General features: G+C 56.1%; 5 protein-coding genes and 1 long non-coding RNA gene across 11 annotated transcripts; 4 read left to right on the forward strand and 2 right to left on the reverse strand.

Moving 5' to 3' along the window:
* The first annotated feature begins 4,938 nt into the window (after positions 1 to 4,938).
* Positions 4,939 to 8,852, forward strand: MRPL24 (mitochondrial ribosomal protein L24). The gene is made up of 6 exons (XM_039512734.1): positions 4,939 to 5,103; positions 5,593 to 5,828; positions 5,949 to 6,044; positions 6,588 to 6,691; positions 7,344 to 7,474; positions 8,522 to 8,852. The coding sequence occupies exons 2-6, from the start codon at positions 5,646 to 5,648 to the stop codon at positions 8,656 to 8,658; spliced, it is 651 nt and encodes a 216-aa protein (XP_039368668.1). The 5' UTR covers positions 4,939 to 5,103; positions 5,593 to 5,645; the 3' UTR covers positions 8,659 to 8,852.
* A 466-nt stretch (positions 8,853 to 9,318) lies between these two features.
* On the reverse strand, positions 9,319 to 18,776 carry RRNAD1 (ribosomal RNA adenine dimethylase domain containing 1). 3 transcript variants are annotated; one of them, XM_039512729.1, is made up of 9 exons: positions 17,943 to 18,210; positions 17,553 to 17,684; positions 17,067 to 17,188; positions 16,224 to 16,437; positions 14,908 to 14,970; positions 13,986 to 14,129; positions 11,708 to 12,540; positions 10,919 to 11,103; positions 9,319 to 10,310 (listed from the first exon to the last, which is right to left on the reverse strand). In XM_039512729.1, exons 1-9 carry the CDS (start codon positions 18,204 to 18,206, stop codon positions 10,249 to 10,251), a joined length of 2,019 nt encoding a protein of 672 aa, XP_039368663.1. In that variant the 5' UTR covers positions 18,207 to 18,210; the 3' UTR covers positions 9,319 to 10,248. The 3 variants fall into 3 exon arrangements, with proteins under 3 accessions (XP_039368663.1, XP_039368665.1, XP_039368662.1); XM_039512731.1 differs by lacking the exon at positions 17,943 to 18,210 and adding an exon at positions 18,671 to 18,776 and having other exon boundaries at positions 9,334 to 10,367; XM_039512728.1 differs by having other exon boundaries at positions 9,337 to 10,367; positions 17,943 to 18,201.
* A 42-nt stretch (positions 18,777 to 18,818) lies between these two features.
* On the forward strand, positions 18,819 to 25,246 carry ISG20L2 (interferon stimulated exonuclease gene 20 like 2). Of its 2 annotated transcripts, none has more exons than XM_039512732.1 (5): positions 18,819 to 19,020; positions 21,353 to 22,205; positions 23,678 to 23,878; positions 24,507 to 24,616; positions 25,148 to 25,246. In XM_039512732.1, the coding sequence occupies exons 2-5, from the start codon at positions 21,477 to 21,479 to the stop codon at positions 25,185 to 25,187; spliced, it is 1,080 nt and encodes a 359-aa protein (XP_039368666.1). In that variant the 5' UTR covers positions 18,819 to 19,020; positions 21,353 to 21,476; the 3' UTR covers positions 25,188 to 25,246. The 2 variants fall into 2 exon arrangements, with proteins under 2 accessions (XP_039368666.1, XP_039368667.1); XM_039512733.1 differs by lacking the exon at positions 18,819 to 19,020 and adding an exon at positions 20,572 to 20,718.
* Positions 25,247 to 34,157: 8,911 nt separating this feature from the next.
* CRABP2 (cellular retinoic acid binding protein 2) lies at positions 34,158 to 80,071 on the forward strand. 2 transcript variants are annotated; one of them, XM_039513595.1, is made up of 4 exons: positions 34,158 to 34,226; positions 75,675 to 75,853; positions 77,534 to 77,650; positions 78,343 to 80,071. In XM_039513595.1, exons 1-4 carry the CDS (start codon positions 34,223 to 34,225, stop codon positions 78,391 to 78,393), a joined length of 351 nt encoding a protein of 116 aa, XP_039369529.1. In that variant the 5' UTR covers positions 34,158 to 34,222; the 3' UTR covers positions 78,394 to 80,071. The 2 variants fall into 2 exon arrangements, with proteins under 2 accessions (XP_039369529.1, XP_039369528.1); XM_039513594.1 differs by lacking the exon at positions 34,158 to 34,226 and adding an exon at positions 62,683 to 62,818.
* Positions 80,072 to 103,576: 23,505 nt separating this feature from the next.
* On the reverse strand, positions 103,577 to 114,498 carry LOC120390397 (dnaJ homolog subfamily A member 1-like). The gene is made up of 8 exons (XM_039513040.1): positions 114,428 to 114,498; positions 109,745 to 109,896; positions 109,474 to 109,663; positions 107,912 to 108,016; positions 106,812 to 107,039; positions 106,469 to 106,699; positions 105,849 to 105,949; positions 103,577 to 105,029 (listed from the first exon to the last, which is right to left on the reverse strand). Exons 2-8 carry the CDS (start codon positions 109,874 to 109,876, stop codon positions 104,802 to 104,804), a joined length of 1,215 nt encoding a protein of 404 aa, XP_039368974.1. The 5' UTR covers positions 109,877 to 109,896; positions 114,428 to 114,498; the 3' UTR covers positions 103,577 to 104,801.
* Positions 114,499 to 115,386: 888 nt separating this feature from the next.
* LOC120390390 lies at positions 115,387 to 121,827 on the forward strand. 2 transcript variants are annotated; one of them, XR_005591072.1, is made up of 4 exons: positions 115,387 to 115,612; positions 117,456 to 117,556; positions 118,341 to 118,508; positions 120,269 to 121,827. It is a non-coding gene; the product is annotated as an uncharacterized LOC120390390 (long non-coding RNA). The 2 variants fall into 2 exon arrangements; XR_005591071.1 differs by having other exon boundaries at positions 120,311 to 121,827.
* The last annotated feature ends 3,899 nt before the right edge of the window (positions 121,828 to 125,726 follow it).

A 125,726-nucleotide genomic window follows, 5' to 3' on the forward strand; every position in this document is an offset into this window, starting at 1 on the left:
TTTGGGAAATAAAAGACAAATAACCCTGCCTTGGTTCTGTCTGAGGCTGTGCTGAGCACCATGTTGAATTTAGCTTTGGAATAGTACAGAGAATAAAAGAAACACAGAAAAATGTAGATGATTTCAGTTCTCTAGGACAATAAAAAATGTTGGTTATTATAGGAGTGGCTGTTATTTATGGTTGGTTGTTCTGAGGCTCCGGGGCTTTGACTTTCAGTGGGCCATAGTACGTACTTCCCTCTGGTGTCTACCCACTTTCTGATCCAAGCATTTAGCTGGCTCCCATTAATTAGCACCTCCCAGTCTTTAATGTATTTATCCTCACAACCCCCTGTGAGGTAGGGCAGTGCTGTTATCCCCCTGGACAGATCTGAAGTCCAAAGTGGCTCAGAACCAGATTTTTAAAGAAATGTCGGCAACTACCTAAGAACAGATTTTTTGTCTTATTTTCTATCCCTGTCCTAATAGTTGCCACCATTCTGTTGGCTATTTTGAGTGGATGTTTTCAGAGAATTAGCCACGGCGACTCCAAGATCTCTGTCTTGAGCGGTAACCGCTAATATAGAGCCCATCCTTTTGTATGGACAGTTCCTGATATATTGCAATGTGCATTACTTCGCACTGATCAGCCTAGAATTACATCTGCCGTTATGTCACCCAGTTTTGTGAGATCGCTTTGTAACTCTTCGCAGTCTGCTTTGGACTTAACTATCCTGAGTAATTTTGTATCATCTGCAAACTTTGCCACCTCGCTGTTTACCCCCTTTTCAAGTTCATTTATGAGTATGTTGAACAGCACTGGTCCCAGTACAGACCCCTGTCCCCCCGCCCCCTGCTCTATTTACCTCTCTCCACTGTGAAAACTGACCATTTATTCCTGCCCTTTGTTTCCTATCTTTTAACCAGTCACTGAGTCAGGAGAAGACCTTCCCTCTTATCCCAGGACAGCTTCCTTTGCTGAAAAGCCTTTGGTGAGGGACCTTGTCAAAGGCTTTCTGAAAGTCCAAGTACACTATATCCCCTGGATCCCCCTTGTCCACATGCTTATTAACACCCTCAAACAATTCTAAGAGGTTGGTGGGTCTTAGTTACCTTTAGCAAATCTGGGCTTAAGTGACTTCAAGGTCACACACACGGTGTGTGTGATTGATCTGGGGCTTCTAAATCCCAGATTAGCACCCGGCCCCGTGGGCTGTGCCTGCCTGTGACAGCGACCTACCTACTCCCCTCGATTCACTCTGTCCTCTTGGGCAAATTGCGTTCCCGCTCTGTGCCTCGGTTTCCCCAGCTGTAATGGGGAGCCCGTGCGTGAGCTGCTTTGAGAGCGAGGTGAGAAGCCGGCTGCAGGGGGGGTTTATGGCTAAGGCACTTGCCTGGTGCGCAGGAGAGCAGGGATCAATGCCTGGCGCGGCATTGATCTCTCTCTAAACCTCGCCGCCTCTGCCGGTGCTGTCGGCGCAGCAGCCGGCACAATGGGGCTGCGATCTGAGTTCAGGGCCTCTGGCTGCTACCGCAGGGCAAATACTAGATCATAAGACAAGGGAAGAACTCCCCCACTCTCCCGCCCCCATTACCTGGGGCACGGTGACTGCAAGCTGCACTTGCTTAGAGTCTACACTGCATGGGAAGGCGGGGCTGGGCCACCTTCTCTGTTTGTAAAAAGCCCCAAGCACAGCAATGCGGCTAAGAAATACCCAGGCTCACGCCTGCATGCCCCCCTCCGTGGCCCAGAGTTCTAGCTACAGCAGGCTGAGGGAGCTGGAGGGCCTGGAAGTGGGTTAAAATGTGCCACCTCTCTGCCCAGCCCTGCAGCACCTATGGAGAGAGAGCGTGAATAGAAAATGGAGACGAGCTGGAGTAGTGCCAAGTGCTTCCAGCAAACTACACATCCCAGCATGCCCCTGGAGCCTCTTCTGAGCATGTGCAATCATCCCTGGTGCTTGCATCTGATGCAGGGAGGTGAGGACTGAGCAAAGCCTTTTCAGAAAGCCTTTGACATAGAATCATAGAATCGAGGCTCTTAAGCAAAGGAAGCTGTCGTGGGATAAGAGGGCAGGTTCTCTCATGGGTCGGTAACTGGTTAAAAGATCGGAAACAAAGGGTAGGAATAACTGGTCAGTTTTCAGACTGGAGAGGTAAATAGTGGTGTCCCCCAGGGGTCTGTACTGGGATCAGTCCTATTCTACATATTCATAAGTGGTCTGGAAAAGGGGTAAACGGTGAGGTGGCAAAATTTGCAGATGATACAAAACTACTCAAGATAGCTAAGTCCCAGGCAGACTGCGAAGAGCTACAAAAGGATCTCTCGGAACCAGGTGACCGGGCAACAAAATGGCAGATGAAATTCAGTCTTGATAAATGCAAATAATGCACCTTGGAAAACATAATCCCAACTATACATATAAAATGATGGGGTCTAAATTAGCTGTTATAACCAAAGAAAGAGATCTTGGAGTCATTGTGGATAGTTCTCAGAAAACATCCACTCAATGTGCAGCGGCAGTCAAAAAAGCAAACAAAATGTTGGGAATCCTTAAGAAAGGGATAGATAATAGGACAGAAAATATCATATTGTCTCTGTGTAACCCCATGGTACGTTCACATCTTGAATACTGCGTGCAGATGTGGTCGCCCCATCTGAAGATGTATTAGAATTGGAAAAGGTTCAGAAAATGGCAACAAAAATGATGGGTGTGGAACAGCTTCGGTATGAGGAGACATTTATAACACTGGGGCTTTACAGGTTGGAAAAGAGCCGACTAAGGGGGGATATGATAGAGGTCTATAAAATCATGACTGGTGTGGAGAAAGTAAGTCAGGAAGTGTTATTTACTCCTAACATAAGAACTAGGGGTCACCTAATGAAATTAATAGGCAGTAGGTTTAAAACAAACAAAAGGAAGTATTTGCACAGTCAACCTGTGGAACTCTTTCCTAGAGGATGTTGTGAAGGCCAAGACTATAACAGGGTTCAAAAAAGAACTAGATACATTCATGGAGGATAGGTCCATCAATGGCTATTAGCCAGGGTGGACAGGGATGGTGTCCCTAGCCTCTGTTTGCCAGAAGCTGGGAATGAGCGACAGGGGATGGATCCTTTGACGATTCCCGGTTCTGTTCATTCCCTCTGGGGCACTTGACATTGGCCACTGTCGGAAGACAGGACACTGGACTAGATGGACCCTTGGTCTGAGCCACTGTGGCCGTTCTTATGTTTTGACCCTGCACCAGTCCCTGATGAAGTCTCTGTTGAAAAGTGCTGAGGTCTGGCTGGCACAGCAGCTATGCACCCGGAGGTCAGAGCAGCAATACCCCAGCCAAAGCCAGCTCCCGATGTGCTGAGCCGTGTGGGCTTGATTCCTACGGTTCCCAGCATGCGGCGCAGTCACAGAATGGAAAGCGGCAGGGGTGTGGCTACTACAGTGCCAGGCAACCATGTGCTCGGGGGATGGCTGCAGGTCTGCATGGAACAAAACCACATGGGAATGTCATATGATTCGAGCACGCACGCCAGAGACCCCAGGCAGAGGCAGGGCCCAGCTGTGCTAGACATTGGACAAGCACATACTAAAAGACAGTCTGGGTCTGGCAAAAGCTGCTGATGTATAAAATGAACCAAACCTGCCCAGCAAGGCAGATTTCGGTTAGATATTAGGAAGAACTTTCTAACTGTAAGGGGAGTTCAGCTCTGGGACAGACATCCAAGGCAGGTTGTGGGGTCCCTTCACTGGAGGTTTTTCAGAACCGGCTGGACAAACCCATCAGGGATGGTCTAGGTTTATTTGGTCCGGCCTCAGCACAGGGGATGGACTTGGTGACTTCTTGAGGTCCCTTCCAGCCTGACCTTTCTGTGAAGTGATGATCTGCGCAAAGGGGACAAAATCGATCGGGCTGTGTCTAGTGAAAGGCTAGTGGTGGGGCTGGTCAAAAAGTCTCCATCAAAAAACGGATGGAAAATGTGGTGGGGGGTGGGTGGGAAGGGGTTTGCTGAACCACTTTTTTTGGCGGGGGGGTTGGAAAAAGTATCTGCTTCCCATGGAAAATTTTGATGTTATGTAATAAAGATGAACATTTGAAAACTTAAATATTTTGCTTTCCAGCCAACATTTTTCAGTATTCCAAAAAAAGAAAAAAAATTTCCCCTGAAACGTCAAAAATTCTGTTGGAAAATTGACACATGTTTATAGCACATCTACACCGTGATCCGTGTGTGTGGGCATCCCCTGAGGACAGCTGGTGTTGCCTATTCCTTAGTGGGGTTCGGGGTTGCTAGAGGCTGCCGGTCTGTCCCCCCAGCTCTCTGTGTCCATTTCCCTAGCTCCCTAGCTAGTGACTGTCTGAGCCCCTAGGGAAAGTGACCCTCCCACCACTACCCACATCCATCTCCACCAGCGCACACACGGGTAACATGCTTCTGACATGCAACATGTCCTTTCCGCACTGGATGAGCCAGAACAGCCCCAGCCCCGAGGGCCAGAAAACAGAGCACCCAGCTAGGACTACCAATCCCACAAACCACTGCCCTGCAGCAGAGTGGGTGGTACTACCACACCCAGAATGCCAGGCAACAGGACAAAGACGGGGGGGGGGGGGGTTTGCAATACCCAGAATGCAATGCAACAGGACGGGAGACAGGGGGTGCAATACCCAGAATGCAATGCAACAGGACGGGAGACAGGGGGTGCAATACCCAGAATGCAATGCAAGAGGACGGGAGAGAGGGGGCTGCAATACCCAGAATGCAATGCAAGAGGACAAGGGGGGGAGGAGCCGCAAAGTCCAGAATGCAATGCAACAGGAGGGATGGGGGGGAGGAGAAGGCGCCCCAAAGCCCAGAATGCAATGCAACCGGACAGAGGCCGGAAGATGGGACTGCAACACCCAGAAATGCAACAAGACCCCGGGATGGGACTACAAATCCCAGAATGCAATGCTGCAGAGCTACTATGCCAGCAAATCCCAGGCTGCATTGCGATCGGGCTCTCCCACGCAGGACTACCAGTCCCAGCGTGCAGTGCTGCTTGTCCTCTGAAGACTCATGTGCCTAGTGTATTGCAGCTGCAAACTGCTGCTGGAGGGGCCTGGGAGCAGCAGAAGAGCAAGGTGAGGAGGGGTGCGGCTCCCTCTGGCTCCTGGGGGCTGCCCCCTGGTCCCCTGCAGGGCTGGGTTGCTTGGCTTGCACGCAGGGGAGTAAGGGGGATGCTGGGCGGGGGTAGGTGCTGCACGAAGCAGGGCTACTGTGAATGGGGACTAGGGTGACCAGACAGCAAGTGTGAAAAATCGGGACGGGGTAGGGGGGTAATAGGAGCCGATATAAGAAAAAAGACCCCAAAATCGGGACTGTCCTGATAAAATCGGGACATCTGGTCGCTCTAATGGAGACCAGAGCAGGCTCGAAACCCCCTGGGAAAAGCTAGCTCCCTGCTGGTGTCCCCCTTAAAATCTTTCCCCCAGCCAGGACTCCTGGGTTCCTTCCCTGGCTCTGGGAGGGGAGTGGGGGTTTGGGGATTGTGGGGAAGGGGAAGACACTGGGAGGCAGGACACCTGGGTTCTGTTTCCTAGCTCGGCTGCTGATTTTCTTTGTGACCTTAGGCTTGGCCTTGGCTGGATCTGCTGACCCGTGACCGCCCTCGCCCAGCGGGACCATGCGTCTGACCGCCTTACTCGCCATGGCGGCGAGGATGAAGCTGCCCCCGGACTATCGCCACGGCATCTATCGGCCCTGGACGGCGGCGGCCAAGGCCAACAACCCCCCGGGGCTGAGACGCAAGAAGGTGTTTGTGGAGCCCATCAGCAAGGAGGACTGGAAGGTGTTCCGCGGCGACACGGTGAGCCTCCGCCATAAGTCGTCCCCCTTTGGGATTGTCTAGCATGAGGTGTGGCTGAGTTTCCGTGCCCCTAGCTGGGGGTCCTGAATGGAGTTCTGACGGGGACTTGTTGGGTTTCAGGTGGAGATATTAATTGGGAAAGATGTCGGGAAACAAGGAGTGGTGAACCAGGTCATCCGAGCTCGCAACTGGGTCTTTGTGCAAGGTTTGAATACGGTAAGGGAAGGACTGGGGGAAAGCCTCAATCGCCCGTATGTTGGCCAGCTGGCATCAGAACTGCTCTGCTGTGTGTCACATGTCCCATACTGCCAATGGGGATTCTTCTTGGGCTCAGGCAACTGGGGTGTGGGCTCTCAGTGCAAGAGGATCTGACTTCTATCCCCATTGCTGCTCGGGTAGTTCCGAGTCTCTGGTGTGCGGTGCCCAAGGAACACCAAGAATGACTGTGCAGTGAGCCTGTTCCAAGCCCTGGGGCAAGTCACTCCTCTCTCTGTGCCTCAGTTTCCTCATCTGTAACATAGGGCTAACCTACACTATGTGGGTTTGGCTGTGAGGATTAATCAGCTTGTAATGTGCTGCAGAATGGTGGTATTATCCCCCCACAACAGTCACTGGTGCTAGTGACATGAGAGTGTAAAAGGCCACAACCCGGTTCAGCCACTACCCTGGCCGGGATGGTCTCCTTGCCCGAGGGACCCCAGGGCGAGGCCAGTGGGTGAGGAAGAGGTGGCGGGTTGAAACCCAGCTTTCCGTTTCCAGCATTACCACTACATACGGAGAACCGCCAATTACCCGGGGACGTACATCGCCAACGAGGCACCCTTGCTGCTCCGACAGATTGCCCTGGTCGACCCTACGGACAGGTAATCCTGCCCCGGGGCTCGGCTGGGCGAGCTGGCGTCCTTCCAGCTGCCCGCGGGAGGCTAGCGCTGTATTAAACCCTCACCTAAGGCACTGCCTGCAGCCGGGAACCTACCAGATCTGTCTAGCTAAGTAGCGCTAGGCCTGGTCAGTACTTGGATGGAAGACACTCAAGCTTAGAGTCCAAACTCTTTGGGGTAGGGCCTGTCTTTGTTCTGTCTGTACAGCACCTGGCACCGGGGGGGGTCCTGCGAGGCAAAGGGTAATAAGGGAAACCAAGAGTCGGGCCGGACATGGCAAGGAATCAATAGGTAACCCAGAATTGACCCCCGTGTGGTGCGAGGGGGGCGCTGTGCCCCAGGGAGTGGGGGGCGGGGGCTCAGTAAGGGGCGCTCTGCCCCGCCCTGCCCCAGGGAGTCCATGCTGACCCCAGTGCCCCAGCATGGTACTAGGGGACACTGCGCTGGAGGGTGCTCCTTCCTCTGGGTGAGTGCTAACTGCAATGCCCTGGCAAGATGCTAGGGGGCCCTGTGCTACGGCAAGAGAGAGACTTCCAGAGACGCCAATAAAAACCTCCCCAAAGGCTTTTGGCTGATCTGAGCAACGCCCCCGGGGTCTCGTCTGATCCCACCGCCCCCTGCCCTTTCCCCCTAGGAAGCCCACCGAGGTGGAGTGGCGCTACACCGAAGAGGGTGAGCGAGTGAGGGTATCTCTGCGAACCGGCAGGATCATCCCTTTACCCGTCTACCAGCGCCGGGACGGCATCATCCCAGAGCAGTGGAAAGGTGAGCAGGTTTGCCAGGGGTTTCTCCCACCTGGCCCCGGGCGATCCAACATTGCTTTCTGTTGGGAACTGCTGAAAGGTGCCCAATCAACAGGGCTGAAATGGGATGGTGTCTGCGGCATGTGGCACACTTGGGGCCTGACTCTTAGTCGCTCCAGCCCTGTGGCTGGCTCTAAGCTGCCTTTGTGCTCTGTGTTCTGGAGCCGCACAGACCTTGGTGTAAGTGAGAGCAACCACAGAGCTGCTCTAATTTGCAATCTGCTTCCCAGGGCCAAGTGGTTTTCCAGTGGGTGCTGGTGACGTTTTCCTGCGGGAGCGGGGCTGAGAATCGGGCCGAGGGGTTTAAAGTATTCTGTGGAGCCTGCTTCGCAGCTGGGCCAGGGAGGGGATAGTGTTTCCCTGAGTTATTCGTACTGTCAGTCGCCCCAGAGCCTGGAGCACTGACTGCATTTACAGCTGCTGGCTCGGGTGAGGAGCCCAGGTCGGAAGAGCCTTGGCCTCACCCAGACTCGGAGAAGCCGGGGTGGGTTTTGTCACACTTCTCTCGTTAGCCCTGTTTCCACTGACGTTCGTTTCCCATCTGGGAAGCGACTGTATAAACCCACGTGGCTTTTGAGTGTGTGCCTTGGCGATCCCAGGTCCCAAGAGATGGGCCTGATTCTCCCCCCTGCCCAGCATGTTGTGTCATCACTGACACCAGCATGGACCTGATCAGAACAGCAGCAAGCCCCTCCCCCCAGATCTGTGCCTCAAGCCGGGCCCGTTTCTTCCTGCCCTGGGCATGATGTGGCCCGGTCCAGTTCCCCTGAGACGTGAGCCGGACTAGAATTCGGCTAACCCCAGAGCTGGGCTGGCCCCACAGGGCTACGTTTGGGCTCCCTCCCACGCAGCTGGGCTAGGCTGGCCCCGTGGGAGCGAACCCCCTTCTTCCCCACAGCCGCCTCTGCTGTGCGGATCTGAGGTGGAAGGGGTGCTGTTCTCCGCAGCGTCCTGGAGACGGGGCCGAGATCGAGGTTGTAACATGCTTCCTCTCCCCCTCCCCGGACAGATGGGCCAAAGGACACCTCAGTGGATGATGTGCTGGACAGGACCTACCAGCCGTCCCTGAAACTATTCGAAGAAGAAATCCTGGAGCTGCAGGGCATCGTGGAGACGCGCCGAGCCAGGAAGTCCTATTGGTATTAGCACCTCTGCAGCTGTCTCTGCCTGTGACCCCGGCGCTAATGCCACGTGGCTCGTGGGCGGCTCGCTCTCCTGCAGTCCCCAGTGGTCTTCGTACCAGCCGGCCCAAGGCGATAGCTGTGGCTGCAGGCCCCTTGCAATCAGGGCCGGCCCCTCCCGCCGGCCGGCAATAAAGACATCCCGACCCCTTTTGTACACCAGCCTCGGCCATCTTTCTTTCTGAGCCGCAGGGTGCGCATCCCTCCTGTGGCAGCGAACGTGGCCTCTCACTGGGCAGAGACCCGAGCAGAACTGGGTCTGGCTTATGAATCCTGTTGGTTACGGCAGAGCCCGAGTGGGGGCCCGCTGTGCTTGGTGCTGTACAAAGCCAGTCCCTGCGCCGCAGAGCAGACTGTCTGACCAGCCGCGGGCTCGGGGAAAGGGGTACAGCACCCCCGAGGAGCCAGCGCTGCGGTGGCAGCCAATGGCATGGTAGTTTCCTGGGATTTTGTGGGTGGGTTTAGTTAGCAGGGGATGGGCTGAATGCAAAGAAGGGGGGGGGTCCTGAGAGAAGCAGGGTGGGAGGAAGGGGGCATGGAGCTGAGTCGGAGAGACGGTGGGGGAGGGCTGGAGCAAACAGCCAAGCCGCACAGGCCGAGACAGTTGAATATCAATTTCCCCCCCAAAGCTAAATTGGGGACGGCAGGGTAGCCCCAGTTGGCCCCCACCTGTGTTTGGCTCAGCCTCTGGGTACAGAGGAAGGAGGCCTGGTGTCTGGGGCACCAGTTTGGGATCAGATCCCAGCTCTGCTACAGGCTGCATGGGTGACCTTAGGACAGTCACTTAACCCCTGTTCCATTCTGTGGCGGCGGGGAGGGGAGTGGGATAAGTACCAGAGGGGTGAGCACCTCACAAGCTGGGGTGTAAGGGGATCCATAAACGACCCCCATTAGGATTAACACTGCCTGTTACGGCAGCGCCCGGCCTGTTCTGCACAGACCCGTGGGAGAGTCGGTGCCTGTCCCCATGTAGACAAGGCAGGGAGCAGTGACAGACAATGCAAACCTGGTGGTACGTCCCACTGCTCTTTTGGGGGGTGTTTATTTTGGTTGAGAGGATCAGCTGAAGGGGGGGGGAGATGCAAGGCCAGGAAGGTTGGGGAGGCAGGTGGAGGTGCAGAGCCTGGGCAACCGGCCAGTCAGCACCTGGAGCAGCAGCTGCGGCCTGTTGTCCCTGACTCGCTGCTGCAGCAGGGCCCTGCCGGGCTCTCTCTGGCGCCTGAGGCTGGCTCCGCTTGGACTCTTCCAGCCCACAGCATGGCTTGCGGCCCCAGGAAACGGTGCGGGGGAGGGCAGAACCCTCCCTGCCCTTGAGTGGGGTTGAAGGGGGGAGGATTGGTCCTGGGTGGGCCATCATCTCGCTCCCCATGCGCAACTGCTGCCGAACTCTGTGAGGCTGCCACAGCCTGCCACAGGCAGCCCCGGACTCCGCCGGTGCCCGCCTCTTCTTACACCGAGCGCCTGCTCCTTTCCCGCACGCTGTCAAACAGCTGCCACGTTCCTCCCCGGAGGCTGCAGCAGGCGATTCCTGGGCATCAATGGAGGCTGGGGTGAGTCAGTCTTCCCCTGCCAGCGTGGCTAACGCAGAGTCCAGCCCAGCCTTGGCCGCCACCAGCACTAGGTTCCGGGGCGAGAAGCTGGGGTTAAACAGGGGAATCAGCTGGCACTGGAAGCCTGCAGGGGAAGAGGGAGGGACACAGAGTCGTTCACATGGGGACGGCCCCTGGGTTTGAGGTGAGTTTTTACAGGTCAGGCGGCTTGTTCAAAAGGATCATCCCCCCACACACTCCCCAGACGCACACGCTAGCCCAGCAAATAGATGGTGTTAGAGACAGGAACCCGCGTGCTCGCTCGCTGGGTGAACAGGCGGCCGTACGCGCTCGCTAGCCCGGCAAGTGGGAGCCGTACAGAGGGGGACACGGGCTCGCTTGCCCGGTGAGGAAGTAACCTGGGGAGTTACTGAGGCCAGGGCTCTCTGTGGCCTGCAAGGGGCTGCTATTGGCGAGGGGCAGGGGACGGGAAAACACTCGCCGGCTGCATCCAGCATCCCCAGGATGAACATGCTCGTCCATGCCAGGTGGAGGGTTTAAATCCCCCCACGCTGGAGACGGCTACAAGGAGCAGCTCAGGGTAAGGGCAAATGGCTGCAGCTCCCCCAATGTGAGGGAGCCGGGCGTCTCTGCCCTGGATCCTGGGCCAGGGGTGGCTCGGTCCAAGGCACTCACCTTGCTCCTGCAGGTAGATCATCCTATCCAGCAGGATGAGTGTCTCCACCAGCGGCGCCAGCAGCAGGGCCAGGCTGAAGAAAGCCACCACGTTCTGTTGCTGGCCCAGCATGGCATCCACGCTGGCCCGATCCAGAGGGGCGGCGGGGTCCAGCCCCACGCGCTGCAAGCCCAGCCGGGCGTACCTGCCAAGGGGAAACAGCATAGCCCCGTCAGCTCTGCCGCCCACCCCAGGGCAGCTCAGCCGGAGCTGACGGGACCCTGGCAGGGCCCCACCCCAACCCGGCCACTTGCCACCCTACCACTAGCTCTAGCCCCCAAGCCGCGTTCCCAGCCCCAAGCAGGAGTTGTCTACCACTCATGTATATACAGCTTTGGGCAGCCGTTGTCAGACATAGCATGGGGAGCAGATTGGACATGTGCCCAGAGCCCATTAACCCGAGTTACTCTCAGGTGAGCCAGTCAGGTGGGGTGCCTCGGTTTCCCCAATCTGTGAGAAGTGAAGAGTCGTGCCCCTAATGGGCAATCAATGGGAGTGGAGAGACGGGTGCTAGGAACCAGGGGACACTTTCAATGAGGTTCTGTATCCAAACAGCCCCTGCGTTCTGGGGAATTTCTGAGCAGGATCAGCCCTCCCATCTCCAGTAAGGAGCCAGAACTGGAGCCCTGTCTTTGGTCTCCCCGGCTTCTAGGGCTGTCGAGATGGGATGAGGCCCGTCTCTGCTGCGTGGCCGGTGGCCGGTTAGCTAGGCCAGACTATGCTAAGAGACACCGCGCCGGCTGACTCACTCCTCGAAGGCTAGCTGGTGGGCCTTGTTGATGGTCTGCACCCCGAGGCGTCTCTTGGCCGGGTCAGCCGCCCGGATCAGCATCTCCAACGTGGCGCGGTAGCAGTGAGTCCGCAGGACGGGGCTCTCGTTCCTCAGCCGCAGCACGTAGTCCTCCACGGCATGGCAGGCCACTTCCCGCGCCTTGTAGGAGAGGGTGTGGCCCGGCAGGCCGGCCACCCAGGTGCTCAGGGGGTAGCCGTACTCAGGCCGGCGGGTGGAAGGAGGAGGCGGTGCAGCAAGGCCAGGGGGGGTCGGCTCCTCCTGAGTGGTGAGCTTCATATAGCAGCAGGCCACCGAGGTCATGGCCACCACGTGGGGGCAGCGGGTGAAGTGTCTGAGCAGGGCTACGCTGAGGTCGCCGCACGCGTGGAGGCCGGTCAGGAGCAGCCTGCCCTCCGCCAGCGGCCCCAGGGGATTTAGTGCCGTTGGGTGAGGGTGAGGCCCGTTGGGAACGCAGCCACGGCCTCTGCTTCTGAAGGGATCTGGGGATCCCCCCTGCTCCTCTCTTGCAGCAGCCATGCAGCCCCATCCTCCTGGCCCCTTCTCTCCAGCCTTGCCCGTCTCTGCCCCATCTCTGCCACTCCCACAAGGGGCTGTGGGGGGAATGATCTTCCGTGGCCCTGGCGAGTCGTAGGTGGCACCAGCCTCCGGGGATGGGCCGCTTTCCGCCAAGGGAGAATGAGCTGGGTCTATTCCTGGCCACGGTGGGAGGAGGAATTCCCGCCATGGTGCTTGGGGGTCGACCCACCCTGCCACATGGCTCGGCCCACGGAGGGAGACCTCCCCCGGATCCTGCAGGAAGGGAGAAACAAGGAATCACAGCCAGCCACTGAGCGGTGGTTGTCTGAGCTCAACACTGCAGCAGCTGATCAGACTAAGGGTCCGGCTAGGCTGGGGTTCTGCATTCAAGAGAGGCCAATGCCGGCTGCCTGAGAGGCAGGTTCAAACTGCGCCGTCCCAGTGGGCCACCATGGAATAAAGGGACGTTCCTTTGCCTCTGGCAGAAAAGGGTTAACTCCCAACAGACGGGTTATAGTCTGAGCTCAGGATACCCTGGCAGTAAAGGGTTAACTCCCAACAGATGGGTTATAGTCAGCTCAGGACACCCTGGCCGTCCTGATCGGGGGCAGCTCAGACCCAATAAGCTGTTAACGAAAAGCCACCCAGCAGAGCCAGGATGAAAACCCCGACCTCTGACACCCAGTCCCACGCCGCAGCTACTAGACCAGGGGTGGGCAAACTTTTTGGCCCAAGGGCCACGTTGGGGTTGCAAAACTATATGGAGGGCCGGGTAGGGAAGGCTGTGCCTCCCCAAATAGCCTGGCCCCCGCCCCCTCCCACTTCCTGCCCCGACTGATCCCCTGAGAACCCCTGACCCATCCAACCCCCCCTGCTCCTTGTCTCCTAACAGCCCCCTCCCAGGACCCTACCCCCTATCCAACCTCCCTGATCCCAGTCCCCTGACTGCCCCCCGACCCTATCCACACCCCCACCCCCTGAGAGGCCCCCCCAGATCCCATGCCTATCCAACCCCCCCGTTCCCCGTCCCCTAACCACCCCCCCACCCCCCTGACCTCCGCCCCTTATCCAGCCTCCCGGCACCAGCCCCCTTACCATGCCGCTCAGAGCAGCATGTCTGGCAGCCGTGCTGCCCAGCTGGAGCCAGCCATGCTGCTCTGCAGGAGCGCGCAACTCCACCGCTCAGAGCACTGCCCACACGGCAGCGTGGCTGCAGGGGAGGGAGGACAGCAGGGGAGGGGCCGGGGGCTAGCTCCCTGGCTGGGAGCTCAGGGGCCGGGCAGAACGGTCCCGCAGGGGCCTGTAGTTTGCCCACCTCTGTACTAGACCATGCTCCCTCAGCTGGAGCCTAGCTTCTTCTCTAGACAGTCTTCAGGGTAAAAATATGAACATCCTCTCCTTGAATGGGCCACACCCTGGATTTCCTCGGGGCGGGAAGCATCAGGAGGATGTATCTGTCCAGCACCAGGTTATCTGAGCACCTCACTAGCAGAGATGGACCCCTGGGAGGTAGAGGGCTTAGCCCTATTTCACAGATGGGGAACTGAGGCACAGGGTAGATTAAGGGTCGCTCAAAGAGCCAGAAACACAACCCAAGTCTCTTGAGTACTAAACCAGTGCCCTACCCACTAGGCTGTCTGTCAGATGTGACGAGCCCACTGATCCGCACAGGGCATCAGCCTTGGGCCTCCTCCTCCGCCCCCCACTGCACCGTCTACCTTGGCTCGTCGCGCTTGCTCCTTCTCCAGCGCCCACACCAGTTCTCGGTCAAACTTAGTCGCCATGTCAACCAGGCGTCCGTCTCCCTCGATCGCCGTGACGGACAAACCCAGACCGAAGGCCAGAAAGCGAGAGAGATGGCCCTTAAAGGGGAACACACACCGACCGTCAACACTGCTGCCGCTTTGGGGGTTTCTGACAGCTCCCTCCCCTCCCCCTGCACTGGAAGAGTCGAGGTTATTAGGGAGGGTGGGGGATGCATTTCCCCACACTGGGGCAAGTCATGATTTTTGAGTGCTTGGGTTGGGGGCCTGCGGCGGAGTGCTGAGAACCGGCAGCTGAATCAGCACTCCGGTCACTGTACATCCAATTTCTTCCCCTCCCGCCCCACCAAAGGGCCCGATTGAGGGAGGGAATGGCTAATGTCTAGCTCAGCCTGAGCTGGGGAGAGCTAAGGAGATAATCAGCCCATTAACTGCAAGAGTAAAGAGCACAAGAGGGAAGTGAAAAGGCGAGAGAGAAAGCAAGGCCGGCCAGCAAAGCCAGGGTAAAGGGACCGTAGAGAGACAGCTCCTAGGTGAGTTCGGGCTCCATAATCCATTCAGTCCTTGGCCTCTCCACTAAGGCTGCCAGTGAGGGAAGCGGCTGGCACTGATCGCGCGGGTGAGTTTTGGGATACGGTCTCCTAGGAAGTGAGTTACTCCCCACTATGTCACAGGCGCCATCAGCTGGCAAGGTCGTAGGGTCACCCGCAGTCCAGGGCGGGACTCCAAATGGGTGACATGAAGGTGACAGGAACCCTGTGAGCCAGCCCGTCACCCCTCCTCTGCAGCAGGAGACAATGCACCTCACCCCTCCAGGGAAGGATCTGAGACACAAAGTATAATGCAAACCATGGAACTACGGCTCCCAGCAACCTACCTGGCCAGAGCCAATATCTACCACCTGGTCACACCTGGTGATCTCGCTCAGTTTCTTCACCACCTGAGGAAAAGATAAAGGTGCAGACTCATCAAGGAACTTGTCAGCAGAAAGGTCCAGGCTGTCCAGCTTGGGTGCGGAGAGTTAGCAACCGAAATCCACGTTGCAACACCTAGGGAGCCGGCCTGCTTCTCAACGCAGCTTCTGCCGACTTCAGGGTACAACATCTCGATAAATCAGGCCTCTTTTATTGGGCTGCTCAGTCAAGGATGCAGCTAGGAGAACCCGCAGCTAGGAGAACATTGGCCAATGGCCTTTGCACTTTTCCTTACCGTGACTCCATGTTGCAACCGAAAATACTGTGGGGACCCTCTGATAAAGGAAGGACAGCGGTGACCGCACTCGGACCTGTGTGTGACCCCCTTTCCCTCTGGACCTGCAACTCCCCAGCTGGAAACCCATGATCTTGGCCTTTGCCAGAGGAAGGACTGGACTCGAGCGCTGGTCTTCCTGCTCCAAGAAATGCCATTCCTCAGAGCTGAGGAGAGTCACCTTCTAACTAATCTGATCACTTCATCACCCTGCTACTAGGAATTATACTATGGAGGCTGTTGCTTGTTCTGCGTTGGTGGCATTCTAGCCACATGGGCTGGAGACACAGTGGAGAAATGGGAAACGATACAGCCAGCCATAGTGGTGGATGGAAGGTGCATGATAATGGAGTGACTTGGTGGCACGTCAGGCTGCCTTTGCCTACGATACAGCATTGCTCTTAATGACTTGTGCTATCCTAGTGCTAGGAGCCTCGGTCATGGACCAGGACCCCGTGCTGCTAGGAATCTTCTCTCTGTGGCTCTGTTCCTGAGCACTCCGCGCCTGTTCCAATCAATAGGCATCTTTCCATCATCTTCAGAGGGCTTTGGGTTAGGACTCTCATGACAGTCTTTTCATGCAGGCTGTCTGCCAACATAGCTTATGGGGCTTTAATAAGCAGAGACACCAAGTTCTGGTGAGCTCATTGCCGCAGGCAATACCGAGACCTCAACATTCACCGCACTGGCCACGGTACCATGCTGTCTTCTCTTCTGCCTACAGGGAGATAGAGCCTGAGCCAAAGGCCTTTGGATTTGATGGAAAGACTCCCGTTGACTTCAGCAAACGCATCTTGATGCTCCTGAGGATGTGAAGTCGGGGAGGCTAGGATAGGAGAAAGCGAGACCCCAGAGACGAGGGTAGACCCAAGGGCTGCTGGATTGGTGTCACAGCTACAGTGATGTCATCATTCCTACTGGGGACAAGAAATGCTAGCCACAGACCTTCCCGAGCTGCCGGATTTCATGCTGCTTTTTTGGCTTGACGTGCTTCCGGAAAAGGGGGTTAAGCTTCGAGCTCTGACACCGGTTCTCCCTGAACTCCTCTGGCCTCCCGTTCGCCGGCGTGCCGCCTCTGCCACGAGGTGTTCTGGAGAAAGCCAATGTGTGCGCTGTAGCTTTAAAGGCCAGCAAGGAGAGTGGCCACACCACGCTGTAACTGGAAGAACAAGGACCGCAGTTAGTGTATGGACAAGGAGTTCCCATTGCTGTCGCACCAAAGGGACTGAACAGACTACAGCTGTACAGATCACTTCACCCGCCGGGGAAACGCAGCCGCCTCTGGAGTAGAATGCGGCAGCTGTTTAACAGCACAGAGGAACAGTACATGGACGTTCAGGATGGGCGGTAATGAAGCAAATCATATCCAAGTTGAACTGCATGGGGAATTTAAGGAGGTAGAATGCTGGATTTAGGCCACTGGGAATACAACCCTGACACTTGCGAATAAAAAAAAATGCTGTGGTGTCTTTAAAGGCCACAAGTCTCTGCCTATCTGTATCTCTAAGCCTTTCCAAAGCACCTGTCAACATATCTAGCCACTGAGTGGTCGGGGTTTCATATCCTCTCTGATAGGCATTTCCCCTAACACCACAGCACTTCCTAGTACTATGCGAGGGCTTTGGTCTAGGACTGACTCAGAGGGAAAAACATCCTCTGCTATAACTGACAATGTAGCCTGCAGACACAAGCCCTGCCTGCGGTCCTATGCCCCTTGCAAACCCCTGCAGCTAAAACAAGCCTGCAGAGGACACCAGTAAAGCCCCTTTAACAGGAGCATGTTCTTACCAAACTTCCTCCGGTTTTCCTTTCTCGAGCAAGGCAGCAGCGAGTTGTGGGGAGGGGAGATCAGTGAGCACTGCCTGCCAGGAATAAGGAAGCTTCCCCCAAAGATTATCGGTGAAAAACTCCTGCAGGGAAGAAAGGGTGATGGGGAAGGGGAAAGTTTAGGCAACAGCACTCATCATCCCAGCCCACCCGCAGCACTCAAGCCCCAACTGAGATAATGGCCCCATTGTGCTAGGCGCTGTTCATATACATAGTGAGAGACAGTCCCTGCCCCAAATTGTTTACAATCTAAATAGACAAAACTGACAAAGAGTGGGAGGGGAAACTGAGGCACAGAGTAGGGCAGTGACTTGACCAAGGTCACACAGCAGGTCGATGGCAGAGGCAGGAATGAATCCCTAGTCTCCTAAGTCCCAGGCCAGTGCCCTACATGCTGGACCACGTCACCTCTCAGCAAAGCCCAACCGCGGTTTGAATAGGACTCACAATGATGTAGGAGTCCACAATGGAGCCATAGAGAGAGAGGACATGGGTGATGTTCACTGCTAACTGCTTCTGCTCCACCAAAGAGAGGGGTTGGCCGGAGAGCCGCGCCATGGCAGTGGCTGTGGGGTGAACCTAAGAGATGAGAAATGGTGCATGAAGAAAGAGTTAAAACCTCCTGAAAGGAAAAAGGGAGAGGCTCCCCGAGCAGGAAGGTCTGAATGAACGGGCTTGGCTCCTTTAATTACTCTTTGCAGCCAGGGGCTTCTAATGTAAAGGGTTTGGGAGTGAGGGGCACTTCCTGGGGGAGAGGGAAGGCCAGTCCAATGGGGCATTCACCCCCTGGCATCTCTGCCAGGTTTGGGAGTGGGTTAGTGACGTGGGCTCCTTTACACTAGCAAATGGGCTGAGGTCCAGCCAACTCATTTCCCGTATGATGCTGAAGAGCCCTCCTAAGGTCTGGATCCAAGCTGGCGCCTGAGAGGGGAAGGCCCCATAGCCCATTGCCTCGTGCCACTGCTGCGCTGTGCCGTGCCATCCTGGCACTGGCTGGGTGGGGCGCTGTGGCTGCACCGTCACACGGCACATTGTGTCGTGTGACTGCGCCACCAGGGGTTGCCATGACGTTACACTCACAAGGCACTGTTGTGATGTCATGACGTGGGGCATTAGCCTGGCATCACCCAGTGAAGTGTGGCACCACGTCACTGTGACATCACCCTGAGACGTTGCCATGACATTATATTGTGACATCACATTATTGTGATCTGTCAGGGAGTGGGGCATCAGTGCGGTATCGCTCAGTGAGGCGTTGCCATGACACTGGGCTGTGACATCACCAGGAGACGTTGTCATGGTATTGCACAGGATAACTGTGACGTCATGACGTGGTGCATCCCCGTAACGCACACTGCCGTGACGTAGTACAGTGACGTCACACCACTGTGATGTCATCGCATGACACGTCGCTATGACATCACCCATGATGCAGTTCTGTCTGTGTCGCCAGCAGACGTCACCAGCCCCTGTTCCCGCCCCGCCCCCTCCCGCAGCGCCTTTGGCCCCATAGAGCTCACCCTCCGCAGGGCTAGAGAGCCCAACGGCACACCGCACCCACTCACCGCCAGCTCTCTATGGTCGCCCTACCCGCAGAACCGCGCACGCGCAAGCGCCCTCCCAGCCCCGCGCGCCTCCCGAGGTGCACACGCATGCGCACAATCTCGCCTCTGTGCCGCAACAGCCTCGGCGCATGCGTAAACTGTTTCACGGCTGCCCCCCCCCGCCACACACACACACCTCCCCCCCTCCGCCGCGCTCGGGCCCGACGCATGCGCGCGACTCTCCGCGGCCCATGCTCCTTCCTGACTTTCGTTGTGCGTCCCCTCCCCGTGTGCCCCAACGGCGGGGCAGTTTTCACTTCCGCTTCCGGCTGCAGCTGCCTGGCTTGGTCTGAGTGGCCCAAGGAGCGAGGGTGAGGGGATGGGGGGGGAGGGGGGATGGTGGGGGGTGGGGGAGTCAGTGGGGTGGGGGATGTTGGGATGGGGATGGGTGGGAGGATGGATGGGAGATCAGTGGAGGAGGGGGAGGAGGAGGGGATGGGGAGATGGGGATCGGGGGGGGGGGGGGGTTAGGGGATTAGGGGGGGGGTGGGGGGGATCAGTGGGAGGGGATCTGTTGGGATGGGGATCGGTGGTGGGATGGATGGGGATCAGTGGGGGAGGGGGATCAGTGGGGTGATGGGGTCAGTGAGGGAGGGGGATCAGTGGGGTGATGAGGATCGGAGGGGGGTCAGTGGGGTGACGGGGGTCAGTGGGGACGGGGATGTTGGGATGGGGATCAGTGGGAGGATGGATGGAAGATCAGTGGAGGAGGGGGATATTGAGATGGGGATCAGCGGGGTGAAGGGGGTCAGTGGGGATCAGTGGGGAGGGATCTGTTGGGATGGGGATCAGTGGGAGGATGGATGGGAGATCAGTGGAGGAGGGGATATTGAGATGGGGATCTCAGTGGGTTAGGGGATCAGTGGGGTGATGGGGATCAGTGGAGGAGGGATCTGTTGGGATGGGGATCGGTGGTGGGATGGATGGGGATCAGTGGGGGAGGGGGATCAGTGGGGTGATGAGTATCTGAGGGGGGTAAGAGGGGTGACGGTGGTCAGTGGTGAGGGGGATGTTGGTAAGGGGATCAGTGAGGGATGGGATGGGGATCAGTGGGGGGAGGGGGATCAGTGGGGGAGGGATCTGTTGGGATGGGAATCAGTGGGGGGATGGATGGGGATCAGTGGAGGAGGAGGAAGCTTTGGGATAGAAAAGGGTCGGTGAGGGAAGAAGGCATTAGGAATGGGAGGAGACCAGTGGGTGGAGGGGGTATTGAGAGGAGGAGATGGGGGAGTGCTGGGTAGGGACGGGGGAAGAGTAATCACTGAGGGGGTTGGGGGTTGATCGATGGTAGGGTGGGGAGCAGCAGTGCTGTTGGGGCTGGTAAGCGGTGATCAGTGAGGGAGGGCCGAGGAGGGGGTCAGGAGGAAAGGGATGTTGGTGAAAAAGGAGGTCATTGGGTGCGGGTGAATGAGGGGGATGGTTACTCTCTTGGGGGAGAAGCGTCACTGAAGAGGTTATGGGTTCATGGGGGAGGGGATGAGCAAGAGGCGGGGGTCAGCACAGGGTATCATTTTTTAAAAACCCACAAAGAACAAGACACTTCACTGCACCTGCATCTCCCCTGGGGAGAGGATGAGAGAGCAAACAGTGGCAGATTTGGATGCCGTTGCTTAATGCATAATTGGAAGGTGCCCAGACATGGTGCTGAGTGTACGACCCAGACAGAGACTAGACTAGGCAGTAGCAGGGAGTTTGAGTGGAGCGGGACACACTAATGAAGCACTTGGGGGTCAGTCGTTGGGAGGGGGGAATCATGGAGTCAGAGTGGGCTGGGACTGGGAGAGTTTGTCAGTAAACTCCTTTCAGCTTCCCTGGAGATGGGTGTATTGGCAGTGCCCCTAGATTCACTTTCTGTTTCTCAGGTACCAGCACAAAGCTGGTTTGGTTGCGTCTCCAGCACTTCACTGGAAGGTTTCAATCCAGATTAAAATGGGCTATGTTGAAGGAGTGAAAGCAATGCTGTATGTCATTCTACACCCGTTGGAGCCTTGGTCTTTTACACGCCCCGTGTATGTTCCCTAAACCTACATTTTGATTGGGTATTTTCCACATGCAGGGATAAGGATCCGAACCAAACCCCAAAGATGTGTTGGTTGATAAACCGTCTAACGAGCTGTCGGATGCCACTCATCCACATTTCTCATGGTGGTTGTATCTGCTGTAGTGCCACAAACTGATCTCATCAGATCACAGGCTGAGCAGGGTTGGGTCAGTTTCACAATAATGTCAAACCTAGAAGACAAACCCAGGGGGTTCCCTGCAGTGAGGTCAGATATTTACTAAATGTTGCACCTACCCTCTGGGGAAAAGTTCCGGGGCCCATGTGCTTTTCTACTGCCAGTGTCGATTTTCAGTAGAGATATAAAATGGAGACCTTGATAATTTCTACAAACGTAAATGTGTTAGTCTTGATGGCCTGGCCAAAACCACGAATCTCAGTCCTCCCTGTACTTTCAGCTGGTTGTTGGATTTTTCTTTACTTCCTGGCCTAATCTGTGGTGTAGCACACACCAAGGTGGGGGCAGTTCACTGGGGCGTGGAGTGATTCTAATGTGGAGAGAGTTTCTCAAGCACTTTGAGATCCCTCTGTAAATGTGAATTCTTCTGATGAGGAATGGTAACGGTCTCCATTTTCTGTTTCAGGTGAGGGCGTGAGCCTCTGTCGAGCCGTGTGTATGGGGCTGGCTGCTTGAGGGGTGAAAGAGACCGGGGGCCCTTCTCCATCTTCCCTCCTCCTCATGTTTGCTGCCTTCCTCCAGAACCCAACATGTCGGATTTGATCATCAACCTGGACTTGGGCCTCCAGCAGGCTCCCAAGAGGGGAACCGACAGCAACCAGAAACACCAGCGCTTTGTGAAACGGCGCCGTTTCCTGGAGAGGAGGGGTTTTCTGAAGCAGAAGCAGCTGCCGCCACCCCAGCATCACCCCCCCAAAGGCCAGGTCTCCCATCAGGACTCTCGCTCCTGGGCAAGGACCAAGAAGAAGTGGCTCGCCGAGGATCAGAACTCTTTCCAGACAGATGGGCTTTCCCATCAGCCAAAAACCTTCCCCAAGGCAAATCACCATTGTCGCTTTGAGCAGCCCAGCGCCACCACGGACTCTGGCTCCCCTCTGCCTTGTTTTCCATCAGGAGCGAAGAAGGTGACGTGCAGATCAGCAAAGGCCAGTGGGACCCCTGGGAACCACAGCGCCCAGCCCCTCGCTGGCGTGCAGAAAGCCAGCCTGCTGAGCGAGTATGACAGCGGCCTGCCCCCAGTGCCCCGGCCGGGCAAGCCCAGCAAAGTGGTGGCCATCGACTGCGAGATGGTGGGCACGGGCCCTGGCGGCCGGATCAGCGACCTGGCCAGGTGCAGCATCGTGAGTTACCATGGCGACGTGGTGTATGACAAGTACGTCCGGCCCGTCGACCCCATCACTGACTACCGCACCCGGTGGAGCGGCATCAGAAAACATCACATGAAGAACGCCACCCCCTTCAAAACGGCCCAGAAAGAGGTAAGTGCCCAGGGCATCGTCTGGGCTTGCAGGGATTCAGTAGGGGGCGCTCTCCTCTCTCAGCCCAGCACCGTGGCCGGGAGCACCGGGATGTGCTTGACTCAGGAGGGGGCGCTCTCCTCTCTCAGCCCAGCGCCGTGGCCGGGAGCACCGGGATGTGCTTGACTCAGGAGGGGGCGCTCTCCTCTCTCAGCCCAGCGCCGTGGCCGGGAGCACCGGGATGTGCTTGACTCAGGAGGGGGCGCTCTCCTCTCAGCCCAGCACCGTGGCCGGGAGCACTGGGATGTGCTTGACTCAGGAGGGGGCGCTCTCCTCTCTCAGCCCAGCGCCGTGGCCGGGAGCACCGGGATGCGCTTGACTCAGGAGGGGGCGCTCTCCTCTCAGCCCAGCGCCGTGGCCGGGAGCACCGGGATGTGCTTGACTCAGGAGGGGGCGCTCTCTCTTCGCAGTCAGTTTGGGGTAAAGGTTTCCGGTGCCTCTGGGAGCTGCCCTTCAGAGGCCTTAAGTCCCTGCCCTGCTGGGGCTTGGGGGCCCTTTGCTTCTCCATGACTGGCATGAGGCCTCCCCCATCCTTTCCTGAGGTCCATCAGCCCCGATCTCTGCTGGGGCCTCTAGGCATTACCGGACTAAGAGAGCCACAGGGCCGGGGAGGTCGGGCTGCTCAGCATCTCTGAGGAACAGGCCCTTTGCGGCTACACTAGAGGTTTGAACCCATGCCGAGCTCGCACTGGCTAGCCCCAGGCAGTCAGCACCTCCAAACTAGCCGTGCCCGAGGGGGCCAGCGTCCTCTGCTTAAACACCCTCCCTGACCACTGAGAAGCATTGACTCTGCCTATAACCTGTTTTGTCAAAAGCTCACTAGGGGGCGCTCCAACCCTCCCTTTAATCAAATGTGCTGATGCCTTTTCGTTGTTGCCTCTGAGCCATCGGGTTTTCCCGGCGTCGGCTCGGTGCAGCCGGCTCTCGGTGGCTTTTCGGCACCTTGTGTAACGGTCCAGGGCGCAGCCACTTCGAAGGCTGTTACTAGCGAAGCTCAAAGCAGCACGAAGCTCTAAAATGGAGACGGGGTTCTGGCCACGCTGGGGTGAAATAAGCCGACAGGCAGAGCTTCCAGACAAAGCTGGTTCAAGCTGGGTCACTGCTGGAACCAGAGACCAGAGGAGATCGTGGGGTGGTTCAGGAACAGTGTGGGTGACTCAGCAGGGGGCGCTCTCCCCTCTGAGCCAGTGCTGACCCCAGTGCTAGGGAGTGGTGTGGGTTGCTCAGTAGGAGGCACCGTCCCCTGGATCCCAAAGCACCGGCATGGGGCTGGCGGTGCTGTGTGCAGGGAGCAGCATGGGTGACTCAGTAGGGGGCGCCTTCCCCCCCAGAGCCAGCGTTGACCCCGATCAGACGGCCGCGGCACGTGCCTTGTTGCCTGAGCGCCAGTCCCCGGCGTCCCCAGCCCCTGAGCCGCCCTGATTCTCTCTCAGATCCTGAAGCTCCTAGCGGGGAAGATCGTGGTCGGCCACGCCATCCACAACGACTTCAAGGCGCTGAAGTATTTCCACCCGAAATCAGTGACCAGGGACACGTCAAAAATCCCGCTGCTGAACCGCAAGGCCGGCTTCCCGGAGAACGAGTCGGCCTCGCTGAAACGCCTCACCAAACAGCTACTGCACAAAGACATCCAGGTACCCGCTGCCTCTGGGACAGGCCCCCAGGCACCAACCAGGCCCATGCTTAGCAATGCCCCAGGCCATGCAGGCAGCCCCAGAAATCTGGGCCCAGGCCCACGTCTTCTCTCTTCCTTGCTGCCTGTGCTGTGTCTGGCCACTTCCCCATCCTGAAAGCCCCCCCTGGGTCTCAGCATCAACCACAGGGAGTCGCTCTAGAGCTGAGCTGCTGCTTCAGGGAGAGGCGCCCTCAAGAAGCCAAGGGAGACGCGGTCCCTGAATGAAAAAATAAAGTGCTGTCCCCTGGCTGGCCAGGGGGTGTCACTAGAGAGTCAGGTGAGGCATTTCCTCTCCCAGGAGTTGCTTGCTGTGTGGCCTAGTGGATAGAGCACAGGACTGGGGCCCAGGAGTTCTATCCCCAGCTCTGTCACTGGGTGACCTTGGGCAAGTCATGTCCCCTGTCTGGGACTCAGTTTCCCCATCTGTGCAGTTGGGCTAATGAGGCCCAGCACCACAAGCCGCCGCTGTTCCGATCACCTGGGGAAGCAGCAAGTGAGGATCAGAGCTGTCAGCCGGTCACACTGGCTAGCGTCCCTGATTCTAACACCCCCCATGGATTGTCTCTCTCTTCCCTTGTTCCCTGCAGGTCGGCAAAAATGGCCACTCCTCAGTGGAAGACGCCAAAGCCACCATGGAGCTGTACCGGGTGATCGAAGCTGAGTGGGAGAGGCAGCTGGCGCTGAACCCCGAGCAGGAGTGAGTGGCCTTGGGGCCCGCCCCAGTGCTGCCGAGGAAGGAGCAGGCCCTGAACCCCAGAGCAAGCGAAAAGGGGATCAGCAAAACGCAGGGCGGGAGGATCCTAGGCCAGGCCGGGGGGTAGGAGTACGGACCAGCTGCCTGGGGCCAGTGAAAGCAGGCGAGGGGGAGGCGGGTTGCCGGGCAGCTGGGAGCCTGGTGCAGCGTTTCTGACGCGTGCAGGAGTCAGAGGCGCGAGGAAGTAGCAGCCATCACGCGTCACCTCCAGGGCTCTGTTAGCGCACGTGCCTCACCAAGTGCTGCCTCTTCCGTCTTGTCTTAACCCCGGAGGGGAACCGTGCTACCTCCCAGCTGGGGGGCCCACACTTTGCCCACCCCCCGGTGTTCCCTGCCCGGATCACGCCGTGGGTTCTGCTGGCCGCCCCTCGTGTCCTAGAACCCGCTTGGTCCAGGCCTCTGGGCGGGATTCGTGCCCTCTTCCCATGCGGACAGGCCCTGTGTCACAGTCTCATTCTGATCTGATTTCCGTAGGGGCCACGGGCCAGGCAGTGAGTTCGAATCAGACCTTTAGGGGAGAAGATCTCGGGGTCTGAAAGCGACGCTGGTAAATAAACGTCTCCAAAGGTCCTTTCCCTGGGAAGATTTCTGTGGCACCCCAGTGGTGTTTGGTGGCTTCCCCCCCAACACCCCCCCATAGCTTTATTTTGGATCAGAAGTAAGGGAGTCTCAGAGTTCCCCCACCCTGGGGGGCAGGGGGGATGGGTTGGCCCAGCTGTTTGCGAGCCTCAGTGCCTCTAAGGGGTCTGATGAACAGCCCTGCAGAGCCCCAGCTGGTCGGTCAGTGGCGCTCCACTGGCACTGCACTGATTTATCCCAGAGAATCCGGTCCCAAATTCCTAGACCCTGGGCATCAGGGCCCGTACCCCCTGCCATTGCCAGGGGATTCTGAGAGTCAATCCTCCCCGGCCCGTTCCCTTCGTGGCCCCCCGCTGAGGCTGGCGGTTACGCTGGAAACGGCGGTGGCTTGTTAATGCGGGCAGCGGGCGAGACCCACCGAACTCATCTCACGCAGGGAGAAGGACTCTGCCGAGACGCCCAGCCTGGGCTAGGGTCAGGGCAGCATCCAGCAGTGAGGCTCTGTACCCGTCTTCGGTCCCGCAGCATGGGGCCACTGAAAATCTCCATTAGAGGTCACGGCCGCAGCTGACTCATCTCTGCCCCCCCGCCCTTTTCTTCTGCGAGGGCCGTGCCTCAGCCTGAGGGAGCCCCTCTGGGTTGACGATTCATCTCCCAGCACCAGGCATGCGGGTGGCAACCCGGAGCCGCTGCCCTCGCTCCCTTGAGTCCTGATCTTCTGACTCTAGCCAGGAGGCGCTCTACTACGATTCCCTCAGGCTCTGGGGCAGGGCTTGGCTGAGCATGGAGCATGGGCAGGAATGTCACTGCGGGTTTTGGGACAAGACCCAGGGGGTGGCCCCAAGTTTGAGACAGCAACGGGTGGGATCTTTGAGTTGGAGCAGCGTCCGATCCGCAGTGCCTGGGGGCAGGCCACCAGACAGAGAGGGGCTTCTGGGTCTGTTCCAGCAGGCAGGACGCGGGTAGCAGACACACAGTCTGGATGAGCTTAAGGAAATCAGCGGAGATACCCGCTCCCCCAAACAACCCCCCAGGCTCCATGGGCGAACTGTGCCAAACAGGGAACTTTTGCTATAAGGGACGAAGGGAGGAACTTCTTCAGAGACAAGTCTGTAGGAGAAGCAGCATGATGGTTACAGCAGACGCCCAGGGGGTTGGGAGGGTGAGGTTCTAATCGCTGAGGTCATCCTGGGTCCGATTCGGCTCTCATTTACATGGGTGTAAGTCCCTTTGACTTCAGTGGAGCTACTCCTGATTTACGTTGACGTGACCAAGAAGCAACTCGGGCCCAACGGGTGACCTCGTGCAAGTCGCGCTGCTGCTCTGTGCCTCAGTTTCCCCACCTGTGAAATGGGGAGGACGATCCTGACCTCGGCGCGGTGCTGTGAGTAGAGCTGGCAAACGGTTTCCAAACCCACCACTCTTTATGAATTTGACACACAATTTCGGCCGGTCACCAGATGGCCCGAGGTGGCGGCGGGAGTGGTGTTGCCCCGTACGAAGGGCACTCACCCGAGAGGTGGGGGAGACAGGCTCAGATTCCCACTTCTGAAACAGACCTGAAATGGCCTTTTTGCCACCGAACCCCAAAAGTGAATTATTATGAGTTGGGTTGTTTGAAAATGAAATGTCACTTTCGAAATCACTCGTCAAAAAATAAATCCTAAAAGATCAATTCATTTCTGCTTCGGCACTGGGTGTGTGCTCGCGGGGGGCTCAGAATATCCGCTGGGGAGCTGTAGGTCTGGTTCTCGCCGGGGGCGCTCTACTACAATTCCCATCAGACACCGGGGCAGGGCTTGGCGGTGCTGGTTCATGGTCCTGAGGCCCAGGCACCATGGTGATGGGCACCCTTATGAAACTCTACTTTTGATAGTTGCCTGTTCTGGGGTCTGGGCAGCGTCCGGCACAACGGGGGCCTGATCTCAGTTGGGGTCTGGGCAGCGCCTGGCACAGTGGGGCCCTGGTTTTGGTTGGGATCTGTACAACCCCAGGGGGTGGGATCTTGGTCAGGCCTCTGGGTGCTACTGTCCCTCTCCCCAGCCCCTTTGCTAAGCCAAATTGAACTGTATGACCCCCCCCTCGCACCAGCTCCCCAGTCAAACCTGGGGAACAGCGAGGAAATCGGTGCCTGCACCCCACCCCCCCACTGGTGCCCAGAGAGGAAATGACACGTGGGGTTCTTTAAAAATCTGGGGCTTTTGTTCAGACTCCCAGCAAATTAGCGGCTCTTCTCGGGTCCAGGTGGGGCCAGACTAATGCAGCCGAGCAGCTGCAACCTAGGGGAGGGTTTTGATTCCAATCAGGCCCAAGGCTGCCAGGATTTTGGCTGAATTTCTTGCTACTCTCCGGAGTGGGGGGGGGCAGTTATGGGGAAAGGGGAGGAAGTTGGGGGGTGTCTGAGAAAGGGGGGGAGGTGTGTGTGTATGGGGGGATATGGGCATGGACGGAAGGGGGAGGGGAATGCATGGGGGGAAGGGAGGGGTGGGATACAGGACTGCTGGGGGTGTAAGGGGCAGGGTGTGGAAAGAGGGGGACGGGGGGGATGTGGGGAGGTGGGTGTATGGGGGCAGTGTTCACACTAGTAGAAGCCAGATGATGAAACCCAAGGGCCTGCCCCTCCTCCCCACTGCACCCCCCCCACGGATCTCTCCCGTCTCTGCCCCCCTGGAGCTGGGCTGTGCTCTGACCTCCCCCTGACAGCTGAGGCTGAGCAGACCCTGGAGTTGCTGGGGGGGTTGGGGGGGAGCATTTCCCACATCTTTGCTGCATTGGGGCCGAGTGCCTGGATCCCCTTGATGTTGCTTTTCCAAATCTAAACCAGTCCGGGAGGGGGGTCAGCGAAGGGCCAGTGGGGGAGGGGGGGAGTGTGGTTGCAACAGCAGCTTTGTATGCCAGGCGGGGCTGCTGGAACAAAGCAACAACCCCCCCCCCCCCCATGCAGGGTGCGGGGTGGTTCGGCAGGGCTGGGCTAGCAGGGGGCTGTGGCAGGCTGATGTGTTTGGGGGGGAGGGTGCTGCCCACCCTCTCTGGGCTCAGCCCGAGGCCTCCCCCCCAGCTCTGGACTCCTGGGGCAGGAGAAAAAACCTCCAGGGAACAGCCCCGTTCCCGGGCTCCCAGCGAGAGCGGCTGTTCTGCAGGGATTCTGTGGCCGCTGGGGAGCGTAGGGGCCACTAGCCCCGTGGCCAGAGCCCCCTCGACACCACTCTTTGTGCTGCCTTAGGCGCTCGTTAGCGGGAGACGGGACCGATTATAACATCGTCGTGTGGTTACAGCAGGGGGGCTGTTCCCAGCCCTGGGAGTTAGAGCTAGTGGTTAGAGCAGTGACCTGGGAGCCAGGACTCCTGGGTTCTAGGCCCAGCTCTGGGAGTGGATGTGATGAAGCAGTTAGAGCACGTGGCCACAGGAGATCTGCTCCCTCCCACCGTTGGATATAGACCCCAGGTATCCTGACTCCCAGCCCCCTTGTCTTAACCCGCGCGCAGCTCCCGTTGCATTCAGACGGCCCCCAGGGTGCTGCGGGTCGAGGCGGCCGGGCGAGCCAGGGGCTGATGGCAATTCCAGGCAGCTGGCCCCGTTCCAGCCCTCACAGAAATCACGGGAAGCACTTTTGAATCCACTCCGCCCCCCTCCCCCCACTGGCTGCAGAGCCGAGGGGAAGGGAAAGTCGGAGTTAGGGGGCTGGGGGTGGCTGCGGCTCCTGGACTGAGCTGTAGCTGGGTGACACTTGGCAATAAGAGCAACGGGAGGTGGGAGTTGAAGACACCGATCTCCACGCAGCCCCGAGTGCCGTGTGGGCAGCGAATGCCCCCCAGGGCTCCTGTTAGTGCTGGGGGATGATACTGGGGGACAGCAGGTGGAAACAGCCCCCTAAGAATCCCCACCCCACCCTATGCAGGTGTGGAACTGGGGGAAGGGCCCTGCACCCACTCTGCTCCAGCCCCCCGTGGAGAGGGCATGGCCAGAGCCCACGGTGCTGTGGCTACTCCCTGCCTCCTGGAGCCGCAGGGAGCCAAGTGTAAATTAGAGCAGCCCAGAGGCTGCTCTGACTGACCCCAGCGCTGGGCTGTACAGCCCCATACAGGGAACGCAGAGGGGACTTAAAGCTACCTGCCCACCTGCCCCCCAAAAGCACAGGGATGGGGCTGAGACACCAACTAGATCAGGCTCCACAGGTGAGGTGGGCAGCCGAACGCCCAGCCTGGTTCCTGGATCGCTCAGGTGGGAGCTGAGGGTCTGGGTGCCCAGATTCAGACACACCTGGGGTCTTTTTGCTGCAAAGTCGTAGGCACGGAGCGGATTTAGGAGCCTGCGGGTTCAGCAGGACCATGGATCGCAGCGGGATCTCAGAACGGGACGTAGCCGCCTGCGTGAAGCCCATCCCGAGTCTCTCTGGACCTCAGGTCCCATCTGGAAAAGGGGGCCGGTTCTCCTTTGTCTGCTTTGATTGCGAGCTCTGCCGGGTGGAGACTGTCTGTACAGCACCCAGCACAGTGGAACCCTGATCTTGACGATCAGGTGCCCTTCGCCTGGGGATGGGGCTGTGTGGATAAATACAGAAAAGGTTGAGAGGAGCCCAGATGCTACGGGTGATGGGTGCCCTGGATAGATAGGTAGCCATGGGAAAGGTGCAAGGCTGGGACTCAGAGCCAGCTCCTCAAAGGGATTTGGGTTTCTAGGCGTTAGTAGCCTAGATACTTTCCCGGATCGGGGCCTACGTCCTCAGCCGGGGTGGAAGTGAACCCAGATTTCCAGAGTCCCAGTCCTGCCCCGGCCGGCCCTGAACCCTAGGACACGGGCCAGTACCCCTAGGCGGAAGAGCTGAGCTAATACCCTCCCCTGGATAAAGCAGCTGCAAGCTCTGGCCTGTCTGAAGTGCTGGGTGGGGGATGCAGGCGGGTAAGTGGTGGTGTGATTAATTAGGGAGGCGCTCCCTCCCCGCAGAGAGAGATGGCTCCTGCTGATAGCACCTAACCCCCCTCTGACTTGCCTTTTGATCTCCCTGTTGCCTGTCACATCCCGGAGCCAACTTCACCTTGGAACTTCTTAAAGTTTTGCTGTGAATCAGGATGGTTTTGGAGAGGAGTGTGTTTTGCCTCAAGCGGTGCGGGGTGGGTGGGCTTCTATTCCCTGCTCTGCAGGGATGAGTGTGATCTAGCAGTTAGAGTGTAAGACTGGGAGTCAGGACTCGTGTGTGTGTGTGTGTGTGTGTGCGCGCGCGCAACTCTGGGAGGGAAGTGGGGTCTAGTGGTTAGAGCAGAGGACTAGCACTCAGGATTCTGGGTTCCACTCCCTCATTTCCTACTGACTTTCTGTGGCAGCTGATCAAGTTGCCATTCTGTGCCTCAGTTTCCCTATCTATAAATTGGAGATCATATTTCCCTACCTTACTGGGGTAAGTTCAGGCTAGTTTAGGAAGGGCAGAGTTGGCTGTGAAGGCATGTACAGTAGTGGAATACTGTGCCAGGCATGGGATCTGTCATTCCTTTCACTACAGCTCTGTCCTCCTGTGGTGAGGTGTGACAGCCGTTTATTAGCACTGCTCCCCAGGGTTCAGTCGCCCAGCACTAAAATGCAGCCACCTCTGGGGTGGGACACAGTACTGGCTTAACAGCCCTCAGCAACGCTGCGCAGGGTTCACTCATCCAACACTGAAATGCAACTGCCTCTGGGGTGGGGTGTGGCAGTGGTTTAACAGTATTTAGCAGCACTGCACAACAAAGGGAAATTTGGGGAGGCTGGCCATGGAATGAATCTAATTAAAATTTGGCCAGGAAATCAGTGTGCTGAAGGGAACTGCCCGGTGACCCCTCTTTAAAAATGTCTCCCATAAAATACAGCTGTCTAACGTTTGCGTCCAACTTTTCTTAGCCGATTTGCTGAGGATTTCCAGGGCCTAGTATGCACCTAGTGGGGGGCAGGATGGATTCTGTCAGGCAGCTCTGCAGGCATCACCAGTCACCCGCCAGCATCTGTTTCCCCAGGACCTCTTTCCTCCTGTGCCTCGCGCCTGTTACAAATGAGCTTCCCCCGCCCGACCCACAAACCCTGAAACAGGTTGTGCCAGAGGGGCTGACAGCCTGGCTAAGTGTTGATGAAAGATGGCTTGGCAGGGCAGTGGGGGGAGGGAAACCCACCATGAGGCTATAACCTTTCCTGCTGTCAGGCCAGGCCATGTGTGAAAATCTACAGAAACTCCAGCTGATGTAGAGGGGGTGCTGTGCCGCAGTGAGCTCAGTGGGGGGCGCTCTCCTCTGGATCAGTTCTGACCCCTATGTCCCTGTTGCAGGGAGCAATATCTTCCCTTTCAGAGATGAGAAACCGGCTCTGATCCCTTTTGCTCTGCAAAGACCAACACCCCTGAAGGGAATGGGCCGGAGGTCCTCAGAGCTGGGGTACCTGAATTTCCAGGAGGGTTATTTTTATTGATATTTAGGCTTAACAGAATTCCGTTGCTAGAATCCCGACGTTTCTTTTTAAGCACGTTTTGAGATTTTTATTCCATTTACATTTTCACCAGGGTGCAAACCGATGGGCTGTGTGGGGCATGATGCCATCATTATGTATTGATCAGAGATGTTGAGACTGACCAAGTTAAAGCGACCTAACCGGCGCCGCTGCCCCAGCCCCGTTGAGGCCAGCCTGACGACACATGAAGGCAGGACTCGAAGAAGTTCAGTTTTCTTACATTGCCAGACTGTAAATTTCAATTATCTTCTTTCCTGGGCTCCGGTGTGTAGGGTGAAACTGACGTTTGTCGTCAATAACAGTCGGACCCTTCCAAGCCTATTTCTATCTCAGTAGCACAGAGATCAGGTCCCCATTGTGCTGGGCTCTGCACAGACACTCTGAGACAGCCCTGTCCCAATTCGCTTGCAGCCCAAGCAGACAAAGGGAGGCTTTCGAGCTCTATTCGACAGAGGGGAAGCGGAGGACCAGAGGGATGAGGGGAAGCTGGGGCAGAGCTGGGATTTGAAGCCAGTGCCCATCCGCTGCCTCAAACACAAAGCTGTCCGTTTGTCCTCAGAGTGTCTCCAATCTGTCGTTACCCCTGCACAGCGCTGGATGAAATCCAGCAAGTGCTTTGCAAACAACACCAGGCCCCCCATCCCTTTGCCTGCTCATCCTGCATGCCCCGACCCCAGGAATAAATGAAACAAGCCATAAGGCAAATAACTTTGGGGTCAGGTCCCTGCTGCCCCTTACGCCAAGCTCAACCGGACCACCTCTGTGCTGACCCCCCCGCTCCTCCTGGAGCCTTTGATCTGTATAGGTTTGTGGGTGTCCTTCATCCCTCCAGAGTCATAACAAAAAATCCTATCTGAGATCTGCTCAGGACACTGCCAGGAAAGACCCCGGGCTCAGCTTTCGTTTGCTTAAGTGTTTTCAATCTCCCCTGTGCGGTGGGAATGGCTGGGATGGCGTGAAGGTTAGAAACAGGCCCTGTTTACCCTGCGTCCTCACCCTGGGGGCCCCGCGAACAATGAAAAGTGAAAACACCCGCCCGGCGTTATGATTGCAAAACCTCGGGACATGCCAAACTAATTAGGGCCTTTGGCTAGCTCCTTTCACATCTGCAGGGTTTCTCACGCCACTCAGGGAGCTGTGTTTGGGGGGGGGGGCTGCACGGCTACGGGGCGGTGGGGGGCATTGGAAACAGGATACAGAGTCTGTCACCTTAAGGTCACCAGTTTGAATCTGAGCCGGGCTGGGTGTGGGCAAAAACTGTTGCAGATTTGTTCGGTGACTTGTGTGAAATGAGTCGGGGGGTGGGAGGGGTTTTCTCAGATGGCCCCTTCACTGGACAGGGGACCCCATGATGCTTGTGGGTCCAGATGTCATGGGGGTGGGAGGAAGGCTGGTCCAGTGGTTAGGATGCTAGCCTGCAAAGCAGATGATAGAGGTTCCAGTCCTTGCTCTGCCACAGACTTTAGACTCGCTCCATGCCTCAGTTTCCCCATCTGCACGACGAGGATAACAGCACTGCCCTGCCCACAGGGTGCTGTGAGAATAAATACATCAAAGAAGGTGAGGTGCTCAGATACTCGTACAGCCCCTAGCACTGTAGGGGGTGCTTTGGTAATAGCGGGAGCCTTAGATAGATGCAATTGGCTCCCCAGCCTGTTGCACCCGCTCTGGCTGTGGTAGAGGGACCCCTGTGTAGTGGCTGGGCATGGGAGCATCATGGGGAGAGAATGGGCTGCATAGAAAAACAGGGCTGCTGTCTGTGAGGCTGGGCTTCGGTGGAGCAGATGCCAAGGGCATCAGGAGAACAGAGATCCTGCAGTGCCCAAGTCCAGCCCCTGCATCTAGTGCCCCTGCCTGGCTGGAAATAGATGTCGAGGCCAGAAGGGACCCACATGATCCTCTGGTCTGACCCTCCTGCGTAGCACAAGCCAGAGACCGTCCCCACAATAATGCCCAGGGCAGATCTTTGAGAATGGAGCCGCCCCTGGGTCAATTGTTCCAATGGTTAAGAATTCCCACCGTTAAAAATGTACAGTCTGAATTTGTCCAGCTGCTGGCGCACGGGAGCCCTTTCTCTGCGAGATAGAAGAGCCCGTCATTCCCCGTGTAGGGACCGGGATCAATTCACCCCTTCGCCTTCTCTTTGTTACCCTGAAGAGATGGAGCCCTTGAGTCCACCACTGGAAGGCAGGTTTTCGAATCTCTCCCGAGGCTTTTCTCTGAACCCTCCCCAATTTACCCCTCTTGAATTGTGGGCACCAGGCCTGGACAGGGGGTCCTAGCAGCGGTCGCACCAGTGCCAAATACAGAGGCAAAATAACTCTCTGCACCTACTCGAGATTTCCCTGTTTCTGCATCCCAGGATCACATTTGTTCTCTTGGCCCAGGGGCATGCTGGGAGCTCCTGTTCTGCTGATTATCCACTGCAATCCCCAGATCTTTTTCAGGGTCCCTTTTCCAGGCTGTTCTTCAGCTGTGGCAAGCAAACGTCAGCATGGCCCAATGGGTAAGTTTAGCCTGCGAGTGAGGAGTCCTGAATTCCAGTCCTAGCTCCACCCCTCCCCTGCTGTCACGGCCCTGCTCCGTGCCTCAGTTTCCCCGCTCCCTCTTTGGTCTGTTCAGATGGTGAGCTCACTGGGGCAGGAACTGTCTCACTACATGTCTGTGCAGCGCCTGGCGCAAAGGGGCTCTGATCTCAGGCGTGGCTTCTCTGGACGAGACTGTACCACAAACAATAACACAGCCATTGACCCAGAGCCTCTTGCAATTGCAGGATGCTGACTGGGTGGGGCTTGCTCCATGTTTCAAAGGAAGGAGATGCTTGTCCTTTATCCAGGCTCTCTGCTAACATGGTCTCAGATTTTGAGCATCAGGATAAACCGCTGACTGAGCAAGAGTCACCCCTGGCTTATCCGCTAGGCATGGAATCCCAAATCACCACCAGACTGCCTGCTCCTGCTGCCTTTAGGCGTGTCTGCATTGTGTGCTTCCAAACAATCAATCAATCAGGTGCGGCCCAGGGGCCTTACAAACACAGTTCTTTCCCCTTCCCTCTGGCCAAGTTTTTGCCTTAGTAACAGCCTGAGCAGCGAAGCCAGAGAGGGGGAAATCTGTCAGCAATTGCACTCTGCCCTGGTGCCAAAACCAACAGCCTCCCCCCCACCCCCCCGGGCTGGACACATGGCATCAATGCAGAGGTAAGGGGTGTGGAGGGGCTGGTGGGATGCGTGATAGCATGAGGTTATCATTGCTTAGCCAGCAAACACGTCCAACTTAATGGAGGGTGTTGGCCAGAGGCCCTGGTGATGGGAGCAGAACTCCAGAGCCTGCATGTGATCCTTCTGTCAGCTAGTCTTTGGGAAAACCCTGGCCGGTGATCTATATAGCCCAGCCTAGCAGCCAGAGAGGATGGCGAGGTCTGTCTGTCCCTAGCAGCCCTCTTCATATTCATCACAGCCCAGCCCTGCCTCTCTCCTATCACCAGGGCTGCTCCAGGCAGCTATAGGCTTTGGTAACGTTTGATGTGGTGGCTGCATTTAGCTCAGCGGGTTTTCTAGCCCTGGAACTGAAGCTCTGGAAAAGCAGGGAGCCTGCCATGGGATGTTCTTGTACGGTTTACTGTATTCTCTGGCCAGCAAGGGTATCTGGGAGTCTCCCTTCCTCCCTGCCAGCACAGAGCTTGCTCAGTATCGGCAGCCCCAAGTGTTTCGAATTCATGAGTTGGGCCCCTAAAGTTGAGATCGGATTAACAAGACATGTTGGGTTCTGTTTATTTGCTGGCCAGTGTCCGAGCCTGGAAGGGTCGGGGGGAGGGCACACTTTCCAGCTTGGCTCTTCTTTTCTTTAAATGGAAGCGGAGACTCTGCCCTAACCACGTGACTCCAGGAGCTGGGGATTAAAGGGCATTGCCAAATATGGTGGAAGCTGGCAAGCGATGGGTGGAGGAAAAAAATGCAAACCAACAGGAGCCGCTGTCCAAAGCAAAACATGCTTCTCCTCTGTCCGCTCACCTCTCTTTCCAGGGCGAACAGATGGGCTTTGCAGTGGGACCTGAAGGTTCATAGGTGTTGGCTGTGGTGGAGCAGCAGGGAATATCAGCTGCAGAAAGTGCTGTAATGCTAGAAGTACCCTCCATGCTGGTAAAACATGCAAAATGGTTCTCCTGCCTTGAAGATCCTTGGTGCCTTCTTGTGTGTGCAAGAGTTGGGGGCTTTAACGCCAGAGAGCTGGCCTAACTCTGAAAGGTGTGATTACGTTTCACCTCCATAACTCCTCTCTGCTTTCAGTTGTTTCCAAACACGGCCAACTTCCTGTCCTGAGCTGTTGTTGGGCACTGTTAAACAGCTGTTGTCCCCTACCCCAGAGATTGCTGTGTTTCAGTGAGGAGTGAATGATCCCTGTGCCATGTTCTGTGTGGCTGTTGTATGGTAACCATGCCCCACCCCAGAGGTGGCTGCATTCCAGGGACAGGTTTGTAAAATCTTTGCCTCTAGAGAAATTTGGGGCTCATTAGCTGTATCACCCAAGAGGAATTTAAAACATTCCCCTTCAGAGTCATACTCCTGCATATCTTGTCCTGGGAGATTTTTACTTTGATTGTTAGCTGCTGCAAACATACCACACCCACAAAGGAAACATGGCCTTTGCATTTATATTTAATTTCTGTGGCATTTTATGGTCTGGGATGTTTGTAGCATAGATTTTTTTTCCCCTGTTACCATGGTGTGATAGTTAAACTGAACTAAGCAGTGGTGCTTAAAGCATCCAGCCTTCCAGATGTTCGACCTTATTAGAGGAATAATGGAGAAGTGAAATAGACATTAAAACAATTGATCCCCAGAAATATTTCAGCCGTTGGAAAGGACCCACTAGCCACAACATAGTTGGAATAGTTAGTGCGTCTATCCAGGGGTCAGGGGGAGTGTATGGGAGACCAGATGTGGAGAAGGAAATGTTCTGGTGATGGATGGAGGGGCTTCATGTGGGGGCATGCACCAGAGGAATGGGTTAGCTAGCTCAGGTGTTCCAGAGTCTTTCCCAGCCTGTTCAGGGGTTCAAAGCTAGCCCCAGGGCAGTGGTGATTAAAAGCTGTTTCAGAACAACTGTTCAGCTGCCAGGTTCCACTTCAGAGGTAGATGCATTGCACGGATGGAAGGGCTCCCTCCGTGGGAAAGCCGTGGCAGTTGCTTAAGCACAGGGAGGAAGGGCGGTGTTAGACTCAAGAGCCCTGGGCGTGGTTCCTGGCTCTGCCTCAGGCTCCCTGCCTCGGTAAATTACTTCATCTCTCCCGGTGCCTCAGTTTCCCATCCCAATAATGAAACTTCCTGACAGGGGGAGATGGACTTTTCCTCTCCTCCGGGAGGCCGAGCAGCATTTCCCCAGCAAAGGGCTGGGAGGTGAGATGCAGGATCCGAGCTGGCTGCTGGAAGGAGTCAGGACTCTCAGCTGGTGTCGGAGGAAGGAGGCCAAGCAGATGGTCAGACAGAGCATGAACCGAGGGCTAACACATTGGATCCCTAAGGTTCTGACAGCAGCTGTGTGAGCGTCTCCACAGATGCTGAACAAGGGGCGTGAATCCCCGAAGAGCGTACGAGTCTCGATCGGTATCTGTCTCAGCGGCCCTCGCTGACCGGAGTTCGCGGTGTGAAGCAGGGGTGCTGCTGGCTCAGAGAAGGCCAGTTCTAAGGAGGCAGTGAAGCCACCTGCCCTACCCTGGAGGGAGTGTGAGATGCCTCGGGGATCTGGCACTGAGGGGCTCCTCCCAAAGACCGTTCCAAAGCTGGGGCCCTGTCATGGATCCGTGCTAGAAGCCTAGGATATACTCTGCGAAATCAGACCCATGGGTCTTCTATTGTGCTGCCTCTGGCTGTCACCTAGAAAGATGACTGCACTAATTAGCAGCCAAAGGTTCCCACAGCACGTGGGGAGTTTGTATATAGAAATCACCACCAGGGCCAGGAAATAAAGTTTATTCTCTTACTAACCCTCTGGTGTGTAATGCAGCTGTCTCTGGGGTGGAGCACGCTGGCTTGCGTCAGCGTTACTATGGGCTTTGGTAACACACAGTGCGGAAGAGAAAAAGTGAGGAAGCCCGTGAAGGCAGGAGGAGCCTGAGGCAGACTTGGCTCAGGCTGTGGCTTTAAATCTTGCAGAGAAAGTACCACTGGCTCTAGTTGTAGCTCCAGCGTTGCTGAGAGCCTCACAATCACTAATGGATTTGACCCTCCCAGCACCCCTGGGGGGCAGGGATTACTCCTATCCCCATTTTACAGATGTGGGACTGAGAACCAAAGAGATTCGGTGACTTTCCTAGAGACTCTGGCTAAGCTGAGAGTTCAACCCACTTCTCCTGAGTCCCAGCCTCATGCACCATCCCTTAGACGTCCCTTCCCACCTCTTCCCTGAAGGGGTATGAGAAATTGCTCTTCCCCTCCCTGTCAGGGCACGGGTTGGCTGAACCTACTGGCTGCGTTAGTTACCTCCCAACAAGTCTCTGATGCAGTCTAGCTCAGGAGGGGTGGTGATAAGGTGATAGCAGAGGTGGTTACTTGCCCCGCTGCTCCAGGAAATGTGTAACCTGGGGGGCGGTAGGTCTAGGTAACAACCCCTCCCTGGGTAAGCTGCAGGGAGCAGGACCTTCTGCCACTTCCTGAGGGAGGTGACTGTGCACAGCAAGTTGGGGCGGAGCCAGGAACAGATCCCCCGTCTCCCAAACCCCAGTTCAGAGACTTAACCGCAGGGCTATCCTTCCCCTTTCTCTGGTTGTGCTCTCGTGATCAGATCTCGGCTGGATCCCCGCACAGCGGCCCGCTGTCGTGCAAGGAAGCAGGCTGAGCGGCCTTCGCGCCAGAGCGACCCAGAGGAAGACATGACATTGACTAGCACCAGGAGCTGTTTTGCATAATGCCTGCTCGCAAAGATGAACTGTATTACATGGTCCCTCTTTGTGCTGTCTCCAAGGCCTTGCCAGTTCCTCGGGCATGCCCAGTGTCTCTCTAAGGCCTCGTCTATGCTAGGAGATTAGGTCGGTATAACGACATCGCTATGGGGTGAAAAAAATCCACACCCCTGAAAGATGCCATTAACTCAACCCAACCTAACCAGCAGTGTAGACAGTACTAGCTTGATGGGAGAATTCTCCTGTTGACCTAGCTGCTGCCTCCTGGGGAGGTGGGAGCCAGACCCCTGTGGTTTTAAGTGTAGACAAGATCTAAGAAGCTGAACTGGGATGGTCTTGATACAGAACTCAGCTCCTGTTTAGCCACAGAAATAAGTGGTCCGATTTTTCAAAGAGCTCAAGGCCTTGGGCGCTGAGCCTCTTTCGCAATCTGACCCTCCTGGTGGGTCCTGAGGCCTGGAATATCCGGCCACACGTGCCTTGTTCCATAGCCATCACTACTGGTCGTGCGACAGCACCTCCCGTCTGAGGAGCTGTAGGGATGCCAGCCCTCCAGGATTGTCCTGGAGTCTCCAGGAATGAAAGAGTCATCTCTAATTGAAGATTATGTCATGTGATGAAACCTCCAGGAATGCATCCAGCCAAAACTGGCAACCCTAGATCTCCCTGGGCTTTCCAAAAGGATGGGTGGGGCTGGTTTTCCTGCGGCCCTGCCAGGAATTGGCTGGAGGTGACAACCTCTAATGGGAGGTTTAATAGCCACGCCCTGGAGTGGAATGTAGAGTCCATTCAGCCCAGTATCTGGTCTCTAAGGCCTTGTCTAAATGGTGGGGGGAGGGCAGGGCCAAGGTATCTCGCACTGAGTGTTTTGCACACTAACTGTTGCAGCTGAGAGAACCTGCAATACTTGCGTCCGCATGCGGCTGTTTCCTACTTCGTTGTGTCTACACAGCGGGGACTTAGTCTGGAGTAAAGCGTTCTGGAGGGTGCTTTGCCTTGCCGCTGAGCTCTCTGCATTCTGGGATGTTTCTCGCTGTGGGGTACAAGCAACTGGAATTCTGGGACTTAGGAGGATCAGTCTCAAAAATTCCCCGATTCAGAGGGAGGCGCAAGGAACTCCTTAGCGAGCACCTACAGAATAATCTTGCCCATGGAAGAAATTTCTTCTGAAGCTCCAGTGGTTGGAGCTTTGACCCAAAGAATCAAGGGTGACAGGTGCTTTCACAGACATCTAGGGCTGGATTCTCAGCTGGGACAAATCAACCTCTGAAGTCAATGGCGCTCCAGCAATTCACGCTGGCTAGGATCTAGCCCCAAAGGCAGCTGTCTGCCCATAGAGGACACATGTCCACCAGACCCAAATCTCCTGGGTTACAACTTTACGATCAAATGTTCCTCGAACACGAACTAACCAAACATATTAATTCAACTGTTAAAACCACATTAGTTCTCGCAGCCTTTGAGCGTAAACTTTATTTTTGTTATACAAGCTGCTGAAAGCCATTTGATAAAGTCCCACACGGGATGGATCAAGGGTTACGGTCTCATCTGGAAGGATTTATGGCCGCCTGTAACAGAGATCTTAGACACCACTCCGTCTTAGTGGCTCCAGAAATTAGGCAACTTGGGGATTGGTTCTGTAGCTGTCTGCACCAGCCTGAGACTCAGGGATTGACTCCTGGATTCTTTCCTGGCTCTGCTAGGTCAAGTCACTTACCCTCTGTGCCTCAGTTTCCCCTCTCCTCCTTTTGTTTGCAAGCTCTTTGGGGCAGGGGTCTGGAGGAGGTGTGGCCTCTGACTTAGCCATTCTCTGTTGCTACAAGTTGCAGGGGGAGGGTGCACGATAGGCCACACCCCTATTCCTAACCTCGGGCTGCCCAAGCTTATAACATGCCTTCCCAGCAGCAATCCAGGGGACATGCAAACATAGCCTGCTGATGAGTGTGTAACAGGCCCCCCTCGGTGCTGATCCACAGAGGAGATGAGTCTGTTACTGCCCCAACTAGCTGGATGGTTCTGGAGATCCCTGGCTCAATCCCTGATACATCTATTATGGTCTGGGGAAGGGGTCAGTCTGGCCCTTTGTGTGTCTGGGATGATGGAGCTCAGAGCTCATTCAAGCTAAAGGAACAAAGCCTGACATCACCCGGTGTCTCTGCCTCATAAGTAAGTTAAATCACTTGGTTTTTTTATGACCCTGGCAAGGTGAAGGGGAAAACTCCTGTCGCTGCCTGCACAATGTCCACGTGCTTCCGGAATCCAACCCTCTTCTGGCCTCTTCTCTCTCCGTCTGCCTGAGTCCTAGAAAAGCTTCTTCCAGCTCTTCCCCTGCACCGATCACCAGCCTGTGGTGAAATGGATGTGGCCCAGGGACCAGCTGTTGACTCAAAGTCCCCCATAAGAGGAACATCTGAATCCAGACAGAAGAAAAGGAATATGGAACATAGGGATCACCCGGCTGGATCAGACCACAGGGTCCATCTGTTCTGCTGTCTTTATTCTGATACTCACCAGTACCAGCTGCTTTAGAGAACCCAGCAAACAGCAGAGATGAAAAATTTCCCCAAATGTTCCTTCCTGACCCGCAGTAATTAGTTGTTGGCTGATGCCCTGAAGCATGAAGGTTGGAATTGATATCCCTTCCAAAAACTGTTTTTGGGAAAGCCAAGTTCCTAAACTCCATGGTCGCAAATGACTTAATATGATCACCAGGCTATTTGCATGCAGGGCTGTGCTCTGCTGGGTCAGATGTCACCCTGTGCTGGGGGCTGGGTTTTTATTTCCTTAGGTTAGATGGAGGGAAGGACTGGAGGGTGGCAGTGGAGTAGACTGGAACAGCTGACCCTGACGCCAGGGGTGGACAAAGGGATTTGGGTGGAATAAGCCATCCTTGTGGATTGTACTGCAGCAGTGCCTAGAAACTCCTACCCAGATTAGGGCCCCATTGTGCTAGGGGCTGTACATATACCTAGTGAGAAATAAGCTCTGGGGGGCAGGGACTATCTAAATAGAGAAAGGATGGGTAGGGAAACTGAGTCACAGAGTGGGGAACTTGCCCACGGTCACCCAGCTACTGTGACAGAACCAGGAATGGTACCAAAGTGTCCTAGTTCACTGCACAGAAGCCCAGCCTCTCCTCTGGAGGGACCTGCTCAGAGTATCCCCTGAAGACAGTTCTCCGCCCCCTTTACAAGAAGGCCAGCGCCTTCTCCCTGCCCCACTCCACCCCCGTGGTTGATCCAATCTGGCCTTTCTGTTTGTGAGGGTACCACTTAAAACAACCCGGAATCAGATTCCTTCCTTTTCTCTCCCTACGAGGTCCTGTCCGCTACTCTCACGCCGAGATGTTCCCAGGTCACTTTGCAGGTACCTGACCCTCGAGGCCTGGCCCCCACTTCCCCGAGCTCATTCCCAGGAGCCCCAAGGCTCAGGCAGACAAGCAGCGCAAGGAAGCTTTCAGAGGAACTTTCGTTAGAACAAGGGCAACGACTTCCTTCCTTGTCACTGAAACAGGAAGTCGTAGAAACGTCTGAGAGCTCCAGGGCGTAAAAATGAGAGCTGGCCACAGAACGGCAGGAAGGTCGTCTACATGCTCCGAAAGCAACCCCGTCCTGCAATCCCCGAGCATCTGCAACCGCACTCGGGGGGCTGGATGGCTCCGAGTAATTCTGGGGATTGCCCTGTGCTGAGGACAGCTCCCCTGTGGCATGTTGTCAGGCCGGATTCTGCTCCCAGTTCCACCTGGAGTAACACTAATCATAGCAACGGAGGCTGCAGGCTCTAGGTTTATTTATCCTTTGTTTTTTAAAGAACAACCAGGGCTGGTTCTTTATGGGGCCCTTGATTTCTCCCGGACCCTGGCACCAGAATCAGCCCAAGCCAAGTGGGCAAAACTGTTGTCAGCTGATGGACGTTCTGTGGCTCTGTGTGAGCGGGCGTTTCTAAGGGGTAAACCTCCTCAAGGCAAAACAAAAGGGTCTGTTCGGTGCAGTTCCCGGCCTGCTGAGTGTCGCTTCCCCGCTTCGCTCATCCGTAACATCTGACCTCCTTGGTACAGCGCTTTGCGGTCTGTGGATGGAAAGTGCTTGGTATTATTGATACTTACTAAAGCCGCCGGCACTAGCCAGCTGCGTGGTTGGCCGTCCGGGCGCAGTAGCCAAGCGTGGAATGAGTCCTGGAGAGCGACTCCTCCAGGTCAGGGGCAGAGACGCTGTGTTGGACACGCTGCCCAGGACGGCGCTGGCGTAGCTTTTCCCAGCACTGCATCTGCGACCTGATGCTCGACGGAGGCCATCCGCCTCCGGTTATGTTAGACCTCTCCAGGGATGGGCCTTTCCTCCTCCTGGGGCTGGAGGGCTCCGTAAATAAGCCGGCGACGTGGTCTTTCCCAAGTCGCAGAAATCAAGAGGACGCTGTGAGTTTACCCAGCACGCAGGCACCTGCCATGGCATTGACCCTGGCTCTTTCCTCTACGTCCCAGCACAGTGCTAGATTTTACCCCCACTTGGTACCGGGGGAGGCGTGGGGCCGTGGGGAGCCAGTCTGCCTGGGGGTGAGAAGTCAGTGGCGTTGCCAGCCCCAGCTTTCAGACAGCAGGGCCACGTGGCCCGTTCACACCAAGGCTCCTTTCTGGCCGGTGGAGGGTGATGCTGCTCCTTGCAGTGGCGGGGGGGGGGGGGGCGGGTATCCCCTGAGCTCATCCAGGGGGGTCCGGGGGTGGTAGCTGGACACTGTCCAAGGCAAAATTGCTTTAAGAGTAGTGCTGACTCAGAGACCTGGTTCTCCGGCTAGCAAAGGCCGGGAGACGAGATCGGCCCCTAACGGCCGATGCTCACGGCTAAAGGGGCTGGTGGCATCTCCCAGGCTGCCCGGGAACCAAAGTGGGGTCTCTGCATAGGTGCTGGAGCTGGGGGTGCAGGGGGTGCTGCAGCACCCCCGAACTTTGAAGTGGTTTCCATGATATACAGGATTTACAGTTTGGTTCAATGGCTCACCACACCCCCACTATAAAAACTGTTCCAGAGCCCCTGGGTCTCTGTTGACTGGGCTGACCTAATTCTGCCCCCAGCCCACCCCCAGCAGAGCCGGCCTGAGGTGCTGACCGTGATTAAAGAAAGACGGGGTGAACGTGGGAGGGGGAAAGCAGGAGAGGGAAGCAGGGAGCTTTTGTTCTGGCCTGTGTTGCTTTCCTGGCCAAGGTCAGCCAGGGTTCAGAGCCGGCTGCTTATCACCCAGACGGGCGTCCCTGGGGAGCTGGTCACGCGGGTTCCCCCCTTGCGCCTCGCTAGCACTCAGACTCCTGGCTGCCGGTGGCACCGCCGGGCAGGAAACGTGGAGCGAGGCCAGCGGGGCGCGGCCGGGGGCAGTGGGTTCCGAATCTCGCCCTCTGAGCCCCGGTTACGTGCTGGAACCCATTCGCCTCCTGGGGGAAGGAGAGAGACCCGACCACCCCCTTTGGAGGAACAACCGTCTTCCCTTCCCCGCCCGTGGCCGTGGGGCTGGGGACCTGCTCTGCTTTCGTTCAACCAGAGAGGAAGGGGCCTTCCGTGCCCGGCCATAGCATGGGGCGGGAAGACTAGGCCCCTGCCTCCCCAGCCATGCTCACCCCCTGCCCTCAGGCTAGCGATGCACCCTGGGCAAGGTACGGGTCTGCAGAGGGACTCACGGAAGCTGGGCTACCAACCTGGGCCCTTAGGAGCTAAAGGACCAGGTCTGTTAACGCCGAGGCAGGTGCAGTCGGTGGGTTAGGCGCAAGTTACGCCAACCCCCAACCTGTCCATGAATCACACAGAATCGGGGGTCGCTTTGTCCACCTTCCTGCCTCGCCCCGTGGGCTGGTGGGGAGCGGGGAGCTCTGGAGGGTGGGGTCCAACTGCGTTTCCACTGGGACACCTGAGGCCTGGCTTCTGTTCCTAGCTCTGCCGGCTGCCCTTGACCAAGTCACTGTGCTGCCCCGTGCCTCAGTTTCCCCACCTGTACAGAAAGTGAGACTGACCTCCTTTGTTAATGTGCTTTAAGATCCACGTCTGACTAGTACTAGATAGCAGCCGGGTCTTTATTTCCTCCAGGGAATATAGTGACAAACGCTCATTGTGGCAGCCCAAGAACCGTGGGTACGCCCAGCGGACTGGCAGTGGCCAGCAAGGCACCTGTTACCCCCTCATTCTGTGCTTCACTCTTGGCCTGAAGGAAGCCTGGACGGGGTGAGACAGCAGAAGGGAGGAGGGCTGGCCTGGTGATTAAGGCACAAGGCTAGGTCTCCAGAGATCAACTCCCAGCTCTGCCACAGGCTCCCTGTGCGCCCTTGGGCGGATCGCTTTGTCCCTGTGCCTCAGTTTCCCCATGTGTAAAATGGGTTTGCCAACTTGTCCCCAGTTGAGTCTGTAAAAGTGTCTCGGGCAGAGCCGCAGCCTCTTGTACGTGGAGTCGGGGCCTCCAGACGAACAGGCCTGAAGCCTGGGGCGCAGATCTGAGCAGAAGGGTTGGGGCTTTGCGTGCACCCGTGTGAAGGACAGTGTGGTGTGTGTGTGTGTGTGTGTGTGTCTGAAGTTCACGGTGTTAAATGCTCCTGAACGGACACACAGCCAGGGCGTTCACCCCCCCTCTGCTGCTGGCCTCGGGAGCTCTGCCCCATGGTTGGATGAATTCCAGCCTCTCGGAAAACTCTCTCAAAACTCGCCCCAGCCCCATAGCCTGGTCTCCTCCCCGTCCCATGTATCCCCTGCCAGCTGATGGGCCACAAAGAGAGCCCAAGCTGGTGCTGCCCCCACAGAGAGACCCCCAGCCCACCCCAAAGCTCTCGCGGGCTGAATAGACCAAGGAAAGACCATGCTGTTCGTGGCGGAGGCAGGGATGGAACCCAAATCTCTGGTGCCCCGTGGCCACTCTTCCCCTTGTCCAGCTGCGCCATCTCCTCACCCCCGCCGCTGGCAGCGCGCGGTACCTCACCACCGGGCACAGCCCACCGCTCTCCCTGAGCCCGCGAGAGATGAAAGGCCTGGCCGCTAATCCGGGCTGGGGGAGAAGGAAGTGCCTGTCAGGCGGGCTGGCTTTCTTCATTCCTTCCCATCAATTAACGCCCCCCTGGGGCAAAAGACCTCACTGCGGCAGAGGGCTAGTCAGCCAGGGGAAGGGCAGCAGGAGGCCCGAGGGCGGGGGTGGCGGGCAGGGGAGAGCTGATTTTTCCAGGCCTAAGCAAATGTTGAGAAAGGGGGCAGGGTGGTGGGTTTGGATCCACCAAATCGCCCCCCACCCACTGGTTCACCTTTCCCTCTGCAGGCCCTGCTCTACTGGCTGTATATTCCCCAACTGATCCCACAGGGTTTTATCCCCCCCGCCCCCCACCACACACACACACTCCCCTGGGAAATCGGGGAAGCCACGTTTGCCCTGGATGGCACCTGCATCTAGCCACGCCGTCCGCCCCCGCCCAGCATGGAAACCGAGATTGTGCCGCTTAGCTCAGCCAAACGGTGGGATGTGTGTGTGTGTGGGGGGGGGGTCTTCAATTCTCCCCTGGCTGGAGCAACTCCATCCATTGCTCTAGCTCATCCTCTGGTTCCCAGATCCCTCCCCCCCCCCCACCCCTTCCCTCGTTGCTCCCCCAGCGCTACCTCGGCCAGAATTAAATGGAAAAGGCTGCTGAGGCCAGCCCCGGGGAGGAATTCCCTGTACCGCTTCCAGAATCCATCCCCCGTTAGCAGTGAGGTTTTTGTGGGGGGGCCCTTTATGAAACGAACTTCTCCCCCCCTTTACACATAGACCTTCATTAAACTACAAAGGAAGCATGTCCTGACAGAGCTCACCCCAGGGGAGAGCGGGTGCGCAGTGGAAGCCCCGGGGGAGCGAACCAGTTATTTATTTGCCAAGGAGGAGAGGAAAAGAAAAGCCGTTAAAGTTGAAGGCACAAAGGAAGGTGAGAATCAAGAGAGGAGAGCGCTCGGGAGCCTTTGTGTCTGGGCTAGATTGGGAGGCAATTGAAGCAGAGGGTTTACGACCCGGGTTATAAATGGCCGGTCATTAAAAATTTTTTATGTCTTTTGGAAATTAGAACCAGGCAGGCCCGGCCCCATCTTGTCGGCAGATGTTGGACGAGCCCCTTCGAACGAGGGGAAGGCTCCCTGGGTTGGGTTGTTGGCATGAAACGTAGACAGTGGGGTCAGAGAGTGGCTGGCATGTGGGAGGGGTCGCAGCTGGGCGAGGTTCAGCCCGGAGAGATCTTGCTGGCATGGAAACTAAGCAGCATGTGGACCAAGTTGGGATCGGGAGCCCGTGGCAGATCAGGGAGGGGAGCCTGAGCTAATGTGGCTCTGAATCTGGGAGGTTTTATGTCTCTCCATTGGAGACAGAGCCCTTGCGAAAAGGAACCCCCGGGACCTGTGGGATCGTGCACTTTAAAGGGCCTCGATCTCTGTTCTATGCGAGTTCTTCTTCCACGTGAGCAGTGGAGTGTCTTGTTTTGGTAGGGTCTTTTGTGGTGGGGGTGAAGGTTTTGTTTGTGTTTAATACGCCTGTTGCTCTGTGTTTATGGCAGACAGGCCAGGGCAAAGAAATGGATCGGAAGGTGGGGGGGTGTTTGTGATGGGGCCCCGATTCCTGGAATTCATTCCCCCGGCGTGGACTGGCCCCAGAGACACGCCTCTCTCCTGCCCCGATGGGACAGGTTCCATTTGGCCAGAGGAGCGGCCTTGTGGATCGAGGTCTTTCGATTTGCGGGGCCCAGACCCCGGAGCGCCTTGACGTAAAGGACTGAGACCTTGGCATTTTTACTGCCCTGTGTGTTGGGTTGTCGTGTCCGCCAGGGCAAAGCGGGCGTATGCTGCTGGTGTATCAGAATGTGTGTCGGTGTAAACAACAGTGTCAGGTGCTGGGCAATGAGGAGTCGGGCCCTTTATCCTGGCTGTAAAAGGTGCCTTCTTGCAGGAGAGCAATTACGGCAGCCACCAGCAAAGCACATATCAAACCGCCCCTGAACTTGGGGACTTTGGAGCTCACAACCGTTCCTGGCAGGGGGACGACGCATCGGCATCCTGCTGATCGACTCTGACATCCTTCAGTCTGGCAAGGAAGCTCTGCTTTCTCCCCGCCCTGCCCAAAGGGGACGTGAGCAGGTGTCACGAGCCCTGTCCCTACGCTTGTGCCGGAACAGGCCGGTTCCGCCACTCTCTGGGCGCTCTGCACCGTTACACTGATTCCCGGGGGGCAAGCGATTTGGGGGGAAGAGCCGGTTGCTAGGGGAGGAGTGGGGGTATGAAACAACCCACTGAATCCTTTGTCTAGCCACAGCAGGCCTGATTCTCAGATATTCCATTCCGGCGCTTGGGCAGGGAACGGGGAGTTAAAGTGACTTTAAGCTACTAGTGTGCGTCCCAAATTCTGGGAGCGCGCAGGACCCTGCTCAGCATCCAGTGTCACTTAGAGCAGCCTCGGGGCTGCTCTAATTTACTCTGCCTTTCACGGCCCCTGGGAAGCACAGAATACCCATAATGCACTGTGCTCTGGCCATGGCCCCAGGCTGGAGTCTGGAAGCAGGGCTGGGGCAGGTCACTTACGTCAGGTCCACGCTGGCTGGGTAAGCCCCCTGCATAGGGAGGGGGAACTTGGGGGTCATTTCCATCCCTTTAAGGCTCCTTTAGGCTGCCAGAGCTGCACGCAGGGGCCCGACTGTAACTGAGAATCTGTATTAGTAAAGAGGGAAATTTCTCCACTCACTCTAATGGGAACTGGGTCAGGCCCTGAAAGGTGGTGAGATGTGCTCGCTTTTCACGCAGCTACGTGGCACCCGGGGCTCTACCACCGGCCCAGGCTGGCAGGGTCCCAGCTCCACCCTCCTTCCCGTCTTTGCGGGATGCGTCCCAGCAAGTGTGTCCAGCTGCATTTCATTTCCCCCTGCAGAGCAGGGAGCGTGGAGCGGAGTCAGTCCTGCTTGTCCAAACAGAGGAGCTGGCTGGGTCTTTCTATGGCACACGGGACCTTGGCTTGGGGCCAGTAGGAAGAGACGAGAGGCTGGGACTGGGCATTGAGTCGAGCTGGGATGAGTTTGCACTGGGATGCAGGGAGAGGGGATAACTTTCCATGTCTAGCAAGGGAATCAATCTCTCAGGTGTGGCCAGTCGTGGTGACCACAGGGGATGGCATGGGAAGGGTGTGGAACCTGGGAAAGAGAAATTAACCAGCTCCACCCAAATCCCAATGGAAAATACTGGCTGGATCAGGTTTTCACGAACCTCCAGGTGGCTTATAGAGGATTTCAGGATTGCTGACCCCAAACCTCCAAATATCAGGAGCTTTTCTTAAAAAAAACCCCCACCATTAGATATGAATAAATCACTGTTGGGTTCTTCTTCTTTGCCTTCCACTTTTTTGAGCCTTTAGGGATCAGGTTTTCAAGCTTTTATGATTATTAGGTGCATTACTGTAGTGCCACAAACCCCTTCGTGCCAGGGGCTGTACAGACAGAACAAAACCCCAGCCCCCAGCCATGAGTAAGTGACTGCCCGGGGTGCCAGGTAAATGTGAAACATGCCAGTGCAGTGGAGAATCAGGTCAAGATTATTGTTTTCTTCCCCCTGAATACCACCTCTTTTGCAAAGTTGAGTTGCGCTAATTGAAATGATCGGATGCAGCTTCCTTGGCTTTTGGGACTCACCGTGCTCTGAATCGTCACATTGCCTCCCCCAAGGAAGATCTTAAATTAAAATGTGAAGGGCTGAAGGTCCCCGGGGTCTGTCATTACAAAAATACGCTCCTCCCGTCTCTCGCCAGGCCTCCGATGTGATGAAGGGGAGATTAGCGGGAAGCCAGAACTGGGGTGTTTGTAGCCAGGATCTGGGCCCCTTTACTCATAGTGAGAGACAGTCCCTGCCCCAAAGAGTTTATTACCTAAATAGACAAGGCGAACAAAGGAGGGGAGGGGAAACTGAGGCCCGGGGAGGGGAAGTAACTTGCCCAAGGTCACACAGCAGGTCAGTGGCAGGAATAGAACCAAGGTCTCCCATTTTGGTGCCTTATCCCTGAACAACACTATTTCCTTATACATGAATGCCCAGCCCCCAGGCCAAAGTGAATTGTACAATATCTCAAGGTGCCGTCCTGCTATGGTGTCGATCCCTGAGCCCCTCTGAAGTCAGCAGGGCTCTGCCTATCCAGGGCTTTTTGCAGAGCTGGGATCCAAGGGCTTGGTGTATCCTGGCCCATAGGCACTGCCAGGCTGCGTGAGACCTCAGGTCTGTCTCATCCTGTCTCTGATGGTGGCCAGCAGAAGCTGCTTCAGGGGAAGGCGTAAGAACTTTGCGGTAGCAGATGTGAGATAATCTGCACCTGGAACATTAGGGCTTATTCTGATCTCTAAAAACTAGAGCTGCGTTTATACCCTGAAGCATGAGGCTTAATATTCCCCTCTCATAATTATCATTAATTATGGTACCGCTGGATAGTCTTGTTATGGAGTTCAACAAAGTGCTGTGCAGTCTAGTGGATAGAACACTGAAATAGAAATCACGAGACTGGCCTCTGTTCCCAGCTCTCTCACTGGCTTGCTGGGTGACCTGGCGCAAGTCATTTTCATGCTCTGTGCCTCAGTTTTCCCCATCTGTAAAATGGAGCTAATGATACTGACCTCCTTTGGAAAGTGCTTGGTGATTGACTGCTGAAAAGCTCTATGGAAGAAGTGGTAATAATATTTAATAAGTATTCAATGTTATTTTATTCATATTTTATATTAATATCTGTATTTATTATTGTCTAAACATCCAATCCTTTCTTTTCCGCTCAAAATGACTTTTTGTATAGAAATGTTTGTTCATTTATAGTTAAACCCTTATTTAAAAAATAAAGAAGATTGACATTGAAAAGAACTGTCTTGAAATGATCAAACTGAAACATGGACCCAAACTGATTTTTTTTTTCCTTTTCATTTTTTGGGTGTGAAAATTTTCAAGATTTTCGGACTTTTTGAAATCTTGAAAATTTTCCTGGGTCGGGAAACCCATTTCCTGCCCATCGGTGTTTATTTTACTCAGGGAACGAGTATAAATTATGCTGGTAAAAGCACTTAAGCAGTATCAGCTGTGTCTACGTTAGAAAGACTAGCTTAGTGTAGATCTGGCTTTGATGTACAGATTCTGAGTCATGGAAGGAATCTCTTCCAATGGTTAATTACCCAGTATGGCCAACCTCCTGTGCTCAAAAATCATGAGTCAGATCTGGCCCCTAAAATCATGACATTTAAAAAAATAATTATAACTATGGGGTTCTTCTTCTTTGCCTGCTGGATCACACTCAAGTCACATTTTCGGTCTTGTCTGCAGCCACACAGGCTAGAAACTTCCTATATATATGTAAGATTTATTTAATACAAGCTGAGATTCTCCCATGACTCCAGGACCTGGGGCTTTAAGAAACACACCAATTTATTGTGAGATATGTGATAAAATTGCAAGAGCTGAAAACACCGGTTCTCCTCCTTGTGAAAGAGATGGGCCTTTTTTTTCCTTCTTTGTTCCCAAACTGATTTTTTCCAGCTTCTCTGCTACTTTATGCCCTAATACAAAGCAATGTGCGTCTAAATTTCCAGCTCAGGTTAAGGCGAGAGGCTGGAGTCACTTGCTCCTTATTTTCACATTGAAATCGGTTGCTTATTTCCAGATTCCAGTGGTGCATTCTGAAAGCATCGCTGCTGCAGGCTCCGAAGGCCTGGGTCATTCTTAGGATGTGCAAGAAGACTAACGGCATTTTGGACTGTACAAGTAGGGGCACTGCCAACAGATCGAGGGACGTGATCATTCCCCTCTATTCGGCATTGGTGAGGCCTCATCTGGATACCCTGTCCAGTTTTGGGCCCCACACTACAAGAAGGATGTGGAAAAATTGGAAAGAGTCCAGCGGAGAGCAACAAAAATGGTTAGGGGGCTGGAGCACATGACTTACGAGGAGAGGCTGAGGGAACTGGGATTGTTTAGTCTGCAGAAGAGAAGAATGAGGGGGGATTTGATAGCTGCTTTCAACCACCTGAAGGGGGGTTCCAAAGGGGATGGATCTAGACTGTTCTCAGTGGTACCAGATGACAGAACAAGGAACAATGATCTCAAGTTGCAGTGGGAGAGGTCTAGGTTGGCTGTTAGGAAACACTATTTCACTAGGAGGGAGGTGAAGCACTGGAATGGGTTCCCTAGGGAGGTGGTGGAATCTCCTTCCTTAGAGGTTTTTAAGGCCCGGCTTGACAAAGCCCTGGCTGGGATGATTTAGTTGGGAATTGGTCCTGCTTTGAGCAGGGGGTTGGACTAGATACCTCCTGAGGTCCCTTCCAACCCTGATAGTCTATGATTCTATGATCTATTTGTGGCAGCCACATTCCATCCCTGGAGAGGATCAGAAAAGCTGGGAGAAGGAATGGGGCTGAGGGTTGGCGTTGGGTGGCGGGGGGATTTGTTGGGATTGGGGGAGGGTTTAAGTGGTTGTGGTTTGGATCAGGGTGCTGTATCTCATGGCCACTGGTAGGAGGCGCTGGACTGAGTCTCTCTGTTCAGGATGCGTTGCAGTCTTAGCAGCTGGTAGTGGGGTTGGGTCCCTGGGGTTGGCTCAGAGGCCCCCAAATTACGGGCCTGGAACAGGGTGGTGGAGGCATACAGGGGGTAACACATTAGGGTCCTAGCACATGCCAGAGCTGTGCCTGCCTGCGGGGGGTGGGAGGACAGAGCCCTCCAAAGGCCAGGGGCCGGGAGATGAGACCGCGCCCTCCAGGGCAGATCCAGCTGTTGGCCTCTGCCACCCGCCAACTCGCGCCAGGCAGTGGGAGGGAGCAGTGGTGCTTGGGAGAAGACAATGCTCCTCGTAGGGTGACCAGATGTCCCGATTTTATAGGGACAGTCCCTATTTTTATTATATAGGCTCCTATTACCCTCCCCTCCCGCCCCCGCCCCCCGTCCCAACTTTTTACATTTGCTGACTGGTCACCCTAGCTCCTTGCCTGTAGCATGTCGAGTGTCTCCTGACTGCTCCCAGCGCCCGGCCTGCCCATCGATTTACTGCGCGATTTTGTTTTATGCAAGGATCAGAGTGTGGAATGTTGGTCTCTGAAAATCCCGCCTGCCCTGGGGGCGCCCGGGGGTGGGGGGAAAGGAAGAGAAGGGAGGTGGGGGGAAGAATAGGGAAAAGGGTTGATCTGACCTTAGAAGCAGAATTCTTTCCAGATGCGCGAGTCTGCCGGCTCGCGCTCGCGCTCTTTGTTCTGGCCTTGCTGAATAACCAGCTCCAGCGCCAGGTGGCTTTCCCTTCCCTGTCCCATTTGCTGAGCAGAGGCTAAAGCTGGATCAGATGGGAACGGGCCGCGGATCTAATCAGCGAGTTGCTTGTAATAGGAAAAAGGGCAGGACGCAGACTGCTGGTTAGAGCCAGGGGCTTGGCTCTCGGGGTACCAGTTCTGGCAGGGAGATCTAGTGGTTAGAGTGGGGGGGGCGGGAATCAGGGCTCCGTGTTCTGTTCAGAGCTCTGGATGGGAGTGGGGTCTAGTGGTTAGAGCGGGGGGGCTGGGAATCGGGGCTCTGTGTTCTGTTCTGAGCTCTGGGTGGGAGTGGGGTCTAGTGGTTAGAGCGGGGGGGGGCAGGAATCAGGGCTCCGTGTTCTGTTCTGAGCTCTGGGTGGGAGTGGGGTCTAGTGGTTAGAGCGGGGGGGCTGGGAATCGGGGCTCTGTGTTCTGTTCTGAGCTCTGGGTGGGAGTGGGGTCTAGTGGTTAGAGCGGGGGGGGGGCTGGGAATCGGGGCTCCGTGTTCTGTTCTGAGCTCTGGGTGGGAGTGGTGTCTAGTGGTTAGAGCGGGGGGGCTGGGAATCAGGGCTCTGCATTCGAGCTCTGGGAGGGGAGGGCTGCCTGGTACTTAGAGCAGGGCGGGCTGGGGGCAAGACTCCTGGGTTCGGTTTCTGACTCTAGACAAGTCGCTTCCCTACTTGTCCAATGGGAGAGAGGACGCGGAGCCTCCCCGGGGATGTGCTGCGAGGTTTTATCCCCCGTCGCTGAGCTCTCCGAGGGGGTGCAAAGGACTGTGGGGTTACTGTGCAGGGAAACGGCCTTCCAGTTTGCATCCTCTCTGGAGCCTGCACCGGGTCCACCTGCTTTATATTTATCCTGTGGCTGGAGGGAGGGGTGCAGAGTTGCTTGCGAATGATAGAGAGATTTTTTTTCCATTCTCCAGAAACACTGAGGTTCACATTTCAGCATATGACTCAGGTCCTGGCCGCTTGTGGCCAGCCCCAGATGTCACAGCATTGTTCATAACAGCAAATTCCGACTGGGTTCACCAGATTCGGGCGCCCTACACTTCCCCCTGGAGTTTCAGCCACACGCAGGATCCTTTTCTCTTTGTTCCCTGACCTGCCGGAGCCTTTCCCCAAATGTGAGACGCTCATAAACTTTAAGGTCAGAAGGGACCATGGTGATCGTCTAGTCTGACCTCCTGCACATCCCAGGCCACAGAACCTCGCCCGCCCACCCGCTCCTCTGTGAACTTCTGCCTGAGTCTGCAGGGAGCCTGGGACAGTTACTCCAAGGGGTGAGCTGCCAGGGGCTGACTCCGGGATGATACTTGACATGATGAAGTGTGCACGAAAGGGGATGGAGGATCTGAGAATGGGGCTCACAGCCCGTCTACACTGAGCGAGCACTCAGAAAAATGTAGGGTGGGGTTGAAAAGGGGTGGGGGCAGGGTGTGATGGCCTTAGTTTTTCTAAAGAGGGGCTCGGCTTTCAAAAATCTGGGGAACACTGGGCTAGAGAGTCCTTCACTTCTTGTATTTTGATTGGAGGTAGGATTCTGCTTCAACGACCACATTCCACCCCAGAGGCAGCCGCATATAACAGTTTGCGGGATGAGAGGCGCTATATAGACATATGGTATCGTTAGAGGATCTGTGCATTTGTCGGTTCGGTTTCATGTATTTTGCTGCGAGCTAGGAGCATATATCTGACCACCCACCCAAACGCCGCTTGCACCAGCTCCTCCTGTAACCTCAATGTCCTCTTCGCACCATAGCTTGCTAGTAACATCATCCTTTCCCTCCGTTCATTTATTATGGTTTTGTGTTTGCAATGCTGTAGGTAGGGTAATGTCAGCCCGTTCTGTTATAAATCCCTTTCTTTGGGGGATTAGAGCTTGACAGTAAAAAAAAAAAAAAAACACACTGCAGGCCAAAATTCCCAGCCTAGGAACTTGGGGTGGGGGGATGTGAGGAGGGGGTGGGGGAGGGGGAACAATCAATCCAGCTGTTTCGCTGAGACAGAAATCGTACAAAGAGCTTTCAAAGTGGAGGAGGAGAATTTGGACTATCTAAGCTGCCTTGAAAGCAGCAAATACTTTGCTATTTGATTACTTTTTAAACCCAGTTGTGCAGCCGCTGGGTCTCCAGGGCTGAGACGTCGTCTGGCTCGGCTTAGTTAACAGTTTTTAAAATGTAAAACAATTGTAATAATTAATAAGCTACAGAAGTTGCAGGGCAATAAGTCTGTGGTCACGCGTGGAAGAGGAGGGAAACAGCAACAAAAAAGATCTCTGCCCTTGATTTTGGCCCATGCAGATTGTGCCCACCTGTGTGCACAGATGTGGCTTGGGATTGGGGTCCCGTTGTGTAAACACACAGGGTCTGTCTTAAATGCACAGTTAACCTGGAGTTTAACCCCAACCTGCCATACTGTTCACAAGCACAAACCCTAACTCGGGTTTGGAGGTGCTTTAAGCTCAGCTCAGCTGACCAGGTTTAGAACCGGGCTCTGGGTTCACTTGGGCTGGAATGCACTCAGTTCCCGGGAAGGATGCCGGCTAAACTGCTTGAGTGCATCTAGACCTCTGGTGCCTTCCCACAGTTCCCCGCGAAGGAGGGACGAGTTCCCCCGTGCTTGACTGGGAAAGGGTCCCAGCGCATCTCAGCATAAAGACCCATGGGGTCTGCTCCCAGGCGCACAGGGCCGGGTACAGAAACAAGGACACAGTGGGACGGGCAGGGCTTTGCAGTGTGGATGCTTGCACCTAGGCCAGGCTAATTCAGGTGCTCAGACACCGGTGTGAGTCATCCAGGTTAATGCTAATGAAGCCCCACCGTGAGAGCCGGTCCCTGCTCTGAAGAGTTTACAATCTGAACAGACAAGGCCGACAGAGGGAAGGCGAAAGGATGGATCCTTATCCCCATTTTGCAGCTGGGGGAAACTGAGGCCCCGAGAGCAATTCTCAGATGACCTGAGGGCCAGATTTATAGCAGCTCCGCGCTCCCAATGGAAGCAGGTTTTCCAAAGACCGCAGCTTCTGTGCCTCGTGCAGTCACTTACCCCAGAGCAGCAGGGGTGTATAAAGCAGCTGTTCTGAGCTCAGCGTGTTTCACCCTCCCTGTGCACTGGCAGAAATGGCTGCACGACTAGCAGAGCAATGGAGAATCGGGCCCTGAGTGTGGAAAAAGCCCAACCTCCTGAACCAAGAGTTTTGCAAAATCTGAAGTTTTATAGTGAGACCTGATACAAAGCCTGTTCTCATTGGCTTCAAAGGCCTCTGGGGCGGGCCCATAATATAGCCACAGACGAAATTATTTTAGTTTTAGCCAGTGCAGAGCCAGCCAGCCAACCCACGAATAAATCAAAGAAACTTCTCCACGGGGGAGAGAACATAGTGTGTATGTCTCCTCTAATGTGCTGCGTTGGCTCTGCTACACAAAATGGCCGACGTTGCAGCCAGTAGACTCCTGTCAAGGAAAGGCGCATTGCACAATGAAGACCAGCTAGGTGGGTGTACTCTGAGCAGAGCGAGAATCTGATTAGATAGACAGTTAGATAACCTATGGTGATTAGACAGCTAATCTGATTTGATAGATGGTAATCTAATTGATAGACAAACAGTGATCTCATTAATTTTAATAAGTGCAGCTAATCTCACTAGATAATCTGATACAATTGCATAGATTATCTAGCTATCGGCCTTTTAATCCAGTCATCCATTGTTAGGTTGACCAGATGTCCCGATTTTATAGGGATAGTCCCGATATTTGGGGCTTTTTCTTGTATAGGCTCCTATTACCCCCCACCCCCGTCCCGATTTTTCACACTTGCTCTCCGGGCACCCTATCCATTGTGAATGCACCTTCTACCCTGGCATCAAGATGCGTAACGAGATGTAAAACCAGCAACAAAATCCATAAACATCCCACACTGCGTTGACGACACCGTGTTCCAAATTCTGCAAGGACATTGGGCGACGTGCTCCGGGCGGGACATGGCGTCCGTTTCACGAGGGGATCTCCTGGGAACACGCTAGCTGTTGTGGTCGGCCTGCATGCGGCAGCTGGTCAGCAAACAAGCTGGCGCAGTAGCGGGTGGGTTGGTTTGTTAAAGGGAGAGCAGTCGCGTTTATACAGGGCAAGGACGGGCTCGGGGCTGGGATTCGGGGGGCCCTGGGATGAACTTTTGGCTCTGTCATGGGCACTTTAGGGGACACGTTTCTTCATGTCTCTGGGCTTCCTTGGCTCGAAAGCCCCCCTTTGTCTGCCTCGTCTCTGTCGACGGGAAACTCTCCGGGGCAGGGACGGTTTCTTATGCTCTGGGCTGTGCCTGGCACAATGGCACAACGACGCAATACTGTGATACAAATCAAAGCCAATGGCATTCCCGCCGCAGGTTGGCTCCACCGACGTGCCCAGAGCCTCCAAATTATTTAGGAGCCTAACTCACCTGGGAAGTTAGTGCCTAAATACCTTTGAGGCGCTGGGTGTTAAGACTCAAAAGACCTGGGTTAAATACCTTGCTCTGCTCCAGTCTCCCCGCGGTGATCTTGGGCTTTCGTTTCTCTGTGCCTCAGTTTCCCCATCTGTGACATGGGGGAGATGAAATCTTCCCCTCCCCTGGGTTGTGAGGATGTGATGGTGAGGTGCTCAGAGGCCAGGCCAAGGAGGAGGATTTAAGTATTTAGAAAAGCATCTCGCCTCTTGAAATATTCCCATTGCCACTGTTCTAGGCTTGCCCTGGCGCCAGAGGCTTTGGGCCTGAAGATGAGCGATACGAGGACAGGATTTTGCTTTTAGTCTTTGACTCCACATCCTGCAGCAGAAGGGCCCCCCAAGGCGGCAAAGACCTTCGGTGTTTAAATAAATATGGAGAAACCCCAGCAAATAATTAATCACTAGAGCGGGGCCTAATTTCTCCATGTTTCTAATCCAGCGTTAGCAGTTAATCTTCGTTCTTTACCCCAGGCCTGGAGCCAAAGCAAACTTGACACAGCACAGTAAAGTCTCGTTTTTTAAAGGGACAATGGCAGAGCTGACAGGCTCCAGAAATTCTTTAATGAAAATGCCATTCCTTTCACCAAAAAAAAAAGCTGACCTTCTGACCCTGGAACAATCAATCGGGGTTACTTCCAAAAATGTCACCCGTTAGCTGCTTCCCCCTATTAGATGGAACCAGACCAGGCCAACTGTGTGTCCTGGGCCCAATACTGCTAATGGTTGAGGGGGATTCTCCCTAGCTCAGGTGGCAGGAGGCTGGGCGGGCAGGGGAAGGATCTGAGTTCTGTTTCCCATTGCTGCTGGGATGTTCTGAGTGGCCTGGTAACAACTGTGAAGTCCTCTGCCACTGATTCCTTGTGTGGCCTTGGGCATCTCACTTACTCTTCCTGTGCCTCACTTCTCCCTGGAAAGTGAGGAGAACACTTCTTCCTTTCTCCTACTCTTTGTCTTGTCTACTTACATTATAAACTCCTTGGAGCAGGGACTGTCCCCTTATGTGTCTGTGCAGTGGTATCATTAGCCCCTTAGCACGTGCACGGAGGGGGGAAACTGAGGCATGGGGGCCATGACTTCCCCTGTAGTGTGGTTATTGGCATGTCCTAGCACCTTGCAGTTCCCACGGAGCTCAGGACCCCATTGTGCTGGGACCAGAGCCAGGTGCTGCCAGGAGGCGCTTACAATCTAAAGCAACAAGCCAGAGATGATGGATGATGCTCTCCAAAGATACCTGCCTAGGAAGGGTAGGAGGGGACAGCACCTAAGGTCACACAGCAGCGCAGGGGCAGCGGTGGGATTATGTCTCACCTCTGCTGACACCCAGCCCCGTGCGTGAGCCACTGGGCCCCACTGCTCCTGGCTGTCATGGGTGGCGGAAGGGTGGTGGAATATTTTGAAAGCGGTGCTATTTTCTCCTTTGAGCTGCTCCAGCCAGAGGCGTGAGAGCCGCTGTCTTTGCAGGTGACACCAAAAGCAGACGACCCCAAACCCAGACCCCTGCCGGCTTAGAAGGAGGGTGACATGTGGAATCCCCCTCATGCACCTGAGATCCAGCCGGCGGCAAATGCCCTCTGCTTCCCCTAAACTGTGTCCTGGGGCTGGGGCAGGAGATTATGCTTTTACAAGCTGGAGGAGAGCTGCCGAGAGCTGTTGCTGAGAGAACAAGAACTGGAGAAAAAGGAAGAATAACCCGAGTGGATGATCTCACCACCTGAGCCGGCCCGGCCCTCCTGGAGACATCGGATACTCTCGCCAGAGGGAGGAAATCACCTTTGCTTACTTCCATTTTATTTCAGCAACAATCTGAATTCTTGGGACCTGATTCCCATTTACACACCCCGGGCCCTTCACACCGGCCGTGGGTGGGTTTTCCTTTGTGCCAGATGAGACTGCTCGAAAATCAGCCTCTGATCAACTTAACTGTGTGGATTCCTTGCTCCGACTGTCACTGCTTTCTTATTATTTGTAGCACCGATGAGCCCCAGTCACAGGCCTGGACTCCAGGGCGCTAGGCCCTGTACAAACACAGAACAAACCAATGATCCCTGCCCCGGAGCACTTCCAATCTGAGTATAAGATGGAAGCATAAAGTCTGTCTTTTGTTCTGTCTGTACAGCTCCTAGCGCCATGGGGTCATGGGCCATACAAAAAGCCAATGCTACAGTGAAAAGTGATCTTTGTATATCTGTTAATATCACTTTTCACAGTAGCATTGGCTTTTTCTATGGCCCACCACCCACGGCTGAAGGCCAAGCCCCACTGCCCCCGAAGCTGTGGCTGCAAGAAAAGCCCCTGGTGGCCGCATGCGGCCACAGTGGCCGCATTTGAGAAACGCTGGTTTCGATCCAGAAGCCCTGCTGTTTCAAGGATGACTTTTCTAAGTGCTCCACTAATGAGATACAGCTGAGGGTAGGCGAGGAAGCTGTATTTCATCTTGCAGTGGCAGCCAGCTAAGTTCAGGGCCCCATTGTGCCGGGCGTGGCACGGACACATAAGAGTTCGCAGCCTCTCAGTCCCCTTTTCCAGATGGGAATACTGAGGCCGAGAGAGACGGGACTTGCCCAAGGGGCACAGAGGAAATTAGCAGCAGCACTAGGAACAGGAAGGCGGATCTCCCGAGGCCCCCAGGGTCAGCGCTGTCACCCACATGCCTGCCTCTCTCCTTTCAGGGCCCAGCTTGTTACAGTGGCTTGGATGGAAAGTCAATAACTCAATCCTATAGACAAGCAAGCCCCGGCCGTTCAATCTGGTGGGGCTTTTCCTGGAGAGCGCGGATCTGTTCTGGGGGATGTTATCACGACCTGCCTTGCTCTCAATCCAGCAGAGGGATCTTTTGTTTATTTCAAGACATGCAGCCCCCTGACCCAGTAATCTCGACACTGTCCCTTTACGATTCCCCCCATCCCCAGTCATCACTCCTTGCTCCTTGGTTTCCACCCTGCCCTGCCCAACATGCTTCTGCCCTGGGACTATTCTGTTCACCGCCACCAGGCGGAGCTGTTGCTTCACTAGAGGTCCTAACATCCCCCCTTCCCCACCCCAAGTCTGGTCTTAAAGAAAAGCTTATCTCCCCCCTCAGAGGGTCTGTCTACACTGCCCAGGGCTCTAACTCGGGTTTGACCCTGAAGTTCCGCTTCTGTCCACACACAAATCAGTCTGATTTGGGTCGGCGAGTGCTCAGGACTCAGGTCCTGGGACCCTGCTAGCGGGGGAGGGTCAGAGCCCGAGTCCTCCCCCCCACCCCGGTCATTTTGCAGAGTGGACGCAGCTCAAGCCACAGACCCGAGTCAGACGCAGGTGTGTGCAGGGCAGTATGGACACCTTAGCACTGCCATGAGACCTGGCTCCAGCAATTGCAAGCCCAGGTTTACAAGGCAGTGTGGACGCTCAAGCACGGGCTTGGAAACATGGTAACTGGAGCTGGGAAAGGCGTAGTCCATTGTAACCTGTCCTCTTGCCAGGGAGGGCATTGCTTAATATTTGACTGTAGTGCCTACAGGCCCCAGCTGACCCCCACAGTGCTAGGTGCTGTACGTCCCTGCAGCAGAGATGAGTGCCTGCCCTGGAGAGTCTAAAGTCTCTAGAGGCAGAAGATTATTTGTCCCGCTTACAGCTGGGGAACAGAGAGAGGGTTTAAGTGACTTGTCCAAGGTCACCCAAGCTGGCTGTAGCAGAGAATTGAACCCCTAGTCTGCTGAGTGCCAGGTAAGGGCCTGCCCACAAAGCCGCCCTCCCGCTCTGTCAGAGGAAGCTGAATACTGGTTTCATTAAAGCCAACGGTAAAACATCCAGTGGTTTCACTGGGGAGAGATGGTTTTGCCCCAGAGCTGCCAGTATGTATCTGCTAGACCGGGCTAGAACTAGAGTATTGATTGTGATGGGCCTGAACCAACCCCCAGAGCCTCATGCCATGGCATTTTGAATCCAAACCAAGTTTTGCAGGTGGCCTGTATCTTTGTAATGGTCAGAGCCAAAAATCCTGGGACACAAACCCCCTGGGACGCTGGGGAGTTTTGGAACCTGGATCTGGACTTTGCGACTGGAGTCCAGCTTCCATATTGATTTTTGCGTGGGTGGGGAGGAGATTTGGTTTGGGTCTAAACACTGCCCCAGTTCTTTGGGAGGGGGGCTGCGATATGGCTCGGTCACAACCTCTCTGGGTTCAGATCCTCGCTCAGATCAGCTGATGATTTGATCCAATTCAATAGCTGAGCAGAGTCAGAGAGTTAAGGAAACTTGTGTTGCTGGGAGTCACGACTCCTGTGGTCTAGTCCCAGCTCTGCCACTGATCTGCTGGGTGCCCTTGGGCATGTCACTTCCCAGTCCCCTCCCTGTGGCTCAGTTTCCTTATTGATAAAATGATTCTTTAAGCCCATTGAGCTCTATGGATGAGAAGTGCTACATAAGAGCTAGGTATTGGCATTAACACATCTAATCCTGCCCCCCCGCCCCCGGTCTGTCCTGATCGGTATGCTCCCTAAGGGCCAGATTCTGCTGTAAGTTAGAGCGGTGTAAACCTGGACTAGCTCTCAACGACAGTGGAGTTACTGCAGATTTACACCAGCGGGAACGCAGATGCGTTCCCATCCCACCGTTGCCAGAGGAGCTCCCAGTCACCGGGCCGGCGTCGCCCCCATCTTTCCACGGGTTTCAATCCAGACTTTCCCCCTCCGCGGTGTGTGCCATGGAGACGATCCGAATCTAGGTGGAAATGGCACCGTACCACTGCCAGGAGCGGCGGGCCCAGAGGAGAGGAGGTGGCCTAGGCTGGGTGGGATGGGACGCATGGCCCAGACCAGAGTCAGGCTTTATTATTAGTGTGGGGCTGTGCAAATGGAGGAGTGAGTCTGGATCGCTTCCGAACTGGGCAGGCAGGGAGCTCTGCCAGGCAGGCAGCTGCCCTGCTGCTTAAAGGACACCCACACTCATTTGTCATGTGCAAGGGGTGTGTGTGTGTGGGGGGGATCAGTGGCTCCCCCCCAGACAGGTGAGCCTGGAGACATTTCTCTCTCCTCCCAGAGGCCGGGGGGGAGGGACTAGACAGGGAGGCTGAGCAATAACATGACACATAAAGGGATGGGGGAGAAAGCGCTGGAGAGCAGAGGGAGAAAGGAGGCTCCTGTGTGGGGCAGGGGAGCAGCCAGCGGAGCTCAGGCGTGCGGGAGCCTCATTAGGAGACAGAGCAAGAAGAGGGGGGAGGTCGATCAGCCAGGGGTGGGGGGAAGGGGCGCCAGGTCCTAGCCAAGGCTCGGGGAGAGCAGAGGGGCCAGTAGGTTTGTCGGGGACTAGCCAGTGCAAAAGCTTTCCCCCCCCCCATCACGCCCCCGCCCCCAGCTCAGAGCTGCTCGGTGCATTTCTCTCTCCCCTCCGCCCCGCCCGGCTTCGAGATGCCCAATTTCGCCGGGAACTGGAAGATGAAGCACTCGGAGAACTTCGAGGAGCTGCTGAAAGCTTTGAGTGAGTCAGGGGGAGCTTTGGGATCCCCGAGCGCTGGGGCCAGCCCGGGGGGGGGGGGCGGGATAGCAGATGACTCAGGGTGAGACGGAGCAGCTGCTCGGAATGAACCCGGCATCACCCCGTGGGGCAGGGCGCGGACTGGGTCCTGGGAGCGCATCCAGCCACAGGCTTGCGGAGTGGGGCAGGAAACTGACCCTCCGGGGCCGCATTCTGACCTCACTCCGGAGTCACTCCGCTTCGGGCTGCTCTGGGTGTACCTGAAACCGGGGGGGAATCTCCCGGACGGAATTGCTCTGGGCTGACACCAGGAGTCACGCCGGTGAATGATATTGCTCTGGATTTACACCAGAGCTGGCGGAGTAACTCTGCTCTGGATTTACACTGGGAGGAACGGAGACCAGAAATCCAGCCCTGAGATCACAGAAGGATCTGCGAGCTACTTCTCCTTGATTTCCCCTGCTGTAAATCTTGGAGTCACTTCAGCGGAGTGGCTCTGGATTTACACTGGCGAAACGGAGATCAGGATCCGGTCCCACGGTGGAACCGAAGGGAGCCTGTGGCTGGATTATACCGAACCTCAGGGGTGACTGTGAGCTACAATGGGCCTGATTCTCCTGGAAAACTGGTGTAAATCAGGAGTAGCCCTTGAAAAACCACTGGGGAGTGAGTGGAGAATTGGCCCCAGTGGCTAAGGTAGCGGGGACCAAACTGCCTGATGGGGACAGGGAAATTTTTCCTTCTCTTCACCTCCTTTTCCCTGGTTCTGTCCTTCAGCCTCCCTTGCCAGTGCCCTTCTCACACCAAGCCCCCTCTCCTGTCTGATCTAGCAGCAGGAGACAGGTTAGGACTAGCCCTGTTGCAGATCATCCCGTTGGGATGCCGGCTGAAGCAGCTGGGAATCGAACCGGAATTCTCCCTCATGGGAGACAGAGCCCAGTGCTACCCTCTGGCCATTTGCTGCCACGCATGGGTGCAGGGTGCTCCGTCCAGCGCCCGGGGCGGGTCTGCCCGGCCTCAGCTCTGATCCCCAGCTGGCTTCTTCTCCCCTGTGCACCCCACCAGCGCTGGGGCGGGAGGAAGATGGGACTTTCCAGCCGGCCCCACATATCTGCAGAGGAAGTGAGTAAACGCTGAGTGTGCGAGGGAGCGACGCTCTCGGATGGGCTTGTGACGGGCTCTGTGATGAGCTCAGCCTGTGACTTCGGGAGCGTTTGGCTCCGTGCCTCAGTTTCTCCATCTAACGACACTGCTCCCTAGAGGGGGTTGTGAGGCAAAACGAATTGGTGCTTCGATTCTGCAGAGAGGGGTGTGGTAAAAAACCCCTTGGGATGCTGCAGGGACGGGGTGACTGGGGGGCCTGGTCTGGATCCAGCGTTCAGGGGGGTGCTGGGATCTGAGGTCCTGGCACGGCTCATTAGCCCCCTTGTTATATCTGCAAAGTTTCAGTTCGGGTCGCAACTGCTCCTCCTCACTCAGCCCCTCTAAAGTCTAGGGGCTCCAAGGGGGTGGTGGGGGGGGGTGGGCTGCTCCCATTGCATGCCCCCTGCCACCATGGACAATACTCTGCCTGCCTGTGGGTTGTTATAGACTCAGAGACTTTAAGGTCAGAAGGGACCATCATGACCATCTAGTCTGACCTCCTGCCCATCGCAGGCCACGGACCCTCGCCCATCCTCTCCTGTAACAGGGACTGTAGGGACTGTGTGTGTGATCGGAGACACCCTGCCATGGGAGACAGGTAGGGAGAGCACCTGTAACAACCAAGCAGGAGACAATATGAAAACCCCGTTAGATAACGATCTATAATCCCCCACCCTGCTGAAAAACGGTTCCTGATGAATTAGAGAGGTAGTCAGACCAGCCTAAATGACTAACAAGGCTCAGCCCTTCTAATCACAGAGCTCCCCGTGCTTTACAAAGGCACCTTAGTATGGCTATCCCCATTTTATTGATGAGGAAACTGAGGCACGGATGGGGGGCTTGCCTAAGAGTCACACAGCTCATCAGCAGCCAAGTTGGGAAGAAAACACAGACCTCCTGCCATCTGCTCACTGCACCATGCTTCCCTCACAGAGCCAGGAGCAGAACCCAGGAGTCCTGACGTCCAGTCCCTTGTTCGAACTGCTGCTCCATGCTATTTTCCCCTCCATCCGTGCTTAATTTGTGCCCTGGCACCTCCGGGCCTGGCAGTTCAGAGCCCCGGCACCTCTGGGCTGGGCAGTTCAGAGCCCCGGCACCACTGGGCTTGTTGCATCAGTTATGAATGTAAAAAAATTGCTTGCACCCTGGCCCCCCTTCCATCTCTGAACTTTCCCCAGCGCCCCGGTGTGCTCTTTAGCTGTGGAGCAGCTGGCGACTGTCACCTCCTCTCAATTGCAGAAAGCTCTGGTCTTTCTCTGACCACCCGACCTGAGCAATGTTCGGGCAGCCCAGGCTGCTCGCTGGGGTGTGTTTAGATACGGGCTGTAGCTCTTGGCACCGGCTCGGGCCTTCGTTGTTGGATGCAGTTTGGGAACCCGCATGTGTCCCGGCAGAGCTGCTGTGGCTTGTGTTCTGACTAACCTTACACAACCAGCACGAGCCTCCCCCGTGGCGATCTCGCCTGCCCCGGCCGAGGCGCTGCACAGAGAGGGCTTTGGGCTCGTCCTCCTCCTTCCCGGCTTCTTCTTGCAAATGAAGTGGAAACCACAACAGGACTGGCTGGGCCTTGGTGGAAGGGCTCCGGTGGGTGCTAGCTCCCCATGAGCTGCGCGGAGCGCTCCAGGGGGGCTGTTGGGGGCGGTCCCTTTGGGTACGTCTACACAGCAAAGAACAACCTGCGGCTGGCCCGAGCTAACTGACTCCGCTTTGCAGGGCTCAGGCTGGAGCTTGAGTTCTTGGACCCTCCCAGCTCACAGGGTCCTGGGCCCCATGCACCAGCCCCACAGATGTGAAGCAGCCCCACAGCCCGAGTCAGCTGGCATGGGGCAGCCGTGGGTGTCTCGTTACTGTGTAGACAGACCCTCTATTTGCTTGGCAGTGAAGGGTCTAGGCCAGGCATGGGCAAACGTTTTGGACCGATGGCCACATCTGGGTATGGAAATCGTATGGCGGGCCATGAATGCTCCCCAAATTGGGGGTTGGGGTGCGGGGGTGGTGGTGGTGAGGGCTCCGGCTGAGGGTGCAGGCTCTGGGGATGAGGGGTTGGGCTGCAGGAGGATGCTCTGGGCTGGGACTGAGGGGTTCAGAGAGCAGGAAGGGGATCAGGGCTGGGGCAGGGGGTTGGGTCGTGGGAGGGGGTTGGGGTGCAGGCTCTGGGTGGTGCAGAAGCAGCGGCATGTCCCCCTTCCGGCTCCTACACGGAGGCATGGCCAGGCAACTCTGCATGCTGCCCTGTCCACAGGCGCCGCCCCTGCAGATCTCATTGGCTGTGGTTCTCAGCCAATGGGATCTGCGGGGGTGGCACTTGGGGTGGGGGCAGCGTGCAGAGCCCCTTGGCTGCCCCTATGTGTAGGAGCCGGAGGAGGGACATGCCACTGCTTCCAGGAGCTGTGCGGAGTCATGGTACGCACGGAGCAGGGCAAGCCCTGGACCCCGCTCCCTGGCAGATGCTCGAGGGCTGGATTAAAATGTCTGAAGGGCCGGCTGCGGCCCCTGGGCCATAGTTTGCCCACCCTTGGTCTAAGCAGATTGGCCTAGAGGATAGCGCACTGGGCTGGTGTTTAGGAGATCTGATTTCTAGTCATGCCTCGGTAAGTGGTCTGGTAGGTGACCTCGGGCAAATCCTGTTGCCTCTCCGTGCCTCAGTTTCCCCCTCTGGTGGCCAGAATGCTGCCCCTGAAATTGTGCTGCCCCATGCACGTGCTGGTGCCTAGAGCCGGTGCTGGTGAGCTGTGCCTGAAAACTGCCAAGTGGATGGTAAGGAGTTCTTAAGTGGCTGTGCTAACAGGTTTCCAGTATATCTTTGCTCTCTGAAAAGCCCCCTCTACGAGGCAACTGCTGGTCACGTGAGAGGGGGTCCTGGTGTCTTCACTTTGCTGGCCACGCTAAAGGTGCTGCTGCTCCTCGTTGGGTCGGCTGTGGCTGTTGGACCCAGGAGTTCTGGATCTAAAAGGTGTAAGATTCTACTGGTGGCACTAAACCTCTGTTAGCTGAAAACCTGAATCAGAGCGATAGGAAGAAACCGGTGCAGGTGAGCCAGCCACTGGTGACCAAAGAGCACGGCACATTAGCATGGGTGATACGACGCATCCCGCCCCGGGTAATTCTGGGTATGTCTGTCTCCGCCGCACTCACAGGCTGTGGCTCGTCTGGGTCCGCTGATGTAGGCTCAGGGCACTTGGGCTGAGGGCTGTAATACTGCAGCGTAGACATTCGGGGTCTAGCTGGAGCCTGGCAGGGGAAACTGAACGTCTACACTGCAGTTCTGAGCCCCACAGCCCGAGCCCCGTGAGCTCGAGTCCCCTCCTCAAGAGCTGCACGGAAGGGGGGGCGGCCGGCTCAGAGCCCTGTGGAGGGCATGGGCAAGCTTGTGGCTTGTGCAAGGAGTGTGTGTATGGGGTGGGGGGCAGGAAGAGGATTCTTAAAGAGACAGGCCCCCCGCCCTCCAAAAAAAATCTGTGCTGGGAATGGCTGTGATCCAGGCTGCTGCAACCGGGCAGGAGATGCCAAGTTGTGCGTGAAGCCAGCCCAGCTTGGGGGTCCTTCCAGAAGGAAACAATTAGTGAGGAAAGCCCGGGGTGTGGGGGGTTGTAGGGCAGGAGCATCTGGGCTCCTGGTGTCACCTGGGAATTTAAAGTTGGGGAAACTCCTTGCTCCAGGGCCACCGGGATCAGGCCCCTTGAAGGTGAAATGGCCCCTGGGTGTAAGAAAATGCCTTTCGGGTCAGATTTCCCAGCCCTAAGCGTTCAGGAGCTTCCACTGGGGAACAATGGAGAATACTCCCCTTCCCGCATTGGAGAACAAGGAAAAAATCCCCTCCTCCTCCCTCCCTCCACTGCTGGAGAACAATGGAGAGACCCCCCCTCCCCCCACTGAGGACAAAGGAAAATGCCCTCCCCCCTCACTATTGAGAACAATGGGAGCTGCTGGGTTCTGGGAAGTCAGGGACCGGCCCAGATTCCTCCCAAACCCTCACCAGGCCGTGGGGCGAAACACCCCCCATTGCCAGAGCTCGCTTGCTCTCCCCTCCGCTTGAACCTTTTTGAGTGAAACGAGAAGCGAGTGGAGCGGAATATTTTCCAGGTTAGAGGATATGTAAGAAATACTTCAGTATAATTATCACTTACTCATGTTTCACTTGGTTTTCTCCCCCCACAACTCCCCTCCCCTGTCTCCGAATCAGCGAGGCTGGAACTCACAGGCGCTGGAGAAGCCTTAGCAGAAATATAAATCTGCCAGCTGATGGAGTAAATCTTGGGTTTTCCCACAAAACCAACAGGGGTCCCGACTTTTATCAGGCATGGGATTTCACTGGCATCTTAGCAGCTTTAAGCGAAGTTGATCTCTCCTGGCACCTACTGTTTTGTGGGGAGACTGGCCGGCTATAAAGGGGAAGGGGGCACTCAGGATAATGAGCCATGAAATGTAAAGATCGGACTCGCTTCCCCAGGCTCCTGCTGTTTTACCTTTTGCATTTGGCTAAGTTGAGGTAGTTGAACTTGGTTAGCTGGTTTCCTCTTTCCTTTGTTTCTAGTCGCTTTCGCTTCCTAAAGTCGTAAACCACTGTTGTGTGAGGGTCTCTGAGGCAGCCGGGGGAATGTGGAAATGTAGCAAACTCTGGGATTTATTAGGATCATTACTTGTAATACACGAGGTCAAGATTTTGAAAAGTCACAATTGCTCGTTTGTTCAATATCGGTTAGGGTGACCAGGCAGCAAGTGTGAAAGATTGGGACAGGGGGTGAGGGGTAATAGGAGCCTATATAAGAAAAAGACCCAAAAATCAGGACTGTCCCTATAAAATCGGGACATCTGGTCACCCTAATCTCGGTGCCCAGTTGTGGGGGGGGAGAAGGAGGGCGCTAAAGCACCCGGGCCAACCCCGAGAGTTTGAAAATCACGAGTCAGGACTCCAAAACTAGTGAGATTGCCAGAAACATTCATGAGATTTTTAAAACCGATAATCTTTGCTTTCTGGTGTCTGAGCTTTTAGGGTAATGTTCACTTTCCTTTTTCAAGCTTCTTTCTGCACGCATGAGGGCGAGAGCCTTTTTAAAAAATGAAAGCTGAGGTCTTCCCATGACTCCAGGAGCTGGGGCTTTAAGCAGAACACCTATGGTTGTGCTGCTCGTGATAAAAATCACAAGGGTTGGCCACGCTGCTAAAGAGACCTGATCTCCCTCCCCCACCCCCACACATGCAGAGTGAGCAGTTCTTTCTGCAAATCATTTAACTGGGATGTCACGTCTGGGTTTGAATTCACCCAGATGTGTAGGCAGCTCAGCCCCACCAACTTGTAACTTGTTCAGTCCAGCTGCAGAGCAGAACAGAAAAGCTCTAATTACTGAGGGAGACCAGTCTCTGGCTGAGCTGAGCTTTCTCAGAGAGGCACATAGGAATGACCAGTTTGGGCCAAATCCGTGCATCCATCTAGCCCAGTACCCTGACTACAGTGGCCAGCACTGGCAGCTGCAAAGAAAACTCTACTGGACATTCCTGGGATAACCTACCCACAGAGACACTTCCCTCCCTGATGCCTGAGGATGTATAGCTAAAGCTTCCTCTTTTAAATCCTTCCCATTCTAACTCTGCATGTTCTCATTATCCATATACGTGCCCAGTCCTCTTCTGAATACCGCTCAGCAATTGGCCTCAGCAGTACGTGGTGGCAATGAGTTCCACAGGCACGAGCGTGGGGCCTGCGGCATTGCTGAGATGCACAAGAATTGTCTGGTTTCTGCCCCCCTGGAAATAGTGGGGGCGTGGACGCAAACCAAACATCTCGGGAGCTACAGCTCAGAAGCCAGCCCTGAATTTTCTTGCTCTGGGGAGAGAGGCTGGCACCCTTAACCCGTGCCCCTAACCCGGTGCCCTGGCACAATAGTGGAATGCAATGGGAACAATGACCTATGCACGAGGTTTGGGCAGCTTCCAGGGCATTGCATTGCTCAGAGACAGGCCCGTATTGTGAGGAGATGGGAATGCCGAAAAATGGAGGGGGGTCTATTCTGCTGGCAGCGCTCACGCCTTGACTCCTGGGGCGTCAGACTAGGAGAAGAAACATCCAAGAATTTGAACTGTGCCCTTCTGCACCCAAAGGTCAGGCCTGCTTCTGCGCTGAGCGCTCTCTGGCTAGCCGGGGAACAAGGCAGCTGGTCCCATGAGCCAGGCCTCCTGGTCCGTACAGCCCCCGGGCTGGCGTGACCGTGTGGTTGCCGGCTGGAGTAAGCCAGACTATGACGGGGCTGGGATTTGCAGCTCCGTTGCGTCCCGGGCGGCTCAGCGAGGGGCTGCGAAGACGTTGGCTCGGTCTGTAGCTGAGTGCAGACGGGGTGGATGGAGTTCGGCAGCAGCAGGGAGAATGACGTCCAGTCTGTGACCCGCGGCAAGTGAGCGCCAACGAGAAAACGGCGGGGGGCAGATTTTTAGGAGCTGTGCTGTTGCCCCTGCGTCGTGACTTTGGCTTCCTTCTCCAAGACCCAAGTAGGCGGCGCATCAGTCAGCTGGGGGCAAAGCTGCCCACTCCACCCTCCAGCAGCCTCCGTTTGCAAGAATGCCCCACGCTCTGCAGACTAGATTTTACATGGGGAGTCCCCCCATGTCTCTGGGCCACAGAATCTCACTCAGGCTGGAGCTGACCAGCTGGGTGCCTGGGGGAAAGCCACTGAATTCCTCACTTCCCCCATCTGTAACATGCAGCTAATCAACCTCCCCCCTGCCCAGGGCTGTCTTGTCAGAGGGGGAGCTCTATGGGGCAGGGATTGTCTCTTGCTCTGTTGGTGCAGCCATGGCATAATGGAGCCCTGATTACAGGCAGAGATGTCACCACGATAAACCTTTGGGGAAACCCATCACCTCCCTGCTTTGGTCCTGCTTTGAGCAGGGGGTTGGACTAGATACCTCCTGAGGTCTCTTCCAACCCTAATCTTCTATGATTCTCCCCTTCTGCTTCCCGTATCACTGACCGTCCCTTCCCCTGCCAGATCAGAGGGACAATAGGTCCATCTCTTGTCCCCTAGTCGGGGATAGTCAGCAGGCAGCTCCGGCTAGCCAGTCAATATACAGCAGCTCACGTCTTTGCACTGCTAAAGGCTGGTATTGTGGTGGAAGGCCCTGGCCCAGGGCTCAGGAGACTTGGGTTCTGTTCTCAGCTCTGCCCTAGATTCCCTGTGTGACCCTCATCAAGTCACTGAACTCTGATGTGCCTCAGTTTCCCTCATCTGTAAAATAAGAATAAGCCTTCTCTTACTCTGGTTTCTCTTCAGAGCAGTGTGGCATAGTGGAGAGGGCTGGGGCTCAGGAGAGTGGGATTCTGTTCCCTTCTCTGTGACCGGCCTGCTGGATGACGCTGGGCAGACCACTTTGGCCCTGCGGGCCTCAGTTTCCCCAGCTGTAAAATGGAGATAATGATACTAACTTCCTTTGTAAAGCACTTTGAGATCTATGGATGGAAAGCTTTATAGAAGAGCTAGGGGGAGTTGCTATTTTGTCTTCTCTATTTAGATGGCAAACTCTTTGGTGCAGGGGCTGTCTCCTGCAGTGTGCCTGTGCAGCGCCTGGCACAATGGGGCTCAGACCTTGACCGAGGCCTCTTAGCATGACTGTACTAGCAATAATAAAGAGTTTACCCATCCCTAGCATGGAGCATCTTGCTGGCTGGATTGCTGGGATCCGTGTCTCCGGGACGCACCCCTCCCTTATTTTTCCTTATTCAGCAAATTTATCCCTTGAACAGCCAAGCCCTGAGAGCAAATAATGGAGAGGAATTTAAACCGACAGTGCTGCTTTGCAGCTGGGATTATTATATCTCTGCAGCACGAGGCTCCGTCATGGAAAGTCAGGGCTCCGATTCTCCCTAATAACCTCACAACTGGGGAATATTGACCAGATTGGCAGCAGCCTCTCGCTGCCGCCATGTACCCAGCGATCTTATACGGCACCCGGCCTCCGCTAATGCTCATTCCTTCCTTCCCGGGGTGGTATTGCGAACATGGTGTCTACCCCTGACTTGGGAACCCACCCTGTCTGGGCTTTGCTGCCAGGGCCGGCTCCAGCTCTTTTGCCGCTCCAAGCGACGACGAAAAAAAAAGGAAAAAGCCACGATCGGCGGCAGCTCCACCGCGCTACTTCATTCTTCTGCGGCAATTCAGCGGCCGGTCCTTCCCTCCGAGAGGGACCGAGGGACCCGCCGCCGAAGACCCAGACATCCCGCCCCTTTCCCTTGGCCGCCCCAAGCACCTGCTTCCTGTCCTGGTGCCTGGAGCCGGCCCCGATTGCAGCAGTGGGTGTACGGCAGAAGCCTCATTGTGCAGAGAGGGGAACTAAGTACATCGATTTGGCCTAACCTTTCTGAGAGGCAGTGTGAAGAGCGGGTTCTGTTCCGACCTACCAGTTTCCCTGTGGACTGGACTGGAGGACAAAGGAGGGGAGTGCATGGAGCAGGGATGTCACAGAGCTTTCTGAGAAGACAAACTGGCCCTTTGGTTCCTGGGACATCAAAGTTTCCGCCTCACTCCCTGATGGATGATGGCGGGGGGAGGGGGAGGCTCATTCTGGCTGGGAACGAGGAGGCATCAGAGTCTGAGTCTCATTTACACTGAGGCCCCTTTGCTGTACTCTGTCGACTTCACTCATACCCAATTTTAAGGCCCCTTTAGCTGGTTTAAGAGGCCTTGGTGTAACCAAGAATCAGGCCCTTATTTTTGTAGGGTGCCCAGGGTTAGAGACCTGTTTTATGCAAGATGCTGAGCACCTGCAGCTCAAGGTACGTTACAAAACCAGGCCGTGTGTGTCTCAAGCTCAGCACTCAATGTAAGAGGATGCTTCTGAAAACCTGGGCCTTGACCGCTCTCTGCCTCAGTTTCCCCATCTGTAAAATGAGGATGGTGCTATTTCCCTACCTCGCAGGGCTTAAAGGGTTAATGTAATCATGTCGGGAAAGTGCTTTGAAGAAGGCAAAGCGCTCGGGTTTTTGTCCTGGACGTTAGTCTGAGTTCTTGGGTGCGGCTTCATCGTACATGAGCACAGAGGCGCTAGGGGGCGCTGTGCAGCGGGGGCGGGGTGACTCAGTAGGGGGCGCTCTTCCTATGTCTCAGTGCTGACCCCAACTCCCCAGCTTGATGCTAGGGGGTGCTGTGCGACTACAGGTTCCATGGTGCAGATGAGATGTAAAACAAGACCCTTACTGCTTCTGGCTACTCACAAACCCTGTTGTCAAATTCCAGTCATGGTGGCTGTACCGGCTTCCCTAAAATTCTCCCTGGAGTTTTGTTGAGGTGGAATATTTTCCCTCACTTCCACTGACTTGCTGTGAAGCCTAGCGTTGCTGTGAGCTGCTAAAGTGTTGACACGGGCCACCCCAGAAGTGGCTGCATTTCTGTGTGAGCCCTTTGCAGCATTGCTGCATGCTGTTAAACAGCTGCCATGTTCCGCCCCAGACATGGCCCCAACGCACTGGCGAGTGAAGCAATCCAAGTATATCCATTACCCTGAGATCATGCAGGATAAAAGATGATCTGTTACATGCCAGAATTGTTATTTTTATGACCTAACATCATGAAGCAATTTTTACAAGAAGAGGAACCTTACCACACCCTTAATGAAATCACAGCAATCTCCAGTCGCATCTAGTAATCAATGAGCCCCAAAATAAAATAAAGTAAAAATTTGCAGCCTCTAGAACTTGGAACAACTTCAGGTTTCAAAAGAGCCTTTTCAGAAACAATAAAACATTCCCAGAGGGAGAGCTCATTACTTCCCTTCTTCCCCTCGGAGAGTCACTTAACCTCTCTGGGCTGGGTTCACGCCGATGTAGAATCCAGCTGTTAGAGGGGTTGGAGGAGCTAGGGTCAGATGGCTGGGCTTGACCCAGATGTAACAGCCACACGCCCTAGCTCGTACCATCCAGTAGATTCAAAGCGTTTCACACAGGAGGTCAGTTGCATTATCCCCCTTTAATACCTGGGGAAACTGAGGCATGGAGCGGGGCAGGGATGCACTCAGTGTGGGAGCCAGGAACAGAGCCCCAGTCTGCTGTTTCTCATGTCAGTGCATTATCCACTAGGCCATGCTGCATCTCCTGTGTGAATTAGCAGTGACTCCATTGACATGGATGGTGTTTACATGGATGAAGTGTAGGCATGGCCTTAGGTCAGGGGTGGGCAAACTTTTTGGCCCGAGGGCCACATCAGGGTGCGAAACTGTATGGAGGGCCAGGTAGGGAAGGCTGTGCCTCCCCAAACAGCCTGGCCCCCGTCCCCTCACTGCCCCCCTCAGAACTCCTGACCCATCCAACCCCCCCGATCCTTGTCCCATTACCGCCCCCTCCTGGGACCCCATACCCCAAACCAGCCCCCCCAGGACCCCACCCCTGCCCCCTGACAGGCCTCCTGGAACCCTCCCTATCCAACCCCCCCACCTTGGTCCCCATCCCCTGACTGCCCCAACCCCTATCCACACCCCTGCCCCCTGACAGACCCCTCGGGTCTCCCATGCCTATCCAACCGCCCCCTTCTCCCTGTCCCCTGAATGCCCCCCCTGGACCTCCTGCCCCTTATCCAACCCCCCTGCTCCCCACCCCCTTACCATGCAGCTCAGAGCAGCAGGAGCTCACAGCCCCGCTGCCCTGCATGGTGTGTGGCTGCGGGGCAGGGGGGCAGCAGGGGAGGGACCGGGGGCTAGTGTCCCCAGCCAGGAGCTCAAGGGCCAGGCAGGATGGTCCTGCAGGCCGGATGTGGCCCACGGGCCGTAGTTTGCCCACCCCTGCCTTAGCTTCTGTTTTAGGAATGGCTAATAGAGGTTTGAATCACGGGCTAGTGGATTGTTAGGCAAATAAAGAGAACCCCAGTGCAGCTCCCTTACTAACCCCTCGATCTGCAGCACAGTCCCGGGCTACTGCACACGTTCCCCGGCGTCCTGCAAGCTGCAGGGAGGAGCTGCCTGGGTTCCCACTGCCAGCTCTGCCCGGCGGGCTAACAAAGCCCTCATTCTCCCACGGTGCAGGGTGTCCCAGAGGAAGGTGACATCTCTCTGTCGAGGGCTAGATCTCCCTTGTTGTCTTTGTCAGACCGGGAGTCTTCTCACGTTTCCCCCTCTCTGTCTCTTGTGCAGATTAAGTAATGCGGCGGCAAGAATTTTGTCTCCCACCACATTCCCCCCCTCTGCCTCCATGCCCCGTTTCCTCAGGTTTCTACTGTCACACAGCTGCTGTTGTGTATGTTGTCACTGCTCCCTATTGGAGAGAATTGGGACTGATCAACATTGTCTCATAAACCCTCTACTGCTACTGGGGATTCTCCTTTACTGCAGGTGGCTCAGGAGCATTTGTGTTCTGTCCCCAGTTGCTATTTGTATTACAGTTGCTCCTAGAAGCCCCAAGTGAGACCATCATGCCAGGGGCTGCACAGACAAAGATGGCTCCTGCCCCAAGGAGTTCAGTCTTAACAGACAAGGAAGAATTATGAGTCTTATTTTTACAGGTGGGGGAAACTGAGGCACGGAGCAAGTTGCTCAGCGTTAGTTGGTGGCAGCAGTGGGAATTGATCACTCATGTCCTGAGTCCCAGTCCAGTGCTTTGACCTCCGAGCCCAACTTATCTCTGCTATGCCTGGCAGCCTGAAAGATGTGAAGCTGGGGGGGGGCCCCCCTTGGTGGGCGGCCTGTCCCTCTTTCCCGCTGAGGCCCTGCGCTAGGTGGCCTAACGCCGTCTCGTTTGCAGGCGTCAACGTGATGCTGAGGAAGATCGCGGTGGCCGCGGCTTCCAAGCCGGCCGTGGAGATCAAGCAAGACGGCGAGACCTTCTATATCAAGACCTCCACCACGGTGCGCACCACCGAGATCAACTTCAAGATTGGGGAAGAGTTCGAGGAGCAGACTGTGGACGGGCGCCCCTGCAAGGTATGGGGAGCTGCTCCGGGCAGCCGGGGCTGCATGGCCCCTGCTTTTTGGAGCTAAGTCTGGGGCGCGGAAGCAGAGAGACCCCTGGACAGCTCAGCCCTTGGCTGAGGGGCTGATCCTACCCCCATGGAAGTCCCTGGCAAGACCCCCATGAGTCCAGTGGTGGCAGGAGGGTGCCCAGCTGGCTACTGCTTTGCTCCTGCTAATGGGGAGGGGATAAATAGTCCCTTGGGTGTCCTCTTGGTGGCGTAGGAATACCCGTGGGAAGTGATGAGTCACAAGATGGCCTCCCAGAAGTCAGGGAAGCTCAGGCCTGAGCCTGTAGCACGAGGGTCAAGTTCTTCACCGGGTCCCAGCCTTTGTTGCTTCTGTTAATGGGGCGCGGCGAAATAGTCCCTCTGGTAACCATGCTGATGGGGCAGGGATACCTCGTGGGGAGTGCTGAGTCACAAGAGGGCATCCCACATCCTCAGACGAGGGCTGAGCCTGTCCCATAAAGGCCGTGTCCTCTACAACCGCTCAGCCTTCGCCTCCGCTAACGAGGAGGGGTAAAATAGTCCCTCGGAGAGCCGAGGCGGGGGCGTAGGGATCCCCGGTTAGGAGTGACATGTCACAAGATGGTGTCCCGGCGGAGGATAAAAGCACCGCCCGGGAGCGTGATGGGTCATGAGCTGGCACTGTCGAAGCCCCAGCGCAAGGATGGCAGAGGCCTCCTTGTTCCACGTCCCGTGATCCTCCTGGCTCCCGTCTCCATGGCGGAGCCGCTAAGAAATAACTGAGCAAACTTCCCTCCTTAATAAATATGGGGGAGACCCTTCTGAGCCTGGCCAATTCCTCCTCCCGCTTGTCGTACGCAAAGACCCTTCTGTGTGCTCCCTGCCAGGACAAATACGACAGGGGTTTCCCCCCTGTGTCCCAGCCTGGCTTCTTTCTCGGGGACTCTGAGCCTCGCCGGGTGGCTGCCCCGTCTCTGGCTGGGAGGTCCGGGCAGGTTTTCGGCACATAACCTCCCACGCAGTCGTGGGGGAGCCCTACCTGCTCTTGCTTTATGCCCCTGATCAAAGCATCTTAAAGGGGCAGCTTACTCAGTGTGACACATACACAACCCTGAACTCCAGCTCATGCTGTGTCACACCCCTCGGGTCCCGGTCTCCAACTCGGTGTGACCCCACACACACGGAACAAGGGTCAGACACACCCACCCACATCTGGACTCCAACTCACAAGGTGTGACACACACACATAGACACAGGCTGGGTTGCAGACACTTTGTGTGACCCCACACACACGGACTAAGCATCAGACAGACACACACCCACATCTGGACTCCGACTCACAAGGTGTGACACACACACACTGGATTGCAGTCGCTCGCTGTGACACACACACACACTCCTGCCTCTGCAGCTAGCAGCCTGTTCCCTCCCCCTGAAGGGGCGAGGGCTCCTTTCTTCCTCGCCATCCCATCCCAGCACCCCTCCGGGTGACGGATGAGCCCATGCAACTGTCAGGCTGCACTAGAGTGTGGAACAAATTGCCAGCTTCTCTCTTGTCAAGGCTGGGCCTGCCTAGTGCATGATGGATGAGCCTTCTGTGCCGCTGGGCTAGTAGGGGCATGGCGGGGGCTTTGTGATTTAAAATGCGGTTGCATTGATCTTCTCCTTTCTTTCTTCCTTCCAGAGCCTGGCCAAATGGGAAAGTGAGAACAAAATGGTCTGCGAACAAAGGTTGCTGAAGGGGGAAGGGCCCAAGACCGGCTGGTCCCGGGAAATGACCAACGATGGAGAGCTCATTCTGGTAGGCTGGCCTCTGCACGCAAAGGGTTAAACGCCCCCCCTTGCTGTGAACCCCCTTTGCTTTCTGGCACAGGGTGGTTAAGCTCCAGCTGCAAATGCAAGAGTTGCCCAGGGAGTGAATGCCCCTGTCTACACTACAGCTGCAACAGTGTTTTGTAACCAGCTTGTGACGCTCTCCTCTGAGTGGTGGCCATCTGGGTCACCCGTGTTTATGGGTCGGCTGCCTGACTGGTGCATTCTGGGACAGCCTGGGCAGCGCTCCCATAGTGCCTCAGGAGAGAGTGCCCGGGGCACCTGCATCGCCTGAAGCAATGCATTCTGGGAAGAAGGAGGCCCAACCCAACTGGTTGTACTGGGAGAGGATCCTGCCTACATTGCAAACAACCAGTGTGCTGAACTGGCCAGGGCTTTCCAACAACTGCCCGCCCAGAGACTCCATCCCAGGGGGTCACGTTGAGCCCAGTGCATGCTGGGACAGGACTTTGGCCTGACTCCAGTGCCTTGCACCTTGTGCAGTGGTTTACACCCGCACCCCCCAGCCGGCACTGGTGTAAATGGCTGCCCGAGGTGCACGGTGTGTGTGCTGGGGGAAGGGGCTTACCCTGCAGTGTAGACGTACCCTCAGTGACCCGGCTCTGAGCAATCGTCTCTGGGGTCTGCTCCCTTTGCTCATTTCCTCTCTTGCTGTTCCAGACCATGACAGCCGACGACGTGGTCTGCACACGGATCTACGTCAGGGAGTGATACGCCCCGCTGGGCAGCGGCGGGTACTCCTGGCACTGCCCCCTTCCCGCTTGCCAATTGCAGCCTCTCCGCCGACCTTCAGTAACCACTCCGCCGGACTCCAGAGTATCCCGTTTACATGATGCAGCCCAGCGGCACCGCTCCACTTCATATTCCACTATCAGCCCGTCTCCTTCCCTCTCCCCCCGCTCCTCCCACAGCCTCTCTTTGTCCACACAGCCCACAGAGCAAAGCGAACTCCTCCCAGCCCCTCGTCCAAGTGGGTGACACAGAGGGTCACCGTGTATCCACCCCCACCTTGGCTAGAGGTGACGCTAATGAAGCTGTCACCCCCAGCCACAGGGGGTTTGCCTGATTTGCGCCAGGATGGGGAAGGGGCCTTCTCTCAGCCAGTTCACGGTGGGCCCTGGAGAATCCTCACCTTGGTCTGTGCTCTGCTCGGAGATGACCCTGAGCCAAAGCCGCTTTCTATCAGCTTCGGTGGGGCTGGCCCATGTCCTGAGCAAACCTGGCCGTGCCTTGAAGTCACGGGAATTGGGATGTGAATTAGCAGCCCACGGCTTGCTGGGCTGAGGGTTCTGCTTTGCCACTTCTGGCCGATTTTGAGGCCCCTGGAGTATGAGCCGGGTTAAGACAATGAGGGCCACTCCGCACTGATTTAGCCACCCGCTGCCGAAATGCTTGGCAGTTCTGAGACACATCTGCATTTCCAGGTGCTGTATCCCCAAGGCCTGATTCTGGGTTATTCCATTCCTGCACGTGGAGCCGGGATGTGGGCGAATGGGTTCAGGTGGCTTTGACCTTCTCGTATTCTGGTGCTGTGCCCAGCCCACGGTGTAAGTTAGAGCAGCCTCAGGGCTGCTCTTCATTGTCCTCTGCCCCCATGACCTCCCGAATGCAGGGAGTACCTGTAGTGCACTGCACGCTGGCAATACCCCCAATTTCCTCTTCTCTGGGAGCAGGGCTAGTGGAGACCCCTTACCCCAGCTCCACACCGGCCAGGGAGCCCACTGACAGTTGTACTAGAGGCGTGAATTTAAACTGACACAACTCCATTGGTGCATGCTTTTAAACCGGAATAAGAGCATCCACATGCAGGAGTCTGCCCTAGTTAAAGTGAACTGGTTTTAAAACCGATTTCAGTTCAACGGGTGCAACTTTCCTGTGTAGACAAGATCTTCGTTCCCGTGGGACAAACAGCTTAGCAGCAGTGCACTGAGGAGATCAGATTCCCTTCTAGAGTGGGGCTGAAGCCACTTATAGGGCAGAACCCAAAGGCACCTGGATTGTACTTGAACTGTGGGCAAATAGAGCACTGATTCTCCTCCCCACCCTTTTATTTCCCCTCTCTCCGGATGGAATTTACCCCTGTGCGCAAAGCCTGTGTGTAACCACCCTGATGCCGCACACTGCTTTGTCCTGGCATTGATTTTATTTTATACGGAATATTTTTCCATATTCCCGTAGGAAGAAGCTGTAACCTAGTTGAGATGCATTCCTCTTCCCGTGTAGGGCCTTGTGCTTTCTCTCTCCTCTCTCAGTAGTTGCAACTTTCTCTGAGTATTTATTTGTTAATATTTTATTAAAAAGGAACCCCTGAACAAGCCTGTCTCCTGCAGGTCTGCGCAGCATTGGATCTTGCCTGGAACACAATGTCCTTCCAACACAACTCTCTCTAATAAACGGTTGATGAACGTCTGCCTTGTCCTGGTCGTTCCTGGAAATCGCCGGGGGTGAAAATCACCAGCTCCGCTAGCCCACTCTCGAGAGCCTTGATTCCTCTTGACACAGTTCTGGCAGCATGGCGTATGGGGATCTCTTTCTGCTAGTGGGGTGGGGTAAAAGGGGCCAAGCTGAACAAAGCCTGGAGTCTTGTGGCAGTAGCTAGGCCAGAATGGGCTGGCCACTCCCAAGGGCTCAGAGGTCCGATTTCCTGTCCCCTGCCGAAGCCTGAGCGAGTTTGGATCCCCAGCTCCGGATTCAGGCCCAGGTCAGGTTTGAACTGGAAGGGTTGCTCCTGTGATGATGCAGAGTTTGATGCTACTGCAGGGCCAGATTGAGCTCTGGCCCAGCACGGAGGCAGCGGCTCCTGCTCGAAGGAACGGGGTGGAATTAAAGGAAGGGAAAGCGTGGGCTGGAGGAGGTGGAGGAGAGCAAGACGTGACAGGACTGAAACTTGGGCACTTTAGACCTAGATGGGACGAGGCACCTGCAAACATGCTGCAGAGGGCAGTCCTGTGCTCAGTTGTGTGGGAGAAGCAATGGGGAGGAGTCCTCTTTCCCCCCCCCCCCCATCTCCACTTGCCATCGTCTTCTGAGAGGAAGGGCCATGCGCTGTCCATGTGAGTCACTTAATCACTTCCACATCTGAGAGATGGGGATAATATCATCCTGTCTTTGTGGTTTTCCCGCTGGAGCCCATGAGCTCTTTGGGGATTGGACTTTGTACAGCCCCTAGCACGCCGGGGTCTCGCTCTCAGGAGGGGCGCTGGTGGAACCCCAGTAATAACAATCCCTTTGCTCAGTGCCCTGTTCTAGAGCCATTTCCCAGCCTGGTTTGAAATGTCCCGAGGGGGCGGTGGGGTAGGAGGCTCTTTCAATCTCTCTCTTTCCCCTTCCCCTGTTTATTCTCTGATTCCTGGAACGGGCACGGCCAGGACCCCTGGCTGTAAAATCGCTTCCTTTGATTCTAATTACAACACGAGCTCTTCCAGCCCAGCTGGCGCAAAGTGTAACAACAATCAAAGACCACGCAGGGGCCCAGAGGGTGCCGAAAAGACCCAGCTAATTCCAGCCCTGCCAACCGCCCGGGGAAAAGACACAAGTGCTGCATTGTTAGCCCGAGACCAACTAGATTCCTGCTCGCTTCCTGGCCAGGCTGCGCTTCCGAGGAGGATCTGATTCGATCCTCCCTGGTTGATCCTCTTCTTTTATTAGCTTGCTGGACTCAGCTCAGCCTTTCAAATCGGGCTGGGATTCCACGGACCGCGGCATCCGGCTGGAGATCACACACTGAGAATCGCCTCACCCCGCCACGGTCCGCGTCCGAAGGGGGCTGCGGCGCCAGCCCTGACCCCCAAGCAGATCAGGCGCCCTGGAATGCCGCTGGTCTTTCTCTGCCCTATTGGCTGGCACTGGGCCAGATCCTCAGCTGCTGTAAATCGGTATTGACATGGATGGAGCAAGGCCAATTTACACCCGGTGAGGAGCCAGGCTTTTCTTCTGCCCTTCTGCATGTTGGATCAGTGTACTCTGAAGACAGAATTTGGCAGGTGTGAGTATCCCTTTAAGAGCAGAGCATGATGGGAGCCCCTGCAGGGGTATAAAACAGAGCACTGAGGCGTCGCGCTCACTGTGGTGGTGACTGTGATGAAGGGGAATGTAATGCCTGTATCTTGGATATTGAACCAGGTCCTTCAAAGCTGCCCCACAAGCCTGAGTATCTTGAGCCAAAGAGCTAAGTGATGGCAAATCCTATGGATTGGGAGGGGCGGGGGGATTCTAAATTTGAGGATACTCTCTGCTTTTTGGACAGAGATCCTCTGTCTGGCTGTGAATTCTGTAAAGTTTGTGCCATGTGTCTAGAGTGCCAGGCGTATCTTAGTGAATCAGCTGAGTGCAGAGAATTTGGGGACAGCCCCCCTAGCCGCACTGAGCAGCGGTTTCAGTTTAAAGGGGAGTTTTCCAAGCACATGTCAAACAGGAGCTGAGACTTCTTGGAAACCTGAGTGCCTCCAAATGGGGCCCTCAGCCTAGGGACTGGGGCAGGATTCTCCTGTCCTCTCCCCAGTGCTCAGCACTGGGCTTCAGCTTTGTCCTGTTCAGAGGCCAGCTGCAGCGGTCACAGCTGGGTCTGCCCTGCCTCAGTTGCCAACCCTCCAGGATTGCCCAGGAGGCTTCAAGAATTAAAGATTAATCTTTAATGAAAGATTATGTCATGTGATGAAACCTCCAGGAATACGTCCAGCCAAACTTGGCAACTCCCTCCGTCCTTCCCTGAGGCCTTCCAGGTCTTCAGGCTTGTGGGTTTCAGGCCCAATCAGGTGAAACAATAACGCGACCTCCTCTCTCCAGATCAGCGTGGGGAGGGGGGTGTGCACCCCCCCTTTAAACCCTGTGGAATCCAGCTCCCAAGGCATCATCTTCCTGACCCTCCAGTCTCTGTCCTGCTACGGCTTTGTCAGGGGTTTGCCCTTTGCTCTCGCAGGGGCCCGTTCCGCATTTACGCTCTCCCGTTCGGAAGCGGCCCCTGAAATAATTAAACCATTTGTCACGGTGGGAACCGCTTTCCTTTTTGAAAGGCCGGTTGCCTGCCTGGGCCTCCTCCACCCGCCCTCCCAGGGCTGCTGCACGGCCTGTAAAGCCTCCGGCTTGGGCTTTCTTTGCCCCAGTGCCCTAGGGGGTTGCATTCCACTTTTCCTTGCTGGGGGTGGGAGCTGGGGAGGAGATTTAATTCCCAGCACACTGATGTACTGAAAGTCTGCAGAGTCCAAGCTCTGGAGGCCTCAGTGGCCCTAAAGAGTCAGCTAACTCCCTCCTGGAGCAGCTTTACTGCCTCCCGGGCTGACTCTTAATAGCATCTGCAGAGCCGAGCCGGGAGCACAGGTCTCTGCCAGACACAGGAGATGAAGCCCGGTGCGTGCAAGGTCATGCCGCAAGGAGGACGCCATTTTGAGGAGCTCCTCACCCCCTCCAGCAACCTGGCACGCGTCGTGCGAGGCCAGGTCGTGTTGCCGCTGGGGACGGAGTAGCATGCTCTTCAGAATGGCACCCTCCAGGCGTGATACCGGACACGGGCCGAACCATAGAAAAACAGGCTCACAACCAGATGAGCGGCCTGCCTGCTCAAGAATTCCCGTTGTACTGTCGTCCCCCCTGCCAAGCAGCAGCCGCTCTATGGGGCGGGTGGCCTTGCATCTTCGTTTCTTGTTGGAGAAGTTAATGAGGCAGAATCTGGGGATCTGCTTAGTGAAACTTGCTTGTTCAGACTTTATAGCCTAGCACTGGAAGAGAGGTGGTTGCAAACGGCACTCGGGCAATCCTTTCTTTCAGAAACCTCACCCCAGGGAGCAACGCTGCACCCCAAACCGACTCTAATTAGAGCAATTAAGGCAGAGTGCAAACCACCTTGCTATGTGGAAGAACTGCCCCTAGAAGAAACAGCATCACAGAATTAACCCCAATGTAGCATTTCTTCCAAGACTAAAAACTTGCTCACACACCTGCCAAGAAAATGAATTTATAAGACTATGTGAAACAGCGCCATCTGGTGACCCCCCCATAACAAATACTTATCACAGCTCAGCCCTGGGGGTTCTCTGTCTCCAGGGCTAATAGAACCAAAATGGCGGATCCAGTCACCCTCTTCCGCCGCATGCTGTGGAAGCTTTGATAGAAATGTTGCGATTTCAGGCCCATTTCAAGTAAAGGCTTTGTAGGTTTATGTTGGGGCCTATGGGGAGGCGAGGGCTCTGTGTGTTCTGTGGCTTGGTGATTCTGCCTTAATAAAATGTACTTAGCTCAGAGCAGGGAGGGAATGGCCATGCATAATTGCATCAGTCTTCATGTTGTCTTTGCACAGAGGCATGTTTAGTTAGATCAAAGCCAGATTATGCTGGAGAAGCTGGGTGAGAACAAAGAACCAGCCCTTTAAAGATTACATCAGGGAGGTTCTCCCGGCTCCCAGGGTGTGTGCCAGATGCACTTTCCCTGAAAATAAAGCTAGAGATGATTTCCTGACTGCCATTGTCTTGACATGAGGAGGGAATGGGTGCAAGGACTGGGAGCCAGAACACCTGGGTTCTTTTCCCAGGTCTGGGAGGGTAGAGTTGTCTAGTAGTTAGAGCAGCGGGGACTGGGAGTCAGGACACCTGGTTTTTGTTTTGTCCCCCCCCCCGCCAAGATCTGGGTTGAGAGCATGATCTAAATATTTGTTAGACCGGGCAGGCTGAGGAATCAGGAGGATGGACGTGGTCTATTCCCAGGTCTGGAAGGGGAGTATGGTCTAGTGGTTGGCGAGGGGTTTTGTGTGTGTGTGTGTGTGTAACTGCAGGGTTCTAGTCCCTCCTCTTTGTTGCCCTGGGCATGTTCCTTCGCCTCCTTGTGCCTGTGTTTAGTGGGACAGGGGGTATCCTCGTATCTGGTGAGGGTGTAGAGGAAAGAACTTGGAGATCTTCAGACGAAACGCACCGGAGACGCGAATAACGCCAAGAGCTATTCCTGAAATGCTCATGAAAAGTTACCCTCGGGCGAGCGACCCCACCGACTTCAGCGTGACTCGGCGGTAACTGAACTCGGCCTGTAAAGTCCGCTCCAGCGTCTCATGACTCCCGGGTTGGATAAGGGGGTTTTGGGGACTGGGGTGTGGCTTGCTCTGTGAATTGTTCTTTCTGTTTCCATTTGAAGGCTAATGAACTGGACAGCTGGACGCAAACAAGACTCCCCTCCTGTTTCTTCTGGGGGCTCCTGGGCAAGGGTGCTGGAACCTTTGTAGAAGTGGGGGGGCCATGGCCTCCCCGTCTCCTCCCTCTCCGCGGTTGGCTGCTCCGGCGATGAGCCAGCTGCCCTCTCTTCTGGCACCACACCAGCCCCCGGCGGGCGGAAGGCGTAATTGCAACCCCTCCCCGGCAGAATCTATTATTCTGTGGGGGAACAAAAATCTCTGGGGACATGAATTCTGCGCTTATGTTTCTTTTGTTAAAGGGGGGGGCATCACCCCCTGGTTCTGGCGCTGGTGCTTCTGGGTAACGGACAATGCACTGAGCAGGGCCCCAAAGACTTATGAGTAGCAGAGAATGTGGCGCTGGATCTGGGCAGGAACAGGTTTGGGTCTGTGGGTTTCTGTTGCAAGGGATCTCTTTAAAATGTGTCTGTGCTGCCGTGTGCATTGAGCCCGGGGAGGGGCTGACCGAGAGGATGTTTTGTTTCTTCTCTGGGGCTAGAGTTAATCTGAAACCACAGGGCCTGGTCTGACTCTGACTTACGCGGGTGTTAATCAGGTGCCTCACCGGTGATTCCAGTGGCTCAAGGGTTTTACTCTGGGGATGCAGGGCCTGATCGAAAACCCACTGAAGCTGACGGAGCGACTCCTGTTGTGCCTCCTGCAGCCCGGGGAAAATCAGGCCCACAGTGCATGTGCACGGGGCATAAATTAGCGGCCAGATGCGTCTCTGAGGGACGGCCAGACCTCTGACGCAGATGTTTGCAGGGCCCATGCAATGCAGAAAAGCACTGCCAATCCCTGCCCAAGTCGGGTTTTTCTGCTAACACGGGTGCGTCGCTGGACCGTGCGCTGTCGTTTTGCCCTCAGGCTTGGCACTGAGATCACTGCAGCCTGGTACACAAAGGAGAATTTCTCCTCCTGAGTCGTTGATTGTGTTAATACTGGCTGGGAGTTGAACCCTTTGGAAAGGGAAGGTTGTCAGAATGCATTTCTCTGACCCACAGCGTGGGGACAGCGGAGCCAGCCTGTGACGCACACGCCTGCCCAGATCAGAAACTTTTTGCAAGTCGGTCTGTCTTTTTCGCGCCGGTTGGGGCCGTTGAGAATAGACTCAAGAGCAAGGGGTATCGAAAGCAGCTAGAAGAGATGATCTTGTTGTGATTAAGGCATGGAGATCTACCGTCAAAGATCTACCCTTATAAAGAAGACCGTGATCAGTTCTCCATGCCCACTAAATGGTCTTCATCTGCAGCAGGGGTGATTTCAGTTCATTGTTATAGGAAAAACTTTCTCGCTGTAGCTCCCCTGGTGTCTCCTTCAGAGGAGTTCGGCTCTGGGAGAGGCACCCAGGGAGGTGTGTGGCATCCCAGTCAGTGGAGGTTTTTAAGAACAGAGTTGGAGGGTTCACGGGACCCTGCCTCCATTTCTGTGATTCGGAGCAACAGAGCTGCCTCCTAAGAGTAAAGGAGCTTCCAGCTTCCCATGCCCTGACCCCGGCCTAGGGTCTCTGGTCCCTACGGGTGGGGAAGCGTCTCCCTTTGTGGCGACAAAGGGTTTTTCACATGGGGCGAACTGGGCCTTTCGGTGAATCTGAAGCTAATCTCCCTCCGGTGACCTTAGCCCCGCAGCAGCCTGGGGAGACAGAGTCCTGCTCTCCCGGCCCTAAGAGAGGGAGGGAGAAAGGGGCAACGGGGCCCCTCCACGCCCCCTTTCATCCCTCCCAGACAAAGCCAGGCCGCGTCCTCTCCCGCCTCGATGGGAATGGTTTTCAGCAGCCCCCTTTCTCCCAGGCGCCCGTGTCCCAGGACCGGCCCCCCTTTGCCCCCGGCCTGGTCCATCATTGCTTTGTGCGATGCTCACCGAGTGCTGTTTTAATTAACTTTTGCTCTGAAATGGATTGGTCGCGGTGCCCCGTGTGGCAGGAGGGAGGCTGCAATGTGGATCCACCATCAGGCAGTTCTCTGTGGGAAGTTGCTGGATGCAACCCCTCTCTCTCACTTACCCTCTAGCGCCTTCCCCATCTTCCTCTAGGCTCTCCCTCGCCTGATGCGTGGGGAGGGATGGACACCGTTTAAAGGGGGACCCAGTCATTTTGGACCCACGTGGCTCTGCTTTCAACACATATAGTCTGTGGGTCCCCATCCCAGTCCCTGCTGGAAGTGATCCAGCCCAGAGCGTCTCTTTCAGCCCAGCTCCTCGCCCGCTCAGGAACTCGCTAACATCCCAGGGCTCTGACTCTCTCCCCTCTCTGCAGGTAAATGATCCCGTCTCCTCTCTCCTCATTAACCTGGGAAAAGCGCTGCCCTCCTGCAGGAAGCGCAAATCGGCTTTAAATAAACCCCGTCTGGAATGGTGCTTGCGAGGGCCGGGGGAAATGGTCTTGTAAACATCCATCCCCAAATCGCAACCCGCTCCTCATTCATGAGCTGTTCACCTATTAGCAGGGCCTGCTTAAAGAGACTGATTTCCTGGTGGGTGCTGTTGGCCTAAGAACTGAAGCCACCCCTTGGCACTTAAGAGATGGCACCTGCTGAGCAGCGGCTGGGAAAATGGCTCACACCTCTGTTTGCTCCCGGGAAAGCAAACTAGCTGCACCACTTAGTTAACTAATGTAGCCCTGCGGTCGGGGGGAAACTGAGGCACGGGGTGATGCTACAATTTGCGTCCATGGGCACCCAGCAAGGCCAAGCCAGGAACAGACCACAGGAATCCTGACTCCCAGCCCCTTGCTCTGAACGTGTAGGCTAAATTTCTTCCCAACCTTGAGATTGGAACCCAGGTGTCCTGACTGGCTAACCGCTGTTCTAACCACTAGCCCATGCTGCCACCCTAAACCCAGGCCATCTATCTGATAGGGTCAAAATTAAGGCTGGGCAAACCAGTTGGGTTGAAATAAGAATTCCACCCTCCCTCCCCCGGACCCTCCAATCAAACTCACCTCGAACTATTTCTGAGTTCTCAGGAGCACGAATGGTTAACGCGTGAAATGTCTGCCCTTCGCTTTCAGAGGAGAAGGCCCTGGCCTCGTGGATACACTTGTGAGATACCTGGCCTGACTCTGCCAATCGCTAGAGGGATTGGATGCTGCGCGGGGCACCCAGAGTGTGAGAAGTTTGTTGGATCTGAACCTAAATGCTGTGACGGGTGAGGAAGGGTTTGTGAGTCGGACGCAGCGCTAGAAATCAGGACTCCTGGGTTCCCTTCCCAGCTCTGCCCTATGTCACGGTAAAAATGTCACTCCGAGAACTGTCAAGGTGCTTACTGGAACGGAGCCCCGGCGGATCACTGAGAGCCTGTGTTCGGGGTGCAGGACACCTGGGTCCCTTCTCCAACTCTGCATTGCGACGTTAACAAAATGCCCCCAAACCTGCCTTTGGGGTGTGTGTTAGAACCAGATCACTACGGCCACAGGGCTAGGGGCTAGCACCTGTGACCCGGATGCCTGGGTTCGCTGTGGAGTCCTGCCCTGGCTCTGCTTTCCCTTGCTGTCTTTCGGCCCGTGACAAGGGGCAGATGGTGTCTGGGAGAGTAATGCCCCGAGTATGTGTCCATTGCGAAGCTGGGCTTTGCCCCAGTTCGGCAGCGTGGCAAAATGCCTGGCTGCGGAACTCGGGCGCGAGTCGCTCAGCTCCTGCAGGTCGGCATGCGGAGGTGGGTTAATGACAGGCTAACGTAGCCGGGCTGTGGGTGGATGGGGAAGGAGGGGGCCTCATCAGGCAGGCTCCGAGAGGGTTGCTGGGGAATTTGATCTGCAAAGGGCCCCCAGGTCTTGTGGCTCGTGTGCTCGCTCTGGGAATGTTCATGCATGGCAGGACCCGGGGAATTTCCAACCTGTGCGCGGGGGACGAGCCGGGCTGGTGACAGGGGTGGGCGAGCTGTAGCCAGAGCAAGCCCAGGGTTGCAAAAAACTGCGTATGCATCAGTCCCCAGCCTGACACGGGGCACAATACACAGAATGTGTGCAACACACACACATGCTGCACGCAGGCACCGTACACGCCACCCAGCGAGAGAGACGCAACCACACATGTAGACAATAAGGCTGGACAGACCCACCGCACAAAAATAAAGACACACACATGTATTTATATATACACAGCCACAACATGCACACCCAGACTCACGCAACGAAACACACAGCACGTCTCTCACACACACTCATGCTGTCCCGTCCCCTTCCAACATTCCCCCGATTAAAGCCGCGCACCCAGTCGAATGCACAAGGCAGGTTACACCTTGCAGCCACACACATCCCAACATACACCCGGGTACAAAACTCCCACCTAAATAACTCTGCACCAGACACAAGCCCTCCACATGGCAATCCGTCCCACCTGCAGCTGCGACACCCACCTGCGCAGCAAACAGCAAGGAAACACGCGCACGCAGGCACCGTCCTAGACCCCACCGGGCCTGATTCTGCTCCCACGCACCCTGCCTTTTGCCCTGGCCTGGCTCCATTGCCTACAATGGACCCGTTCCTTCTCTTGACCTCCAGGCGACTGAGATCAGAGTCAAGCCCCCATTCCCGTGCGGTGCTGGGCGGTGGCAGCCAGTCAGGTCAGCCGAGGGTCTGTGGTGGCTCCCAGCCAGACATGAGAGTACGCAAGGTGGGGGGTGGGAGATCTGGGAGACGGCATGGGCCAGATCCCCAGCTGGTGTGAATCCACCTAGCTCAGATCGAGATCCGCAGCCGGTGTCATTCCATTGACCCGATCCCCAGCAGGTGTCGCGCCGCTGAAGTTGGTAGAGCCCTGTCGCTATATACACCCCCTCCAAAGGACCTGACCCAATGTCCCTATCTGGGACAGGGAAGCCCAAACCCGCCTGCCTCCAGCACCAGGATTTGGGTTTGGATCTGGTTCTCGTGCAGTCCTTGGTCCCGGTGCACGGCGCGTGGAAAACCCCACCAGGTCGGAGTGCCTTTGCACTGGGGTAGGGGACAGCACGAGGGGCAGGGTGACACGACGTGGATCCAGGCTCTGCCTCCGGTGTGTGTGAGATCTTCTCTCCTCGTTTCTCCCTCCGAGCAGCTCTGCCCAGATTTGCTCTGCGAAGGGCCGTTGCGATCAACGCTCGGCGTCAAATGTGAGCACGGCCCTTCGCGCCGCTTTAGCTGGGCTCATGCTGGCTGCTCCGGTCCCCTCTACCCCGGTGTAGTGAGCCTGGCTGGGATTTCCCTGCAGAAACAGGAATGTTTATTTTATCCCCAGGAGCTGTTAGCCCGTCTCCAGCCATCCCCCCAGCTGGCACAATGGAAGGCGACTGGCTCAAGGTTCTGTGGCCGGTGGATGCTGGGCAGACCGGCGCGAGGAGCAGAACGGATCTGGGTTCCAAGCACCTTCATGCCACGGTGCCTTCTACCCACCTTCATTCATTAGCTGGTTGCTGCTGGACTCGTTTGCCTGCTTGTGCCTTGACCTCGAGTGGAGCAACCAAGAGCAGGTAACGCCAGCTAGGAGTGGCAGGGAAAGGGGTGCCAGGAATGAGTGGTGCAATGATGGATCCAGGAAGCATCGGGCCTGGTGTTGTGAAACAGCATCGTGAAAAAACAAGGCCAGTCCTTTAGCAATGCCAGCGAGGCGGCCAGTTGGCACCCACGGGTTGTTTTTGGGCTTCTGTTGCAGTGGGAGCTGGGCTGAGACCTGCTGCGCTCATTTCATTTCCGTCACCAAAGATCATGCCGTGCTCTGGTCACACAGGGGCTGAGCTGGATTTGAACCCAGGGAAAGGCTCTGACACCCACTCCCACCTCCTCCCGGCCTGTCAAGGACCAGGGTCTCAGCAAGGAGCCCAGCCCCTCGCCGGATCAGGGTGTCAAGTCAAGCCCGGGCCATGCTGGTACAGTCCGTTCCCGTTGCTTCTGTGGGATGAAGAGGGCCTGTCTGTGTGGAGAGCCCTTGGCCCATCCTCTGCATGGCAGCTGCTGTGCAGAGCCTGTCAGCCCATCTCTCTCTCTCTCTCTCTCTCTCTCTCTCTCTCTCTCACACACACACACACACACACAGAGAGAGAGAGAGAGAGAGAGAGAGAGAGAGAGAGAGCGCCCAGGCCCAGCCTTCCTTCCTCAAATACCCTGGAGCTGCCTGAATTAGCGGCATGGGCCCGGGGCCGGCTCGCTAGGCAGTTAAATGGGGAAAGTGTCTCACAGCTCGTGACCTGACAGGCTGTGGAGAGAGGCATTTGTGACACGCGCTCCATTTAGAGAAGGAGACATTTCCCCGCAATGCAGCTTTCCTCTTCCAGAGACACCAGCCCGTGTTGCTAAACGGCACGAGAGAGCGAGATGGCAAACTGAAAAGTCAAGCCGAGCCTTCCTAGGAGTGCGGTGGGAGGGCTAGTTGGTGTGAATTATCTGTCTTTCTCGCTCTCCTTTCCACTCACACTCTCTTCCCTCCGGAGAAAATTTTCCTTCAAAACACTTTTTTTCAATGAAAAATGTTTTTTTCATCAGCATGGACGTTTGTTTCCCCAGGGACATGTTCCTTTTCGACCAAAGTTCTTGGGTTTTGGGTTAGATCAGAAAAAATGTCTTGTTTTGGTTCCGGCCAAGAGTACCGAGACCAGAGAAATTGCTGCCCCAACCTGAAAATGTTCTGCTTTTGGAAGACGCCTTTCGTTTGCCATGCGCCGAAACCCCCAAATGTCTGGAGCTTTGGTCTCGCACCAGAAACCTGGAAACTTTGGAAGAACGTTTTTGATGGAAAGTAACAGATGTATCGGAGCATAAGCTTTCGTGGGTATTCACTCCTGAAGGCTCATGCTCCAATACGTCTGTTAGTCTAGAAGGTGCCACAGGACTCTTTGTTGCTTTTTACAGATCCAGACTAACACGCCTCCCCTCTGGTATTTGATGGAAATGAAATCTTTGCTGCGGGACCAAAAAAACTTTACCAAGCTCTGCTCTGCTCTGCTCCCCATCCCTTGAATCTATGGAAATCTAGCCAGCCGCCCATCCTGTGGGGGTATCTCGCTGTCTAGCTAGGATGGTTTTACACAATCACCCACTACTGTAGCATCTCAACATCTTCCATGAGAAATTAATGGCAATAGCGACGTCCTGAACCTAGTGGACTTCTGTCCTTTCTCCCTTTTGGGGTCAAAACTTTGTATGCATTTGGCTAGAGCTTCCCGCTGGTTGCAATGCTACCACTCCAGCCTACTGTACCGGTGGGTATCTAGCGCCCGGTCTGTGAACCGTAGAAATGGATTTGTCTGTCTACGGTCTGAATTGCCCTGAGTTTGGGGCGGGTTAGCTTTGGAGTTATGGGTTCAGGTCCTCAAAGAGATTTAGGTGCATCACTCCGATAGATTTCAACAGGAGTTAGGTGGCTAAATATTGTTTAGGAGCTGGGCCCCAGAGTCTGGGGTTGAGCCCAAGGTGGGGACCCATCCTGGGTAATCTGAACCAGAAGTTGGGGTGGTATCATCAGCCCTGCTTCACGGCGGGGGCTGTGGAAAGGGGAAATAACACACCCGAGGGCACAAATGGAGTCAGGAGCGGGGCTGGGACAGTCACCCAGGTCTCCTGTTGCCCAGCTCAGGGCTTTGACTCCAAGACCAGCCTTGTCACTCCCTTGTGGGCTCCGGCCTATGGCTCTGTCACAGCTTGCCCCAGCTCCAGCCCTGCCTCCCTGGTGACCTGTTGCCGCCGAGCATTGGGGCGGCTCTGATTCCAGGCCAAGATTCTCGGGAGAGGCCTTGGGAGCCCCCCGGAGCCCCCGCGAGCCGGGACAGCTGCCAAATGGCGCAGCCAGCTTTCAGTCCCTCCTCTCTGCCTAATGATGGGGCTGGCTGACGAGCCTGGAGGGGGACGCGACAGGAGGCGTGTAGGAGGTGTCAGGGGGTCCGCAGCATGGGGGGGGGCTTGTTCCCGGGCATCTGAGAACCAGACAACTGGGGAGGGGTCCCTAGAGCCTGGTTGGGCTGAGGGCTTCTTGCTTCGGGGGACTCTCACCCCCGTCCCCATGGCTGCCAGGCTGACCCCCGAAGGCTCTGCCGTGCCAGCTGGGGGGAGGGCTTAGGTCTGGGCCTAGGGGAGTGTGGCACCCAAGTCAATGGGAACTGGGTGCCTCATTCCCTTAGGCAAAAATGCCCAGCCTTGGTCTCCAGTCGCAGCTGAGAGGCGCAGCTTGGGTAGGCCTTTCCTAGCCGGCCCCGTACATCTGGGGCTGGCCCTATGGTGGCCAGGTTGCCCTTGGCTCCGGTGGGGGGGGGGGGCCACTGGCTTCCCTTGGGCTCCTCCCTTCCCCGTGACCTCGGGGCGGTGGTGTGGCCACCCCAAGGGGATTCTGGCCCACCTCCCTGTGCACCGGGGGAGCCGCTCAGCCGGGCCGGGCGTGGCGAGAGGCTCGGGGTGGCGGCGGGGGAGGCTTGCAGGCGGCGTCCCAAGCCACGCTGTTGCGACACCTTGTAATCTTAGCCCTGGGGCCGGGCCGGGCCGGCGTGACTCAAGGTGCCTCCCTGACGAAGGGCGTTCTGGAGAGAGCTTTCCGATGCCAGAGCCCCTGCCCTGAGGAGCCTGCAGCCTGGCGCGGCCGAGGATGGGCCAGGCGGGTCAATAGTTCAGCTGGAGAAGGCGTGAATAGAACCCAGGAGTTCAGCGCGGCCGCGTTCCCATGAGCGGGGGCCTCTCTCTGACGGCTCCCTCTCTCGGCCCCTCTCCCTTTGTCCTGCCAGTCACGCTGTCTGCCCAGGAATGGGGCCGCCGTTCCTGGAAGGGGCTGCGAGCGGCTCACGACCCTGCCGACAGGCCCACGTTTCTTTTTCCCAGGCATTCTGGGGGCAGCCAGCGACTCCAAACGCAGCCACTCCCCCCACAGCCTGGATCGGCCTCAAAGGCAGAGAGAACCAAGCTCATAAGCAATCCGGATATTGGCCAGGGAAACCTATCAACCAAATGACTGGCGTCAATCCCTGGAAGGAAAAGGTGGCAAGTTCAAAACTGACCAAAGGAAAGACCTCTGCACCCAGTGGGTGACTGGCCTGGGGAACTCATTGCCACTGGATGGTGTTGAGGCGAAGAACGTAACCAGATTTTAAAAAGGAACCGGGCATTTACATGGATAGCAAGGAGAGCCAGATTTATAATTCATGATGACACAGTTGTAGAAGGGATATTGAATTGCTTGTGTCAGGGCTTAAACTGAGCTCTATTAGAGATCAGAACGCTACCTGGGGTGGGGTGGGGGATTAGTCCACACTTGAAACTGTGGGGTTCTCACACCTTCCGCGGGCGCTGGCCGCCTGGGAGACAGGATAGCGGGTTACCTGGACCATGAGTTCTGATCCATGCTGGTGATTCACTCGCCAGAATTTCACTCACGACACCACGAATTTCCCCAATGCCAGCTGCACCCCTGCTTCCTACCGGCCAAGAGCCAAACCTCCCCCTTCGAGCAGCACGCCAGCGACCAGTGACCCCGTCCCATCCAGCGTAGACACGCTCCTGACACGTCTGGAGCATGTGTGTGTGCTTGATTTTTAATGAGCTGGTCATGTGTGTTTTACGGGGTGTGTGTGTGTTTCTGAGCGTCTGGGGTGAATTGAAAGAAGACACTGGATAGATGATGTCTCTGTGTAGCCAGCAGTCACGTCCTACGCAAGCTGCCCCTCCCCACCATGGGGGCTTAGTAAGACTCCACACCGCTACTGGTTTCTGGTGTGGTGGGGTGTCTGCTAGGATCTGGGTAGACCCCTGATCCTGGTATCCCCTCCCTTGAACTCAGCAGCATCCCGGGGGTGCCCAGATCAGGGGGTGAGTTTAGGCTCTGAACCCTCATTTGTTTCTGATCTCAGAGCCACCACTGAGAACAACATTGATCCTGGGAGCAGCTCCAATTCCCCCCCCGAGCTGAGACCGACAGACTCGTTACACGCCTGCATCGCCCCTTCCCAGCCTTCTGGAGCCAGCTGGGTTTCCCCACCCTAGCTGAGAATTCGAGATTTGCTACACCTGTGGCATCCCCCACGGGGGGGGGGGGGGAAAGGCCACCCCCTCAGCAGCCTCGTGCGGCCTGACTCCAGCCCCTCTTCTTACGATCACTTGGCTCATAACCCCGTATATCTTGTAAGAGAAGTTGCCCCCACCCACAAAGAGACATGATGGGCAGAGATAGCCCCCCCGCCCCCCGCCTACGCTGAATGAACTCTGCTGGCAGCAGAGGGGGGGACCCCGCTGTGCGGTGCTGGGCCAGTGGCGAGATCAGGCCCAGTGCGCTGGCTTCACAATCCTGCCAGTCAGCCAGGGCACAGCCGGGGGCTGAGCCGGCGAGGAAGGGCACGTCTGTGGGGCACCCGGGGGGCGGAGAGAAAGCGAACCCTGTTCTCCGGGGCGCAGCGGCAGCAGGAGGGGCGGGCAGCCGGCCCCAGCTCTGGGCTCGCAGTGTCTGCTGGGCCAAAGCGGGACAGCATCGTTCAGTGCTTAGAGCGGAGGTCGCCAGGGAGCCAGGACTCCTGGGTTCCATTCCTGACTCTGGATGGGTCGGGGGGGAGAAGGGCTCATGGGTTAGAGCGGGAAGGGGGCTGGGAGCCAGGACTCCTGGGTTCCATGCCCAGCTCTGGGCAGGGCGTGTGGATTGTGGGGTGGGGCTGGGAGCCAGGACTCCTGGGTTCCATGCCCAGCTCTCACAACTTGCCCCCCCCCAACTCCCCTCCCAGAATGGAGACAGGAATCCAGGAATCCTCTTTCTGAGTCCTCTGCTGTAATCATCAGACACCAGTTCCCTCCCCCGGAGAACTAGGACTAGAACCCAGGAGTCCTGCCCCGCCCCCCCCAGCTCAGTTCTACCCCCCAACCAGCCCAGCTGGGAGGGAAATGCCCAAACTGGGCTTGTTCTTGTTCCCTTTCTTCCCTGCGGGCCCTGGCACCTGGCCAGCATTGTTCTCCTGGCTGCAAGGGGGGAGCCCCTGGCTCTTTTCTCCCCCAGCCCCTTCTCCCCCCGCCCCTCTCAGCAGTGTCTGGTGTCAATCACTGTCCCTGGATGCCTGCCGGCTGCTGCCTCCCACTCCCTGGGCCCTGCTCGTGTGTGTGTGTGTGTGGGGGGGGGGGGAATTGCTGCAGCCGGGTTGACCCACAGCTGCTGTTCCAGTCCTGCCTCCCCGCCCTTCAATCCCAGCCCCGCCCCCCTGGCCCCACCTCCACTGCCCCTAAACCCAAGCTACAGCTGCCCCCTGCTAGTCCAGCCCTGGGGCTCATCCCCCGCCCAGCTCTGCTAATGCCCCTCAATTCTGAGCCTCAGGCCCCCAACCCCGCAGCTATACCAGGCCTGGCCTCTCTGCACCTGCTTCGCCTCCCCATGCCCTTTAACCCCACCCCATAGCCCTGGCGCGTCGCGTCCGCTGCCCCTCAATCCCACCCTCTCCTCTGCGACGCCAGCCCTTGCCTCCCACGCCCCACAGCGCTGCCCCCGCCCCCCACCCCAGCTGCCGGCGCGGTATATATAGCGCAGTGCTCAGCCAGCCCCTGCACCCCCGGCCATCAGTCAGCACCGGGGCTGTCAGCACCCGCTGGGCGGGGTCGCCCGGCTCGGCGGGCGAGTTGCTGTGTGACCTGCTATTCCAGGCCTGGTATGCGGCCGTGGGGGGCAGCCGGCCCCCATTATTCCCCCCCCCCACATGCCCCAGGGATGCGCAGCCTGCAGGGAAAGCCAAGCAGAATTCCCCAGGGCTCAGCAAAGCTCATTCATTACACACAAAGCCACGAGCGCCTGGGGCTGAGTGGGGCTGCGGGTAGGGAACGGGCTGGAAAATGAGCCCAGTTTCCTTTGTGGGCCCGGCTCGCGTTGCCGCGCCACCTCGCTAGCGACCATCCCGGCAGGCGTGTGTGCCCGGCACCGGGCGTGCGGGGCTTTGCACGGGTCGCTGACGGGCTGCAGACGGGGTCGGGCCAGGGAGGACTGGGGCAAGCCGCAGCCCAGGCGCGTGACGAAACTCTTGCTCACCTTAAGGGCTGGGATGTGCCGGACTCGGTGGCCAAGGGCAGGTAGGGCCTGTCCGTCACTGGGGTTTGGTTTTTTTTGTTAAGCCCAGTTTGGGCCCCCCCCTGCCAGGGTCAGGGCTGGTTTGGGGTTTACTAAGGATCACCCCACATAGGGGACTAGCAGCCTGCAAAAACACGCCACACATGGGGGGATTAGCCCAACGCAGGCCTCTGAAGAAGGGGGGTTTTTACCCACGCACGCTTAGGCCTAACTAAATCTATTAGGCGTTAAGGTGCCACCAGGCGCCTCGTTGTTTTTTCAATCCCAATGCAGGTGTAGCACGCAGTGTTCTCCCCACAGCGGCTTAGCAGGTGCATGGCTGCAAAACGCTACCCTGCCAAGGCCACTAGTGGGGTGCATGCATGCCCATGCCCCCCCCCAAAAGAATGAGTGGGTGCAGCATGAAAGATTTTCAGGATCCCTCTGGGGCTCAGGAAGGGTTGGGGGCTTGTGACCATGGTTGCTGCCTGCCCAGCCAAGACCCCCCACCCTTTAGCTCCCCAACCTGCTCTGCGAGGCCCCAGCTCCCTGCTAAACCCCCTCAATCCAGCCTGCAAACCCCACAGGCTTTGCTGAGGTAATGCTGCCCTCTGGTGGCTGTGGCTGGCAAACACAAGCAGGCAGTGGCGAAATCCAGGCACCCATGGGCAGCTTTTAATTGATCTGTAGCTGGTGCAGCTTTCCTGTATGGGCTGAGTGGGACTAATGGTAAGACCAGGGGCGTGGGAATCAGGACTCCTGGGTTCCATGCCTGCCTCTGCCACTGATTTACTGGGCGGCCTTAGGGTGGGTGGTGTGCCTCAGTTTCCCCATCTGTGAAACAAGGCTAATGACACTGACTCCTTTCCACAGAGGGTGTAGACATCACTGACTCATATTCCTCCTGCTCTCTGCCCTCCTGAGCAGGGCGCTGAGGGAGGTGGGTGTGCCGCATCATTTAATTAGCTGCAATTAATGAAGATGATGGTGAAGAAAACCCTATTGGGACAGCTGTGGGGCTGCTCTGTGATGGCTCAACATACAGTTTAATTGGGTGACTCGACGGGGCTCAGTCAGCAAGGCTGTTGGGCACCAAAGAAGAAGGGGACACAGGGGTTGTAGACAAGACATGCTACACCCAGAAGGCTGCTACAGGACAATGGGCGACTCTGGAGGGGTGGGGGGAGGCGGCTTGACCACCTGTTGAGCTCCCTGAACTGGGTTTTGAGTCCCAGGGCCCTGAGTCTGCGAACTGAGAGAACAAAGAACTCGGGCTGGGTAAAAAGTGGGACGCCCTCTCTAAGGTAGGCGGCCACTTCTGGGGAGTGCTGGCTGACCCAGACCTCCCTTGTTAGGAGGCGGAAGGAGTTAGGTGAGTTCGCTGGGGCTACAGCAGGGGGGCGGGGAAGCTTATAGGTCAGCTGGACTGTTTGTGGCTTTAAAATCCTTTTCCTCTGCGGCTTTGCTCCTCCTGCGAAGCTGAAACGACACTTTGGTTCAAGCCGGCCGTTGGTTCACTGCTGTCCCGGACTCGCGGAGAGCGGAACCCGCTGGGACCTGCCCGGTACGCACGGCTGAGAGAGGTAAAGGTACCAGGCCTGACACCTGAGAGAGACCAGAGTCCCAGCCAGACCTGTAATGGTGTCTCCTCTAGCACCAGTTTTGGACCAGGCAAGAGTCAATACAACTGGGAGAGGCGCTGGAGTCTACCCAGGTGGAAGGAATCCTGCCACGTTTTCATATGCCAGGCAGCACCACGCGCCCCCTTGGCTCCATGTGCCCAGCCCGCTGGGTCTGGCCATCACAGAGGAGAATTGAAGCTCTGGTTACAGCCACGCTCATGCTGAAGATGGAGGAAATGGTGCAATGTACTAGCTCCCTGCTGGACCTGAATGTAATTTCAGAGCCTCATCTGATCCAGAACTAAAAACGATGCCCCAACTCCCATCCCAGGCAGGGCGATGCCCCAACTCCTATCCCAGGCAGGGCGATGCCCCAACTCCTATCCCAGGCAGGGCTATCGTACTGTTCTCTGCAGGCTGGTTTTAAATACCCCAAGCAATGGGGTTTTTCCCTTTAGGAAAAACTGAATAATAATCCTACCTAGCTCCTTTAACCCCACTTTACAGAGGGGAAAACTGAGGCATGGGGCTGGGAAGTGACATGCCCAAGCTCCCCCAGCAGCGACAGGAATTGGACCAAGGTGTGACGCTTTTGCGGGGAGAGCCCCAGATCACACAGCGTGTCAGTGGCAGAAGGGGTGACAGAACCCAGGTCTCCTGAGGGCCGGTGCAGGGCCGTACCACGGTCAGTGGAGAACAATGGATCACCCTCCTCCATAACAACCTTTCACCCATGCAAAGACTTCTCCTGTCCCTCCCTGCAGCCTTTCCCACGACCAGGCCTTTCAACCTAGCCTCCCAGGCCCCGCTTTCTAAACCACTCGTGGTTTTCACTCTCCTCTGGACTCTCCAGTTTGTTCACATCTTTCTTGGTGCCCAGAACTGGCCAGAGTTTTCCAGCAGAGGCCTCGTCGGTGCTGAGCAGAGCCGGACAATTAGCTCCCGGATCTTACATATGACACTCCTCTTAATCCATCCCAGAATTAATGGCACAAAGTCATTTTCTCTTTCTTTGCCTTCTCCTGCACACTAACTAAACCCTCTCTCCCGCCCCCCGGCTTTCAGACACTTCGTCCATTGCACCTTGACACCTCGCTGTTGGTGATTAGACCAGCCAGACGGATTTACTACCCGGGGTGTAAGCCTTTGCAGCTGAGAGGCAGTAGCACGGAGTACAAGACTGCAGGAGGTTTAGGATGTAGGTACGACTATGGCGTGTCTTACAGTAGCGCCTAGGATCCCCCAGTGTGCTAGGAGCTGTACATACATATAGCCAGAGCCCATCCCTGTGTCGAAGAGCTCACACTCCAATCAGACAAGCCAGGCCCATGGGGCTTTATGGGGCATTCAGATCTGGCCTCACATTAAAAGTGATCAGGGATACTCAAATGACTACAGCTGCCTGGTTTGACATCAGAGAAAAGAATCAAGTGAAACCTGGTGGCAAAGGGCAGGGATCTGGCCCATTCTTGGCTTAAAAACCCTTTCTTGTTACCAATGCTTAACTCAAAATGCCCAGGGGACACTACGGAGAAACGCAGCCTTTGTTAAAGAAAGACTCAACCTCCGCCTCTTTCCTTTCCCAGAGTAATTCCACAAGCCGCAGCTGTGAAGCAAACAGAGGAGAGCAGACTTGAGAGGTTTCCAAGGTTAATTAACAGCACTTCAAAGCCTACCAGCCTGGCATCAACAACCCACTGTCTGAACTCGAGGCCTCACAAGGCGAATCCCAAGCTTTTACATACCGCTGTGCAGCACATCTCAAAGGGCTTTGCAAAGGAGGGCGGTATTGTCCTCCCTGTTTTACAGATGGGGAAACTGAGGCACAGTGTTTTACTCAGGATCACCCAGGAAGCAAATGGCAGAGCGGAGAATACAAGGCCAGTGCTCTGCCCGCTAGGCCATGCTCCTTCCCTAGGCAGGAAATGCCGGAGCTGGCGAAGGAAGGATGGATGTCCTCCCCCATCGCCCTGCCTCAGCTCTCACCAGGCAGCCCATGAATTTACTACTGGGTCAGCCCTTCAGGCCTCGATACAAATCTAATAAAGGGCAGATACAGCCCCAGGCGAGGCAGGGCACGCTGTGTTCCCCCCACCCCCGGTGGGACCCTCTGGCTCAATTTCAGCCTCCAGAGACGGGACCCTTGGACAAAATTAAACCAGCCTCGCACAGGATCAGGCCGCTACAGAGCCAGGCACAGATCCCCCAGTAGCTGGGCTCCCCCATCCTGGATCTTAACCCCCAAGACAGGTTCCCGACTGGGTTGAAATAAAGCAGCAGACACGGGTCTGGTCAGACTCGGATTCGCTTTTAATGCCATGTACAAAGTTTCCCAAAAGAAAAAAAAAAAAGAGACAGACAGACACCAATTTAAAATCCTTTAAAAAATAAATTATTTTTTTTTTAAAAACTCCCTTCTGTGCAAAAAGGAAAGAAAATCCCCCTCCCCCCGCTACTTCCTGGAGCCTGATTTAGGCTTTGAGCGAAGAAAGAAACTGACTAAAGAAAGTTAAGCAGAAGGGCCCGAGTCTCATTTTCCAGGTCCCTTTTCCCCACTGCTCTGCCAGCCCAAGGGCCTCACAGCAAGTGTGAATCCCCCTGGCCCCTTTATGCTGCCAGAGCTGGTGCAAAGGGTCCCCGGGGGGAGGGAACAGCAGCCCTGAGATAATTAGCAAGGTTTGTACCCCGTACCCTCAGCCTGAGCATAAACCTGGCCAGGACGCCAATGGCCATAGCGGTGCTGTCACCCCGTGCACAGAGAACACGGACCCTCCCCAAATGCCCTGGGGGCAGCTGATGTCTGGATAAAGGTGCCTATGCCCCCTCCCCCCAGCCTTTCCCTTTAGCTTTGATCCCGACACCTCTCGTGACCCCCAAGTTGAGAACCCTGGGGCTAAGGCCTTGCCCCCCCCCCCATTTAAACACAGGGTGTGACAGCAGCCTGAATTTGTCAGCTGCACCCCGGAGAGCCTATTTCCCAGCCTGGGGAGGAATCGCCAATGAGGTGGGTTTGCCATTGCCCGAGGGCATCCTGGGGCGGGGGTGGGAGGCGCGCTGGCCCCTAGATGAAGAGGGATCTGTCTAGGTGTAGGGAGGGCTCAAAGCCAGGCCTAGCTCCGCCCTATCGGGAAGGGGTCCAGTCTCCGGCTCTAACCCCTAACACCCACCCAGCCCCTTCCAGAGCTTGGGACAGGGCCTCTCCTGACTCCCAGCCCCCGTTCTAACCACTAGTCAGCGCTCCCTCCCTGGAGGAAACATGCAGCTCACGAGCCAGGGGCGTCACACACACTGGGGGGAGATTGTTTAGCAAAGATGAGCTTCCCCCGTTCCAAGCTGGCTTGGGAATTTCTGCCCCTGCAGTGGAGACTGGCTCCATGGGGTGCAGGATGGGGGGTGGATGCCACTGCCCAGGGGGAGCGGCGGGGGAGCGCTCATGTTGAAAGGGCAGAAATGAAGCGACTGGCCTGGCCTGAAGGGAGCGCGCATCAGCCCGGTCTCTACTCATCGGCTCTGCTCCAGGCGTGCCACAAGCCCTGCAGACGGCAGGCAGCTCAGAGCAGCCCTTCGACCTTTCATTAACCCCAGAACCGAGCAGGGGAGCTAGACCGGAGTCTTGTTCACCCTGCTGCACAGGCGCCCCCGAAGGGCCTGGAGGAACGTTCACCAGTGACGATGCACCAGCTTGACTCTCAGATCCCCCCTGGGCTGACGGGAAGCGTCGGATTCAACGAGAGAGCTCCAGGCCCCCGCAGCAGAATCAAGTCAGCACCACTGCATGTGGCGCTTTTCCTAACCACTATGGTTCGGTACGTACCATGGTCTACCTAACAGAGGAGCCACACACCTGTCTTAACCGGGGTGGGAGCTCTCCCTATTTCCCAAGTGCCCCTCACCCTAGGCCAATACTTTTTTGTGTTTAACCCCCTGGTCCAGAACACAGTTGCTGCTCGAGCAAAACTCCCCCGTGGCCCCACCTGGCTGACGGTTTAAATCCTCAACCCAGATGTTGCATTCACTTAACGTTCAGCTTGCCTGTGGCACACAAGAACTGCCAGGCTGGCTCAGACCCAGAATCCATCTATCCAGTAGCCTGTCTCTCACAATGGCCAGTACTGGCTGCTTCACAGGAAGTCACAAGAAAGGCTGCGGCAGGACTGGTGTCTTCCTTCAATGATCACATGCGTTTCCTGTTGCTTCCAGTCCCCCCATGCGCTGGCAACAGGCGACCGTCCGTCAGAACACCTAGGCTACAGCTTTTCTTCACCCGACGCAGTCTGCTCACCTCCAACCCCCGTCTGCTGCGGGCCAGTACTCTGTGCTCTGGGTCTCGGCTTCCCGGAATGACTCAAGGAGTGATGACTGCAGGAAGAAGAGTGCCACAAACAGAGCTCTCTGCTGATCAGCTGTGGCCGCAAGAGGAAGTGCTTGGGGCCAGTTTCAGGGCAGTGGAGAGCACAGGGTTTGTACCGTGAGCTGGGCAGGGAGGTTTCCTGAGAAGACTCCGCACTTTGCTCCTGCCGTCCAAGGAGGGAGATAAGTCTCTCAGCTCACCCCTGTGATGTAGGCATGATCTCCACTTTACAGCTGGGGAAACTGAGGCAGAGCCTTGCTGAAGTCACAGCGGCAGAGCGGGGAACAGAAGCCACATTTTCTGCCTCCCAATTGCCTGCTCTAACCACTCAGCCATACTCTCTTGCATTCTGCTACCAGGTACTGTGGGTCTCTCAAACTCAGGTCTACTTCTTAGGTCCTCTCCTAGCCCATGAACCTCAGTGTGGGACCTTCAGGACCCGAATGATTCTTTAACCACCTCTAGCATTTCAGCGAGAAGATGGCAGCACAAATCAGCCTTCAGCATTAATGAGTGGCAGCCTTTGCTACTGTGAACGGCGTGGCAGATTTCCAATCGACCACCCTGGAGGGGCGGGCGCATTAACCTGGGAGTGACGGGAGAAGCGGAGCCTCTAGCTACGGGGCCTGGCACAGGGGTGAGAAGTAAACTCAACGGTATTTTGCATTGTAAAAAGTTCAGCTGACTGGACAGACCCAAGGTGAACCACCAGAACGCACCACGGCCCAGACAGACGAGAAAGGAAGGCGATTAAAACCAAGAAGCATCAAGAGCCCTCTCCGTCCAATGAAAAGAAAAAGCAACTGTATGACCTTGAAAGAACCAGCTGAGCCATGTTTTATTCTGGGATAGCGCATAGCTCAGGACTACCAGTAGATGGCGCTACAATCCCCAAACGCCTGTGGGCCGGACTGATTCTTCACTGCCCTACGCCTGGTGCATTCACACCGGTTCTGATCCAGTAGCATTTTGCGCCGACTATGCGCTGGTGTAAATAACAACAGGGCAGGGCACTTGGGAATCAAGCCCTGGGATTTCAGTGCTACCGACAGGGTTGGCAGTAGAGATCTGCGAAGCAGACCCAGACTCCTCAGACTAGATCTTGGCCCCTAGACCTCCTTCCGGGCGGATCTGATTCCAGGCTTGGGATTATCTGTCGTTAAGTGCCACTGACTCCTCAGCATTCTTTCCACATTCTGTTACTTGCTAAGGGAAAGCGAGTCAGCGGAAAACCCAAGCGGGCAGGTGTCTTTGCGAAGCTGCTGGCGTTTTCCAAGCGGAGGAAAACCGGCTTTGTTTAAAAAGTCCCTGTTATTCCCTCCCCGGGAAAACAGCCCCTTTTGCTTAAATGTGCAAAAGAAGATCTCGCGAGCGAGCGAGCGCGTCTCTGCAGCTCAGGCGGGGAAGCCGGAGAGTCCACCCAAAGCAGAGGAGGAAGCAAAACTCCCAGAGCAGGTCGCGAAACTGCACGAAGCTTTAGTGCAAACACGGCACGTTGACTAAAGCCGGTCAAATTCCCATGGGGCTGAGTGGAGAATCTGGAAGGGGTTTAAACCCAAGGACCCGATTCTCAAGGACAACTAAGGTTCTTTGATGCTGCTCTGGCAGCACGAAAGGGGCCTGTTTGTGGGCGCGGGGTACGGTTCCTCCCACTTTAAGGCCTCCTCACTGGGGCCTAAAGGGGCTTCGGTGTGAGTGAGAATCAGGCCCCCAGAGCGATAGCGGTGAATGATCCCTGCAGACATTGATCCTGATGCATTGTGCCCGGAGACCCTTTTACACCACTACGCTCCTCGGAGGCAGCAACTACTGTTAGCTGGATCCTGAGCCCTTGGGAACGTGCTTGTGGGATGTGAGGAACTCCTTGTGCTGAGCCTCCTCCTGCCGCAGGGGCTCTGTGGCGCCCCCCGGGGACCGACCGAAGCTACGCCGAACAGGACCGGTGGCAGCGTTAACTATTTACATCCCTGAACCGCACGACCTTCCGAACCGCCCCCCTCGCCCCGTCCTCCCCCTCCGCTCCAGGGAGGGGGCTATGACGTGTGGCACTGGACATGCGGGTGTGAGGCCTCCTCGAAGTCGTCTTTGTGGTAGGCCTCGCCAGTGTGGGGTTGCCACCAGTGTCCCGGCTGGGAGAAGTAGTCGCTCAGTTCCACCTCCTGCATGTCCTCCGTCGCCATGACTTCTTCTTGGGGGGGGAAGAAGGTGCGGAGCTGGCGGAGACGGTCCGGGGAGAGCCAGCCTGGCTCTGGGAATCTCACCTGGGGGACGCAAAGTGGGATGTGGAAGGATGTCCAGGACCGAGGGCCCATGGTGCAGGGAGGGTGGGAAAGTCCTGGACAGCAAGAACTGTCATCAACATCACCCCAACAGCCCTGGCTCCACTCTCGTCCTCCCTCCTGATGGAAACGACCCCCGAATGAGTCAATGACCCCACAATGTGTCCACCTAAAAGCTACATCCACAACCAAAGCACTGAAGCCTAGTAGCTGGAGGCAGCAGGTGACTCATAAGCCTCTTATATGAACCGGGCACGAGAGGGAGACAGAGAGTCACCAGGGGCTTAGCCCACCGTCCTCACTGGTCACGGAGCTAAGCCAGAGACGCTGCAGCTCCGCCCAGCCCTGACTGCTTCTCTGATCTTCCCTCTAACTTGGCTCTGCCCTGCTTCTCCCCAGATGCTCGGAACGGACGGCCCCTTCCAGGCGTAGCTCTGGATCCCAGGTCCACATGGTGGGGGGCTAATCATTGATACAGAGCCCAGTGCAAGGCGGGTGGTGCTTTGTGAGAGGCATCAGAGCTGATCCCCCCAGTCTCTGCGTCTCAGCCCCCGGACAGTGGCTGCTGCTCGGTGTAGGGCTGATCGAGACAGGAGGCAAAACCCTCTCAAGCCTGGATGGGGTTTGCTGGGTGTCTCCTTGGGGCAGCCGGTCATTCCGTTGCTGCGGAGCTCAGGGACAGACAGGGTCCTCAGCCGGTGTGAACCGGCCTGGGGCCATCAACGGGGCTCGGGCCACTGACACCCCCGCTGAGGACCAGCCCCGTGGGCTCCCTGGGAAGGTACCTGCCCCGCCCCTCACCTGGAAGTGTATGATGAGCTGGCCCTTCTGGGCGGGACTTCTGTAGACGGGCATGCCCTCGTTAGGGACGCACTTCACGGATCCCGGCCGGATGACGTCACCTGAACGGGCGGAGGTTAAAGAAAGCCAGGCGGTTTCAGCCCCTGTGCAGGATGCTGGAAACCCACATGCCTGTAGCCTCGCAGGGGTGGGACAGCTCCCTGCAGGGCCCCTGGCTTGCTGGGCTCCAGCCGGCGTCCCCCTACCGGCAGTGAGCCCAAGGGACCGCATCACGGTCACACCTTGGCAGGCTGTGCTCAAGAGGTGCTAGGGAGATGGCCAGAACTAGACATTCAAGGGGGTGGGCAGTTTGCGGAGGTCCCTATATGAGCCCCCCACAATGGTCTGCGTGGTGGGGGGCTCCTTGCCGCAGGGCTTTGCTTGACTGACCTTCAAAGGAGGCATCTTTTGGGTCCAACGTGTGTGGGGGTCTGGGCCATCCCCGGGCTACCTACAGGTATATCAGTGGCAGGGGTGGGAACAGAACCCAGGAGTCCTGGTGTCCAGTCCCTCCTGCTCTACCTACTCCCCTCCCAGGAACAGAGCCCAGGAATCCTGACTGCTCCAGGTTGCCGACTCACCGCGCTGTGAGGAGACGAGCAGGGTCCTGTTGTCCAGAGTGCGGACAACTTGCCTGAAGCCGCACAGAGCGTCCACCAGGCTGATTTCCTTTCGGAGGACCAGGTTGTTGCCGACGCGCTGGAAGACAGGGTGCTCCTTCTGATCCAGGACAATGACCACATCCCCAGGCTCTAGGCCGGGCACCTGGTCCCCTTCCTCGTGGAACGTGATCCTCTGCCCGTCCTGCATGCCTGCAAAATCAACACTGATCACCCGGCGCCCCGGCTCACCCCAAAGTGCCTGTCCTGGCTCCCCAGGGCCAGACTCAACCCTCTCTCGATCCAGACAGCGCCCTGGCCTCACCTCTGTCCAGGTGGACGTTCAGGATTTTCTTCTCCCGCACCACCCGCCTGCCGTTGCAGGTGAGGCAGCGATCGAGGGGCCGGACCCACTCGCCCTGGCCCTGGCACTGCGAGCACATGGTCTGGATCTGCTGGATCATGCTGGGCCCCAACTGGTGGACGTGAAACTCCATGCCGGTGCCGTGGCACTTGGGGCACCTGCTGTCGACACCCTCCCGGATCCCGCAGCCTGCGGACAAGGGAGGAGAGATAAGACCGAGGGCGTCTGTACAGGCCTGGGGGCTCGTCTCTGAGCTGGGAGATGCGATGCGGATCTACACAGCAGCAGCTTCGGGGTGAAGCTCCCGCATCGTCGCCAGCTTACATCCCCTCATGGGCAGGGTGAACGGACACATGGAACAGATGGACAGGAGGTACCAGCCAGGGATCTCAGAGCTCTTGGCGGAGGAGAGAAGGGGTGGAGCAAAATCCTCATCGCCACTGCCTGACGATGCCCATCTGGTGCAGTGATTTTGGCAGAGCTGGGGACAGAACCCAGGAGTCCTGACTCTCAATCCCCTGCTCTAAGCACCAGCCCCCACCTCCCTCCTGGACACAGGAACAGAACCCAGGAGTCCTGACTCCCACTCCTCTGCTCTAACCACTAGCCCCCACTTCCCTCCCAGGCCCAGAACCCAGGAGTCCTGACTCCCAGGCCTTCCTGCCCTAATCACTAGGTCACACTCCCCTCCTGGAGCCACGAACAGAACCTGAGTCTTGACTCCCAGCCTATTGCTCTGGCCCCTGGACCAAGCTTCCTCTCCATACACCCACAGCAGAGTCTCCATAATCTGAGGGTGAAACTCAGCAGGAAGCAGCCTAGTCTGGGATCCGGCCTCCGAGCCCCACCCCCCATTACAGCCCCACCCCCAAATCAAGGTCACTCCTGGCACGCAAGAGGGAACTTTGAAATGCACATGGGAAAGAGGAAGTCCCAATAGGCTCCGCCCTTCCTGCTCCTCATTGGCTGGAGATTGGAGGGGCGGGGCTAGGCATCCCACCTCACTTTTTACATGTCAATAAGATGCAGGGCCCCCGAGCCGGGGCCTGTGGCTCACGCACCGTTGCACTTGCTGCAGATGACGTTCTTCTGCAGGGACAGCTTTCGGGTGGTGCCGTTGTACAGATCCTCCAGGGTCACTGGGAGCGGATGCACCACTGTCTTTCCTGACCACAGGACAGAGCGAGATCAGCCTCCAACCGAGGACATGGCTCCCGTCCCGATGCCCCACAGGGACAGCAGTCTCCCCTCACCTAAAGCCATCTCCACAGTGCCTCAGAAAAGCTTTACAAGCTAAATACATACAGGGAACGCTTTGCCCAACCCAGAAAGGCAGCCGCCTCTGAGGTGGAAAGTAGCAGCTGTTCAACAGCAAAGAGCCATGCTGCGCAGGGGTCACTCACCCAGCACTGAAATGCAGCCACCTCTGGGGATGGAACGTGGCAGCTATTGAACAGCTATATAATGTCACCCTGGCTGGGTTTGGCCCCTGCAATTCTTCCCATTGGGAGCCAGTCAATACAGAGACCAGACAACTTTTGTAAAACAAAGAATTGTTCAATCTTAACAGCAAAGCAGGAGAGGGAGAGAGGATTTTAACCTAATAAAGAGTTAATCGGCACATCCGTCTTCCTCCAAGGCTTATCAGCCCCTGGAAACCGAGGAAGGCCCAGTCGCTTTGCAGGGCCCGAGTCTCCATCTTGGCCTCTTCTCCAAACAACTCATTGGCAACGGCCCTCCTCTACCCCCCACTCCCTAGACCGCAGTGATCTGTCCGTTCCCAGCCCTAGCGAGACAGCTGGATGCTTCAGCATCTTCCCGACTACTAGCGCGGGTTTTGTTTCTTCGCTTCCTGTTCACCGGGTGGGGTTTGATCTGGAACCTCTGTTCCCTACCATGGCTCCCAACAACCCTGCTATTAAGCGGACGCACCTATGCAGCCAGTAAACATGCCGCTGTCGTCATACAGTAATCATTTCCCCTGATCAGCTCACACGGTATTTACACATTAATGCGGAGCGGCCCCTTCTCCTGCACGCCCTGTAGTTAACTGAAAGCCCCGGGGGCATGCAGAGAGTCAGGATGTAATTACCCAAGTGGGAATTTGGACAGCAGCCTGGGGCTAGCCCCCCTCCAGCTCCTGGCTATGGGGCTGTAATGAATACGAAGGGCTGGGGCTTCGTTTGTACAGGGGTCGCCCCCCGCAACGCGGCGCCCCCCCAGTGCTACACGGGGGGACCGGTTCCATGAGACTACCAGGGGAAGAGAGCCCTCCACTGACTTGCCAACGCCTCTCTCTGCAGCACCCCAGTTTAACGCAGGACCAGATCACAACCCAAAGTGGCTGTGGGGAGACCTCAGTGCCTAAGACCCCCTCCAAGCTCAGTAGAATGAATCTGGACTCACTTATCCTTTCTTAGCTTGCCTTCAGCAGGGACAATACACAACATCAATGCAGCCTCTTGCTGCAGGACCTGAGCCTCCGGGGGCCTCGCAGAGCCAGACCCCCACCGTCTCCCTTGAACAGGAAGACCTGAGGGCTTAACCCTGATCTCTAGCATGGGTGAGCCCATCCCATGCAATCAGCACGAAGCCCTGTGTCCCAGCAACCCATCCCAGGTACCTCTCCTCTCTGGCCGGCCAGGCATCCGCACCCCTCCTCCGAAGAACATGTTGAATATGTCCATCGGGGACCCGAATCCTCCTCGGCCTCCCGTGCCACCTTCTTTCATGGCCCGCTCCCCGCCCCGGTCATACAGCGCCCTCTTCTGGGTGTCCGACAGCACCTCGTAGGCTTGCGAGATCTGCTTGAACTGGGGAAGGGGAGAGGGTTAGCGATGCCGCCTGTCCCAGCGGGCGAGGGGCGCACAGGGGTCGCTGCCCTCTCCACCTACCCGCTCTCCTTCGCTGGGGTTCTTGTCGGGATGGTATTTCAGCGCCAGCCGCCGGTACGCGCGCTTGATCTCGTCCAAGGTGGCGCCCGGCTTGACGCCCAAGAGGTCGTAGTAGCCCGTTTCTTTCACCATCTTTCCCCTCTGATGCGCTGCTGGAGGAGGAGAAAGCGGGTTCAAAGAGGCCCCCCTGCCAGTGCCGCGCATAACCGCTGGCTCCCCCGAACGGCTGCACCCATTCGCACAGGCCCCGTGCCCTGAGCTGGCAGACTATACACCAGCCTAAGAAACCCGTATGACCCCCCAATGCTGCAGTATCTGAGCGCCTCAAAATCTTTAACCCCCGTGAGACAGGGCTGGGCTATTATCCCCATGGTACCAATGGGGAAACCGAGGCACGGAGAGGCTAAGGGACTCACTCAAGGTGGCAAAGCTGGGAATCGAAGCCAGGACTCCCAAGTCCTAGGTTACTGCCCCAGGCAGGGGACAGACCCACAAATGGGACTCTAGTGCTAGTGGCAGGATTAAGAGCCCTGGAGGCTGGAATCCTCTGTTTATCCAGACAGCAGGACATGCTCCCCCCCGTGGATCTGCTGTCACGGCTGGGCCAAACCCAAGTGGCACTGCGACCCCACATGGAGCGACCCCAGAGCGGGAAGCTGGGTCCAGCCCTACTGAACAGGAGCTGAGCCACCACTGCAGGTTCACTCTGGCCCCGAGCCTCAGTTTCAGATTTTGCCGCCGGCAGCCCTGCTTCTGGCTTTGAAATCTACCGATTAATCATGGTGGCGATGGTGGTTTTGGCAACACGGATACCTGCCCGCTGGGAACTACGATAAGTCCCTCTCTGAATTTACTGCCTACACGAGCCACCAGGCAGGGATGCCTTTGCAATCTCCGGGGACCAGGGCTGACTGAGGATGGGTTATCTAGAGGCGAAAGGCTCCAGACCCTGTTACCGACCCTGCTAGTGCCCATCCTTGGCAATACGCTGGGAACAGACAACATCTGCTGGCCTATGGACTGCGCCTTTATAAGCACCAGGGTGTGGCGTGTGAAGACGACTCAGAATGGGGACGCCCCTCCCTTCCGTGTTCCCCTATTTAATCCCTCTCCACGCTTCTTTCCCAGCTCCCCTCCCCTCCCAACCAGGGCTGCTAAGCCTGTTTAGCGCCTGCTTCCAGTGTTGGCAAGTGGAAAAGGCCCTTGGCTCAGGTAATTAAAGCGGACCAGCTTGACTGCTAGCAGCAGACTGGCCCAAGTCAGCTGCGCTGACAGCACCAGGGAGGAGCAATGCAGCTGACCCTGGGTGCTGGAAAATCCATTGCGATTAGGTTACCAAAGAGGGTTGAATAACGCGGCACTGGCAAACTTGGTTGCCTGATTCTGTAAGGAGCTGAATGCCTGCCGACGGGGGACAAGCACCCCCAGCTGCTCCGGAAGTCCACAGGCGCTGAGGGTGCTCAGTAGCTCCCAGGAGATGCTCAGCTGCTGGCAGGCTCAGACCCTGCAGTGCTTCTGGACCCGCTCCCAGATTACAGGTCAGACAGAACCCAGCTTTGACAGAGTTCGTGGGACTCCTAGATCTGGGCCCTTGTTACAGATCCCTGGCCCAGGATGCCTGAGAAGGTGGAGGGCACGGTGTAAGTTACACGCCCAGTAGCTTGGACAGGGTAAGTCTGAAGCCAGCATGACCTGTTCCCTAGACTCCCACCCCCATCCAATGCACACAACGCATTCCCGAGCTCATGCTCTTATCCTAAAGGCTGCAGCTGGAACCTTGCTTTGGACCAATTTAAACCGGCTTGGCACCAGTGGAGTCTTCCAAGTCCATGCGAAGCCCCCTCCATAGCAGGGTTAGACCCTCGCCAACTTCAGCCATTTTGAAACACAGTTTAAAGGGCAAAGAGACAACAGCGCAGGCTTCCAGCTTCCTTCCACAACAACTGGGGCCAGATGTTGGACGATTCACCACGGACAGGTTAAACTGGCTTGCCCAGGACTAGGTACGAATGATGGTGAGGCTGCAGGATCAACGCCCTGGTGACGGGCCTGGCAATCCTCAGCTGTCGGCAGTTTTAGCAGGGTGCTGTCCCTGGACCCCGCTGGGGTGTAACAGCCTCGGGCTAGCAGACGACTAATAAGATCAAAGCTCCACCATCCTCCACTTGCTGGAAGGAGTTTGCCCTCACTCCAGAGCCTCTTGTCTGCTGCAAGTGGGGAGGGTCTTCACTACTGTACCCCCACCCCTGCCTCTGTTTTTAGGGTTCCCTTCCTCCACAAATAGCTACTGCACCTCTGCTGCTTCTCAGCACTCGTCTGGGCAGCAGCACATCCAGATCACCCACACAGGGCTCTGAACAGCAGTTGTGAAACTGACCAGAATCTTGTTAATTACAGGGTCAGCAAAGCTCCCAGCCCCAGCAGGAGGAGCGGTCTGTCTGCAGACTCAGGCACATGGGGCTGCTTTGTTCATACCTGGGTGGTTTTTCTTTGTAACTTTAATGGCTGGAAAAGTCTGTTCAAATGGAAGCAGAGGGTGTTGCAGATGCTGCTGGGAAAAGCATCTTCAACTCAGGGGGTTGGGGTTTTTTCAAGATAACACTGGGAGTATCTTAGGACAGCTCTGCCAAAAGGTGCTCGGAGACTATGGCGCTGAGGGCCAGATAAGAACCTAAACAGAATAGAACATCCTTCTCTCTCCACAACAGAGACCCCGAATACCTGCAGCACAGCTAGCCCTGCAGAAAGCACAGCAGGCCCAGCAGCTAATAAGAGTTCAAACGGGCCAGGCCAGAATTTTCCTCCCATACCACTGTAGAGGAATCTATGGGCTTGACTTCACTGCGGCATTAGCTTGAGTATCTCCCCCAACCTGACACCCATCCACATACAAAGATCTTTCACTTGAGTTAAGTGGTGCTTTAAACCCATGCTAGGGGGGTGGGTAGTTGAAGCTGGAGTGGTGCTAACGTGGTGGGGACTCTGTTTTGTTCGAGTTATTTCAGTGCGGCGGCTCTCACTTGAGCTAGGCTGACTCGGGGAGGTGCAAACCCCTCTATGGAGGCACTTATATCGGTTTAAAACTGGCTACGTCAGTTTAACTCACGCACGTAAATCTACCAACAGAAGCGAAACCAATATAAGGGTACATCCAGACTATCTGCCGAGTCGGCGGGTAGCTATCGATTTATCGGGGATCAATACATCGCGTCTCGTCTAGACGCAATATATCGATCCCCGAACGCGTTCCCGTCGACTCCAGAACTCCACCAGGGTGAACAGTGGTAGCGGAGTTGACGGGGGAGCCACAGCCGTCGATCGCGCGCCGTGAGGATGGGAGGTAAGTTGAAATAAGATACGTCGACTTCAGCTACGCTATTCCCGTCGCTGAAGCTGCGTATCTTACATCGAGCCCCCCACACCCTGTGTAGACCAGGCCTTAGAGAGTTCGCACGCAGTTACATCGGTTTAACTAAATCTGCTTAAAAATGCACCTTTAATTAAACAGGGGCAACTGTGTGCCTAGCCAGGCCTTATTCTAGTTTCAAACGGGAAGCGACACCACGGTACAAAAGCATTTCTTATTGGCGGTCTCGGCAGAGACAGCAAGGGCAGGGCAGGGCAGGGATCACGGGTGAGATGCTAGCAGGACAGCATTGGGAAGCATGTACTGGTGCCAGCAGTGCTGTATCGTTTCTGGGGATGAACAGAAGATCTCAGTTTCCAAGGCTGTCAACTTGGAAAGAAGTTAACCAACTCGAGGTAACTCTGCAGTGAAGACGAGCCCTATGAAGCACCCGCTGTCAGTAAGTAGTGAGGAGATTCTCGAGCACCAGTGGATTTAGGGTCGGGGGGGGGGGGAGGCACTGGTGAAGAATGAATCTTTGGAGCAGGGGTAGCACCAACCAGCCCCATCCCTGACCCTGGAAGGGCGCTCAGTCCCCCTGGCCCAGTCGGACATTGGTCTCTCTGCTCAGGGTGCCAACAGGGAGGGTGATGGCATTGCATCCTGCAGCACCTGGGGCAGGGTGGGGCTGCCCTACTTCTCCCAGCCCTTAGCGTGGGGCGCTGATCTCTGGGGTGACACAGCCCTGACCCTACCTGGGGGGGGGGCGTCTGGACCCTGGGATGGGAGAGGGACTCAGGCATCTAGGGACTGTCCAGTCAATCCCTGGGGTGGGGGAGTAACCCAGGCAACCAGAGGACTGTCTAGAATTTCCCCCAACAGGGTATCACTCCCTAGGGTGGGGAAAGAACCCAGGCGTCCGGGAAAGGAGGGAGGGGGGGCTGGTCTCTGGGTCTCCCAGCGGGGAGAAGCCCATCAGTCGCAGACCCGGGAGTGCAGGGACCCAGGCGTCCGGGGTGGGGGCCTACTCGGGGATCGCAGACCCGGGAAGGGAGGAACCCAGGCGTCCGAGGGAGGGGGAAGGAGGGAGGAACCCAGGCGTCCGGGGGGGCTTACTCAGGGATCGCAGACCCGGGAGGGGAGGGACCCAGGCGTCCGGGGATCGCAGACCCGGGAGGGGAGGGACCCAGGCGTCCGGGGGGGGGGACCCAGGCGTCCGGGGGTACCGACGGTGGGGGGAAGGGACCCAGGAGTCCGAGGAGGGCTACCCGGGAGCCGCAGTCCATGACGGGGTGGGGGGAAGGGACCCAGGCGTCCGGGAACCCCCCGTAACTCACCCACGGATCGTCTTCAGCTTCTTCCACCCTTCTCCGTCCGAACAATCTGGAAGCCCAGACACGCCCCCTCCCCGCCCATTGGCTGCAGCCCAGCCCCGGGACCCGCCCCTCACGGCGCCCGCATCGCCCATTGGCTCGCCTTCCGCCAGAGCTCCGCCCCCAGGAAGGGGCCGGCCCCGCCCCCTCTCCTCCAGCCACCCATTGGCTGGCGTTCCGAGTAGGCTCCCACCTCCCTCCCTCTCCCCGCGGGGAGCGCGTGACCCCGCCTCCTCCCTTCCCTGATTGGCTGTCGGGCTGGCCTCTCCCCCTGCCGCATGCGCCCCAGCCCTTGGCTGCCGTCCTGCCCCTCCAGGGGCATGCGCTGCTCTGATTGGTGAGACGGCTGGAAAGTGTCCGCCAATCGCGGGGAAGGGTGGCAATTTCAAACTGCCCAGAGCAGGGAAGGGGGGGGAGAGAGAAGAAGAGGGGAAAGGGCGGGAGGGGAAAGGAGAGGGAGGGGGGAAGAAAAGGGGGAGGGGAAGAGAGGAAGGAGAGTGGGAGGGGAAAAGGGAGGGAGGGAGAAAGGAGGGATGGGGAAGGGAGGAAGAAGAGGGGAAAAGGGGAGGGGGAGAGGGGGAGGGGGAAGAGAGTGGGGAGAGGAGAGGAGTTGAAAGGAAGGAAGGAGAGGGGCAGGGAAAGGAAAGAGAGGGAGGAGGAAGAGGGGAGGGAGGAAGAAGGGGGAGGGGAAGGAAGGAGAGGGGAGGGAAGGGAGTGGGGAGAGGAGGGGGGAAGAAGAGGGGAAAAGGGGAGGGGGAGAGAGGAAGGAGAGTGGCAGGGGAAAGGGGAGGGAGAAAGGAGGGATGGGGAAGGGAGGAAGAAGAGGGGGAAAGGGGAGGGGGAGAGAGGCTAGGAAGGGAGAGGCAGGGGAAGAGAGGATATGGGGTGGGAAAGGGGGATGGGGACGGTTCAGGCCAGGGCTCTCCTAGGCTTCCCACAGGCGTCACTCTGGCCGGTTAATGTCATGACCCAAGCCCCTCTCTGCGCCCTGTCTTTCTCTTATTGGGGGTGTTTCCTGGTTGCTGATTTAATGGTGATCCAAAAGCGGAAGGATCCTGAAATCGTGGGCACAGAACGAAGCGGTCCCAATGGCTGTAAAATCCCACCGCCCCGGAGAGGCAATGAACAGCCCAGATACAAAAAAGGAGGGTGTGTAACTAGACAGCTGCCCCCAGGGTTTGTTTTTATAACTTCCATAGTTAACAGTCCGAGGGAGAGCCGTGTTAGTCCGGATCTGTAAAAGCAGCAGAGTCCTGTGGCACCTTATAGACTAACAGACGTATTGGAGCATGAGCTTTCGTGGGCGAATACCCACTTTGTTGGATGCATGTCAAAAGCTTTCCACTCCATCTGACAAAGTGGGTATTTACCCACGAAAGCTCATGCTCCAATACATCTGCTAGTCTATAAGGTGCCACAGGACTCTTTGCCGCTTTTCTAGTTAACAGTGGAACTCACTGCCACAAGATATAAGAGACTAAGTCTTCAGCAGGATTTTTTTTAAAGGATTAGGTATTTATATGGATAATGAGAACAGTTACACAGGATACATGTTTATAAGCGATATAAACCTTCATGCTCCAGGGCATCACACAACCACTAATTGCCAGGGATCAGGAAGGAATTTCAGCTCTGAGCCTGGCCATTCTATTTTTGTCCATGAGGGGGTTTATTGCACCTTTCTCTGCGGTGGCTAGTGTTGGCCCCTGTGTGAGCCGCAATACAGGGCTTAGATAGACCATGAGTCTGATCCAATCTGGCAATTCCTTGAGACTGAATTTACAACCATCAGTAAATAGACAGAGGTGACACCATAGGGCAGCTAGAATGGAACAAGAATGCCGGCAACCTGGGATATTGCAGGAAAATGCAGACGGCAGCCGCTCTTTGCAGAGAGCAACAATATGGTGAAATGCCAACTGTCTCGCTGTGCCCTAGCATGCTCATTGTGGGACTCCATGAGGTCAGAGACCAGGGATAGCTCTCTCTCTCCTAGGCTGAGATTTTTTTTTTTTTTAATTAACTGGGCTCATAAGGAACATAGCAACTTTAAAACAGGGTAGGAGAGATCAGGGGAGGGAGACATAATCCATGGTTCCCTAGGAGAAAGGCTGCTTTTTTAATCACCTTCCTCTGGCAGTGTAAAATAGCCTTCAGGTTGGTGGGAATGACCCCCTGAGAATCTGCACTGGCTGTGTGTGTGGGGGGGGATCCCTGGTGGGTGTGGAGCTGAGGTAAGGTCGTCCCCTGCATGAGCCCCTCTTCCAACCTCCAGCGTAGATGGCAGATCGGGAGTGCAGCTGGAACTTACCACACTGTGGCTACTCTGCTTCCCAGTAGCCCCGGTGCGGAGTGAGTTAGAACACCCCTGAGGCTGCTCTTACTTACACCGGGATCCAGGGAGGGCCCTGCAGGCTTCAGAAAACAGAGGTGCAAAAGGGATCTTAAACCCATCTTAACGCCTCCACCCTTTCATGTCCCAAGCACAATAAATGAGAATATTTGTATAGATTTAAACGTTATTGCTGGAGCTAAAGCTGGAATATTACAGTGTTGCTCACATACTGCAGTGACAGTGATGTTAGAAATAACTAATTTAGACAGCTAGGTTAGATTTGGTGGCATGGCTAGAAAGAGAGGTTAGATTCTCTCTTCTCAGCTACAGGAGGACGGTTGCAGAGAGAGAGAGAGAGAAATTCGATTACTTTACATTTCTATAGGACCATGTGCCCCAAAGGCTCCCAAAGCGAGGGCAATAAATTGGCTGGGCACGGGACTGGAACTCAGGAGACCTGGGGGTCTATTCCTGGCTCTGCCACTGATTGGGTGACCTGGGGCAAGTCACAGCCCTGCTCCGTGCCTCAGTTTTGCCATCTGTAAAATGGGGATAATGCTACTGGCCTCTCTTGTAAAGCAGTTGGAGACCTATGGAGGAAAAGTGGGGGATCAGAGCTCGGGATTATGATTCTCTATCAATATGTATGTTTTACAGGCTGTGCTCAGCACCGTAATAATATTTGGCCTTAGAACATGGAATAATAGTGACCTAACAGCACGGGCAATATCCTGCATTTGGATGCAAGTAGCAGTCAGGTACGTCTACACAGCAAAACCAAAACAACCTGCGGCAGCGAGTCAGAGCCTGGGGCTACAGACTGGGGCTTGCGCTAGGATGCGCAAAATATCCATTGTAGACACTGCGGCTCGGGCTGGAGCTTGGGCTCTGATGCGCAGGGAGCAGGGTGGCTTTCACCGCCGGGGAGGGAACACCGGAAGGTTGTACAGCCAGGGAACTGGTACACCAAGAAATGAAGTGACTGGCTAAAGCCTGCAGCAGAGGCAGGAATTGAGCCCAGGTCAGTTCCTTAACCGCCAGGCCAACCTCCCTGCACACCCGGAGGTGGGATTTAAAGCAGACCAGACAACCCCCCGCCCCCCTTCCTCAGGCTTGTGTTGCAAGTTGGACCCACACCGGCGAGAGGCCCGTTTCCTGGCTCCGGTTTGCACGCCTGGGAAATCCTGCCAGACGGCCGCTCTTGGCAGACTTCAGCGGCTTTCATCTGAGCTCTCCCCAGGGTGCTCCCATCAAATCCAAACCCCGCATCGCGGCCTGGAAGCCCAGCGCTCTTCCCAACCTGAAACTCCCAGCGGTGGCCTGGGCCGCATTCCCGGCCTTTGCAATGTGCTGCCAGAGGCTCTAGGTGGTGCTCCGAGCACTGCCTGAAACAGGGCCCGGCTCTTGCTCCAACAGCTGTGACAAATCCGTAGGAGGGTTTTAAAATCCCTCCCGTGCTGGCAAGGCAGCTGGGCGGAGAGGCAACGCTTTGGTTTTGCTTAATAATTATTCCTTTTTAATTTCCCTACTTGGCGTCTGCAGAAGCAGATCCAGAGAAGGGAAAGAGACTGTGATGGACGTTGTGTTATGGGAACATCCAGGGCCCCTGCTGTGCTTGGTGCTGTACGTCCCCACCGTGAAAGACCGTCCCTGTCCTCAACGAGCTCGCAGTCCAAGCAGACAGGAAGGACTATTATCCCTATTGGACAGGTGGGGGAAACTGAGGCACAGAGCAATGATGTGGCTTGCCCAAGATCACAGAGGGAGTTTGAGATGCTGAACCCAGACCTCCCGAGTCTTAGCCGGTGCCTTAATGGCCAGGCCAGAAGGGCTGCTTATAGCCCAGGGTGGGTGTGACTGTAATTTGCCACCAGCGCAGCTGCCCAACAGCCTGCGTGAAGTGAGTTTGTGGGGTCTCCTTCCACTCCCCAGTGAACAGATCAAGGCCTTCACCCCAGCTGGGGGTATGTCTACACTGAAAAAAAAAAAATCCTGCAGCAGTGAGCCCAGAGCCCTAGTCTGCAGCCTTGGGGAGGGGGCTGGTTTCCAGAGCCCAAGCTCCAGCTGGAGCAGGAACGTCTACACAGCTGGTTTTAGTCAATCTGTAGATCCAGGCTCTGAGATTTGACGCCGCTGGAGTTTTTTTTAGTTTTTGCAGTGTAGACGTACCCTCGGAGACAAAGGATGAAACAGCCCATGCCCAGTGAACTCCCCCCTCTGCACTAAACAGGGAGTCTCCAGGGAGGGGCTGATGCCCAGGTTGTGGGGAAACGCCACCCTGCTTCTGCCCATGCTGGACCTAGAGAGGAGACTTCCTGCTCTCCGAGCAGCGGCCCAGATCACCTTTTGTCTCCCATCCCTGCAGCTTCTTCTCGGGAAAAAAAAAAGGGTGTGTGTGAAAAAGCTCCTTTCCTGGAGAGAAACATCTCCTGGGTCAGCTGTTTTCCACCTGCAGCAGAGTGGGGCGAGAGCTTAAAATAAACCCATCAATCGCAGCCCTTTCTTTCCTCTCGCACCAGCTCGTTATTCAGAGAGGCTGGCTCAGGAAAGAGGCATTTCCGCTCCCTTTCAGAAACGTCTTAGTCACCCAGCGCCAGGCCCTGATGTCATTTCATTATCTGCAAAAGCGTGTGGGGCGATAGGGCTGGCAGCGAGCCAGAGCCAAGGCTCCCCTTCCCTGCGTGGAGAGGCACGCTTTGCACATGGAGATCGCGCGTGAGCTGTGCAACCCTAGTGCCTACGAGGCCCATGGAGCTTTTACCTGGCCGTGACTCGCTCCAGTGCTTTATTTAGGCTTGGCAGTTCATAGCCCCAGCACCTCTGGGCTTGCTGCATTAGTTACAAAAGTCAAAAAATTGCTTGTGTCCTGGCCCCTCTTCCATGACAAATTAAGCACAGTCAGGCTTCGTGGAGGCCTTGTCTCCACTAAGATTTGACACTGAGATGGCTTTTGGGATGGGAAAACCTCACCCTCTTTTTTGCAGCGAAGTCGAGGGGGAAAGAGAGCGAAAGCACACGACAACGAGAGGGGCAGAGAGCGATGGAGAAAGAGCCAGTTGTTCTGTCTTCCCTGCTCTCTCGAGACTGGTGCTTCCCCCCCACCCCGAGCTGCTTCTTTGCCCCTGATTAGCAGCAGATGGAGAATCTGGAAAGAACTGGATTTTTCCCTCTCCGTGGGTCGGAATTTGGTTCCCCTGGTCTCCGCGGGAGGTGGGAGTGGGTCAGAGCCAGCCAATGTGTGGCTGATGGAGGGGGAGACCCTGCCTGGGAAGAGAGGGGGAAAGAAACGCTGTAGGTTTAAAACCAAGTGCAGAAGGATCACAAAGGGAGAGCCTGTAGGTTAGCTCTTTTAAGGCAGATTGGCGGGGAGCTGGGAGGAGGTGGCGATGGTGGGTGGGGGGGTGTTAAATAAAAATAAAGGCTACACTTCTATTAAGTGAATTTAGTGATGTTATATTATGCCACTGCAGGGACTACTCAAGATCAACAGTTACCTCTGCCACTTGTTTCAGATCTCGAACTTCTAGGAACACATGAAGACCAAGGAAAGTAACACAGACAGCCACAAGAATAACATCTCATATCCTCTAGCAATTTTATTAACGTTACCAACAAAGTTATGACTATCCAAGCACAGATAAATCCTACCTATATTCATGCACAATTTATAGGTACGGTCATACTCACCTCCTCCTGGATGCTCTTAGGGTGTGACGGGTCTCTCGTGGATTGATGAGCAGTAGAGGGATGGTTCCTGCTGGAGTTTTCCCGTAGGGAGCTCAGTTTTCCTAACCCTCTTTTATAATGGGATTCAGACTATACCTCGTACTCAGCACATGTGCGTGAAAGTGTCAGGTACCCCGTTTTCCAGAGGTTGTATATGGTTCCTTTTATTCTCATTAGCAGGGACGCACGACCTGTATCCTGTGGGAAGGCACTCGTTAGAAAAATGAAAGTATCTCTAAGGCATCTTGTGATCTAAAATTAATCTTATGGTGAATTTTTCGCAATACCACCCATTGGTCCGTCTTTCCCCCTAATCTTGTGGCATTGGGTTATTCTTTGGTCACGAACGTCAAGCATTTCTTAACTCTAAGGCCTAATATGGCTAAGCTAAAATCTTACAGACCTCAGCCTGTAGGCCTTGCATTTCAGCCCTCCTTACTTAGCTACGTAATACATACTTACCCCTTCTAACTACTGATCAATCTTATACTTCTATAATCCTCGCATCACACACTAAATGAATGATAAAATAAAGTAACTGGCCTCAGGAGGGAACAGATCCAATCTGAACCAGATAAAAAGAAACACTTTTGCACACAACGCAGTTAGCCTGTGGGACTCATTGCCACAGGGTATTGCCAAGAGCGTAGCAGGATGCAGAAAGGTTTGGGCATTTATACGGATAATGAGAGTATCCAGGACTAGAACAGTGAGGGTTTAAAACATAAGCAAGGGCCTGATGCTCCTTGGCAGAGGGGTGTGAAGGGGCGTTGGTGTCAAAGAGTATCAGGCCCCAAGAGGATTTGAATTCTCCAGCTCCAGAGCATCAACTAATCTCTTGCTAACATGGCTTAGAAAGAAACTTTCCCCGGGGGTGGTAATTCCACCGTTGCCCACTAGGGGAGTTTCTTGCATCTCCCTCCGAAGCAGCTGGTCCCACGGGTTTCCAGATGTGCCTCGTGATTTCTGGGAGGCCGCCTTGAGACACCTGAAAGGGCCTGATACTTCTGAGATCCAGGCCCCCTTTAAGGTGTCTCCAGTTGGGGCACCCAAAAATCATTAGGCAGTTTCACGAAATCTTGGCCCGGGAGCCTGGTCTCTACGGGCTGCTGGTCTGAGCTGAGGGTCTTTGATGTTCCTCCTCCTGGGAAGAAAAGCAGCAGGAAACCAAGCGACTTGTCTTCACTCCCAAGGCCCTTCCCGGCCTCTCTCTCATGCGTTATCGAGAGGTCGCCGCCCATCTCTGGCTGGCGCCAGCCTCCATTGCCTACTGGTTACATTTTCAAACAAGCCCCTTTTGTGCTTTTCCCCTGATGTCCCAAACTGCTCCTTAAAACTCTCCTGGGCTGTGATGCCTGTGGAAAAACCTTAACGGTGGTTAGGCGGCAGGTGTGCTGTCAGGTATTGGCTCATTCTTCCCTTGCTCTCAGTCTGTCTGTCTCCACCCATTGTCTCTTGCTGCTTCACATTTAGATTGGAAGCGCTTTGGGGTGGGGACTGTCTTTGTTCTGTGTCCGGACAGCACCTAGCACGCTGCGGACCTGATCTGTGACTAGGGCCCCTGGGTGCTGCTGCCAGACCAATAAAACAACAGTAACGGAGTTGTAGGGGATTCAAACAGGATACGATCATCTGGCAGCCGACCCAGCAGCTCTGCAGTGGACTCCCACCTGCAGCTAGAGGGAGATTATAAATCTCGATGTCCTGACACTCCTGATCCGAAATCCAACCCAGCACCACAGCTGTCAGCCAACTGGCGTTCCAACGACCCCCTTCTCCCCTTTGCTAAATGGGGCAGTGGGGTGGGGAAGGGGCTGGAATCCGCAGCGAGTTCCATTGGGATGCTTCTGCCAGCTTGTGATATATGGCAGAGAGGCTGGGAATGCTCCCGCTCGCACCATCCCCCAGCCTCCCCTTGCAGGGCTGAGCGGTGCTGCAAATCCTGGTGGTTGCTGGGATGTGAGAGGGTGGATGGAGGGTGGGGTTCTGTGCCGCATGGGGTCTGGGTAGGGGATGGGCTGGGAGTGCCAGGAATGCCATGAGAGTCCATCCCCCAGAGATCTCTGGGGCTTCACTCATAGGTGCTGGAACTAGGGGTGCAGGGGGTGCTGCAGCACCCCCTGGCTGGAAGCGGTTTCCATGATATCCAGGGTTTACAGTTAGGTTCAATGGCTCTCAGCTCCCCCACTATACAAATTGTTCCAGCAGCCCTGCCTTCAGTTCCACTCATGGGTTTGGAGACGCAACCTTCTGAGTCACTGGAGGAGAGGCAGCCGCCAGATTCCCAAAGGTATCTTTGAGGCTCTGGGCCAGTGCGCTTTAGCAGAGAGGGAGCTGGCTCCGAGCTCGGGACACCTGGGTTCTATTTCCATCTTTGCCACCTCCTTGATTTGTGCCTCAGTTTCCCCTCTCTGCCTTATCTGTTTAGATACTGAGCTTTTCTGGGACTGTCTCTTGTTCTAGCTGTGCAGCGCCCAGCTGTACTGTGATGCTACTGGAATAAACAAAATGAATCTTGCCTGCTGTACCTCACTCCCCTGGGTGCTCTCACTTAGTCACCGTGCTCGCCTTTGCTTCCTGTCCTAAACTGTGTGACGCCTGTGATTCATGTTGCACCCCAGTCATGGGCCAGCGTGCTAGGTGCTGTACAAAACACTATCTGCCTTTTAAGTGGTGATCCTGGTACTGATGGCTAAATCTGTGCTCGGCTAAATCATAGAAAGGCACCTGAGGTTTGGCCATGGGATGGGAAGTGCTTTGGGAACTTCTGGGAGAAACAACCCCTCCCCCCGCCAAAAAAACTACACCTTTACCCCGATATAACACGACCTGATATAACATGAATTCGGATATAACGCGGTAAAGCAGCACTCTGGGGGCGGGGGGAGGGGCTGCGCACTCCAGCGGATCAAAGCAAGTTCGATACAACGCAGTTTCACCTATAACGCAGTAAGATTTTTTGGCTCCCGAGGACAGCGTTATATCAGGGTAGAGGTGGATTATAAGGCAAACCCACAGCCACACAGCTTTGAATCATAGAATATCTGGGTTGGAAGGGACCTCAGGAGGTATCTAGTCCAACCCCCTGCTCTAAGCAGGACCAACCCCCAACTAAATCATCCCAGCCAGGGCTTTGTCAAGCCAGGCCTTAAAAACCTCTAAGGAAGGAGATTCCACCACCTCCCTAGGGAACCCATTCCAGCGCTTCACCACCCTCCTAGTGAAATAGTTTTTCCTAATATCCAACCTAAACCTCCTCCAAGGTTTGAAGTATGGAACCCCCCTCCCATGGGTCACCGGTGGGACCTTCTGCACTAAAACCATGGCCCGCTCCCACTCGAGCTAAGGGAGCAATTCCTCTAGGCAGCAGCAGTAGTAGGCTTCTTATCCTCTGTATGCATCTGGTGCAGCACTCAGCCAGCCCATGTTGGATCTTCAGGAACTGACAGCTCCATGCACTGGTCCATTGAGGTCTGGGGGTGTTCAGTGATCCTGCTCAGCCCTTAAAAGCACAGTCCCCACTACCACACAGTCAATGGGAGATGCCAGGGGCCGGCTTATTTATCTCATGCCACCTGTGAGGAGACGGGGCCAGAGAACAGCTGAACGGCTAGGAAGGAAAAGCCGGAGCTTTGTCCTGGCTTCCTCCTGCAGATGCTGCGGAGGTCACTGAGTCAGTTCCATGCATAGAAACCTCGGGCTGCTCCCTGCCCCATGCCAGTTTCATGTGTAACCCACCTCGGGCCTGGCCTCTCCTGAGCTTGGTTTGGTTAACGCTTTGGATGCTGCGCTGGTGGTCACAGGTTCACTTCAAAGCCATTCAGACCCGGCAGAGAGGACCCAGCCTTCGCCCTGCACCTGGGGCCAGTGCTGCTAAAGCCGGAGGGCTGCCCTACTCTGTGCTTCTGTGGGCCTTTGCCATAGTGCAGGATAACCAGGGGGCACAGGCTGTCCTGCCCCCCCTTTCCCCTTCTCTCTCCAGAGCGCTGCTGGGGAAGGACTGCATGCCTGGGAGGTGGCAGCCCAGCTGTCGCACAGGGCAGCAGTGGGTCAGGTCCCTGGTGCCTCTCTGTGGCCATGGTTGCCCAGCAGACTCAAGCCTCCTGCACCTGCCTCCCCCACACTCCTTCCTTGCCATCTGTCTTGAATCTGATTTCCTTCCCCAGCAGCACATGCCTGGCCTGTCCCTGGGGAGCGCAAAGGCTCTGGGGCTGCAATCCATCCCGTCCTCGCTGGGGGACATCGTGCCTGCCCTCTGCCCGGCAGCTCCCCACCCCAGACTCTGGGGAACAGACTCGGGGGCAGCAATTAAAAGGCATCAATCGTACTGTTCTACACCCTTGCCCCCCGCATTTCTCCTGCTGGCTGGGGCAACTCGGATGGATGTTGGACAAATACAACTGAGTAGAGCACTGAGTGGGATCAGAACCGCGTGAGAGAGGCAGGGTGGGGCTCCAAGGGGCCGCCGCTCCTCCCCGGGGGGGCACCCAGCTAGGAGCTGGCCAGAGCAATTAGAGGCGGGGCCCGATTCCCAGATGGGATGGAAGAGCAAGGGGGTGAGACAGGGGCGGCTCTAGGAATTTGGCCGCCCCAAGCAGTCATGCCTGCGGGAGGTGCACCGGAGCTGCGGGACCAGCAGACCTCCCGCAGGCATGACTGCGGAAGGTCCGCTGGTCCCGCGGCTCCAGTGGACCTCCCGCACCCGCGGAGGGTTCGCTGGTCCCGTGGCTCGGGTGGACCTCCCGCAGGCATGACTGTGGAAGGTCCACCGGGACCGCCTGCCGCCCTCCCGGGAAAAGGCCGCCCCAAGCGCGCGCTTGGTGCGCTGGGGTCTAGAGCCGGCCCTGGGGTGAGAGCAGCTTGAAGCCACTTTTGCACTCTCATTTGACATTTTTTAGGGGTCTGCAAATGAAGAGTTGAAAACTACTGTTTTAAGCCACCGTAAACCACTTTTGCGCTCCCGACCCCCCCACACTCTCGCCCAGACTTTCCCAGCCCCTGGGATAATTTAGAGCAGCCATGGGGCTGCTCTAACTTACACTCTGCTCCCCGTGGACTCTGGGAATAGCCACTGCACGGAGCCCACCGGCCACACCCCCGCCATGCCACCTACGTTGCTAGCTGGGAGCAGGGCCCTACTCCGTCGCGGTCAGGGATGCCCCCTGCGCAGTGTGTGGGTTCTCAGGGGCTCCTTTCCACCCA

The sequence above is a fragment of the Mauremys reevesii genome, linkage group 24, assembly GCF_016161935.1.
Source record: "Mauremys reevesii isolate NIE-2019 linkage group 24, ASM1616193v1, whole genome shotgun sequence".
Taxonomy (NCBI): Eukaryota; Metazoa; Chordata; order Testudines; family Geoemydidae; genus Mauremys; species Mauremys reevesii.

Excerpts from the sequence above, each read along its gene's own strand:
- RRNAD1 (XM_039512729.1), bottom strand. The coding sequence starts at position 18,206 with ATGACATCACAACAGTGCCTTGTGAGTGTAACGTCATGGCAACCCCTG. Across the intron at positions 17,189-17,552 it reads TTGTGGACTCCTACATCATT|GAGTTTTTCACCGATAATCT; the intron begins GTGAGTCCTATT and ends TCTTCCCTGCAG. Across the intron at positions 11,104-11,707 it reads CACCAGCTAGCCTTCGAGGA|GTACGCCCGGCTGGGCTTGC; the intron begins GTGAGTCAGCCG and ends TCCCCTTGGCAG.
- CRABP2 (XM_039513594.1), top strand. The coding sequence starts at position 62,749 with ATGCCCAATTTCGCCGGGAACTGGAAGATGAAGCACTCGGAGAACTTC. Across the intron at positions 62,819-75,674 it reads GGAGCTGCTGAAAGCTTTGA|GCGTCAACGTGATGCTGAGG; the intron begins GTGAGTCAGGGG and ends TCTCGTTTGCAG. Across the intron at positions 75,854-77,533 it reads TGGACGGGCGCCCCTGCAAG|AGCCTGGCCAAATGGGAAAG; the intron begins GTATGGGGAGCT and ends TCTTCCTTCCAG.
- MRPL24 (XM_039512734.1), top strand. The coding sequence starts at position 5,646 with ATGCGTCTGACCGCCTTACTCGCCATGGCGGCGAGGATGAAGCTGCCC. Across the intron at positions 5,829-5,948 it reads AGGTGTTCCGCGGCGACACG|GTGGAGATATTAATTGGGAA; the intron begins GTGAGCCTCCGC and ends GTTGGGTTTCAG. Across the intron at positions 6,045-6,587 it reads TTGTGCAAGGTTTGAATACG|CATTACCACTACATACGGAG; the intron begins GTAAGGGAAGGA and ends TTCCGTTTCCAG.
- LOC120390397 (XM_039513040.1), bottom strand. The coding sequence starts at position 109,876 with ATGGTGAAAGAAACGGGCTACTACGACCTCTTGGGCGTCAAGCCGGGC. Across the intron at positions 109,664-109,744 it reads ACCCCAGCGAAGGAGAGCGG|TTCAAGCAGATCTCGCAAGC; the intron begins GTAGGTGGAGAG and ends CCCCTTCCCCAG. Across the intron at positions 108,017-109,473 it reads TGGCCGGCCAGAGAGGAGAG|GAAAGACAGTGGTGCATCCG; the intron begins GTACCTGGGATG and ends TCCTGTGGTCAG.
- ISG20L2 (XM_039512732.1), top strand. The coding sequence starts at position 21,477 with ATGTCGGATTTGATCATCAACCTGGACTTGGGCCTCCAGCAGGCTCCC. Across the intron at positions 22,206-23,677 it reads TCAAAACGGCCCAGAAAGAG|ATCCTGAAGCTCCTAGCGGG; the intron begins GTAAGTGCCCAG and ends ATTCTCTCTCAG. Across the intron at positions 24,617-25,147 it reads GCGCTGAACCCCGAGCAGGA|GGGCCACGGGCCAGGCAGTG; the intron begins GTGAGTGGCCTT and ends TGATTTCCGTAG.